The sequence below is a fragment of the Phalacrocorax aristotelis genome, chromosome 2 (genome assembly GCF_949628215.1).
Source record: "Phalacrocorax aristotelis chromosome 2, bGulAri2.1, whole genome shotgun sequence".
Taxonomy (NCBI): domain Eukaryota; kingdom Metazoa; phylum Chordata; class Aves; order Suliformes; family Phalacrocoracidae; genus Phalacrocorax; species Phalacrocorax aristotelis.
Window position 1 is genome coordinate 43909306 of NC_134277.1, and position 144179 is coordinate 44053484.

At 39.0% G+C, this 144179-nt stretch overlaps 1 protein-coding gene across 4 annotated transcripts; it reads right to left on the minus strand.

The window, feature by feature from the left end:
* Nucleotides 1-243: 243 nt before the first annotated feature.
* Nucleotides 244-93282, minus strand: SLC4A7 (solute carrier family 4 member 7). 4 transcript variants are annotated; one of them, XM_075083274.1, is made up of 26 exons: nucleotides 93043-93282; nucleotides 56452-56533; nucleotides 42381-42524; nucleotides 40515-40650; nucleotides 39305-39465; nucleotides 36950-37138; nucleotides 33760-34128; nucleotides 28437-28552; nucleotides 26840-26997; nucleotides 24823-24910; nucleotides 23001-23147; nucleotides 21593-21696; nucleotides 19903-20077; nucleotides 17417-17550; nucleotides 16616-16861; nucleotides 15194-15299; nucleotides 13877-14038; nucleotides 12769-12882; nucleotides 12170-12331; nucleotides 11675-11926; nucleotides 9517-9585; nucleotides 8896-9069; nucleotides 8412-8543; nucleotides 7560-7657; nucleotides 5706-5813; nucleotides 244-2450 (listed from the first exon to the last, which is right to left on the minus strand). In XM_075083274.1, the coding sequence occupies exons 1-26, from the start codon at nucleotides 93088-93090 to the stop codon at nucleotides 2369-2371; spliced, it is 3756 nt and encodes a 1251-aa protein (XP_074939375.1). In that variant the 5' UTR covers nucleotides 93091-93282; the 3' UTR covers nucleotides 244-2368. The 4 variants fall into 4 exon arrangements, with proteins under 4 accessions (XP_074939375.1, XP_074939376.1, XP_074939377.1 ...); XM_075083275.1 differs by lacking the exon at nucleotides 33760-34128; XM_075083276.1 differs by lacking the exons at nucleotides 33760-34128; nucleotides 93043-93282 and adding an exon at nucleotides 66070-66224.
* Between the last annotated feature and the right edge of the window lie 50897 nt (nucleotides 93283-144179).

Consider the following 144179-nt stretch of genomic DNA (forward strand, 5'->3'; position numbering starts at 1 on the left):
TGTGCAGCACCAGGAAACCCTGATTTCTGGCCTGAAGGAACAACAACAACAACAACAATCTACGAGATTTAAAATAATTCTTTGGGTCTTTGGAAATTGTTGTAGGACTGTGAACATGAAGTGTAAAATACTACTGGGAGGACTGGTTTGCGGATAACGCTATGTAAAACTGCCCAAAATATCTTCCCTCTTTGATTTAACAAGAGCTACTTAGTAGTCAACAGCTGACATGCAGATGTATGCTTCTTTTTTTTTTGTTAAATAATGCAGAAAGTTTCAGGAAACCATCTGCTATAGTTTCAGCCTATCTCAGTTTGACTAGAGGGAAAACAGGCCTTTTCAGAAAGAGCACATACTCAAGCTAAGACACAAGCTACACCATTATCTAAGAATAAAAGAACATGTATACAGGACATTACACAGCACTAGTCAAATTGGTAATGCAGACCTCACTTGCTCTGCCACTGACCTGAGCCTTTGTTACCACAGTTTGGATAGCGTTATTCATATTGCTGTACACTATGATTTACTTTCTTTAAACCGTCTTCTTGGAATTCAGGCAAATGAAGAAAGAAAAGAAAAAAAAAGAAAAACATTATTTGATTACATTACACTTACAGGGAACTGTAACAGTCCATGTAACTTAAACGCTATTTTGAAATGTTTCTATTTATTCCCACTGATTGCTTTATTTTCGTAATATACAATGTTCTTCTCTCCAAGTGACACTTGGCTGAAGAGCACCAGAATTTCACCTCAAGTGGTATTTTCAGATGAACTCTGCTCTCCACCAGAATCAGCTCCTTTTGCAGTTGTTGAGAATTTTACCATGTGGTCCATGGTAAAACTCCCAACTTTGGCAAAAGCAGAATTAAGCAAAAGCATCTTCTAATTTTAAATGAACACAGATTCTAATTAAAGCCAAGAAATGGCTGGTGGCAATTCAGAATGTAAAAAGATCCTTTCAGAAATTAAAGCCAAAAAAACTAAGGGGGGGGGGGGGAATTAAAAAATAAAAAAAAAAATAAAAAAAAAGAAAAGAAACTGCACAGGTAAGTGATCAAGATTTTCATTTATACATAAAATTCTCATTATTTCAAATATTATAATGCTAAATACTAAAACTTGAAAATGTAAGTACAATAAATGCACTGACTGCATCTTTATCAGTGAGCCCCCAAAAATCCCATTTACTTTAATAAATGTATATTTACCTTTTTAATTCATCTTACATGATAAAATTTTATACTAATTAAAATAAATAAAATGTTTAAAAATAAGTTGGTGTGCTATCATATATGCCCTTTACAATGGAGAGGATCAGAACTGTACACACAAATACCACAAGCAATTTGTAATCCATAAAATAATACTGATCATAAACCTATTACAGAATTAAACTACAGCTAATTTAATCAAATACACAGAAAATTTAAAAATTAATTAAGCAAGAAATATATTTGATGAGGACATGAAATACTCTAACATTATTTTACGTCTTAGAGCTGAGTAAATTGGACTCTGAAAGTCAATGGAAAAATAGAAGTAAAAACAGGTACAAAAGAATTCAAAGGTACTAGTGTGGTAAGGATATATAACTTCCTATAGACCAAATTTCTGTCTGTAAATCCAATTTATATTGTGTAAACATGGAGTATCCAGAATGGCAAATACTGACTTGGGACCATAGCTACAATCACCGCACACATACTCAACAATAATGAAAATTCAAGAGTTAGTTAAAAAAACAAGCAGCAGAACAGCGTATTTTAAGGATTAACTAACCACCTGACTTAGGGCTCTAGGCCACTTCTGTAACATAGGAGAGACAGAATCCAGAAAACATTAGCATGTAGTGGAGACATAAAGCACAGTAGTTCTTGTCAACAGCACATTAGTATTTGTTCTATGAAATCACAAAAAGTATACCCTGCAAAAACAAGCAGTAATTGCTTGCATGGAAAACAAACTTCTGTAGCGCTCATTATAAACAGAGGTATTGCAAATTTTTAAGCAATGTGGACCAGTAATTGTCAGCAAAAGCTGATTTAACTTTTATGCACATATTAATTATTGAAAATAATAAGCATTCATTACAATCTTCCTATTTAAAAAATGAAAATAAAATTTCCAATAAAATAAATAGCTGAAGTGTGATTACCACTCATCTTATTTGTAGGAAAATCTTCTTGTTACGCAAGCATATCTACAGTGACCTAAACAATGCCAGAAATAGATACATGTTGCTCCTTAAATTGGAAATCACACTTCAATAGTATAATATCCTGCAGTGATACACACACACACACACACACACACACACACACACACACACTCACAAATAAACACAATTGCCCTTGGTTCAGTTCTACAAAGATGTTTCAGCATCCACGTATTTCACAACAGATGAATCTTCCACATTTATTTTCACACTTTCTGGTTTTTCAGGGCTGTTGGAAAGCAGAGTGAAATGCAAGGTTTGGGTCACTTCAGTAAAATTTAACTCTCAAACATTTTATACTTAACAATGAACACTAAGTTTTTATGTAACAATATGTTTACGACGATGCATTTCTATTACATTCTAGTACTTGTTAAATACTAGTCACAGGAACAGTACTTATTTAGAGAAATCACCATGATCTCATTATAATTAACATTTCCAGTCCCACTGCTTTTATTTAGTCTATTTATTTGAAATTGTTTTGCCAAACATTGTTTGGAGAAAAGAAAAAAAAAAAACACAAAACAACAACAAACCCCAAAAACAACAACAAAAGACCCACCCCAAAACCAAAAACCAAACCCCACAAAGCTGTCTAGCTAAAAACACTCAAAAATACATAACAAGTAATATTGTTAATACTACTTAATTATTGGGCAGGGAAATAATTCTGTTCACAATAAAGACTTGGAGAACATATCAGTCTTTTCAAAATGGGGAGCCACACTTGTAACAACATTAGAGGACAGTTAGAAATCTGCATAAGCCTCTATTCAAGTGAAAGACCCTAAAGACATCAGGCTGGCTGGCACCTGAACAACCGACACTCTTAGGGACACAGCCACTGAACAGTGGCTTATCCGAGGACAGAAAGGAACATCCAGAGGTAGTTACAGGACAGTAAAAGAAAAACTGAAGAAACTTAAGAGGGAGGATTCTCTAGGCATGAATTAAGAAAATGTGACGCATCTATGGAGTTGCTCTTTAAGGAAAAAAGTATTAGAAAACCACGGAAAGAGAAACATTCTGGGATTCCTTAGAAAACTTAAGTGTGCCTGGACTCCGGCAGAGACTATAAGATATGAGAGATGGTGCAGGTGGAAAGAAAAAGCAATCTGGACCAGTTTGGGAATGTCAAATCTACTAAAAACATTTTTTAAATTGTATGATTTTTAAGAAGGAAGGCCAACCCACACAACATGTCATCTGGAATTCCAGAAGACAAGGGGTGCAGTTTGAAGCAAGCAATTTGAAACCTATAAATCTGAAAATAGCAGCGCCTACAGAACAATTTTTACCACACCACTAAACATCTGTCCCTATTATCAGATGAAGACTGTTACACAGAAGAGCCTTAATTGAATTGAGATGAAATTTACTGCGAAATACTTTTGACTGAGCAGTGGTGACATCTCTAAATCTCCCCTGCACCCACTATACAAAAAAGGGTAGGCAGTACCTTAAAACAACCACCAATTAATTGAGTTAAGGCTGAAAAGTCCTGCTTTCTAACATTTTCCAGATTCACGGAGTATCACATTGCCTATTAAAAGAGCTTTGTTCCAGCACCAGTGTTTTTTATTTTCAGTTTGTACTTTTAGCAAGTTCCTTGCAAGATGCAATCTTTATCATACTAACCTCAAGCAGGGAATGTTATGGAATCAAAGGGAAATGCCTTATTGGAAAATACATTAAAAAAAAAAAAAAAAAGATGGAACACGGAATGTGACCCAAGCAGATAAAAAAAACCATTGCAAGCTGGTGAAAAGCCTAATTCACTAGGTGCTGCATGCAATTCCATACTAACTTAACCTACTCAGTAAACAGGAAAGCTTAAGATAGAGTTGTACTGACTTCTAACTGCCTGAAAACCAAACCTAGAAATTTTAGTTCTGTATTTCTCTTTCCAGAAGGTCTGTATCTCTTGAAGCCTTACACACCCAATGACTATCAGATAACACACCACAAGCATCCACAAATTCTGTAACAGGTTTCTCAGAACTTAGCATGAAAGAAAATAATTAAGATATGAGGGTATACCAACACACATACTCTGTTACCTATGTAATGCCTCTGTTCTCTACCTTCCTGACAGTCTAGCTTGTGTGGTACTCAAGTTTTTAAAGTGTTTAAAGCATTTATTTAAACATTTTAAAATGTTTAAACAGTACAGGCTGAAGATTCACTCCAAATGGTGCCTGCCCTAATGAGTCTCTTCAGCTCTTCCTCTTACAATACCTCTGAGTTTTCTCCTTGCCTCCTTCACCCTAGGCTGACCTACTGTCTGGGCAAAACAAAAGTGCATTTCCATGCCTAGTTTGGAACAATGCATATGTTGAATAAGTAGACAGTATACAAGTGCTAAGTGGCCAGTCACTGCTATTATTCCCATGATGCAAGCTAAGCAGTATCCGGTAGCTTGGAGGATTACGTATAAATACTCCTTCACCACCAACTCTTCCACCAAGATGTCATTTTCCCCAAAACCTGACAATTTCATGTCTCTGAAACCTGTCTTCCTTTGACAGATTTGGCTGAAAGGGAACAACCAAAAGAAGAGGCATGTAAAGACAGCAGGATTGCATAAGCTTAGTTTTCCAAGCCAACCAGGCCAATCCTCCCCTCTTTCCTACATAAAAACTACTAAGCAATAGTTGCACTGTGATGGAACAGTCCACAGGTACCAGTCCCTATAAATTACAAGCCTTTCAGGAAGTTTGTTATTTTCTGTATGAATATTCAGGATTTGGTTTGTTCCCCTTGATAGATTCAGCCAGACAGCAAGAAAATATGATGGAATAGCAGAATGATTCACTGCATGCAGACGTTCTTGTTTGATGGGGAGCTCACAGAGGAAGAGGCTCCTGGCCATCACAGAAGATGCATGCCAGCTTAACGGAAATGTTCATAGCACTGAGGACTCCTAATCTGTCCAGGACTTCATTCAAGTATGTTTCATATCCAGTGAAGATAATATTTAAGTCAGGTTTAATTTTTTGAGATTAAAATGAGCTGGGGAAAAAAATAAAGAAACCAACCAACCCACTCACAAAAACAGGGGGCAGGCCCTAGGGCAGCCGAAAGCAACAATGAAAATGCTGGACTCACCTTTTATTCCCACTGGCATTTGTAACATTCAGGATCAAAAAATTCCCATGCTCATATACACTCTAGGACACTTTTAGAAACCCTAAGCCCATCAGAGTAGCATACAATTGTATTAAGCAAATGAAGAGTAACTGTAAAACTGCAATAATACATTTAATAAAATAATTGGAATTCCTTAAAGAAATTGTTTAACTTCAGAATAAAGAGCAAAAATGAAGTTCAAATTCAAGTTCCTCAAAAGTAAAAACTCAATGCAGATTTACAAACCATGTATGCTCTTTTTGTTTAAGGTTCTTTTCAATAAGTACAAGTACAGCTATCAGCTGCTAAACACAAGACCATAGTTAGAAAATGTGTGAGTAATTATAGCTACCTCAGGTTAGCTCTGGTTACTTTGGCATTCTCAGTACTCATGGCAAGAGCCTTCCACTGTGCAGTTTTGGCCATTTCGTCTGATATGTTTACAATTGAGGGATCAACACTGAAGAACAAACATACTTTCTGGTTAGTATTCAATACCTTGCAACAGCATTATACTTTTCATCACTCATTATTTACATCAGTTGTGCCTTCTTCCAATATTTACGCAGCCACAAGTTCAATTAATCTCTTACAAATGTATTTCAACAAAAATTTTAAAATTTAACTCTCTAGGGCTGCCTGAATCACATAGCATCTTAAAGCAGGTTTTCACATAAACACCACCAAGACATTGAGAATATTTGAGAGGTATCTTGTTTCTAAATTAAATGTAGCTTCAGAAAATTATTTTGCGTGCTCAGAAATAATGAAATTGATCACACTGTTCTGCTAAGACTTTCATAAATCAGAATTATTTTGTTTCCAGGAAATAATCAAGGGCAAAAGAGCATATGTTTGTAAAATTTCAGAACTGGTAACTCAGCTGAGATTTAAAACTAGTAAAAGTATAAAAGTCCCAATTATCTAGACAGATTTCCAGTTAATTTTTTTCCTGCAGAGCCTTACTAGACATTTTCCAAGGTTTTTCTGTCACCATCCCCCCCAAGTCCTGCAGAAGATAAGTTCACCCTCACAGATGGTAAGCTTTCAAAACCTATATGTATATTTACATATGCAGCAGACTTAGGTGTAGTCTGTAGATATGTTTTCTGTTCTGTTCCATACTTAAGCTTCAGAATCTACCCTAGGCTATCTGTAAGAGTTCTTCAAATTGCACAAAGCCGTTTTTCCTCAGAAATCCCCACAAGATTCAAGACAGTGAAATGCACAGTAAACACACATGTACACAGCTGATGAAATCATAGTTCCACTGCGAGAGCAATTACCAACTCAAATGTTTAGCATTAGCATTTAGCATTTTCCTTTAAGTTGCTAAAGTCTGATAAAGCCTGCTCTTAGCAGAGACAACAGCACTCAGCAGGAATATCTGTCTAATCCAAAAATCTGCCTGTTCCTGACTCAGATTAGGGTAGACCTGACACTACTCCAGATCCACAGGAAAGCCAATTTTTAACCTAGGAAACCTTAGGACTACGGAGGCAAAAAAAGCTGGCAAGGTATTTATCTGTCACATCATCTGGGTGTGTTGAACAGTTGTAGAATATCGGACAACTAAGCTGAATCCATCCCCAGTAAGGGAGATACGTACTGAGACACCTTCCAGTGCTAGAGGAACTTTCTATCACTTTCCAGCACTTCCTTTTCTGGAAGAGGACTGGTAACCCTGTCCTCACATTTACCTTCAGAAAATGACCTTTTAAAGTAAAAGATGGGTGCCTATAAAAAGGTTTTTTGTATCACAAAAATTACAGAGTTTAGACCTCACTTAAATAAGCCATCAAAAAACTGCACACTTTGACTTTTTCTGAACACTCCAAGTGGCTGGTAAACACACGGCTCAACTGATGCTATTAGTTGCTTAATACTCAGTACTTCATGCACAGTAACACACAAGTATTCCATTAAAACTGACCAAGGAAGCTTCTTCACTTTGAGTACAGCTGGTCGAAATTGAGTCATCTGATCTGTTCAAGATGGTCATGTAAATTTACAATTAAGATGCAGTTTTAAAGAACAAAACAACATAAAATGTTACTAAAGCACCATGAGATATACCTTCATACTTCCTAATCATGGCTCAGTTACAAGCTTGGGAAAAAATTAAACTCATACACCACCAACTTAATATAATGCAAATTACAGCATGTGATACAAAAACTCTTAAAAGACCAACATTTTATTATACCTGTATTTTAGGGTTTTTACAGGAAAATCCAAATTGGCTTCTCCATATGCAAGGTGTACACTTCCGTTGTCCCCTGTCTGAAGCATTCTCTCTGCTTCCTGTAAATTCCAAGTAAAAAGTTTGTAAAATTACTCATGCAACAGAAATCAAAGAAATATCTCATGCTGGCAGTTAATTTTCATAGGGGTAAGGGGCATTTCCCTGTAGCTACTGGAGTTGAAAGCAGGAGATATAATTTAAGAACTTTTTTCTTGTAAGTGTTTTATCCACTATAGAAAATCCCACTAATAGGGTGGATGGGGGAGTGGGGAAGGAGGGTGTTAAGTTTTGTAAGGAATGCAGCTAGCTGGCATACAGTTAGGTAAGACTTTTATGGAGAAGTTATACAGACTACACTTCTATATTATTGGTAACTAGCAGTTGGTTTTAACTACAGCTCGACAAACATACACAAACAAAACGTCCCTAATATGATGCACAGTTTTGTGATTAATTTAAGCAGGGTAAAGACCCCTACTCCACTGCTATTTTCTCCTATCCACATTCACCTTCTAAACTGATGAAAGACAAAGAAAACATTTTGTTCCAAGAACTGCTTCTTTCCATTTTGCTTGCTAATTTTAATCACAAATAAGAGTCATAGTTCATAACAGCATCATTGAAACAGTGACTTTTCCTTAACTTAATTGCCAGTAATAGTTCCTCTAGCATTAAAACTCACTAGTACAGAATTTCAAAATGTAGATTTGATATATCAAGTCATATGCTCAGGCTGCTTAAAATTTTTTTAAGTCTTACTGAATATTTTCTAGTAATTTACAACATGCTCAGTTTGATTGTTTTCACACTTACTGCTTTCTCTTTTTTCTTTTTGTCATCTTCTTTCTTCTTTTTACTTTCTGGCATAAGATCATCAAGCCAGCTAAGCTCTCTTTTGGTGAAACATAAATCCATGAGCTTGCGAATGAACACTAACGCCAGAACCTATGGGGAACCAGAAGTGGAATAATTGATATTAAACTATTTAAATGAACAAAAATGCTCATGGACTTTCAGTACATTCAGAACCTTTAACTGAAGCCCTTTTTTGTAGCACTAGCTTTATCTTACCACAAAGTTAAATAATTTCCACTTTCAACAGCTATGCACAACTGAATTGTTTATTTTCAGGAAATGAAGTAAGACCTCGTGTTTCAAAAGTAAACAACTTGTACTACGGGTTCTTTTGTTTCTTTCCCACTCCCTTCTTTCTTAAGGCAGCAAATACATTCTGAAGGGATCCTGGATGATGCACGTACTCTTTGAAAATTATTAACTTGTAAAACAGCTAACTTACCATCATAGGGAAAACAACAGCAGCTGCAGATGCTTTAATCACCCACAACAGAACTAGACAAGTGAGCTGAACAACTGTGAAGATATGGACCTTCCAGAGTGGCACGTAACGTAGATAAATCAGGTCTGGCTGATGTTTGGCAGGCATTCCAAACAGTTTTATGCGGTCAAAAAACTGCATTGAAAAAGAAAACCTTCCTTCAGTTAATTATTTTCTTCCCCTCCAGAAGGAAATAAACACTTCTAGGGGACTCCAGAAGCCTAAATTAATCCCAAATAAAATACTAATGAAGGGCACTGAACATTCAAGGGGGCGGGGCTGGGGGCTCTTTTGTTTTGTTGGGCTTTTTCCAGTCTCTCCTTACTAGTACAAAATTTCAGAATATTTCAGAAAATTTGTTGCTCAGCTACACTACTGGAAGAATAAATGCAAAAGAACTGAGAAGTGAAGGCACAACATGGTAAGAACAAGTATCTGAACATGACACTTGGGAAATTATCCTACATACTATACAGAAAATATGGGCTAACTTTATTGTTTTTCACATGAAGTAATATGTTACAGTTTCCTTTTCATTTAGTGTTCAACAAAAACAAATTGCTCATTAAAATTAGACTTTACCTGAATGCCTTTTAATGAAGATACTCCCATGTAAAGAAAGACACCATACAAAACTGGCATTGGAATAAACTGAGGAGGAAAAAAAAAACACCCACAGAGTTACTTGTGGAACCAATATGGCATAACATAGCAAACCATACACAGACAAAGTTATTTTTCACCTCATATTTTACTTATTTTACTTCACCTTATGTTTTACTTAAGCGAAATCTGTGAAAGCTGAGGCGATCTGTTTATGGAGAAAGATACGTATGACTGAGCAGCAAAAAAAAAAAACAAACCCTAGAGCTAAAAAGGCTATCACCAGGATGAAAAAAGTAGTTCGGTCTTGACTGCCCATTCACTGAAATTTCTAGGTTGCAATCAAGATTTCAATTAATGCTAAGCGTGATGCTTTATGTTGCTGTCTGATAGGAGTTGTATTAAGTCTATTCATGAAATTGCCATATGAAGTTTTACTTTTGATCACTAATCTTGCATTTCTGGAGCAGATGAACAAAAACCCCACCATACCTAATGAGCTATGAATGCCTGCTAATTATTCAGGGCTAAATTTTGCTCCAATAAGAACATCAATTTAAAGCTTACTGAGATAATGAAGTCATCCACCAATTTCAGCAACACTTGCATCAAACCTCTGCAGATTACACAAAGCAAGCAAAGCTTTCTTTGCTCCTGAATTCATTAAACAGCCAAGATACAGTTCAAAATCTGAATAAAAACTGCTGCTATCAAGCCTGAACAAAATCCTTAACTGCAACTTAAATAGTGTGGAATAAAACTATGCCTTATGGATTCATTACTGCATATGTGTGTGCTTGAGTGTATACATATATATACAGTATATATATATATTAGTGTCTTCACTATAAGCTCTAATCTGACATGCTAGTGCTTCATTTATGTTAACTTCTGCATTAAATCAGTATAAATCCATATATGGAACAAAAGCACAGCAGCCTACAGATGCAAGGCTTTGTCCTCCTTACTTCTTTTGAACAATAACAGTCATTCATATCGAAAAAGAAAAACATTTCATAAAGAGCAAATAGTAGGAATTGAACTATTATTGCCCTTAAATCTATGTTAAATCTCTTTCAATATTTCTGATTCTGGTTATTTGCATTATACAGCTGAGGTCTTAGCTTTTCAACCAGAGATTGTCAAATCTGAATACTCATTTTCAATAACTGCTACTGCCTTGTTGCTTTCACACCTTTACATTCTTTAACACATACAAATGGTCAACTATCAAGAATTTATAATATGTAGCTCTAATTACTAAACTACAGCTGTTGTGTTCATAGATTTATTACTTCCCATTATATAAACTTAAACAGCCTTTGAAAGCTACCTTTTTGTGAAATAATGCATGATTTCTCTTTAAATACACTTTTACCAAGTTCTTTAAAGGTATTAGCAATTATTCATTTTATGCCATATCTGCTATTTGGCTACAAAAAGAGTGGGGTTTTTTTCATTTCTCCTTTTAACTTCTGGATTTGAAATAACAAAATGGAAGTTGAACAGATTTTACTCAGGTCTGAGCAAAAAGCCAACTGAACTGATTGGTTTTCTTCCCCAATAAAGTCTTCCGAATATAAACTGAGGCCACAATACAACCTACAAAGTCTCTATTACACTGTGATGATGTGTAAAATAACCTTGACACTTTAAACATCAAAGGAAGTTCAATAAGCTGAAGATAAGAATGAGAAGTGAACAATGTCACTTCTGATGATCACTTTTTAAACCAGTTGTTTCTGTTTGTTTTGCTATATTATTTCTGCCCAAGTAACTTTACATCTTTATCACACTCATTTTCTCCATTTACACACTCACATAAAAACTACAGAAGAACTATTTTAGGTAATGTGGACTTGAGGAACTAGAAGATAGCTGGCAAGATAATCAGGTAACATGGACAAAGGTTGTTTTCTTCACTACTCACTACATTTCTAGCTTGCTCAGATTTCATTTTCTTACATCTCCCCCATCATTTTATTCAACTAACACCTGTTGTTAAAAAGGCAATTTGAGAATGAGCCCAGGCATATTTCACTTAATATAATAAAACTTCTTAACTTTACGAAATGCTAAATCACAATATCAAAAGCACAAAGAAAAAGCAAATATTTTGGAAAAAACTGTCTTTTACCTTTAACACAGACGTCATGAACACTGACAGCCCCATGAGGACAAAAATCATCAATCCTGTCACTCGCTGCTCCCGGATTCCCAAAAACTTTGGTTGCTCTCCTGGTGCTGAGCATTCAGATTCGACTTTCAGGCTATTAACATGACTTATAGACAGGACAGTTGCAGCAACAAACCACGGCAAGCCCATGATAGAACATATCCCCAACATAACACCAACCATGAGCAGATCAAGATGATAACCACAGCCTTTCTGTAAAATTAAGCAAACAAAGCATTTGATAAACTTTCTGTTTAGATTATACCATATTTATAACTTAGCTGATAAATAAGAGATAACTTCAAAAGTTAGATACTTTGACAGTGTCCACAAAATTATATTTGTTCTTTATTAGTCAATATGCTATTAGTAATATTTCACAGATCTGCAGTATTAACCTGATTTAAAATACACTTGACTTATACAATGTTAGAGTTTTGTGAAAACAACTTTTACCTTCAGTTTATGCTCTTTCCTATTTATAATAACAGCTGTTATTTGTTGATCCATGAAAATGAGAATGGTACAGAGTAAAGCAGGAACAGCAGCTATCAAGAGTGTCCACCAAGGATTGCTTCCAAGAGGATCTATGAACCATCCTCGGTCATTTCGGGTGGGCTGAAAAAACCCCAAACATCAAGAATTAAGTGACTATGATAAAATGTAGATCATATTGCTACAAACAACTGCAATAAACAGATCAACAGTTTCTTAAATATGTGTTTATATTTTTTTTCTAATGGCTTTGACCAAGAGACTGATTTATCTGTTACATGTGAATGTGGGATTTATATGGAAAAAATACAACAAATCCATTCCATTCCTTCATTTATGCACATTTGCACAAAAGAATGCTTCCTTTTCAGTGACATTATAATATGAAGCGTAGTCTCGTCTGTCAGATGAGACGTATATCCAAGACAGGAAAAGGTGATTACTTCATCAACTATAATGTATGTAGTAAAAAAAAAGTTTCTGTTCCTATATAATTCCATTGTTCTACTGTCTATGAAACTAAACATTTTAAAAGTATTTTAAAAGGCTCTATTCCTTACCTCAAATTTCTCTGGAACATGAAGCTTAGGAGAAGGTACTCCTACAAGATAGTCAATCAAAACCATGATAACTATGGTCAGAAATACTGCGAAGTCACTGATGGTGGAACGAACCTATAAAGAAAAGACTTGTGTTAACTCTTGCTCTTTCATCATTATGATTTGCATGTACAGAAAGACAATTTTCTCCCCTATGAATAGTGAAATCTATTTATATCTTACTTTACCACTGAACATTATATATATTTTTCTCTTTTTATTTTAAAATTTAAGCTACCTGCCAGCATAGCATGAAGTTACAGAGGTAAGTATTCTTTAGATGTTCATCCGATTATCCCACTTAAAATTATCTACTCCAAGCAGCGAATTACTTAAAATAGCTCTTTCCTCATTTTCCTGTCCTCTCAACCCTACTGGGAGGCTTGGCCATCACAGCTAGTCTCTTGCAGCTTAATTCAATAACATCACTGAATTGTTCTGAAATCAATATTCAAACATTTGATGTTTTATTATATAGGAGGGGGATAATTTGCAACAGATTCAGGTTATCAAAGGTGACTTTATTAAACATTAGGAACATATTGTAGGGATGAGCTGAGGTTTAGAGAAGATCTAACCACTTTATTTTGGCTAGCAGAAGTTAGACTGTGTAAATCAGTCCAAGGGTAATAATCATTTTATTAGCTTCTATTAGAAATAGTAATTCCCTGAGGAACCGCTCAGAACTTTTGATATGTCAGCAGTCTGGGGAAAGCAATCAACTGTTTTGTACAGCTAGGTGGGGAAAACAGCAGCCCTATTTTCCCTTCAGCTGATACCTGGCAATACCCATCAGTATGGGGAGCCAGACTGCTTAGGTCTTCTAATGTTTAGAACATCTTGTTGTAACTATAGGAAAGCAGAGAGTAAGCACGGAATTTTCAGCAGCCAATTTATTTACTCTAATGTCTTCATTGTCAGAATTATAAGCTAACTTTCTGGCTTTAATTTCTTTTTCCTGTCTTAAATCTCTCAATAAAAAGTTCTGAAGCCAGATAAAAAATTCAACTCCATTAAGTTATAGTAATGTATTTATCACAAGATAACAATAGTCTCTAATCAGAATTACCTTAGTTGGGAAATAGCGTTTGGTCTTGAATTGCTTAAGGAAAGAGGAGAGGAAAAATGTTGTAAAGAATAGTATGACAGACCAGAAGAGAACGTCTGGAATATATGGTCCGTGATGGCCACAAGCTGATCCATGAAACACACCACGAAATCTTACACATTCCTGCAAAGAGAAAAACTCCTTGAATTTCTAGGTTTGATTCATTCAGTACTTTCACCCTAACTTGTAGCTTTTTGATATAAAACACAGCTGAGAACTTTCACAATCCCAAAAATGGGGTTCCTTCTTTCATTGCTACCTCATCCTGAAATTCCAAAAAGGTGTGCTGTCTGTTCCAGAGGAGCTACAGTATCCATCACTGCTCATTTCAGGATGCCAAAATGCTGGGAGATGCCCAATAAGAAACAACTTCTTTACATTCGCCTCATTCCTATTCTGTTTCTCAAAGTATCACAAGATTGAATGCAGAGACTGAGGACTAAGCACAGGAAAAGCAGACTGTCTAACATCAACTTTCAAATTGAACAAAAAACAAGAAACCAACCAACCAAACACACGCACCCCAAAAGAGGTCTCCTCAGTTTCTCCCACCTCTTTGTTCTTGACTTTGTTTTGTCCTGACACAGTTAAGGAAAAAACACTCCTAGAATTTTTTTTTTCCTTATAGCTGGGTTAATCTCATTTTCTAATAAGGTCGAAAAGCATCCTAAATAATGGATTTCAATAAAAAAGAAAACCAGATCAATTTTCCAAATAATTATTTTCTTCTAATCGATATTTAGGTAGTTTCTTTGATTCTGTTGTAGTTTTATACCGATGTCTAACAAATGAGATGTGTTTGCTACCACATTTTAACTGCAGATTCCATCTTCACATCTTCTTAAAAATATTTGTTCATCCTTTCCAGGAAATTGAAGAGAACAATCTTCTGTTTATTCACCTTGCCATATTCATCTGCACTTCAGAAAAACAACTGTTCTGCATAGCAAGATTAAAGTGGCTACCTCAAGCAGACTCTTACTGCCATGGACTCGCTCATCCAAACCACTACAATGACTGTTTAAAGCACTATGGGAGGAATAAAAGTGTTCAAAAATACATTTTAAAAAGAAAACAAACAAAAACAAAACAAAACTGAAAAAAACCGAAACACACAAAAGAAGCCACCAAAACCAAAACAAACCACAGTCCAAGTTCAAATCAAGAAAGAAACCAGATGAAAAATATTAATCAAGACTAGTACTGTGTGGGTATTTACTTTTTGTACAAACACCCCACCCCTCACCCGATATTTAGACATAGCTTTTAGATACTCACAGAAACAGTAAGATTACTCCATGCTATGTTTTCCACAGACTTATTCATATTCCTCCACACCTGCAAAGTTTCATTGCTGGGGTTCTCAGGCTCAGAACACACACATCTGAAGTGAAGAAAAAAAAAATAATTTATGTGCTTTTAAGCCATATGTGCCAAAATGCAGCGATTTTCAGTAATTTCAAAAATCCTGAAGAATTTAAACCAGAGTTTAGCCAACCTTTTATGAAAGAGGCAGAGCACAAGACTCCTCCTTACATGACATGAACTAGGATTATTGGGGGTGGGTGTGGAGGGGGAATGAAGAATCAAAGAAGCAACTGCTCAGAAGGTTTAGAAGATGGGACAAAAAAAAAAAGAATGTATTTCAGAATGAGAAGCAGGCAAAACGTTGACTTAACTATATGATTGATCTGCCAGTTTTTAAATAGAATAGAATGACACCTGAAAAATAAAATGAAAGAAATAATATGCAGAATTCTAAATATCATTAATAAAAAGATAAAAATCCAAATGACACCACCTCCCAACAACCCTATACTAACATATATTGTGTTATTTCTAAAGATTTCTTCATAATTGGATTAACTTGGTGCAAATAGTTTTCTATAACTGTGTACAAATTAAGGTTTAGATTTCTATACAGCATTACATTCCACAATGGTTCAAACTCAATTAGTCCCACTGTACACCAACGTAAGAGAAAACAGAAATTGAAATAATTTCATTTTAAAAATTGGTGTAGATGACAGTTTCAGCAACTCCTTTTCAAACCAGACATGTCATTAGCCTGCAGACATTTCATAGTCTCTTCTAAAATTATGGTAGAGTTCGCCATTTATCTTGCATTTGGCATGCCTTCTGATCTACACATGACCAAAACCCATCACCCTGAATTAAGACAGCATTTTTGAGTATGCAGTAGGCCAAGCTAAAGATATAAATGCATAAACTGCATTTTTAAAGGTGAAGTATTCCCAATAATTACAGCAGAAAGAAATGCTGTTTAAAGATGTTAATTCCCCTTCATAACATGTGAAAGTTGCAGAAGCATTTCATGCCTCAGCTATATGGAAATAATCCTCACCCAGGTGGGGTAAACTATCATGACATCCAGAAGTGGTAAGGCAGAACTCCCCTTCTGACCTTTAATCTGCAGGCTGACCTTCAAAAAAGCTGCACTTAAAGCAAGCATTGTCACAGCCCCTCATCCCTTCCAATCACCCATAGCTAACACAGGAAATTCAATTCCACAGCATCCTGAATAGAATTTTTCTGAGGTTTCTCATGCCCATACCACCCCCAGCATTCCTCCCACCCTGCCATGGAGAGGCACACATTGCAGTTTAGTAAACAGTATGTCTCTATACTATAAATATTTTCCCTATGTGTTTTCCTAATAGATAGAAATTGGATACTTACGAATATAAAGTCAGTTTATCCAAATCATTGTGCATATTGAAGGCATACACTTCTCCCAAATGAAAAAGCTTCTCCAATGCTTCATAGATAAATATGATGCATATAAGTGCTGCAAAAGCTTCCTCAGTAAATCGAGTGATGTAACACACGAGACTGCTGGCATCTGTGGCTACAAGCACTATGCATAAAAACGCAGTCCACAGACCAATGCTAGTTCGCAGGGAGAGGTAGGAAAGACCATAATCCCTGTGTGAAGACAGAAATGAAAGTATTAACTGAGCCAAAAGTCACCTATACTATATTCTATTGGAAAACAGATACTGAGGCCAAGCTCTATAGATATTCACCACTTCTCTCGTCCCTGATGTTAGATCTGAAGGAAGCAGAAACTTTTCTGTTTCATCTTCCAAAGCAAAGCAACACTGCAAGGTGTTTCTAGGATTGAGGATACAACTAGCTAGCTTGGAAAGCATCTTGGGGTTCATCTTTCCAGAACTACCTCGATGCTTTCTCCTAGAGGGCAGATCAATCTCTGTTTACCCTTGCAGAATCAAAGTCAACATCTCCACACAGTCAGAACATAACTTTTATTTAAGTCCTAACCACTTCTTTTCACTGATTTTCTCCTCAAGGCTCACCAGTGCCTCACAGCTTTGCCAAACCACATCCATCTTTCAGTCTCTTGCTGCTACATTCACATCTTTGTGGACATCTACTTTTAACACGCACCTGCTTTCAATTACAGCTGTTGTAACAGGCTAGGAAGTTGAAGTGCATCAAGCTAATACAAACATCACTTACCTGCAAAATTTAAATAATATTTTTTCAAACACTAGAACTGGTCCGGTGCTCCCCAAAATAGTAAGAGGTTGCCCAGCAAAGAGAGAATAGGCAATCCCAGTTAATGAGGCTCCAAAGAGAGACTCTATTGCACTCTGTTTGGGGGAAAAGAAACTGCTGTAACTATGCTGCATTTCAGGTTAGCATTTAGCATCACATCTGCATAAATACAGTTTTAAGATGCATTAACTTAGAAACAAGACAAGATGTAACAGCATTGCAATTAATATTGATGTTTGAGACAAGAATAACTTAACACAGTTTGGCAGTAACAATACCATGGGCAAAAGATTTTGAAAACTTCACGCATAACATAAAGCCATCCAAAACCATGAGAACAAGTTATTAGTCCTGCTAGCTATGGAGGAAAAACATACCAATAATTACTACAAATTTAAAAGGAAAAAAAACTTACTCAACATGTAATTTACAGAAAGAATTATCTGTCTCTGTAAAGAAAGTAGATATCCATATATGTACTGCAACATACCTGTACCAAAACATGATACAGTGTGCCGTATCAAACCAGCATCAGTCAACCAATCATTACAAAAGAAAAAACTGACAGGTGGAGGTACACGGGAAATTACTGAACAATATTGGTTTATGTATACATGACACCAAAAATAGATGAGCAGTAAACCAATGTCCCACCTGGTAATGCATTTCTTTTCATTCAAGTAAGATATCTACACTTCAGTTCTTGAATTAAATGTTTTACTACAACGTTTTCTGGTTAAAAAAAAAAAAGTTACAGTGCACCTCAAAAGAGATGGGCAGGACTTTTTAGATCCTAAAATGATATTAAAGTCACTTGAAAATAGTTAACTTCACCATTTACAACTATGAGAAGTCATGGGCTACAGATTAAAGGTTCTGGGTAGAATTTTAAATGTTTACTATTTTGCAATTATGCAAGCCTAAGAAAACAATATTTATGCAAATTTAAGCTCCAATTCAGGAAAGCATCTAAAATTAGGTAAAATGGTTTGCTGAACTGGGGTTATTAAAAATGAAAACATGAGTTCTTTGTTCATTACATTAGAAAAATATATATAATCCCAGTCTCTTGTTCTATTACCTTTGAATTAGTGCTTTTGGTTAGTCAATGCATTAACCTTGGGGCGCTCAATCAGGGTGGCAGGGACAGGAATACTGTGGAGGTGATGACCTCTGGGAATGTGAGGGAAGGTTTCAAACACAAACTGTGTACCTTACAACATCAGCTACTGTGCTTGAACATGTGTGTGCAGTAACTAAATTTTATATTCAATGATGCACACCAAGTATCTGAAGGCAGGAACAAACCCGCAAACAATTCCAGATAGCTAAAAGAAAGAAGGTGTTTAAGAATCACGCTTTAAAAGGAGCATATTTTCATGATTATACATGACGTACAGTCAAAAATTACATCGACATTTTGATAACCACTCCTACATTTAGAGTGGCAAAACCAGTATTTGCTATCAGCTTGAAGTGCTACATCAATAAACAAAAATCTGAGTCAACAGCATTACTTGAAAGACATATAATAGTAAACTCAATTTTAATATAGTACAAGCTTAAAAACTTGATCTAAGTATCAAGAAGAATTTTATAGCATCATAAACTGTACCAGAATCTTAAAATTTGTAAAGGGCATGTCTAAATACATCCTCCCCTCCCCCAAAAGGACAGAGCCTTTTTTCTTTTTGATATATTTAAAAACAGAAAATACTCTTCAAACCAGTTTACTCACAAACCAATTGACACAAACACCAAGTCATTAACATTGCTGATGTTAAGTATTCTTTCCCTGCTCCAAAAACCAAAGAGCAATGACATTTTGGTTCAAAGGTGCTGGTGTTAACTACAGCCCAGCACAATTTTGTACATGTATGGTTTATACTCAAGTCATTTACAATGAAGAGCATTTTCTGCTCATAAACCTCAGCCACTTTCTTTTATTGTTAACAACATACCATTAGTGAAAGCATATACATATACTGTCCATTTTTTAAACACACTGTTGACTGCTACCCATACACTGCAGGCGTTATCATCCTCATAGGCCTACTAGTCAAGGCCAGTACATGTTCTTGGCTATCCACCTTGAGCCTCTGACTTCGCCTAAAGTAGGCCTAGTGGGATGGTGCACCTTTACTGCTACTCATTATTTTTAAGTAGCTAAAAAGAAGGCAATGCAATCCCTTTCTCAACTCATGAAGCCATTCATCCAATAAGGCAGGATAAACATTTTTTACCTCCACTGTGCATCTTCTCCTGTTCACATGGATTCCCCACATTTTCCACAGCAATTACCTTTTGGGGAAGATCTGCTTTGGGCAGGCTAATCAAGTGCTGTGGGTAAATTCTTCAAATACAAGTATAAATAAATGAGACAAATGCACACAGTGACTTGCCTCTGAAGGTCTAAAAGCCTGGCCACTACCATTCTTTGTACTCACTATTCTGCCTTGTGTAGCTTCTCCCAGGAGCCCTCCAAAAGTGATTACAGGAGACATACAGGCACAGTATAGGAAAAGAATCGAGGCCAGGCACTGCAGGCTTAATGCATCCTTGAAGTCACTCAAGAAAAAAGGTGCTTTCCTTTGGATGTCAAGTATCAAACCACCAAAAAGCCTAAATAGGTGAGATGAAACTCGTCAAACTGTACACTAAAGGATTCTAGCTAGTTCAAAACTATGGGCTACACATGACTGCCAGTGCCTACTGCCAGCACAAATTAGCTATTTCATAATCCTGATTAAAGCATAACAGTTTAAAATGTATTCAGTAATATTCCAAATATCATCAAGCAGGTTATCCACATTTTTAGTAGCTGGCTAGATATTTTTGTATATGGGCTAGATACTGAAAAAATACCTTTGCAAACAATTTACTTAAATAGTGTTTTCGTCAAATCTGTCTTATAATATTCAAAACAAGGAACAGAAGAAATATGCTAAACCTCAGCCAAGACCACTGCACTGATACGTTTCAATATTACTACTGCAATAAGTAGCTGTAGTTTTTTTGATTTGCATTCTCTACATACACATGGTTAGGTTCACAAATAAATTTAGGTCTATCATTTCTAACAGTGTTTTCATCTGCAGTATAGAGGTACCCTACAAATGGAAAGACAAAACCAAATATATATATAAGTCAGTTCAACTGGGTAAGTTATTAGCAAAAAATTAATAAGCTTTTGGCAGTTTCCAAGAAAATTTCAAGACTTCAAAATACCAGGTATAGTTTGCACACCAAAAAACCTGGTTTTGTTTTGAATTATTAAAAAAAAAAATCCATTCCTAAGAAAAACTACAGTCTCATCTAGAGATAATTCTGAGGGCAGAAATGAACTTCTCAGCTCTACATACTGTCTGCAAAAAGGCAAAAAATTTGTATAACAAAGCCAAAATGGTAAAAATCAACACAAATGTTGTAAAGTCCTTCTTGCAAAGGTATGAGAAAGATGGGTTTCACTTGGAAGTTTATAATTTTAGGGATAAAAGCATTGTATCTTTTCCAGAATTTCTCAGTGGATTTGATCTCTACTCTCTCATACGAGATATTAAGATTTAATCTTAAGCAGATATTTCCAATGTTGGGGACTTCTTTGGGCAGTATTTAAGAAATAACAGAGAACAATGCAACTCAACTGAAAGAAATTCTTTCAATCTTATTTTAGAACTAAAAGAAACCTGACCACAACCTAACCAATACCAAAGTATTTTTTTGCCATTTTGTATTCCTTTTTGCTCCATTTCATATACGTTTAATAAAACAGATTTGTATTAATGGAAATTTTTAGTACCTAGCCCAATACTGAAAAACTGCATATTCCTGCTATAATTATAATTGCATGCTCTTCACAATTAAAAATTAAAACCTAACACTTAAAAGTCAGTTAGTTAAGTTAGGCAGCATCTTATAGGAAATCCTTCATAAACGTGTTGAGAAACATTGCCACAGGCTTGAAAATGCTTTAAGCAGACTGGCATTTTTAGGCAAGAATCCAACACTTGAAAAGGAAAAGCGATGCACTCTGACACTTATACCATGATATCTTATGTTCAAATGTCATCATTAAAAACTGAAGATTTATCACTTTTATTTCTTCATGGCAGCTAGTATTTAGGGAAGTAAACACACCTTCCAGTTCTCTCAAGTTCGGGTCCAGCATGATGGCCTTCTTCTTTGAGAGTCTCCCCTGTAGGAGCAGATCCATTTGGAAATTTAGGTACCTTCCTTTTCTCCTACAGAAAAAAATAAAAATAAATTAAAAAAAAAACACCACCATGTTTTGAGACTGCCTTTACACTAAAAAGTATATTTAAAGACAGTGTGCAGAGACTCTAATGCCTTCCAAACCTTTTTCATATTCCCAGCTTATCACCAGTCCTCCATTTGCCAAATTCATCTTTTGTCGAGTAGAGACAACTAGAACTGTACAACAATCCCAAAAAGATCTTATTAGTACCTTACACAACAGTATTAATCTTCCCTCTCTCTACAAGAAACATGTCCCTGAGACATGACGAAACAAAGCCTACCTTTTCAAGACACAGTAGAGGCTCAACCATGAGGCCTAGAAATCTTTGGATTTTTTTTTCCCCCCTCAATCATTTCCAGAGGAGCCGCCTCCAGCTTCTAACACAAACTGACCTCACTTTATCACACACACAGTATTTAGTTGAAGTATAAAGGAGAAGTCATTCCACTATAAAGGAGAAGTCATTCCCCCATTAAGCAAGCTGCTCACCAGCTCCTCAGAAATTTCTCACCCAAGCTTGCCTCCCAAACCCCCCACAAGCCCTTCTTATTTTGCAAATTAGTTAAGTGGTAGCCTCAGGCTATTCATGAATAAACTGCACTGCTGTCACCCCTTCTGTTGTACCCACTCCCCCAAAACCACCATGGGATTGACAGCACTGTCAACCTTCTGACTCAAGAGCACTGGTCTTTCCCCCCCACTTTCGATCCTGGTGGCAGGAATTCCCCTCAGTTGTGAAGAGGGAGAAAGAGAAGAAAGGGAAGAAATCAGTCCCTCTAATGTCCAGCTTCCCCCTGGCTCTCATTTTAAGCTTTTATCACAACTGTTCAATGATCCATTTTTATTTCATAAACATCCTGTGAACATTATATGCTAGCCAATATGCATTAAAACATTTCAATCAATGTGGTATACAAAAAAGTTTTTACAGGACTTACAATATTCTTGCTGATCATTGTTAGATTAACAGCAAAATTTATAATATGAACTCAGGTACAGTTTCAGATCAATTCTCCTAGCTCTCATATGAACTCATTTCAGTATTACCAAATAAAATATAATATAATGTACTTAAAAGCATAGCAGGAAACTGATACAACACTCTTTATTTCAAAAAAAACCCCAAACTTAAATGGACAATCCACTACTTCTTCCAAATGGATGTGGGGGCTTTTCTGATGCTTTACTAAAGTTTATGCTCAGTACCCAATTTGGAAATGGCATTTTCAAAGTTAAAATCATGGTAGCTCTCTACTGGACCTTCCCCTCTCCCCCCCACTCTTTTACCTGGGAAGGAACACTTTTTGGTGGCTCAATTCGTATAGATGGATCCCATTCTCCTGGAGGCAGGACTGTCACTTGGTCTAAAAATTCATCAATTCCTGACAACAAATCATTTCGGTCTTTTGCTTTATAAGCAACATCATGGAAAACCTACAAGAAGAAAGTACCCAACATTGTTTTTTGAAACAGGAACTGATTACAAGGAACACTCCATTATTTTTAAAAAAGGTATGGGAAATTTTTTAAAGGTCCTCAAAACTTAGGCTTTTACTTTACTTGCATACGTTTGCATTAAGAACTACTTGTATGTACGCCTCTATGGAACATAGAGGACATCATTATCTCCAAACTCAAAAGGAATAATGAGCTCTTTTTTTAAGTTAATTAAAAAGTTAATCTTCAATATTCAGTAAATCAAATTCACATATTGTTGCCTGAAAAATTCTGCCCTACAGCCACTGTGCCATTATGCTGTGCTAAATCATGACAAAAATACTTTAAATAACCCTCAAACCAAACCAGAAGTTTTTATTAAGAATAAGAACTTCCTTTGTATACCTCTAGCTTAATTAAAAAAAACACAACTCTTAAAAAGCATATGAAAACAATCCTCCTCCTCCTCCTAAAGAAAAAAAAAACCACACCCAAAAAAACAAACAAGAAAAAAAGCAACACAAAAAACCGAAACCCACCCCTCCATGCTGTTTTGCAGATCCCTACAACACAAACTCTGAATTGACTAACGGGTAGCATTTAAGCAAAAGAATCACTGAATCCCAAGTTGTATTTTATACAGAGAAAATGCTAGTTTTGCTACACAAAACTGTTTGCACAAGATGATCCTAAATTGCTTCTGTACATTTGAACCCTGAACTGTTTGTCTCCAAAGGACCTGACCATTAAGTCTTTTAATTTCAACTTGAATTTTTCTATTTCAATGATCTACAGTATTCCTAAAAATCAGCCTATCTAAAAAATTGAAAGCTGCAACTGAAGCTTTTAATATTCAGTTCTCACACTGAACAAATACTGTATTCCCAGGCTAGTTGCCCAATTGTAAAATTATCAATTTCTGGTTTACATTTCCAAGCTTGATATTGTTCTACAGCAAAGAAGTATTAGTATTCTTGCTAGACAACCATAATAATTACCAGGAATTCAGTAGGTGGCGCTCAGTGTGAAGTCAGAATTAAAACATCCTGATTTTGCTCAGTGAGATGACAAAGTCTTACAAGTTCAGATTCCCCTGTGCTCTTTAAAACCGTCCACTAGGGCTCTAAGCATACAACTTCAAATGCCTACTAAAATTCTAATTTTAATTATTTGACCTCGCTTTGATTTAAAAAAAAACAAAACAAACGAGCAAAGAAAAAAAAAGAAAAAATCCACCACAAACAAAAAACCAACCACAAAACACAAACAAAAACCTACCTGTGATGACTTAATTGCACACATTCTTAAACACTGTCCTGAACGCTACCAGTTTGCTGTGTTCTTTTCAACATACAGTGACTCGTATCAGACACTGCTCTATTTAACAGTTCTATTTCCTAATTTAATACAAAAATGAAATCTATACACCAAAGCTAAAATATTTTTTTCCAAAATACATTTAGGATTTCTCCAAGAAAGACAAGGGGGAAAGTTAATTTACCACTATCTAGTTAACTAACAGAGGAAATAAATAAGTTTACAGTTCTTCATTTAACCAGTTTGGGTTTTTTTTCCTTTAAGCTGTCACTCCAGAATACATTTATAGAGAACAGTGAGTAAATATATTATTCTAGACTTCTTTAACTACAAGTGTTTAAAATACATCACTCACATCATCTGTCATAAGTGTTGCTATTGATCTTCCAATTTCATGGTACTGTGGAGCTTTTCCTGCTGGTCCCAGCAACAAAAACAAAAACCTATCGAGAAAGCAGTTGAGATTAATATGGCTGACTCATTTGAATATACTCAGAGGGTTCTTTCAAACTAATATTTAAAGAAAATTTAGTGGTGAAGTAAAAATATCTTCTTCACCATTTCAGATCTCAAATATTGCTGCCAAGACTAAGAAAAGACTTGCCTCAAAGTCATTACTGGAAGGAACTCAAATCCTGAACCAAAATTACTCTGAAATCTTCTTAATTAAGTGTAATTTTTCAACTTCTGATAATACCATAAATATAGTATAAATCCACAGGCTAGAGCTCAATGAATGTTTCCTCTGGCTTATAAGCCTTTCAGACATTCCCACTGGCAAAAGGCCCCTTAGTGAAGGCCTAGGAGCTTTATGGCCTGTTCTAGTCTCCTTGATAATGACCTCTTCATAGGAGTTAAGCCCCTCTCACTTGTAATGACTGGGTGCTTCACACAGTGGGTGCACAGATATACTTCAAGCAACACACTGGACATACTCATATAACCATATGTTCATCCTGTGTCAGTCGAAAGGAAGGGAACCTGCATTTTGAACACCTAAGAAGGTAAAAGTGACATTTTGGCATGGGAATCCAATCTTGGGGTGGGGGTGACAGCACATGTTAACAGTTGGTCTCCAGTTCCAATCACAATAATACTTATCACACTTTTTTTCAGAACTTGAAAAAGACTAGTATCTTATAAATTCAAAAGACTATAAACCAAAAAGCGAACCTCAGTAATTCTTTTCACGACCTTCTTCCTATACTCCACAAAAATGAAGTTCCTAAGCACAACACATTTGAAAAAAGTAGTGCCTTCTTTCACCTCACAGTACAAAAAACCCAATGTTCTTTTTCCTTTGCAAGTTGACTACTCTAACTGAAACTGAGATCTTCAGAATCAAGTAAGCTATTCCAAATCTGCAAGTCTACACCATTCTGAAAAAATTAGGACAGGATAATTTTAGCTACATTACTACGATAATCTGTATGCAGAAATCTTGGAATTTCCCTAGAAACATTATGAGCATTACATCAGCTACCCTTTGAAAATTCTCACATCTATTTATGAGAACACTGCCAAGATTAGTTTTGCCTTTCACTGGAGTATATAAACTGAAAATTACAAAGATAAACAGGCACTTTGATCACTTTTAAAACATTAAAAAAACCACACCAAAAAACAAATGTACAAATTTACACGAAACACCACAAAACACTCCAATATACCAATGTGCACGGAAAATGAAGTGTCCTCCATTATGACTGATGAAATGACCTGCTATCTGCGCCATAGGACCTGCATTTTGATATTTTGATCATCTGTGGTACATACACCCACAGTACACTGGCAAGACCCATGATTTGGCAGGGGGTGGTGCACCAGGCTGGATAGCATATTGAAAATTGAAAACTCATTCAATGTATTACCTGCAGATTGGTTACCCCGGTGTCAATCATGTAGATTTGGGCATATAATAAAAAAAGTTAAGTTTTTCTACCACCTAGGTTATTCATACACAGAGTATTTGTAGGCAAAAAGCAGAGCTTTGAATGAGACAGTCTTAGTAAATTCTTCCCCACTGTCGTGCTGTGTCGCGCTGAAGGGAACTGTAACAGCCTTCATGCCCATCTTTAAAACTGCAACACAAGCTTGGAAGACTCATTGCTTCTACTCCAGGTCAGCTGTCAGTTTCAACTTCTGCACTTACTTAAGACAGCATCATTATGTAAATATTTAAAGCATTCTGAGAATTTTATGGTGGATCTTATTCCTGCAAATTCTGCAGCAAACGACTGGCATCATGTTAAACAAAAGTCTACATTTCTTGAGCTTAACAGAATATGTATAAAAGTTTACAACTATTTGAGATCTTAAATCTTATTATATTATTGCAAAAGTAAAGGGAGACTTTCCAGGGATTTATTTACCTTGTAGGAACCGGAACTTCTGTGAGACCTGAGAGAAGCACAGCAGGAGAGAGCCTCACAAAAGCAATAATAGGTCTTTCTAAAAAATCCACTTCTCCCACTAACACATTTGATGCTTCTGCTCCTGAAGGAATTTTCCTCATGAAGTTCATATCAACCTATTCATACAAAGATGAAACAAGTGTTTATTCCCTTATATTTGTTAGCAGAAATTCTATAACATAAGTTTATCAGTATTCAGTAGACATTTATGCTACAAAGAAATATAAAAAAGACATTAAATATCCCACAGTAAAGACAATCATATGTAGAAAATGTCAGCCAGCCAGCCATTAATAAACTATTTTCTAAAAGTTAGAATTACTACCACCTACTATATTCTAGAAGACTCCAAACTGCATAACCACCTTTCTAGTATTACTTATCATGACAAACATTCCATGATAGGACATAACAAAATCTATGCACATTTAACTAAGGAGAGTTCATGTAATTACACATGGTTTCTAGAATGCAGCTAGTTATTTCACAGCTGCATATTGCAAATAAGTCACAATTTTGAAAAATAATTTGCATGTTTATGTTTTCATCCATAAAGAATATGATGGCTGAAAATCTTAACTGTCATTTCTGAATATAATTACAGGAGCGTATTGACAAAGGTACAGCACATGAACTCTGCGTTCACATACATACACACACACAAGCACCAGTTACGTTGCCATCTAGAGAACTTACAGGTGGCCTCTTGAGTCCCACACCAAGTGTGCCACAACTACAGTGCCAGAAGGCTGACTCCTGCCCAACAGGAGACAAGGCAGGTGTACAGAAGGACAGGCCAAGCAAAAACATAAAAACTGTGACAGAGAGGCAGGAATAAATGGCACCTGCCACAATTAGACGAGGGCTACAGTGTAAGTTAGCACTTTCCTTAAACGTCATTATTTAACTTGGCAAACCTATTTTCTCACAGTGTTTGACAGTACAGATGACGCTACAGACTGAGATTTATAGTAAAAGCCATAATGGAACTTGCCCATCAAATTTAAATTATTAAAGAAATACAAAGGAGTTATCGTTTTACACAAGATTTCCTTCAGAAAGTGATATTGTACATTTTAATCGTTAAGAGTATATAATAACTTTTGTACAGCAAACTCATAAAACATATAAAGCAAATCTCCTTTAAAAGCCCTCTTTGGGAAACAAAAGAAAACAAAAAACCCACCCCAAAAAGTCCTAGAAAAAAAAAGTACTACACCATCTACAAAATTGTTTTCGTCTTTTTAGCATATCTGAAAACACCTCCCTCTACGTGACAAAGCACAGTGGCTGCACTCTTAAAGTTACCAAAATACTGAAAAGATCAAATGAAACAAAAAGTTCAGTCCCACTGGGAAGAGTTTCGAAACTCTTGACACATTTAGCCTAGCCTGACACTTGTACATACAAGTTATGTCTTAGTACATGTCTTGTGTACACTCATACACACGTATACACGCATGTGTCTTAGTTGCACCTAAGAGGACAGTTACAACCATGTTTTTTATTACATAGTTATTTTGTGCTAAACATTATGGTACTTAATGTTATTTACCTTACTAAAATCAACCGTGCTGTTTTCTCTGCTTCCTCCTGTCCCAGTACCTTTAACGTCTCCACTTTTCCCAGTGTCTAAATTTCCAGGTGCTGACTGTGGAGATGCTAATAGCCCTAAATTAGAACAAAGGAGGTAAGTTCAAAATGGTCTATGACATGAACTGAGTATGTGACACTACCAAAATTCAGTGTGGCAGCTTGCTTAAAGCAAATGTGCAAGTTATTCAGTAAGAGTGCCCTACATTAGTATCATAAACGCAACATTAACAGGTCACTGTGTCATCAAAATTATGACATAATTTTAAAAATTAAATTAAATATTGCCCAAATGATGGCCATTTGCAGAACAGTCACCAGAAAAGAAAGCAAGAGCTACTTTAATTGTAGAAAATACAAGTGTTGATATTTTAATTATTACCACTCTAGTAGTTGGTAGAGAGCATCTTCACTCTATTTAGAAGTCCTCAGACACCAAAAGGAAATGCCTCCTCTATCTAGTCTGCTGTGTAGCAGTTATTTCAATTGTAAACAGCCTCAGAAAACCTCAGGCTACGATGACTACAAGGAACAATACCCTAGTAGCTAACTAAACTTGTACAAGCAAATAGTGTACCACCTGAAGGATAGACAGCTTGCAAACCACGATTTTGATCAACAGGCCAAAGCTCCAGCTATTGATCTTTTTATGTAGCTTGCTATGCTATTAGCCGCACTGAATTGCAGCTTCAGTGAAGAGTGCAAAAGTCAAGTAACCCAGGTGTTCATACACATTGAATTCCATGTTGCACCATGGTTACCTCTACCCAGCTATCATTTAAAAGCTGGTCTAGGCATGCATAACCAAGCCCAAATCCCATCTTTTGGATGACAGAGCTTTTACTTGTTCAGTTTAACATGCACTAGAAGTGCATTTGGCCTTGCTTGCCTACACTAGACCTTTTAGATGTGGTGATAAACATGCTTTAACATGCTTTCAAAACCACATCCAGACAAAGATTAAACATTGTATTATATGCAGAAAGTTTGTATTTAGGTCAAGCATCACTCTAGTTCAGATAAAACTGAAGTCCTCACTAGCTACCTTTTGGCTATTGTTCTGTCATAACTACTGCTGCGTAACTGCTTACATCCCTCCATGCTTATAATTTAGCAATTTGACAGTTTTTAGCATTTCAAATGACAACTGAATTCACTTTAATGATCCCCAAATTTATTTCCAAAAACTCTTTCGAAGAGCCATCATATCAATGGAAAACATGCAGGTTCAAGCCTTTACCATTAATTTTCATTCTTACAGTTCATAGGGATATAAGTGGTATGGATAGTTTTTCCTGAAGCAAAAACCAAATAAAGGTAATAACCTGCAATTTCCTTTGTGAATCCTAACATGCACAAGTAATTAGCTAACACTATAAATACTACATTCAGTTAGATAGGGAAAAAAAAAAAAGAAATCACATTCTACCCTTCTGCTCCAAGATGCATACATTATTCACAGGAATAATAGCAATCAACCACCTGTGAAATCAGCTATTTAAAGTATTTAACTGCATAAGAGTTGATGTTAAGATGTGTTTGTAGGACTAGAAAAGAACAGAAATATTGAACAGTTGTTGCAGAAGATAAGCATAATATAAAAGTTTATACATACAAAAATTTTGCTTCCCCCATCCACGTAACAATAAAGGTACCTAAAGATGTGTATGACTGATGAAAGATGAGAATAATGCAACATTTTGCACTTTTTGCCATGTGAACAAGAGCAAGCAGAGACTAGAACAAAAAGTGGAGATGCAGTCAAGGAGGATAGAGAATAAGGATTCTACATATCAGCATAAACTGATTTATTATATCAGTACTGAAGTGATACTGACTTATCTGAAAGGCTTGCCTTCAAAATTTCTCCAACCAGTCATAGTTAAGGTCCACAAGTTTTGGCACTGATACAAGAACATTTGGCTAATCCTAAATCATGTGTAAATATTTTCCTTTCTGTTGGTCTTGCAGTTGGACAGACTGCTGAACTCACATGAGAATACTGCTTACAGGTATTCAGACCTGAGCAAGCACTTCCATACGATACTGCATTTCATTATGCACATCAATCCATCTGGTATTTGCAGGGAAACTCAGAATAAAATAATTGTCATCTCTAATAGAAGAACACTTTTACTCAAATCTCACACTAATAAAAACTTATTTCCTTCTCTTCTCCAGTTCAATAAATAAAAACTCAGAGGCTACTCCTGAAAGGAAGACTACCTAGTTTTTCCAGATTGTGAGACAGAGAAATTCATGTGGTCTTACCAAGCTACCGAGGGGATCATTAAAAATACACAGTACTCTTCTTGATGTTGTATTGCAGATGCACCATCTGCCTACTTCAAAATACAACAGTGGATTAAGTCTTGAGTAAGTTTGGATTAAACCTCCTAAGATCACTCAAATTAAAGTACTTCTAACTACACCTTCACTAAAGATCACATGCATTTTCTAGCCAACTACACTTAGTTTAATACTGTGGTCACAAAAATCTAATTGACATTATCTACTAGAAAAAGAATCCAAGAAGCGTACAGACATTTGCCTCACATCTCCAGTTCAGTTTAAAAAAAAAAAAAAGAGCTGGGTAAAATAAGATGAGTTCAACACCTAAGCATGACTTTTCCAATATAATTATGCTTATAAAAGCAAAAACTTTGGAATACAAAACTTCTAAATATAAAGTCACACCATATTTGTGTTTGAAGAAATAAAAATATTTTTTTACATTAAGGCTACATTTTAATTTGTTTTTAAAAAATCAATTAGAAGGCAAACATGTAAACCTTTCTGAATTATCTTCAGTAATTACTGTAAAAGCAAAGCTATTCTAAAATATTATTTTACTGAGTTTTAAAGTACATTTATCAGTGAACTAAAAGACCCCTTAAAACAGACTACTTTGCTGTTTTTCACAGACTTGAACAAAGCCTAATGATGCTTGTGAACTAATGGTGTTCATCTTTAGCTCTGACACAACTCTCTTGCTAGCTCTACCTATCAAATCCATTATTCAGCAGTTTCAAAGATGGGAAAATAAATGACGACAAAAGTAAAGAAAAAAACCAAACCTGTTCAAGAGAACCCTCTGCCTGGCTGACTTGAACTAATGACTGGCTGACAAAAATCAAGTGGTAAGCTGAAAGTGTGCCCCTCTTCCCTCCTTGTACAGTAATTCACATTAAGTTCAGTAACATTCCAGCTTATAAAGACTAAAAAAATAAAACTTGAATACCAGAAGGCCAAGGATAGATGAATGCTACACAGAAGAAAGCCATCTATTAGAAAATTAAAACAGTTCTAGTTCTCACAGGAGGCAAACTCAATCATACAGGCATGGAAACAATATTCAGGCTGCAATATTCTCAGCTACTGGAGAGATAATACACACCACACTCTACAGTGGAATGGACCACAGTTTGTTTGGTTTTTTTTTTTAAACTAATACAAGGATTCCCTTCTGAGTCTGTCTCCCAAGACGGAGATTAGTCCAGTTGCAGCCCTGAAGTCATAGTCTGAGAATGTCTTCAAAGGCATCTCTAAGGGAAACGTGTCTTTCTGTGGTCAGATAATTTATTGAATTAAAAAAGGGGGGGAAACCCAGAAAACAAATATGTCTTCCAACATTACCGGTGTTCATCTTTCTCTGGAACAACTTTTATTTATGGATTAACTGGATTTTCCCTTTATGAGAAACATGCCCTTGTAGCACAAAACCAATCTGAACATGACTTGGAGACTCTAGAGGAAAGCTTTCTTAGTGATAATAATAGCATCAAGTACTTGATCTTCACTTGTTTGGCCCCTCTTGGGTCCCGAAGACCTGGCATGCTGTCATTCCTCTCAGATGAGTAGAAAAATGAGGACTGGAAAACCAATTACAGCTGTTATTTTACTTCTGGTTTTTAATTACCTTTGAAATATCACCCATAAGAGAGAATGATCTCCACGTGAGTTCTCTTAGCTTCCCATAAGGGAGTCAGAGAAAGAGTTTTTTCTTTGCTCTTCTGAATTTAAGTAAGGATGGGGGCCCCTATTCCAACTCAAGATAACAGCCTACAACGTAGTGTGCTCTTTCCTTTTCAATGACTTGGCTGCAAAATGTGAGAAGGCAGATAACCACAGCCTTTTCTCTGTCAGCACATTTTCACTGCTACATGTAACACTGTGCTTTTACTTACTAAACAAGTGAGGAAAGAAACCAAGAAAAGACTCCCTGATGAAAGAATGGAGTGAAATCAGCTTCCCCCTTCCCAATACACATGGGCATAAAGCAGACAAACCTACAAGTTGGGGGGGAAGGGGGGACCTGAAGGCTAAAAGGAAAGGTGATCTCCTTAAAAACATGATGAATCCTAGAAGAATCCTAAAGTCTCTAAATAGGTGATAATTTTGAAGAAGTAAAGCAACTATAACAGTGTGTATGCAGAAAGCATGAGTTATGAAACTTTAGTAAAAACAATTAAAGAAATTGCCAGGCCTTTCCACCCTTTCTTTCAACTTCTCTATACATCTACATACCTTTTTAGATGTAAAGAACAACAGCTTTAAAAGACAGCAAATTAATAAATTCCTGAGCACTGACCTACAATTACAAACTCTTAACTACTCTATCCTATTTTGCATATCAAACACAACAAAGCAGTAATCAAGCATCTAAGGCTGAAGCAGTGCACTAATGGATAGCTATCTGGAAACAGCTGTAGGTGAACTGAACCTGCCAGTTCCATCATAAACTACTAGTGGGTTTTATAGCCCTGGTTTTTAAAAGCACAAAAGCAAAACACGAAACTGTTTAAAGACTTCATGACACAGCTAAACTACAAACACCAGTAATTATCACATCATTCCTAATTCTTTTCATACTCATCTCTAATACTTCAGCTGTAGCTATCTCAGGATATCAAACACAGGTTTAAAATATTACTTCAATCACTGAAAAACAACAAAGCAAAACCTGACATGGACTGCAGGTGAGTGAAAGGAAAAGGCCACCATTTTTGACATTTTGCTTATATATTATATTTTAGAACGATATTCTGTTTTAATTACACAAATGAAGGTTAATTTAAGAATTTTTTGCTGGCTTTAGTTAAAAGCTAAAAAGTTTAAAATGCTGAACAAGAAAACAGTCACAACTGAGAAGAAATAAAACATGCAGGCAGAGGTAACAGTTATCATATTCCTTTGTGCCCAAGTTATGTGCCAAAAACATCGCAATGCAAGTGATCCAGATGCAGAGAGCATCACACAGGGACAGCTTAAATTTTGATAGTTGCCTGGTGTTATGTCAATATTTTCCTCTGTCTTCTTTTCCTGGCTTTCCTGCACTTCTAAGTCCTCCTCAGGTGGGTGGATTATTACTGAAGGAATATCATCACTGGCAGGTGAAACCAGCAATTCCTTGCCCTGAAGTGAACTTGGCTGGGCACTTGTGGTTGGCGAGTGGCTGCAGGTGGGACTGGAGGGTGGTGTGTTTTGAGGGGTAGTTACAGGGGTTGTACACCTTGAGGTTGCCGGGGTTCCAGCTCTTGAAGAAGGAAGAAGGTAATTGAGAAGAACTGACAAACGGTTTTCTCCTCTCAGGGAAATATGTGAGGCAGAGAGACCTGTTCGCAAAGAGTGGCGGGAGGCTGAAAGGCCTTCCCCTGAGATAAAACAAATGAAACACCATGAGGCTTACAACAGGGATATACCAAAAAACCCACCACAGACACAAATATGCATTAACAATTTACATAGTAAATTGCAAGCTTTAAGGGCCAAAAGTGTCATACTCATGCAAGTAAGATAAGAGCAAATCTGATTTCAGACATTAGAAAAGTCAGAAATTACTGATGAGTACTGATTAGAACGCCAAAGTTATGTGGGAGAGATTATCTTAAAGTCAGTAAGATTTGTTAATATAACCAAAGAAAATTGTATCTCTTCAAACTGACTCTTAAATTTTCCTAGAATTTCTTATTCCAAATTGCACAGCAGTTACCTTTAATGCCATCCAAAAAATATATTTAAAAAATCATTAGCAGCCATAACATTAAGACTTCAGTTAACTGATTCCATTATATACAAATTGTTAATAATTAAAATATTTCAAAATGAACATGATCAAACATATCTAATGATGTTAAATGCAACTGTCAATAAAAGTCTTGTTTTAATAAGAAGTCTCCTAGCCAGTTGTAGTCTCAATATATAGTTTTGAAGAAGGCACGAGGACGAGATACATAGTCCCTTCTCCATTTCTTCTTGCTGTGACTTACAAATATCCTCATTTGTCTAAACCAAACATGTTTCTCCATAATCTATTGTTACTTTTCTTGCCCTGTTCAGTTTCAATGTCCCAGTAATTTCCTATAAAGAGAACATAGTCTTGTCATGGTGCCCTCAGATTTAAGTTTGTAATGGATTTCAGTTCTTCCTTAAGCAGGAAGAGAGACTGTCTACCCTCATAACAGTACTTGCATTAGAAGGTTTAGCAATACATTCCTCCCATTTACCACAAACACTTTTCCTGAGATGACAGTCTCCTTAAGAATAGCACTGCTTACTTCTCCTACAATCCCTGAAAGCAAAACCATGTTGTTTTCGTGTACCATGCCATCAACCAAGGAAACAGCAAACTGGACACATTTTGTCTCACATTTATACTAGGCACTACAGAACCCAGTATGTTGAACACCCCTAGAATAATTTACAAGAAGGAGGCGCAGAAAGGTAAAGGTCACATACTTCCCCACCACCACCCTTCTAACAATGAAAGAGTGGATCCTACAGATAGAAACTTGATTTAAATTAAGAACAAAAGCCTTAAAGATCAACTATTCAAACTGCAGTGCGGTAAAGACAAGAGAACCAATAAAGCAAACTGGTTTATTTTGTCTATATTAATTACTACAGTAATAACCAGACTTCTGTCAGTGTAACTGTGATGAATCACGAGCAGGAAATGTCCTAACACACAGAGTGTAAAAAGGAGCCTAAAATGTATTATGCACATATTCTTGCTTGGTTTACCAGCTTATTGGAGGGTAACCATGAGATTGTAAAGAAAAAGTAAATCAGTATTCGCTGGCAAAGAGTTCATCATGTTATACTGGTTTCTTATTTCAGCATATCTCCCGTATTCTGTTGTAGGAATAGTATTAAGAATAAAATGCACTGGAAAGTAGAAGTGATATGTGAAAAGTAACTGACAAGCAAGAGACTTTGAATACAAAATTCTCAGAATTACAACTGGGGAGACAGGCACTTAAGGATGAGCAAAACCAAGTTTATAGGTGAAATTTTCATGTTTGGTAAACAAAACAGGAAGATTAGAAGTTACAGAAGAAATTATGCTCTTATATAAATTATTTGTATTTTCATTCTAGAAAAAATAATTCTGAAGCTATTGGGAAATACTTAAGCATGAATCATGTATTCACTAGCTAACAAAAAGTATCAGCAAGCTTTAACATTTGCTGGAGCATACTCCAAGTATGTATCAAACTGAGAGCTCCCAGCAAGCACTTAACTAAGTGAAACACATTCTAAGCAATGAGGCATCTTTCAAAGACAGGAAAGGAACTTCACTTCAAGGAGTGATTCATGAAATGAGTACTAAGTTTTCACTAACCTAAAAAATTTCAGATGAAATCATGTATGTCTTAGTCAATGCAAGGCAAAAGAAAATGAAGAACAGACTGAAACAGAGACCATAACAAACACAGGAATAAAAATATGCTGCTCTGCAGTATATACTGCTATTTGGACTTTGGAACTGAATGTCTAGGGTAAATGTATTGATATTCCAGAGTATTTTCAGGAATTGGTTCAATAGAAGATGTAGTACAGCCTATAAAAATATTGCAAATACCCTTCTTGGGTTGGATTTTTTTCCCGTTAGAACCCTCTCTATACAACAAGGTAAAAATAAACTGTCCTACCCAAAAGTAATTTCTTCACCATTAGCATAATGAATTTTTTCTGGTCATATTAACATAACACTGGATTAAAACATGGCAATTGTCAGCATCACTGAACTCATGACACGATCACAAAGTAAATCTCTAGTATAAAGACTGAATAAGCAAGTAGGATCCATTTGTCAAACATATAAAGCTATGCCACGATGCTGAAATTCCTCAAACATTACGCATTTTATTCAAGCATATCGTAAAAAAAAAAAAAAAAAAAAAAAACACACCAAAAAAACCCCTCAAAACATTAGGACCAATGTAGGTCTATTTCTGTGCTTCAAAACAATAATGCATGCTACATATGCAGGCAGGAGTAGAATGTTTGAGTAAATTCAAAAATATACAGAAACATCATACACAGCTGCACAAAGCACACACTGTTATCATTAGTTCTTTGCTTATCAAGATGGAAACACTTATCTGCTATCATCACCTGAATTTTCCTTCATCTCCCAGTGAGAACATTATTTAAAGGTTAGAACAAACTGGATGCTACAACTTATCTCACCATTTCGTTCAAGCAAGTGAGGGTCAGAATGTTTCTTGCCTATATCTGCAAAAGACCGAACCAGGGGAATCCGATTGCTGAATTTTTTCTCATTCTGATGATGGTGCCTTTTTAGAAGAGCCTCTCTCACATTCTCTCTTATGGATTCATCAAGCTGTCCAGAAGCAATCATGTTGTCCAAAACCATATCTACATAACAACAAAAACAAAGAAAAGTATATATATAGCTATCAAAACTCCCCTTCACCACATTCTGACACTGAAGTTGTACCAAATAATAAGAAAAAAAATTTGAAATTTAAAAATAAGTCTTTTCTTGAGCAAAATCATCTTCAAGAATCCACAAGAAATTTTCAAAGATGCCACTAAACAAGCAAGCGTGAGAATAAGGTATGCACAACATGCAGATCCAAAAGAATTTATTAGTAGCATAATTTTAAGTAATAAGTTACTTAGTATTTTATAATCGATTGTCATTCACTTCAACTTTCAACAGCTACTCTCTTTAAAAAAAAAAAAAAAGGCATCTATGCATTCAACAACCCTCCACTAGAATTGAATGCACAAAGACAGAAATACCATGGAGAACAGACTTCTTGAGACGATTTTAACCTGGCGTTCCTTATTTTGAAAGAATACAACTATGCAGAAGTGCAAGTTACTACAGAATGAGATGAATTCCCTAACTCCTCTGTCACCTTCAGATGCCATAAGTTCCTCAGGCTCTCTACCAACTTCATGCAATTCACATGCTTTAAGAGAGGGTAAAACAAAAGCTAGTTATATCACTTCAAACTAACTAATCAGCTACCAAACAACATACAAGTTTTGAAATCGGTATGCTCACACCAGGGAAAAAAAGCCTGCACAGCTGGGAAAATATCTGCTGCAATTTCTTAGCTGCCTTTTTTTTTAATTAATGAAAATACATTTTAAAAAAACCAAACCAACCAATCAAACAAACCACCCCAAACCCTGCACAAATCAAAATGAACCTATGCAACAACTTTCAAAATATATTTTGCCAGTCTTAACTGATGTATTGAGAACCTAGCTGTGTTGGTAAACTGCAGTTACATAGAACTTTTCACAGTGCAAAAGGCATTTTAGGGAATACTTTACAAACAAAATTACATGCAGCAAAGTCTCTGTCAGTACAGTGAGCTTCCTTCTGGGATTACCAGCAACACAAAACTTTACTGTAGCTTCTCAAAAGGAAACCAGCCACCCTCTCCCTCCTGTTCTGAGTGAGAACCAAGAATAACTACTAGGTATTGCTGGCTCGGAAACAAGACAATATATTTGTATGCCAAGGACTATCATCCTACATGCTTCATAATGGCACCTAGAACTAACCTGAAACAAATTCAATCTCTTAAGACACCCTAGTTCCAGCTAAAATGCCTGGTATTACAAGAGTTTACACAGAACTAAGCAATAACTATTTTTCTTATCTACTAAAATTATTGCTAAATTATTAAAAATAAACTAACCCCAAAACATTACTTTTTCAAAACATGTATTGAACACTCTTAGTCAGTAAATCAGGAAAATAGGAAGGGAATACCAATTTTCAGAGTGAATTCTGAAGGTTTCAAAACACAACAAGATAATGTTTCAAGCACTGCCAAAGTTTTTGTGCCAAAACACCTTGTCCATCACATACATGTTGGTCAGCCCTAAGCCTAGCATCATTCCTGAGAAGGCATTCCACTGTGTGGTACCTGTAGCAAGAGATACCAGGAAAATTATGTAAAACTAGCTGAAAGGCATTCAGGCTGAGCAGGTGTGTATATATACATATATGAAAAAGTCTCCAAAGCTGTTTTATTGTATCCAAAATGACCATGTGATTAGTGAGGACACTCAACATAGCAGGTGAAACAACATGTACAAAATTTATTTCTGCTCACCTCTTATAAAGGTGAAAAAAATACCAGATGTGCAACAATCAACTGCACTAATGGCATCAAGTTAACATCAGCCAAGTTATGATTAATAATTATGGTACTAAAGTGCACAAATAAGTCCTAAAATGTTCTGCCAGATATTTACATTTCATCTGTAGAAACAAAGACAAAGAACACATTCAGGGATTAGAACATAAAGGCAAATTCTGCGCCTCATCCTACAACATGTAATAATGGAGGTCCTACTCATCCTGTGTAGCTCTTTGTAAGTGAAGTGTGTAGGATCAGCTCTTTACAGCCAGATGAAGGAAACTGCAGTAAGCATGCACATACCTATTTCTTCAATATAGTATTTTCAAGAACATAGAAAGACACCATCAAAAACATCTCAAGTTATAGATTAAAGTTTAGGAATAAAATATTTTTTAAAAAGTTTTGCTGCAACCTGCTATCTCATCTAGTGTGTTTGCTCTCATGTCCAACATGACCGTCCCATTAAGAATACAGCTTCGCAGTTCAAAGAGACTGTGCAGAGACAGAGTTGCTACATAAGGCTTGCTCCATCGATCACCACCATCTTCAACATCCTCTTCAAATTTTAGCCACCTGAAATGCATACACGTATTTATATCTCTCCTGGAAGACAGACATTTTGGCAAGCAATCCCATTCCTTCTTGTGGCTGCTGTATGACACGGGACAGGAAATCTCATCAGCTCGTACCAGCTTTCATTTCCTCAGACAATCCAACAGATTGACAGTCACAAATTTTTATCAGGCTTTTTAACCACACTCAACTGTTTTAGTTTTTGCCCATTTTTTTTCCTTTTGGTTCGAGTAATACCTGCCTATTTACAAGTTCTTGTGTACAGTGTGAGACTGTGCCTTGTTACTTGATTGGCATATCTCAGTTTCATTGGTATTTTAGGATTAGAAAGCTGTCTGAAACACACCATATATGATGTTCAAGTCTCCTAGGGTACTAAGTCAGACATTTAAGAGCTAGGTAATCCTATGTGTGACTACAAATTGATCTTGATTCTGACTCACAGGCAATATCTAAATTGAACTTCTGCAAAAGCTAGCATGCAATAAGGTAAGAAGTAGTACTGAATGCAGAAAAATTTATTACAACGCATATGTATAAGGAAGCAACTAAACCAATATGGGCCGAAAATAATCGTGGCATCCTGTAATTCTCAAGCATGCAATCTGCAAAACATTAATCAAATACTACTTGAGGGACATATGTAAATACCAAGTCTTCTTTATGGGGGGGGGGGGGGGGGGGAAGGACACTAATGTATCAATAATAATAGAGCAAAGATATTTCGGAGATTGTAAATACCATGCTCCATGGCTAAGCGCCTGCATTTGTGACTAAATGCAGCTGTACCTTTCACAATGCGTGCCATGATCAGTTTTAGGAAAGTCAACACAGCACCAGCAAGACAGATGGTCTCCTGAGAAACCATATTGATTCCTTCAGAGTTGGACAAAAATAACAAAAATTTTATTTTGCTGTGCATGAATCGAGTGAACAACTCCTACAGTTCATGAAAATTCTGATCTAGACCTGGTTTGCAGTTCTTCGAAATAAAATCACTAGAAGACAAACCTCGAAACAATCTACTTTTACTACAGTCTTTGGCATACCTAGCCGTTTCTTTCCATTCATATTCTTCTCCATCCCTGAAGCAAAGTTCATCCATTTCAGTGAAGAGATCATGGGGAATGTGCTCATCATCATCTTCAGTACCCAAGATAAATTGCACTCGTTGGGATGGCGTGTCTTGGAGTGAAGGAGAAACCGAATAATTAAAAGAATTCATACTTCTATTGTGCAAGAAACACCATGTAACAGTTAAATCTCCTGCTCTAAGAAATATGCAGCACAATATCCTCTCCAAGAGGGAAGATTAATAAAAGAAACATGGACATTTCTTTAAAAGGAGGCTGTTTTCAAATTTTTCATTGTTTCTGAAAACAAAATATTTGGGAATTTATGTTTATGTAACCCAATTTGGTATATTTAGCTCTTCCATAGATTAACAATATGAAAATAAGCCTCACCAGCAAAACCATTAAGAAAGTAAAAATTGATATACCAAGGGGCTGGAAACCTTGTTTTCACTTTGATAACAAAATAGATGATACCATCATGACACAAACACGGGGCACAGAGGAAATGGGACAGGACAGATGGGGACAAAGACAAAACCAAAAAAAAAAACAGTCCAGGTTAAGCAAAAACACATATCTTGGTTTATGGGTACCCAAGTATTCATATGGTTAGAGTCACAGATTTTTCAATGGCCTATTGCTACTTACATAGGATGGAAAAAATTATTACCTTTCTTATTACATGGCTAGAGCATCATACATAAATTAGCACAGGAAAGTAGAAACTACACAGCTAAGATGTTGAGAAAATATTTTAACCTCTCATAGTATAATACCTAGTGGAACAGGCTCAGTAACAACTCTTAACGAAATTTAACTATCTTTATTGATTAAATAAGTGCTATGAGCAAAACTTTAAAAAAAATTATGAACACATGGGTTTAGCAATATTTTTAATACCTATACACAGATCTTGTTTCAACTCAAGGGTAAGCTTTCAAGTTACAAGGATTCAATAATGTAGTAAACACAGTGTTATCTCAAGGAAATTCAGAGATAGAAAATGCAGGTAAATCTAAATTTTAGGAATTTTACTTATTTCCCTGAAACGTCACTCTTGCAGCTGCTAGATCTGAACATACAACTGTATGCTTCCACTGCAGAAGGACGATCACCTTTTAGATTCAGGCATAAGGTTTAAATTACTAATAAACTTCATTCAGAATTGAATTTTGCTTTTGCATTGTTGTTCTGGCACACATCATCATCCAATAACATAATGCTGAAATGAGTTCTTGAATACAAACAACATTCTTTATCAATGAAGACCTGCACCAGATTGTTTCTGTCCCAAAACCATTATAACCCAAGAATCCTGCCATATCCCATGTATCCAGGATAGAGAAATGACTAGAGAAGTGAGTTTCTATCTATTTAATATTACTTGCTGCTTCAGAACCTGTACAACAGCAAGACTCACAAACATAAGATCAAAGAATAATAATTTGTATTTGGGAGGAGAAGCTTTGGAGATGGATGAAACTAAGGAGTGTAGGAAAATGGTAGAAGTGGACTTCCTGATGCATGCCCATTTGAAAACTCCTTTGTTTCAGGGTACTGGCTCCATGTAGAACATGGTTCTAGCCACAGAAACATGATAGTGAACAGTGTGTTGTCCACACTTGAAGTGGAACATTATACCATAACTTTCCCATTCATTACAGTCTAGTAATAAAAGCAGGTTTGAGGTCCTGAAGAAAAACTGCTACAAGTACTGCTAAATTGTTTCATTTCAGAGAATGATATGACAAAGTCTTCATCTCTGGAGGACAAGCACAGGGTAACTACTGTAAGTTTATTTTCAAGAGACACAAAGAACTCGCACAATGTATTTCTTACCATATGATGGAGACTCTCGGCCATCTTCTTTGTCAGTCTCTTTTTCTTTTTTTCTTCTGTGATGCCTGTGGCCACGATGCCTATGCCGTCGACGGCCTTGCTTTCCAAATGGGACATGAACTCCAATATACACAGCTCTGTGGCCTTTTCAAGGAAGTTTAAAAGAAAACATTTAAACAAAAAATTAACTCCTGCCCAAATTTAGTGTCTTAGTCAAAAAGACAAGGAGTTTGGTAAAAGAAACCCAAAAGCACTTGGCAAAACTACCTTTAGTGAAATATTACCATTTCCTTTCTGTCCTTCCCTGGTGTGTCAAGGAACTACTGCTATACTCATTTGCCTGGTAAACTGAATAAGAATACGGCCCAATTTAAGAACTCAGTTGTGAAAGAAGTAATACAGAAACACCAGTTTGACCTGTAACACTGAAAGAAGCTACCTGATAGACACCAGGCAAAGAAATTACATGACACTCCTCGTTTGCAGGGATTCATATCAGGATAGTCTTTACACTGGCAAGATGTAATCGCCTAGTTCAGCTTATAAACTTAAGAAATTACCCATCATTTAAAGCCTGCAAGGAGGTTTCTCTGCTTGAATGAACTCCCAATATTTCTTGAAGTAGTATATGACACATCTAGGTGAACCTGATGTTCAACTATACCATTAATTTAGTATCAGTTTAGGCGGATAAAAGGAACTTATATGTAGAAATGTACACCAAAACATCAAATAATTTTTTTTTATAAGTTGGGGTTTTTTTTTTCCCTATTCTAGAATTCTAAAATAAATTTAGGTGGTAGTGCATCCTCAAATTAGCATATAACTGCTCTTTAAAATGTGTGCTTTCAACACCTTGTTTTTCCCTTGACCTTTCACATTAAGGCAATACTAGCATCACCAACTTGGCAAAAGAAATCAATCAAACTGTTACAAACAAATTACTACCATGTCTCCTGGAATAGAGTTAGCATATACAATAACCTTTTCAATTCTTTTTAAAACAAACAATCTCAGGAAGAGACACATTAACTATAAGCCTGGAGGTTAGCACTAAATACTTTGTTTCATACTGTAGAAGAGTTACTACAGAAGACTGACATTAGCAAGAGGAAAAGGAAGTGGTTTTCCATCTTTTAGAGAGCTGCAAATTTCTAGAAGATAAGCAAGCGCTAGGAGTTGTGACTATACACATACATGCACGTATATATGTGTGTATAGTGCACAAATACTAGATTAAGGGTATTGAAGAGTTCTGGCAATTAAAGAGCTTTAAAGAAATAAAAAATTGTAGTATGTCAAACTGGTTTCCCAAGAAAAGCATCTCTAAGCCCAAAAATGTACACAAAACTTTCATAAAGCAGTATTTTTACAGCGCTACATGAGTAAAAAGACTAAGCAAAAATCAGCAACGATGCATGATTAAGTTCAACATGTAATTAATTTGGTTGAGATGCCTCTTCAAATTACAAGACCTGATTCTTGACAGACTTCCAACACCAGTTTTATTTAGAGTTGACTGATTGGCACTATGACTGAATCTGAAATTAAGCATATTAAAAGCTCTTTTTTTCCATGTAAGAGTGGAAAATAGATTAATTTGTTGAAGCATTCATCAGTCCTATTGATAGAGAGATACTTTTCTTCTGTGAGCCTCTTCCAACAAGAACACTCAGCCCCTGACAGTCAGCCTGACCTCCACCCTACACAGCTACTATGCACAATGCAGCTCCCAAAGAAATTAATGCACGTGTGACACGTGAACATATATCAATGCATTTGATGTATAACATCACTAGGTGGCACTATTAACAATGGTCACGTTATTGATACCATCGACATGTACAAGATGTAATCTTATGTATAGGGAAAGCAAAAGTACTAGGTTCAAAAATAGCTTCCTTACCCACCACACCCCACTCAAACCTGCCTGGTGCAACCAAGTGAACCACATTTGCAGCGAGTGGTAGGTATCATCCCTGTTAGGATTTTTGTTTTACTTTATGTATTCAATTAGCAAGTATTAAACTACAGTCATAAATATAGTTAAACAATTTTATTTGTTGTCAAAGTGTTTGCTTTTTTGCAGGAATTATGCTTTTACTAGAAATATGTTTTATTTTCTCTTAGGATAGAGCATTTTATATTATCAGCTTGTTTTAATATTCTTATTAAGACTGTTTTAAGCATGTGTTTTGGTCATTGCACAAAAAACTTGCAGGTGTTTACTTTCTAGAAAGTTTCAGGAATCTGAAATTGTTCAAGATTTTACCTCCTGAGAAATTAGGAGGACTTCCATATTTTGGTCTGTTTCCATAAATTAAAACAAAACCCCATATTGGTTTCTAAAGAACAAAAAAAAATCTACATTTTTTTTTCCAAGATCCTCCATCTTAAACAATTCACCTGCTATTGCAAATCTAGCATTTGTAATAGTATGATCATTTCCATAGTCAAAGACCATGTTGCTGCATGGAGGAGAGGTGGAACAAAGAAATGAGAAGTTGATCCTCTACTACAAAACTGGAGACTGACATTTTTTTCAATAGGAAAGTTTGGAGTAGAGCAGATACATTGCAAAGGGACAGGTAAAATCTAGGGGGAAACGAGCTGAAATAAGCAACAAATCAGGTTTTTAAACAACCTGCGACCATAGCAAATTGCTTTCCTACCCAAAGCACACTGATCTCTCAGCTATCACTACATCCAGGTGACTCATAGCTGCTTCAAGGCACACCGAGTAGGCACTGCCAACTTAGTCCTCAACCTGGGCAGCCAGCCCACAACCTACAATGCTCAGTATTACTTTCTACTCCAGAAGGAAACGTTAAAGATAGTGCCTTCTCACTACTTCAACAGGTTAGGGTATCACAAAGACAGGGGAATATGCTAGCAACGGGTTATCCTACCCTTCGGCCCACGCTGCCCAGAAGCAACTATTGTGTGAACGGCTATTTCCCTCACGTAGACACTGTCTCACAGGCAAATGTAAAACAAGAATAACTTCCTCAAATCACTTCTGTATATGCAAAGTGATCAGACTGCTACACCTGCAACTTTATTTTGGGACTAACGTGAAATGCTGACGAGCAAGATGATTTTCAGTGATTATTAAGTAAAATGCATAACAATGCAATGTGATTCTATCAGACTAACTTAAAGAAAAAACTTAATGTTGAAAGACAGCCTCTGAATTTTTTCATTTGTTTTTTGGAGTAAGCATGGAGGGTGGCAATACAATAAATTAACCAAGGAAAGTCTGGCTATTGTGAACGGCAGCTTATGAATGCACCAGTCTGTTCCTTTTTAGTATCACAGACATTCATAAACAAAGACATGTCCACTACTACTTAGGAAATCCAAAACTACTCCTGTTGAGTCTACTACCACAATTACCCAAAACCACAATGCAGGTATATTCAACTCCAAAAGGCAGGGCAAAACTGCATGATAAAAATTGGACAAACTTAACCTTAATTCTACCTCCATAAAGCAAAGCACTGAAGAGCCCTCTAAAAATAAGACAGCTGTATGGAGTAGGTCTGTGTTCCCTTAAGTTTCATTATTCAGATAAGAGTAATTAATGTTTACAGATGGAGAGATTGATTTACTTACAAACACATTTTACAAGGAAAAACAGAAAAAGAACAAAAACACAGGGATTTTTTTTTCCCTTCGTTCCCAATGAACTGGGCAAAACAACTTACAGTTCCCCCTTCACCCTGGTCAAAAAATAAAGCCAGAAAGGCAGGTAATACCTTTTTCGCTGTTGCTATTGTAACTCTAAAGATTGGAATTCCTATTACTAGCATCAGTATTATTTCTAAAAGGAACACAACCTATTACTTGAATACTGTTTTTAGAAGCTTGAAAGGTACAATTATGTGACCTTCAAAAATTTATTCACACGAACATCTGTACCGCAGCACCACTCTCAAGCAAAGCTTGTTCTAGAATTAAACTAATAACCAATAAAATTCGTAGACTGCCCAATACTACATTTAGTAATACAAAGCTCAAGAGATAATAGTTTATTTTAATCTAATGTGACTTTATCCAAGCTTAGCTGTTCAAATCCACAAAGAGTATTTACTACTTAAGGTCCTTATCAATATGAAATCTACATATTAGGAGCTTGCTACATGCCTCCACCACATGGTTGGTCTTACTCCAAAAGTCATTTTATACCGAAGTCCTATAGAATAGAAATAGAATATATAATATATATATTCCTATATAGTCCTATATATTCCTATATATTCCTATATAGAATATATAGTCCTATAGAATAGAAATGCAGAATAGAACATGCTCTAAGTAAGTTCCCTGATTTCTCCCCAAAGCCCTAAGAAAATGGTAATAGAAGACTTCTGAAGTCCAAAAGAGATCAAAAACATGTATCCAAAAATGCTCTGATGTGACAACCCTGTCAGTACAACTCCACACAGAACTTTCATTTTTCTAACCATTATTTTGTCAGCTGAATGCCTTTTAAGCTTCATATAAAGAAGGGTATTCTTCCCCATGTTCACAAGGGAAAACAAAGAAAATCAAGTTAATATCTTTGTGAATTCTCAAATCCCATTACTTAGAAATTTGAACTGCAGAGATCATACTTAATTACAGTTTTAAGAGACATTTGGAGGTGGGCTATCTGGTCTAATCTTGTTCAAAGTTTAGCCAACTTCAAAGCTGAAGCCATCTTTTTGACCAGGTTGGTCAAGAGGACAACAAGCAAAGCTGAGAGTATCCGTAAGAATAGATATCCTACAGCCACTCCAGACAACCCATTCCAACATATAACATACTGTGTAAAAAAAAATTCCTAATATCCAGTCAGCACTTCCAGTACTGCATCTTGTGCATGCTCCCCCTCACCCTTTCACTATGCACCTCCAACACGAGTCTGACTCCATCTTCTCCATAGGCTCCCAACAGTCTGCTGAAAACAAAAACTTTGTGACAAGAATTACTATTTTTCCCAAAATCTTCAGATAATAATCTGAAGATAATATCTGAAGATAGATAATTTATTATACATGGAAGCCTTTATTTAATCAAATAATGCCATAGTCTATCTTGCCTTAGCATGGAGCTTCCCAGTACGGAAAAACCAGAGGATCTGCAGGAGATATTCTACTATGTTTCTTAACACTGTGAAACAAGAAAAATGATGCAGCTGTAGAAGGGTTTTTTTTTTTTTTAAAAAAAGCAGCTATGTGCTGCTTAGTGTCTTCTAACTCACATCCTCAAACACATTACCCTAGTAAGAAGCATTTGAAATCTATCATCTTCTCACACCTTGACATCAATTCGCCGACATCACAGAAAGTACTTGTACGCACAAAGATAAGCTCAAAGCAATTTATTAGCACAACTTCTACCTTGCCACAGGTCTGCTCTGATGGCAGAAGCACACAAATGGGAAAAACAATCTCAGGAGGATGGAAGTAGTCAAGAATGCGAAGAAAGTATTTTCGTTGCCCAAAAAAACCTCACAGCCTTCAAGGTCTTCTCCAAATATTCTCTGCTCTAGAGAAACTTAACAAGTAGAATTCCTTGGTTACACCACCCCCTTTTTGTTTAAAAGTTAAATTATTTCTAATTAAAATTCTGAAAATTCACTCAAATACTGCTACTATGCTAATTCTCTAATTTTCTACTTAAAAGTAATGCTACATTTATTAAGTATACAACTAAATATATAATTTAATATTGATAATGAAATTCTTAGTGTGAGACAAACTATTTCAAAATAAACAGCAGTATATTACCTTATTTTACTAATGTCTTTAACACAAAACATTCCCAAGAAACAGGTGAATTATTTTTTTAAGGAATTAATGTATTAAAAGTTAATTAGTATTTTTATAAAATATTTTAATGTAATCTTGGTCTGCCATGCATGAATTGACTACAAAAAAAACCTATTATTAACAAGGATTCTTTTCCTGTGAATTGTTGTTAAAATAATTATTTGACAAAAATTGTCATCCCTTGCTTTCAGAATAAAACATTTGAAATAGAATTTTCTAACCAAATCTGTATAAGGGAGTAAAGGAAATTCCTTCACGGGACAGTTACATGCCATAGCTGGAACCCAAAGGTTCTCCACAGTGCAGCATGTTTTAGAATCCATTAAACCTCCTGGGCTCTGTTCTCTTAAAATCTCCTGTTGCCCCTAGTAATTAAGTATATCTGCGAATACACCCTTTATACTAAAATACTTGGATAGCTAAAATTGAGAAGCGTCATCCAAAAATCTCGTATGCATAGCATATGGTAAGGCAGCCCAGTAAGGGTTTTCTCACTACACCATGAAAGACAGCATCATATTATGCTGACTGGCAAAAGCAGTAAACGCCAGATTTCTCATTACACACAGAAGTGATTTTTTGCTGACTTAAAACCAAATATGAGTTGGTAATGGCAGTCATAAGAGAAAAATGCACTGAATATTTCTACTTGACACAATCAACACTATTCAAGGCATTATCGGAAATTCCATTAGACAGGCAGGTAGTTAACAGTAATATGAAAAAGCTTAGTGCCAGCTGACAGAACTACACAGGGATTCTGGCTCAAGGTCTTTGCAGCCCATTGCTGGCGCCAATCTCCCTTGCCTGGGAAAGGAGGAAGCACTTGGTACCTGTGGGAGGGGGAACTAGCTGCCCTTGCACCGTACATCTAAGTCAGACCATAGCTGGGCCCCACATTTTATCTGAGCCAGAGGTTCTTGGTCCAGCCTGTCTATGCAGCAGAGCTCGGGAAAGAGGATACGTACCCAAGATAATTTATTAGAGTTGTTTCTGTTGGAGAGGAAAAAACCTAGAAACATGCAATTCAAGTAGAAGTCCCATTAAGATCTAAGATTGGCCCTTGATCCACTAATAGGGAAACAAACATTCTCAGCCTTTCACAGACGTCGTACCCTGTAAGGACACAAGGCTTCCACTTCCATTGGCACTGTGCTTGAAAAGCATCTCAAAAGAAACATTTGCAAAGAAGATTTTCCCACTTCATCAACGGGTCACTAATACATTCTCATTACAAATTTGATCACACGCCTCTTTTACAACTGCTGCACACATCTTGCCCCCAAATACGTTTCCTGACATTTTAAGATTTGGAAACTATTACAGAGATAACCTTGCCTCGTGTAAGGTTTACCCTTTCCTAGAAAAACCCAAACTTTCACACTTTCTTCACAAAATAAGAAGTGTTCAGAAATTTAAAAACAAAAAATTAAATTTAAAAACCCACCAAAAACAAAACCTCACACTTTAAAAACTGTAAATGCTGTGAAACATCAGCTTTCAGTGAATTGCGAATAGAGAAACAATCCAGAAAGATCTGACACCCATCAAGTCACAGGTTTAGCCAATTTTGGGAACAACTGATTTTAAAGGGGCTAAAAATAGTAAGATGAATGTTATGAAAAGCCATCAAGAAACAACAGACTGCAGAATCAAGTACAGCCTCCTATTGCTTCGCCTCATCTCAAAAATTTTAAATTTGAGCAATCTGGGGCAATCCAGTTCACCGAAAGTTCTATGTTTCAATTGGTACTGTTTGGTAAAACTTCACTTTTATGGCCCTACTACTTGAATAACAATTTTTTCCTATGTTTTACATTATAAAACTGCAGTTAGTTACCTTTTTACAAAATTTCTGACACGGTCAGAACAGAAACATTACATAATGTTATCTCAGATCAAAGAATTTTTAAAACTAAAAAAAATGTTAGGACACAGTTTGTCATGAACTTTTAAAAAGCACTGCTTCCATCTTAGTCTATTTTATATTAAATATTTATTTTACATCTTTATGTAAAAGGCATTTGTTTTGAATGACGTCCATTTTTAAAACAACTCTCTTTTTAAAAGAAATGCTAAAATTAGCATGGACATTTCCCAAAACGGATTTTAAAGATTTAAGTATAACTGAAGTTATTGTCTGCTGCTGTTTTCTCATGAACTCCTTCAAGTTTAAATGCTGTTTCACTTTGAAAAATCATTACTAGAGGATAGACAATGTGATTGAACAGTTTTGTCTGTTTTAGAGGGTGAATATTGGATAATCTAGCCTTACTTGTTAGAAATTGTAACAATTCAAGGGTATACAAATTCAGTACTGCCTTCTACCTCTACAGAAAAAGTAGCTGCATACTGAAAAACTTATAGTTTGCTGGATCACCTCCTTCAAAGATTATTTTCACTTAAGGTTCAGTATTTTATAAAGATCTTCTACTTTAAATTGGCTATGTAAGAAGAGAAGCATAGCTAAAAAGAATTTTGATTCCCTACACATGCATTCTAGTTCCCATGCAGAAGTCACTGGAATTACTGAAGTCTACACTGCCCATAAAGCAACACCTAGATCACAATATTAAATAGATCTAAGTAATTACAAATGCTGTCTTCTCTGAGAATATTTTCCTTAAAGCAGAATAGAATACCATATACCTGATTTATATATCATGCAGACACTATACAATGTATTTTAAACAAAAATAAAATCAGAATATTAATACTAGTGTTATTCTAATGAATGACTTGCAAAGTATGCAAAATGTTGACTTAGTTTCAGTATGAATACTACTACTCAGTCCCAACTCAGTCAGAAAGACTGTGAAGTTGGATAACGTCTTCCTTAGGAAGATAAAACATCCTGTCAGCAGCCATTCATCAACTGGGGTATGCAGAAGGGTTCCTTAGCTGTTGAGATCATTCCACAAATAAGAAATTAACAAGTGTCTCAAGGACACTTGTTAAGAAGATCTGTTTGTAGAATAATGAGTAATTTCACTTGCCAGGAGCTTACAGTATGTCTTTCCAGTAATTTGCAAGTAGCTTAACACGCAAGTAAAAATTTCAGAATCTACAGTAATTCGTAAACACTCTGTTTGGCAGAATCAGAAGCAACTTCCAAAAAGATTGTTCTAGAAATTAGAATAACTCTCTGCCTCCAAAACCAGCAACAGATCAACACTGAAAACTGTGCCTAGTCACTTTGGGTACCCTATTGAGTTTTATGTCTACACAAGCAGGTTGCCAACTTTCCCTCTCAAAAGGCAGTGTGAAAACAGTTTTGATACCATTTGTTAAGGTTTGTGATGAACACCACAAGTAAGAAAAAAAAATAAGTGGAGGACAATTATTCTCTCTACACTGAGGTCTGATTACTGCATAAATGAACGGGACAAGAAGTCCTGAGGAACTTGCCTATGGACTGTATAACACAGGATTCCCATAGCAAAAGATATAAGTAAATTTTCAATGCAAATGTGACAAAGGTATAGCAATGCAGCCTAATACCAAAATTCACTTAATCACAATTGCATTTAAAATCATATTAGGAAAACATCCTCAGTTTTTATAACTTACAGAGAACCACTGAGCACAACTAACATTTATTTCTGAACGACAGGGCCAAAAGAATTTATTCTGCACCAGCTACTAGCACAACTGGTGCAAGTGAATGTTTTGTTGATGTTGCATATGACTCAGAGCATGTCTCACACCTGACTAGCTGTACTGTATCTGAATAGACATGTTTTTGCTTGCTCTCAGTTCAACCCAAACTAAGGAGCTGGCAATATCTTTCCATTACAGGGATATCACTAGAGAGGATGAAAGGCAGTCTGCAAGAATCATTAATGACCATCCTAAATTATTTTTGTTTTCAGAAAGAGTTACACATTTTCCTATTTTTGACCACCTAAAAAGATACAACTCCATGAGAAACACATTTCAAAATTTTTTTTTCTGTTAAACACAGTTGTTCTTTAGACCATTTAGGAGTCTTTTAAAGGTTCAAGCACTCATTCTATAGTTTGAGAGCCGTAAGAAACCTGTTCGTACTGCCTAAGTTAATACAGCCTATGACAGAACATAAAAATGTAAATACTGAGCACAATCTTAAAGCACCAGTAGCTACAAAGTCCTGTTGTATTACTTATGTTCACCTGCTCCTGTACAACTTGTTTTCTTGAAATATTTTACAGGAACTATTCATGGGTTTTCGAACAGTTGCAATTTAGATGCATCTGAAAAGGTAGAATAAAAGTAAACCTGCCACCTAAGAAGAAAAAAAAAAATCTCAGCAGTACATTTTACTACAAGTTGCCGGGTAAGTTCTTAGTTCCCCAAAGCCCTCTCAAAATACTGAAACAATTTCTAACTACTCATAACACGTTAAACTGCAAAACATATGTAGAGCAACTTTTCCACTTAGATATGTAATATTCACTTCTACATGGGAAAAAAATGCAGTGTTAATTATCTGTCCTTATCAACTAAGATTAACTTAAAAGCACAGCTGTTTTCTTAAAGGAAAAATAAGGCTCTAAACCATCACAGCATCACAGATAATAGGGTCACTTGAAATGTAAACACTACTTACACCTACCACAGGATAGTGTGAGAGTAGAGTAACTGTCAAATCACCTTAACTCTTGAAAGCAGTTTCTTGGATTTATGCCACAGAAAACTAGTCCACTGAGACACACACTCTTGACCTCAGACTGTTTCTGGAACAAGACATCTGCTATGTGTAAACTCCTTATCTTTGCTATGCCTATAACTGGTATGCTAAGAGTAGCAGAACATATCCCTTTTCCCTTAAACTGTATCTAGTAAATGTATTCTCAAATCAAGGTGGAAAACTAGCTACACATTTAAAGAGACAGGTCCTGGCAATATCAAGCCAAACATATTAACTCAAGTTTAAGAAAGCTTTCCTCGAACATGGTGCTTAACAGAAAATGCCTTTTACAAGATGGCATGAAATACCTCTGCCATTACTATTCTTGCCTTACTTCGTTATTACTCTCATTCATTGCAGCTTGAAGAGTCTGGCATCAAGTTAAGAACATTAGGTGCTCTTAAAAATGTTGTTTTTAGGATGTTATTCCCCCTTCTAGCTCTTCTGTAAACTGACATTTGTTATTTCAAAGTAAGGCCTTACAGCTTCAGTAAAGAGCAGTACCTTTATTTAGTACACACACAGTCTGCCCACCATTGCATTTGACCATCTCTACCCATTTCTCTTTTACAGGAAGACAGTTACAGAACAAGCAGCCTGTGCCTAGCCTTTCTAACCTAAACACTGTCACTCTGGATGTGTACCACACTTTCCCAGCTACCATAAATAGAATGCAGAGCTTGAGAAGACCTACCTCCAAGATCTATTTTCCCCTTTAGCATCTGGCCCTCTTCCCATTAACATTTCATCACAAAATTTCCAGAAAATAGAAGTAGCCAATACTGACAACACCAAGAAACCTTTGCTTTAGCATTAGTAGTAAAATTATGCCTTCTACATCATCAAACCAATCAGCATTAGTTTGTACAGGCTTTAAAGCACTTAAATATCACCTGTCCATGCTGGCTCTTAAAGTTTTGGTGCTCTACATCATAGCTGAACTGGATTAACTGCTTCCTGCCTCCCCTTAAAAATGAATCAATACACACTTCTGGAAAAGTTCCAGATTCTTAGAACTCCTTTTCAAGTCACCAGCAAAACAAGTTGGAAGACTGGACCAAAACAGTTTCAGGTCTTACAATGCTTACCATAACTAATGCTTGACTACAGCTCTTCCTAAGCCTACCAGAAAACATTCACAAGTCAGTAATGAAAAATAATGCTATCTGGAGGATTTTTACTGCTTGCAGCCAACAATCCCATTTCTCCCCTTGTAGGATTCTAATACCAGAATTAAAGCAAAACCCAAAAATCCCACAAGCCTACTTTAATCATAATAGCTTATAAATAATCATCTCATAAATAGAGCTGTAAGTTCACATAAATTTATCCTCTAAAGCACACTGAATATAAAGAATCTCTTTCGGTGAATCTCTTCCAGTGAATCTCAAATATAACTATATGAGTCATAAATAACTGTACTTACATATCTTTCTCTTTTGTATGGGAAAGAAAAAAAAAAACTTCTGTTCATACTTTGGAACAGTTTCCACTGAAAAACATCAAAATACATGCTGTCCCTCCCTTTCACCATTCTATCATCATTTTTAAAAACGACCAATTTTCTTACAAATATATAAGATATGTACAAAGTATATGTAATCACCAAAAATAATTCCTACTTATGTAGGAAAATGTGTGCCTACATTAAGCTTCAGATATGTGATAATCCTACTAGAAAATATTTTTCTTGTCAGATACTTCTTATTAGGTATTTGTTTAACCTCTGTATAGCCAGCCCTCTCTCATGTTGAAACACTTACGCCAGGTCACTGCAAAGACTGAGAGGTAGCCAAAGGAAAGATACGGCTGCACAGCTAAGAGCAAGGCGAGGACAGCAAGATCTCATCTCCTCCTTTCAACAGCTGTTATGTTGACTCAATTGCTCATGAAACAGAAGCCTTGGTTTCACCTTAATTTATTCTTTGGCCATCGGTAAGAGGGGTATTTTCCAGAGTCAGCAATACAGGTGCTTAAATTGCCTCAAGCAGCCTGAACCCCCTGCCTTCCCACCCAGTATCTTGTATAACTACAGTGCTGACCTAGCTGAAGCACTTCTGCAAATGTGCTACAAAAGAGACTGGGGAAGTGATCTGGCTGCATGTTCCCATGGTTGAGGCTTTACAGCTGTTCACGCAAACTGCTCCAGCTGAATGCCTGCTTCCCCTTAACCCCTGACTCCCTGCAAAACACACACATGCTTTTTCTGGGTCATCTCCCAAGAAGAGCAAGAGAAAAGTGAAGGAGGAGACAGCTTAAGTTTGCACTGAAGATTTAACTGCAGAAACAGACATGGCAGGGGTTTCACCGCAGCTTAACCCTATCTAAATTGGCATTGTTGCAGCCTCCACCACTGCACCTCTCAGCCTAATATTCACACTTCCTTCCTCTCCTCAGCACTAGCGCACATCCATTTGTGTGGCAAATTGGTTTGGGGTGCTCAACTGCTGAGATCTTTCTTATTATCTTCCTTTGTCAGGACTGCTATGTTTTTTGCTGGCTTAGTGTACTTAAGCAGGCTTACGGTACAGTCAGACAAGTGTCAGTGCAAGATGGAAAGCAGTAACAGACAGAGGGAGCAGAGCAAGAGTGTGACTGCAACAGCAAAAAGCAACCATAGTCACTTTGAACTGTCTCGAGTTAGACCACAGTATAAGAAAACATGACAGCAGCCTAAATCAAGTTTTCTCAGCTAGAAACGGCTGCTATAATGGCTCTCTGGTGTTCTGAAGCAGTAAGAGTCAGTACTGTCAGGAAATACTACTTAGTGAAACTACTGCTAGTCTTCTAGCATTTTGCAAATGTTAATTAAGCTTCAGAGCATTCTATGTGAAAAGTGAATAAATAAGGTTTTAACACTGGATCTCCCTAGCTTTTTCCTCTGGCTTCACGAAATAGCATCCATGAATCTTCATCCCAAACTACTTCCTTTTCAAGTCAGTGAGAAATTTTAACTTAGATGAAGTATCTAATTTTGCATTTTGCTATATGAAACTAACTCAATGCCATTTTTGTTGCCAAACACAGGATCTTGAGTCAAATAATGAAGACTCACAGGATTCCATAATGCTTCAAACTGGCAGCAGATTGCAGAATGTACTGCTTGCCATGGAACTAGAAGCATTGTTATCTGTTCAGACTCAGTATTTCAAGTGCATGACCCCACTCGCAAGGACACTTAACTTCCAGAAAACAAAACAAACATCTCCCTCATGGCCCCTGTTCCCCGAGTCTTGATTCTACAGAACTTCACATCATTCATGCTGGGAAATTACTTACCGACAGCCGTCATTTTTTTCAAACCTACAATCTCAGAAGCAAGCTTTCCTTGGAAAGCTTCATAGTATTTTTTTTTAAATATATATTTTTCTGTGACAGATTCAAATAACAGTGCATACTCATTAGCATGCACGGAGACAACAGTGCAGGTCATCTGCCATCCACTGGGTTTATTCCTAGAATTTCATGATGGCCATAAAATTCTGATTCCTTTAAGTAATACTGGTTGCACTTGAAGGAAAATAGATGTTTTATCCCGAGACAAAAAAATACATGTTAAGCAAACAGAAAATCACCACAAACTTACTCTCTAGCTCTTCTTTCTCAAAGTTTGTATTGATAGTAGAGCTGATTTTGCCCATATCCACAACGGCTTCTTCATCATGACCCTGAAGAAACAAGACATAAGTTTAACTTAAAAATACACAGAACTACTTTTTTCTAAATTCCTACGTATATTTTGCAGTTCTGAAGCTGTTTGTCAAAGTTTTCTAAAACAACACTTTCACCTCTGCAAAACTGAGAAAGAAAGTGGCATTGAAAATCTACCCACCCAATTCTTCCAGAAAACATTACCCTGTACTGAAGGAAAAAGAGTAAATCAGCAGATATGCTAAATACCATGCAATTTCCTTTTGCACCACTCTTGATTTCATCGTATCAAGGATCAGGACATACGTTTCAGGAGTGTGATGTTCTTTTAGTTTTACATTCAACAGCAATGAAACTACTTCAATAAAATAACTGGAAAATTTATAAAAAGTGACATAAAGTTAACAGAGTTCTTGAACCCATTTGGTTAGGGGACAATTCCTGTGTGAGATTTTCCAGCACAAATAAGCAGCTTTTGCGAACCAAAGGTTATGTAAAGGGGTGGCAACAGAGTTAAGTTATACAACTTGGGGATCTCTCCTACAGCAACAGTTTTTGAAAGATTAAAATAACTGTTTCACTCAGGTTTCAACAGACAGCTTGTTAACCACACTCCTATCTAATTCAAATTTTTTATGCACAAAGTTAGAAAACAGCAGTTGTGAGACAATCTTCTCAGATTCCATTACTACCAAAACCAAACCACTCATAACGCAAAAGCACAGTATTTGAAATAGATATGTTCACGAATGAGTCTTATCTGTGAACATGTCCTCTAATCACATTTAGCACATCACTAAAGCAGACCTTTAAGCACTGCCTTTTGCTCAGTCTTGAAAATCTCATAATCTCATACTTGACATCAAAACAACATTAAAGTTGCCTTTTGCATTCCTTAGAATACAGTCCACTTTTAACAGCTCACAGTTACAGCCTCCTGGCAGAACTGGTTCTCTAAATTAACTGCTCCCTACCCTAAGGATAATGCTTTACTTTAGCAGTTAGCCTGCCACTACACATAGCTAGAAATACATAGTTAAATGTAAAGAATACTGTCCCTGCTCTTTCTGCTCCCTTGGGCACACGCTTTTTTCCTTAAGACAGATCTATCAATCATGAAGTCAGATACAAAGAGCTGAAGCAATGGATTTTTTTTTTTTTTTTAAAAAAAAAACAACTTAGTTTTCCATTGGATCAGTCCACCAAACTGACTTTTCTTGTGGCCATATGACATGACCACTACATCCACCACAAACAGATATTTGATCACTGCTTCTGGCAGCAGCCCACTGGTGCATTTACATCAATCAGCATGGGATCTGGGATAATGGTTTCATGAGGGAAAAAAATGGAAGCCTAAATCAGGAGTCTTATAGGGATGGGAAACCCACCCTAACAGTGTTGATATTCACCTAAACATTGATCTTAGAATTACTCCACAGTGCAATGCTTTAAATACTGAACAGGTTTTTCATCTCACAGGGAAGCAACAAGGATGAAAACATACCTGTGTAACAGCTCTAGGTTAAAACAACCAACAAACCTCCACCAAAAACATATTTTGAACACACAACTCCTTAGTCCTTCCAAAATAGGTCTCTATAATAGTGTATTGTGCACATGCACACACAAAAAAAAAAATCCAAATCATACAGGGGAAAAAATTTTCAGGTGACCAAAAAAAAAAAGAAGATATGTCAAAAGCAGGTAGACCCCATAAAAAATAAAAGCAGCTGGCACCATGTAAATAAGCAAGGTACAAGAAAATAGGGACACATGGCAGAATAAACCTCTGAAAACTAAAGGCCAATTCTGAGCTGTGTCCCTAAGAGTGGGGTTTTCAAGAAAGGCCCAGTAACATAACTTTGTCACTACTGCTACATTGCAGATGTAGCATTTTGTACGCATGTTAGAAAAATCAGAACTCCTGCACACTCCAGACAGCTACAATTAAAAAATTCAGGTGATTAAACCAAAGTTGTGTCTGATGGGCAAATCTATGAAAATGTTACAAGGCCATATTAATGCAGAAGTGGCAGAAATTTAGAAAGTGTCATGGTAATAAATGGGGGGAAAGGGAGACAGTGGGTACAGGGGAAGTACATTCCTGTCTCCTACTCTCCAAACCAAAATTGAAAAGCCCTCTAGAACATGCCTTCATGATGGCCTCTCAACTCTTTGATAACCATTCCAGAGGTAGGGGGGGAAAAAAAACCAAACAAACCATGGTTGCAAAGTGAGTGCTGGCTCTTATCTTTAGTAAAGATGTATTTTCCAACACAGCTTGGGAAAAAAAATTTGTAACATGCATATAAACCCAACAGCAAAAAGAGGTCTCTAAGAAGCAACATCAAAAAGCTTAAGTTACCAATATTCTGAGGCACCAAATAAGTACATCAAAACATTTAACTGCATTGGTAAGGTCATAACACTACCTAGGAGGAGTCAAGCACACCTACTTTCCCCTTTATCTCAGTGACACAGAAATAGAAAATTATAGGACTGTAGTACACTCCAGTTCACAGAAACAGATATACACATAAATCCTGCACGTTCCCAGAAAACTCAAAATAGAGACGGAAATAGATGAAGTATTACATATCCTCTAAATTATCTGAAGTGTCCTGTATTTTAAGACAGAGAGAGGAAAAGCCCTAGTGTTAGGAAAACTGCATTCAAAACCTCTTCCGCAATTAGCCTCATGTTTACAGCCATAGCCTGCTGAAATATCCTGAACCTAACTTCCCCCCCCTGCCCCCAACAGTCCTTTTAGGACACTTGGAAGCTTGCCCAACATAGGTTTTGAGCAATAAAGAAAGATAAAAGCTTTTCTACAGATTACACAGACTGCTGCATACTGGTAGAAAATTATACACACACTGTGGAGAAGAAAAAAAAACCAAACACATGCAAGAAAATATTTTGTATCCCAATAATATTTTGAACCTGTATTTGCTGTATGCCTTATATCATATTAATATTTATCACCATTTGCTTTAGTAACAGAGGTACTTTGCCAACCTTATACATACAGAAGCACCCTTCAAAACCACATCATGTGAAAGTAACGTCTTTTGAGATTAGATTACAGAAAGGCATGCATGCCCTTGTAAACCATTCTATCCCTATCTTAAAGTACTCAACATATGCAGAGACTCTTCCAAGAATAAACCATTAGCAACCACAAATATCATACATGAAGAAAGCCTATCATTTACAGCCTTTGTTTAGAAAAACACAATGCATCATTTTAACATAACCATTTGTGATGCCAATAGCAAATCCCACCATAAGATACTTTTGCCTTCGGTCAGGTAGAAAACCCAAAATATTCAAATACACAATAAAATTAATTCCAAGCTACCACCTTTTCCTTGCTAAAAATAAAGTCTGTAGGGCATAGGTTTCCAGTAATTATTTCTACCATGTCAGTTTAAGGCACAAAAGTGAGAGAAAACTGTTTCAGTTGCTCAAAACATGTTCCCGCTCTAGTTCTCTCTTGCTTTCTGAACTTTTTACACACATAGAGAGGTGGGATTGTTTAAAACTCACCCACTTCCCTTTCTGAGGCACAGAGAGTGACTTCATCTTACAGCAAGCACTCCTCTGTAGTTTGCTACCCATTTCACGTGAAACTTGACTTACGCTAATCCCACAGATGCCCAAAAAAGAGCTGATGAAGACAAGCCAAAGTAAAATTTAAGACTAACTTGGAATGTATGCAACTTCTCTTTTCAGTCGAGAGACAGAACAATTAAGAAGGGGAAAAACCAACACAAGCAGCAACCAAGGTGCCTCAGGGAGAGATTAAGCCTTCCCCTTTGGTTTGCTCTTTTGCAATGAGAGGGTCAGTTTTAAAACCAGACAAATCCAGAGTACTTCAAGGGGAAATAAAAATCCTAGTCCATTAAGATACACTGACTAGATACTTCTTCCTAACACCAAATTTGTGGATACTCACAAACGTACTGTAGAAACAGCCTTCCAGTGAAAATTTCGTATTCAACAGAGGTGCCTACTACATACATTACAAGTCTTCTCAGCCTTCCAGCTTTGCCCAGCATGAAAATGAAACCCCTTTTCAACTGTTGGCAACCAGACCAGACTTTCAAATACTCTTTGCTCTAGCAGAATCCCAGTACGATTCCTCTTGCCACCTCTGGTTTTCAAATGTCTTCTCATTCCAGGAGAAAAAGAGTAATTCCCCTTTCATTACAAACAAGCAAGCATCCAGAAATTGTTTACACTTTACTTTTTTACCTTCTCAAACATATGCCTTCATTTAGGACAGTAGTTTTCAGGTCTAAAACACGAACACTACGTGTTTTTTAAAAGGTAGTATTTTTTAAAAGTCAATCCTAAATTGCATGAATCATTACAGGATGGCACTCAAGTTTACAAGAATTAAGTTGTCCATCTCCAGCAGCATGTGTTAGTTACTGTCCAGTGGACTGGCAGAAATATGACACACGCAATATTAAATCTAAAGGAGATTTTCCACTGTCATCTGTACAAGCTCTTCTCACCACGCAACTCGTCTAACCTTATGCAGTCACATACACATGACAGACTTCAGATGGGCACACTGCCAAAGTGCATTACTGAATAACCACTTCCAAGAGATACAGCTTGCTACTAACACATTTTCAAGGTACTTGAAATGTAGTTCAATCAATTCATTCTGGTGATAGACAACGGTCATACAAATGGCTCATACAGTTAACAGTAAACCTTTGAAATGTAATAATAGTACAGTAATTGTTTTGAGAATAATTTGAGCTCGACATTTAAAACCATTACTTAGCTAAGCCAATGTTCATATGCTCCACTGACATCCCCTCAGCCCAAAGCTCTTCACCAGAGTTGGGGCACTACTTGCAGCACCAGAAGAGATAGGACTAGTGTTCATGTGAATATGTAGGGATCAGGAGAGGACACAACCAAAAAACCTCACCACCACCTCCCACCCCTACCCCCCAAAAAAAAGTTACATTACCACTTTCATGCTACAAAGAACTTTCACTGCAGCATTTATTCATGGAGATGCAGGCGCTTACAAAAAAAACCACCACACAAAAAACCCACACCAAACAACAAGAACAAAAAATACCGAGGGGGGGCGACACAGGACGACAGGGACAAAGTGTGTTCGTATCTAGTTTTTTCCCTTATACATCTGTCCCTGGCCAAGAGTTTAAAACTTCTGATTTTGATAATAGTCTACTGCAACTGCCTGCACCATCACAGTGAACATAAATATTGCTCTATGACTGTAATTATATCCGATCCTCTCTAGCTTGAACAGAAGGCAGTTAACTTAGCCCCTCCTTCCCACAAGAACCCATGGATGATACATCTCTGCTTTGTAGAGACGCCAGATCTGGCAGACGGGATTTAGCTCTTAGGCTGGAATGGGGCACCAACAAACCGTTCCTCTCAAAACACGAGCACACACTGCTTACAGATCCAACTGGTAAACCTATACAGCATGCTACTGTAGATATATATACTAAGATCAAATGACAATTTTCAGAGTGCATTTTGCTCTTTGTATTTCGCTCTTCATTCTTTCAGCATCAGTATACAGGAGCAGTTAAGCTTGATCAAACCGTCCATCCAACCCAACATGCTGCCTCCAAGGGGATACAACAGTAGAGGCCTACAGCAACTTCCCAATGAACTTACAAATCAGTGCAAACAGAATTCAAAATGGTGGCTTGACCTAGACCCAGGAAGCAACTGTCAAAGTATTTTTGTTGTATCGTCAGCCCTCACACTGTCAGATCCGGATATCTGTCAGAAGACAGATATGATAGCCACCAAGGCTTCAGTAACAAAAAAGTAAAATTAAATAAAGAAAAATTACCAATATTGCTCTGCTTGAAAAATAAAAGTTTAGCTGGAGAAAAATTAAAACCTTCATTTTGACCACACATCTCAAGGATAACTAAAGAGGAACTACAAAACCTGACTTTGCCATTGTTTTCCAGATATGTGTATGTACATACATAAAGTATTTTAAAACTGACCTTTTGTCACAAAGCTACTGAAATACGTTGTTCAGAGTAATTAAGAACCAGTAGGATAACCCATGATTCATTTCTACAGCAGCATTTCCTAAGTGGTTTGTTTCAGAAGCCAGCATTTCTATTCTAAACACACATAACAGTCCACATAGTCAGGAAATAAAATACATCTGATTTACAAAAGGCACATACACAGCCTCTTCTCATCTATCCAGTCTGCCAGAACTGCAGGCTAATAAGCAGTAATACTTCAGGGGAGAGTGGGGGAGGAATCAGACAAGACCAGTGTTATCTCCTAATTTTGTAGGACTGTAATTCTACCCATAACAGCAAACGTGGAAATGATAAGAAAAGAAACCAGGAAATTAGTATATTTTTTAATGCCATCTGTGACTACTGTATGCAGAGTTCAATGACAATCATTCTACCTCTAGCCATCATCAGCACCAGGTCTACACCATAGCTGTCCCACTGCAACCGATACAGAGCATTGAGTAGCCCTAGTTGAAACTGAGTAAATTAGGAAGGGCTTTTTGACATGGTTCACCTGCAGGAGCGACTAACAGCAGCACTTGGTAAGTTCTAAATATATTGTTTTACTTCTCTGTCAGATTGATCCTGCATTTAAACCAGAGGTAAGATGAGCCTATGGTGCGCAGGAGGGCAGGCATCTCCAGTTGCTGCCTCCTTGAAGGACAGCCAGCATATGAAAAAATCAAAGCTCTTTCCAAATAGTGGTAAGTAAAGGTATTATTCAGCCTAATAAACAGTCTTTAGCTGAATTGCACAAGTGGCCCTATAAAAACATTTGAAGTAAGTTCTTTGGGCACAATATCGGTCTACACAACAATACCGTATCTTCAGAAGTTGCCACAGTGATGAAACACTACCAGTTCTAAATCAAGCACATAAACCAAGGGAAAATGCCCCAAATATAAATGGACCCTGTCTGACCCCTCTAAATATATACGGATGAGAGTAAAATTAATAATAATTCACAAACAGAACACTTGTCAGTTTTAAAATAGGAACCATACCACATTGACGGGTACCCCCTTAGTCATATTTGCTATGGTCTCATTTGCACAGGAACAGCTGTTTTCCCAAGTTGCTGTTTGTTTTTTTTTTTTCTTTCTACTATCATAGCAGTAGGTATTCCTCAAGCACCACACAAAAGACTTCCACTACAGCTCAAGGGTTTTGGTGTCACCCCTCCCTCCTTGCCTTTTTTTGTGAATTTTATCTGTGGTTATACAATTACTACTTTACACAACTCATACGTAAATGAAGATCCCTCCTAATCAAAGCAATAATCAGAGCCCCACAGGAAGGTTTGACTTTCAGATTTCAGTAAGGCCACAGCTATAATGAAAGAGGTTAGGAATACTTAAAGAAGTTTTTCTAGCCTACTAATCCTCTAATTAACTGCTCAGCTTACCCTACTAAATACATCTGACCAATCTGCTTCTAGAAGACTTACAAAAAACAGGAGTAATACAAGCCCTTGGTTTGGACAAGTATGTCCAACAGACATTAGACTTCAATAAGGCTCTCCAGAGGTTGCATTTTACTTTTACTTTTCCAAAACTGTACGTGGAGGACAGTCAAGAAAGAAATGTATGTGTGCTAATGTTTAAAAAAAAAAAAAAAAAAGGGGGGGGGGAATAATCCTAAAATCCACCCACACACCAACAAAAAGACCCACACCACACTTTGGGGAAAAAAGCAGTTCTGAACATGTTAATGTTTTGCTTCCTGCACAGTTGAACATTCAATGTTTACAAATAATTTCATTTCAGTGGTTCTATAGCAGGCATTACTCTCCCCACTGGCATACTGAGCACCACAACCTGCAAGACAAGCCACGTCCCAGACAACTCAGACAGTAGTCACTGGGCAGTAAACACAGTGTTTGTGTTAATCAGAACACAAAATTAAATTCAGAGGGAAAGTCAGAAAGGAAAAAGAAGCATAAACACTGACAAGAGCCCAGTCACAGCAGTGACTGGCCATAACCTATAGCACACTGCAGCAATTTGTAAAATAAATAAATAAATGGGTTAGAATGAACACATGGGATGTCTTGATTAATATTAAGGAATTACTAAAATGCAAGAGAATATTCAGTTAAAATCAGAAGCCCTTATGAATTCAACCCAAGTGTTCTGCAAGCCAGAAAATTTACCACCAGTGAAGTTAGCAAATAATGTCACCAATCCAACACAAGATATCAAGTTGCATATCTAACATTATAGTAGTTGTTTTACGAAGTTGCATTTTATCACTGCCTCACAGCACTAAGTTTCATTCAAAAAATCATAGCTCCATTCAATTTCTAAAATTACAGTTAAAGAAAAAAAAGTTTCCCAATAGCCAAAATGAAGTTTCTCTAAATTATAAGGCATAACACTGTAATGAAGTATAGTTTATACATTGCACTGCTTCGTTCAAAATTGAACAGTTCTGTGACTATAGTACGCAAAGTAGAAGAACCTTTGTAATTGGCCATCTCAGATCTTTGCCTAGACTTCTAGGCATATGCATGTCCAGTAGAGTTCTGTGTCCAGAGCTGAAGGCAGCACCACAATATAAAAAAATCAGAGATCAGTCACTGTAGTACAGAGACCCTACCAAACAAGACCACTGCAATCCAATACATTTTAACATATCTAAATGAAACCCTTACTTCTTATGCTCACAAAAGGAAACAGAAAATTTAGTGGTCATCTTAAAAAATTTATAAAACACAATTCAGGGGTCTTCAAAGCTTTACAGCCTAGGAAAATTTCATCCGATAGATTTTAGTTTCCAAGGAACTCTAAAGTAGTAATCCCTATTACACACTGCACTGCAGTTAAATGGCAGTGACAAAGACTACCCGTACAAGAACTAAGCAATAGCTTGTAATACTAATATTAGAGTTCACCGCTTCATTGTAGAAATCCCCACAAACAGAGTTTTGTGGCTATGCCACTTAAGTCTGAAAAAAAAACCACTACCTCCATGAACATTTTACTTCAGTTACAGAGGTCATTAAGTTCACTCTTTTTTTCGGGGGGGGGGGGGGGGGGGGGGGGGGGGGGGGTAAAAGGAACAATCAATAGGCTATTTCAAGATTCTTTACCAGAAACTTCCCTGCTATACTCGCACAGACTTACTCAAAGCGACAGCTGATAACCTTCAAATTAAAAAACGCTGATTCAAAATAATGCAAAATTAAAAAAAAAAAAACCACAACACTCAACCACTCTCAAAATCTGGTAGTATACTCTCATGTATTTAACAGCATATTTTATTTCTGGATTAAGCTAGTTACTATGTTTAAACAATTCTAGCTACACAAAAAAATATCTTCCCTAACACAGAAATCTCTACTTCAAGTATTATTTCTACAACTAGAGCTTTCAAAAATTTCCACAGCTACTGAGCCTAAGGTAGCACACCATTCTGAGACACAGTTGCTAAATATCACTTGCATCAAAGCACATTCAAACCGTTATCAAGTTATACAGCAGCTATTTACATACAGGTTGCATTTGCTTCCCTGGATGAGCTTCTTCCATGCCGATGTGCAGAAATGGAGAATGCCCTTGTACGAGACCCTGTAACAAACCTCCCAAGAGATCAGAGACTGCGCGTACATGACTGCTTTAGCTCACTCTGCTTGACACAGATGTACTCCGGGAAATTGCTCCCCAGCCCCACAGCCAATCACTACCTCGCCAGTCTCTCATCTCCCAGGCCACCGATTACAGCTACCACAGGGTCGCACAAGAGCAGAATGGGTGAGACGGCATGCCTTCAATTCCAGCTCACAGAATACCAAAAAAGGAACTGAATCAGAGTTCAAGACTTAATATTTTCTGCATCAACAGCAGCTAAGAAGAGCTCCAAGGTTATATTTTTGCTCTGATGCAAGACTTTATTAGCACTACAAAATGAAAGCACATCTGAACCTCAGGTCCCAGAACAGAACAGTCCAGAAGTCAAACATCTGCTAAGTGTGTTTATAGCTGTATTATTGACTTTTCACTGAATACTCACTCCAAGGCAGGGGTTTCTTTGACATAAGCAATCATAAGCAATATATTCTTGTTCAGCAATCAGGGCTTACTAAAAGTCCTCAGGTTAGTTTTTTTTTCCCTGTTGAAGAGGTAAAACAGCCATCCTGTTAGCTGCAATTAATTTCATGTGTCCTTCCAGAGGACGGCTCTCTCTTTCAGGTATGAGTAGCTACACTTTTTCCTTGCTTAAGACAACTTTAGAAAAAATGCAACCTCCACTCTAGCTGATCAAACTCAGAGCTTCATTTCACTCTTCCCCTCTTCATCACTAACATACCTTAATCTCCTTATCCCATCATGTAATGCATAGAAAAACTGGCTCTTTAAGGCATTATCCATAATTTAACCTTCATGACATGACACTGCCTTCGTTGTTCTTTTTTCTTCTTTCATTCCTACTTCTTGGATGACAAGAACTCTAGTAATGAAGCTGGACTGGTGCCACCCCAACCAACAACTTAGACAAAACAAATAACATACTGTTCACAAACGTGGGGCAAATATCACCAGCCAAAGAAACATACTGTGCAACTGTGAAGATGGCATTTATCACCTAGTAGTTGAGAAATCAGAAGACCACATTCAGTTCCCCTCACTGCCTTTCTCAGTCCAGAAAATTCTCTAACCATAGACTAATAAAAGTATTCTCAGATAGTGCTGACAAGAGAGTTTAAAAGTAGTTTGTTTCCACTCTGTAAATAGATGTCCACTCTAACATGTGTGTGAATCTTTCTGCTTCCAAGCTACTGAAGGCCTCTCTGGTGCTATATGTAAATGACCGTAAACTAAATCATTCATATAGCAAGAACAAAAATGTTGAACAAAAATATCACATACCCTAACTCTTAGTGACCTCTTCTCAACTGAGCATCCTAAAGGAAACCTATTCTTTACCCAATGCAGAGCACATATAGGTTCATACAGTTCTTCAGCTACTCAGATGAATACTGAAATACCTATCCTGAATTGTGTCCTGGTGGCTCTCCCACACTTTAATGCAGTTGTCTTTAGCATAAATCCGTACTGGAAGAACTTCCATTTCTAAAAGTACAGAAGTTGGTTTGTGTTTAGGTTGGAGGGTGGGGCAGGTGGGAAGAGGCTGTCTACTCCTTTGGGGAAGAATGGGAGGGGGAGGGGGCATCTGAGAATCTCGCCTTTGATTTTTTTTTTTTTTTAATATAAGTTTTGGAAAGAATACTTTCTTTGTTTGGAACTTAAAAAAAAAACCTCCCTGAAGCACTTTATTGAAGTCTTTTTCTGGTCTGTAGTCAACCAATTTCTAATTAATACTCAGTCTTGGAACACAAGAAAAAAATAAAAACCACACAAAAGCTTTATTAATTTTTAAAAAAAAAGCCAAGAACATGTACATGCAGAGCCAAGCTGAAAAATCCAACATTCTAATATATAAGCAAGGTTTTTTTCTAACATATGGAAGTTTTTGTCTTTTAAGTCCCATACCAAAATACCTTGTAGATAAACGCCTGTTCTTAGCTAAGAATAAACACCAGGGGAAAGCTTCTCATTAGATGGAAGAACAACACAGCAACTTCAAACTGCAACTGTCTCAACATGCTGAACTACAGAAGTATTCTAAAATAAACTGTAGGCAAATACATTCAAAATTATCAGATCCTTGAACATGTTCAGTGACAACACTGAGAACTCAGAGCAAAACTATTTGTGCTGCAGCAATATTTCAACCATATGCTTGATGCTGCAAAAGAATCTTTATGAAGTGCATGAGGGCTTGTGTTGTTTGGTTTTTTTTGTTTGTTTTAAGAAAAGAAACATAGGTAGCTACCATGAAACATATGTTTTTGTCCATCAATCTTTCCTCCTTAATTTTCACTTCTATACCCCTTCAAGTTCCACTTATTTGAGCTTATCTCCGGCTACAAAGGCTTTTTTTTTTTTTTTTTTTGAAAGACAGGTCCAAAAAAATATGTATCTATTCTCCAGACAGAAAACAAAGATTTCATCTGCGCTCTTAGCAAAACTTTTCATAAGCAACATATAGTCCATGATTTCCTTGTAAGCAGTCCCTCAAAAGGTACTAAACTGAACTAATTCCAAAACCTCCGTTAACCATGGGGTGGAATGCAGAAACGTTTACAATGGATTAGAAGCATAATTTTCCTGTCACTTGTTATGACTAGTTTCTGGATCAATCTGTATAAATATTCCCATCACACCTTAGAGCAACACTAGCATTAACACATCAGCAAGCCACATGTATTACTACAGCCATAACCTCTTATTTCCTATCCTCTAAATCTTGCTCTTAAAATGAGAGCGCAATTATGATTCCAGTCTATCATGAAGTGGCAGTAAACTGCCTTATTGCTGGGTCTGCAGAGTCTCTAGCAGGCAGAGTTGTGCTTAATCTGCCATTCTGAGATGGCAGGACACAAAAGCATGGTTTTATTTAAAGTAACTGTGGTGGACAGGACTGTGCTCTCAGCAGGATTTACCACGAGCTATCAGACCCAGCCAGGTAGGAACACAAGGAAACTGAGTGCTCATTTGCTTGCGAAGAGGCCATACTGACACACTGACACACCTGTAAATTGGTAGATCTGTTATGAGGTTTCTATTGACACTTTAAAGCCCTGTTTTGAAGAGTTCCATCCATAATCCAAACTCAACCCCTCCTTATATGAACAAATATACAAAACGAACACAACAATATTTTCTAACATTGCAGGCCAAAAAAACCAACCCAGTTCACTGCCACATTTCTTCATCTATCTGAAAGGATACCATCTACAAAACTCGAAAGTACCTCTCTTTAGAAAAGAATATAAAAAACAAGAAATACCTACCCATGAGACAGTAAGACAGTACTTCTAAATGAGACTTTATTTTGGATTGCAGGGGCAGGTCACAGGGGAGTCAGGAGAGGTAAGGTGATAGGGAAATAAGATGATGCAGGAGCAAGTTGTATGACACAAACTGTCTAAAGTTAGTATGTCAAAAACCACTACAGATAGTAAGAAGCTGAACAAAACTAAATGGGAATCTACTAACTCATATTAAGAACAACAGCTTCCTATGAGTATTCTATTACTCATAAATTAAATATAAGCTGTTCCTCTAAGGAGATGTTATTCCCTCAAGCAAGGGAAACACGGAAACCTTCATAGGCAGTGGCTCAGCACTTAATGAAATAAAACTATCCATAAGAACTGAGAGTTTGACTGCCTGCATTTCAGAATACGATTTCCATGTAACGGCTAGTTCCCAAGAGGTACATCTCCATAGCATGCTTCAGCTTGCTTCAGTTAGTTTGTATCGGCACGTACACATCGAACTGAGTGTTTCCAAAAAAAGAAAAGAAAAAAAAAAAAACCACGGGGCAGGGAGGAGGAAGAGATGTATTCTGTGCAGATATTCTCTGGTGTGTCACCCCAGTACTGGACTCGGGTTTCTCAGCACATTGCAGCTCATCTGCCACAAGCCACAGGGATGCTGAGAGCAAGCATGGGGCAGATCGCTCGTTCGAGCCCTCCTGACATTACACAATTACACATCATTCTGAGAGCTGCATACTTATGCTCTAGAGAGGATACCAGTGAAATTTGTCATCTGAACCATCACCAACAGCGAGATTACTATGTACTCTACTGTATAAACTACTTAATTAATCACCCTGCAGTCCTGAGTTGGATACATTGATGAAGCAGAAAAACAAAAAAGATGTATGTGGTACTTTAATTATTTCTGGACTCAAAAATATCCCTCAGTAGAGACAGATGGAAAGAATTTGCCATGTTCTAACAGAGAACTACCAAGAATTTAACTTCAACATGTATGGGCATGTGGTCACCATGCAAATGGCACTGAGCTAGGCTGGGGGAGGGGGGTTGGTTGATTTGATTTTGGGGGGGTTTTGGGGGTGGGTTGTTTGGGTGGGTATTTTTTTGAGTGGGGGCTCCTGCACAGAAAAATGAGAATGCTTTCTAAATTCAAAGCTGCTCACTTTACAACTACAACAGATCTCTCATCGCTTGCTTTTACCTAAATTCACCTCCAGGCTTTTTGGCAGCATTTTTGAGAGATATTCTGATTTTTTCTTTATCCTAAAGAAGCCTTAGATCACTGTGCAAGTTCACCAAAACTATAAACCAGGCTATTTCAACGCTACTAAGGCCACGTAGCCAAGGCTATATGTTTAAATGCTCTACAATCTCTTGTACAAATATTAAATATTCATCTCCTAGAAAAATAGATGGCACAGAAGTAAACAGCTGATGAGTCCAGATATGAAGCAGCATAATATGGGGCAGATAATTTTACCTAGTTTGTACTGACATTATTTGAAGTACAGGCACACAAAAGCCTTTCCCTGACAGCTGATCCTCAGGAGGAAAAAAAGGAGAGGGAAGGGGAGAAGAGTCAAATAATCCAATTATACAGTTAGGACAGACTCTCCAAATACAACCAAACCAAGCTTACATCCACACAGAACAGTTCCTTGACAAGAACACCAAAGATCAGCAGTTAATAAATTAAAAATTTATTCTTTCAATGAGTGCTGTAATTTTTGAATCATTATTCACCCATGTTTTTCTCTTCATAGAAAGGCGAGAGATCATGAATCTCACCAACTCACATGAACTCAAGGCTCAACTCTTCACCTTCAGCTTTTCCTGTCTCTCAAATTCTCCTTTATTCATATAATTGCACCTCAGTCAAATCAAGTATCTGTGTAATAATTTACTGACAACCTGTTTACTCTTACAGTGAACAAAAATTACTACCTACAAAATCAAAGCTCAGCAAACAGTGCTGAGTTTTCGTGGTACCCAACGACAGGACAAGGGGCAACGGGCACAAGTTGGAACACAGGCAGTTCCACCTAAACATGAGGAAAAACTTCTTTCCTGTGAGGGTGACAGAGCAGTGGAACAGGCTGCCCAGGGAGGTTGTGGAGTCTCCTTCCCTGGAGACATTCAAAACCCACCTGGATGCGTTCCTGTGCCCCCTGCTCTAGGTGTGCCTGCTCAAGCAGGGGGGTTGGACAAGATGATCTCCGGAGGCCCCTTCCAACCCCTACCATTCTTCAATTCTATGTAAACTGTAACGCAAAGGTAACAACCTTTCCAACATCAGGAGCACGAATGATACAGCAGGAGGTATCACCACCCTGCTGGCCCACAACATTTCTTCTTAAAAAAACTCCAGGCCTGTTCAGGACCACTGCAATTTGAACAAGGGCAGAATTTCATCATACATTTTTAACTTTCCAAGTGGTGTAACATACAGGATTCAGGTGGTGTTTTCTGCAGATTATTTTAAGACAAAATACATTCCACAAATCACATCTCCCCAAGTTAATGCTGAATAACTTCAGGACATCTGAAATCTACATTTGTCATGAATACCAGTCAGACTGTTACCACTGTTACATGCTGAATATCAACTAGTTACCAGTGTATTAGCAAGGCTCTACCATGGTAAATTCACAGCTACCAAAAAAAATAAGTTCTAGCAATCCACATGTATTTTATTAATAAGGCAGACAGTAAAAGAAAGCCGCAGTTCCTGTTTTTGTGCTTGTGCTGGCAATCATCTGAACCAACAACATGACAGATCAGGGAAACGATCCGGCAATAAAATTACGCTGGCAATATTTTGCCACTTCAGCTCTGATGCCACTCACTGCTGGTGAGGCGCAGGTGGTGCATAGACTGCTGAGCCCAGAAGAGGAAGGGCAGGACCATGGGGCAACTCTAGCAGAGACTGAATTGAACTGTACTGGAGCCACACATCAATGTCGTAGCTACACATCTCAGCTTGGGTAAAATTAACAGCTTAGAGAAATGGAGAGATACCACTCATGCCACTTTCCCTTCTTCTCACAATATTTTGACTAGACATTATAATATCTTTGCCTTACATTAGATCTGATGCTTTCCTGATCACAGAGTAAACATAAAACTCAGTTAACATTCATTTCAGAAGACTAACGCTGACAGGTTTTGTTTTGGTTCACTGGGTGTTTGTTTTTTTTTTTTAAAAGTCTTTGTTTGGTTTTTGCCAGCTTCACAAGTTGAATCAGCTTACGGGAAAGGAGACAGGACAAAGGGGGAATGATAGCTCCCCTTCAGAGACCAGGAACTAATTAGTCCAGCTCAGCTTCAGCATGAAGCCATATCTTAAGACATGTACTTTCTTGCTGAAATTGCTTCCATTTTTCTCCTGCAATTCTAGAGCACAACAGAGTATCTTAGAAGTCTGAAATAACCTGTATAAGGGAAGATGTTGCTAGACAAAAAAACTGTCAGAAATTTAAACTTCTAGGGGCCAGCCTAAGATCCTTTGGAAGAATCACTGAAGGGACATTTAAAGAGCGAACCACTTCTGTTTCGTATTTGCCTTGTCTAGTATCATTTAAAGCTATGCAGTTGAGCTCCTTCTGTTTCTGTTTGAAGAGAAAAGGCAGCTGATTTTGTGATGTACTATGAAATGTAATGTTTTTGCTGTGTCTGATCAGGAGATTCTGGGAGATGTCAGTTTCAAAGTAAGGTGCTGATTCTGATGCAACAGATTCATACGTGCCATCATATTTTACAGGAAAGTTCAATTGACAAAATGCAAGGGGAGAAATCTGACAGATATCTAAAAAACAGCCACAAAGAAAGCCTTCCTCTTTTGTAGCTACTGCATCCTTTGTCTCAGGAACAACTACTGAAAGGGGGGCGCTTTTTAGGACTTTTATTACAATTTTTCCTTTTGTGAATAACCACACAACACTTCTAAGAAAGATGCATGCATTTCTCTTTCAAAGAGAAAAAACTACTGTTGTAGGACTCTTACCATAGAAACTTACGACTTGAGGGGCTATTTAGTAAAAAAAGTTGAAGGCATCCAACACAGGCATGCAAATTAAGATACTCTTGATTTGTTTAACAAACACTTAGAATTCTCTGCTTCAGAGAGCATTAACATATGAGTTTGCATGGGACTTCTAACCAGCCAACAACTACTAAAAAGGGTGCTCTCGGAAAAGGTTACCCAAACAATACAGAGGGATTTGTAATTATTTTGGAATGAGCAACAGAAGTTACCTGTCTTCCTAATATAACCACAGTTAGGCCACAGTATCACAGAATTTAATCTGTACACTGTCATCCAGCATCACAAGCTCAAGGAAGACTGAATTTAAGTGGAATTAGAGCACACACAAGGAATTTAGACAGGCTTTTGGCTTTCACATTGACTTCTGGAAGGCAGACAAACATCTACCCTTGCATAAAGTCTACCAATAAAATTCTACTGCCATCATTTTCTCTTCTAAGGCAAATTTGAACTTGTAGAGTAAGCTTACGCCAGACCCATGCTCCCTGAGATGCAACCACGGCAACTGTGACCAGCCCTAGGAACTCTAAAGCTGGCTTCAGTATATCACATCAAGCCCCAAGATACAAATTCAATAGCTTTAAAGACGCCCTTACAAACATAATTGATCCCATTAAAAGACAGAAAACTAAAATACTAAGTCAAACACAGAGTAAACCAAACATTAATACATAAAATGTATCATCCAGACTGGAGGCCTAAGCAAAAGACCTTCCAGCAATGTGAATCAAATATGCTATACCAGATGGCTGTAAGAACTTTATCTTAACATTTGTAATTTGGGATTTCACAGCTAGGAGGGCATTTTTAAATGCTGAAAAAAATGCAAGAGTTGATCTAGACAGTGGCAACTGTATCTGGCAGCCAAATCAATTTCCTACAAACATCAGATAAGGGAGAACAAAGAAAGCAAAAAAAGAAAACAATTGCATTATGTTTCTATAAATTAAATTATAATTTAGAAACCAAGTCTCCAGAATAAATGTATCTTTCTGATGCTATCACATCTGTAGAGAAGCCATCTACACATAATCCAACACTTGCTTTTACCGTGACATATAAAATAGGAACAACTACAGCTTACAGCCCTGGGGATGTGTTACTATATCAAACAAATCTCTGCAATCAGGTATCTAATCATATACACATTAATATAACTTTAAATGTTTAACTGGGTTTTTCTGGGGGGAACATCATCTTCACTAGAAGGCTTTTAGCTACCAAACCAAGCTTTCACTATTCCATGATTCCAAAAGACTGTTTTCCTCCTCAAACTGATACAGGAGAGAATTTGAAAAATGGAATATAAAATACATGAGTATGAGAAGCAGCAGTTAAAAGCGGTAATATTGCAACTTTCCCACCTACAGCCAAAAGCAACCTGTAAAGAAATATTTAAATAAGAAGAATTTGAATATACTTGTCCCCTAGGTAACTCGCCATGTTTCTAATGATAAAGTTTTTATTTGACCAGATCATACACCTTATAAGCACATCCACCCCTTTTTTTTCCACTGTTACTTAAGTCAGGGCACACGCAAAAAAGTTAACCTAGCCACCAAATTATTTGCTGTTATTCTCATATTTCTTCACAGAACTAACTCTACAGAAAAAAAATCAACTGCTGATAAACCAGTCTGGAAAAGTGTCACGGAACAGCATGCTGTAAAAATCTCCTATGTACAGAACAAACAGAATCAAACTGGCTTGTAGTGTATGCTAACCTTAATCAAATGAGATCATATCTGAATGATGGTAAAGCACTCAACTTTGGTAGACAATGGTACTTTTTATTGAAATTTGAATACAATTTTGTATTTGGGGCAGTATGACATATAGCTTTTGGTGATCCTAAAAATCAATTTCAGAGCTTTTGACTGAGATGTAATTAATTTTTTAAAAAGCCATAATTTCATATCTGATTTTAGCAACCTCTTACAGACTTCCTCAAAAACTGTGATTTCAAAAAACTCTGTCCGTAAAATTTTAATCAGTTTTCATTTTTTATTATCAAAATCAACACTAGCAGAAGCATTACTTAAAAAAAATATATATATAAAGCAAAATCATTCAAGCATAATGAGACAAATTGATATTTTAAAATATTTATAACTAGGTCAGCTGTCTACTAAAAGCTACTTATGTTGTCCGAGTTCTGTGTTCATTGACAGGGGCTCAAAGAAAGGGCAAGGCACCCTTTTCTAACTAGGACAGAACAACCGTGCCAAAAGGAAGCTCTCCCACGAAAGGAAGACTGAACTGTAGTTCAATTTAGAATTACAACATTCGTATCAGGACACTAGGGGGAACCTAGTCTACTTGAAAAATCATTTGTATATGCTGATACTGCTATTAACACCAAGTTTTCACTCATGGACAAGTTATTTGGATATATAAGTGAAGATAACATTTTTTTCAGACCACTGAGGTTGTAATGCTTAAACACTTGAAATTTAGTCATACAGACTATGTAATTGAGAAAACCATGGAATTCCGAGAACCTCAGAAAGGAAGCTGTTGTACAATAGTACAGAGTGCAACCATTGCTCTCTGTTCTTATGGTTCTTCCAACCTTTTCTGTGGAAGAAAATTATCAAGCTGCATACTCAAATACCAGTCTGTTAAAGTATGTTAAACAGAAAGCAACTGAAAAGACTGCAATGCATATTTACACTTACTGATAACTAAATGAAACAATAAAGACAGCCTAAAGAAAACTATGTATTTGAAGATTGTTTCCACTTCTGACTAATTCCATAACGTAACTGGATTTTTGGTAACATGTAATGTTATCAGCAACTCATACACATCCATATACACAAGTGCTCTCCTAAACAGTACCATCATGAACTCATTCCACAATGGAGGAACTGTACCACAATACCAGATTTTTGAGACCACTGTGTCAGCAGGCTTCACTTCTACTCTGGGTCTTAATTTGAACTTACAAGAACACCCTCTGCTTAAGTTACTTTTACTGGAAATTTATGAAACTACAAAGGAAAATTCTACCTATTTTAAATTAGGAAGCCACTGAAGGAGCTACCATTCGTAACAGGGTAATACTAACACATGATCTAAGCAGCCATGAACATAACCCTCCCGTGCTGTACTGTCTTGGCAGTGAGAGACCACTTCTTCACAAACACATCATGAGCAGGCCTTGAATTACAGGCTCTCTCTAATACAGTGACAAACAGGGACTTACTAAATAAAAAAAAAGTCACCAATAAGTATTTAGAACCAGATACCTCACTAAGCTCTCAGCTGCAAGGGAAGACAAATTGCCCTGTGCTCAATCCTAAACTTCTCTGTTGTGCTGTAGCTGTATGCCAGGTGGCACTTTCTGTGATGAAAAGACGACTGACTTGTTGCTCAAGTGGGGTCTTACAATACTGTGACAGGACCACATCCAATTATTCAGTTTAAAGCAAGTAATTCTGGATCTGTTTCATTACATCTAGTCTCTGAACAAGTTTGACATAAACCATTATTCCCATTAATAAGACTGTCAAACTACTTGCTACAAGTAAGTTTAACACATTAACTTACATAATCAGCAGAGGACACTTAACAAAGACCAGTTTTCTCATTTGCAAAGAGTTCCACAATCAACTACACCAAAAGCTTTGTTCCTTTAACACTACATGAGCTCAGCTAGACTTTTTTGTTTCACTTCCAACAAAGAGTTAGTTTATGGGTTTGGATTTTCTATGACTTGGATTGACATAGGATTATTCACCTATCAGATAGAACATAAAGCGTAGAACCTGTTTTGAAACTTTTGCCCACACTGGTGATGCAAAGTCAGGCCATCACTGCTGATGACTGTCTCAAAGCATGATCACTATGTATATCGACAGGAAAATGGATTTATTTTCAGTAGTTCTTCAATTTCTGGTACTTCTAACAAAACTGCTTTCTCGGGACCTAGGGGGTTTAAGCAGCACTTTCTTCGGTAATACAAATAGCACAAGGCAGGGAGAATCGAACTTTAAAAAAATACAGTCACATCCAGGACATAGTTTACAGTTCAGTTTTCATTACCATCTGCCGAGAATTAATACACTGGAAAAGCTGCTGTGGGTCTCATGTCTAGTCATTAGAGAGAAGCCATGCTTTCGAATTACATTCATCAAAAGAACAAAGAATGCATTTCATTTAGAGCTTAGCAATTCTTGCCAAAGTTGAGATATACTAGCACAGTAACATAAGGAAAGGTGACATTATACTACTACGAAGGAACTCAGTGTTCCGTTATATATACGGAGCAGTAGAAGAAACACTGGAAGTACCGTAGAGTTGCAAATACTCTTTCTCACTTTAATAGAGGGGCACTTGTCTACAGTCACCAAGAGAAACTTCTCTCCAATGCTTTGCAGGTATGTGGAGAAAGCACGCCAATTTTTTAAGAGTTGCAAAACGCATTTTTTGTAGGAGACATCCCATGGGAATCCTTCCACATCACAGGAATATAGACTTACTGCTCTGTCGTGGTTTAGCGGCAGCTCAGCCCCACACAGCCGCTCGCTCACTCCCCACCGGTAGATGGGGGAGAGAATCAGAAGGGTAACGCTCGTGGGTTGGGATAAGAACAGTTTAATAATTAAAATTAAAAGAAACAACAGTAGAAATGCAATGTAAAGGAGAACAACGAGAGGCGCAAAGCCCCGGGGGAGGGGGGAAGGGAGGGCAGAGGGGGAACGAACTGCCGAAACAAACCGCACGCGCCGCAGCCGCTCGCCGCCCGCCGACCTGACGCCTCCGCGCTGCCACTGCCCCCCCTCAATATATTGGTCATGGTGTCACATGGTATGGAATGAACCTGCCATTGGCCAGTCGGGGTCAGCCGCCCCCACCATGGCCCTGCCCCTCCCAGCCCCCCCCCCCCCCCCCCCCCCCCGACACGCGGCAGAGCGCGGGAAGCTGGAAAGGTAGCCGACCCCCACAGTGAGGAGAATTAACCCCTTCTCAGCCAAAACCAGCACATGCTCACACAGAACAGGGCACTCTGACAATCCAATTCCTTTGAGGCCATCTGTCAACAGACGAGGTTAAGAAAAAAAGTCAGGCAAAGCTCCTTCTAACAAGGACAAGCATTGGACAGTTTACAACAAAGTTGGAAAGCAAAATAAGAAGGGAAAAGGAAGAACAGTAGCCTTGTCAAGGCATACCTAAAACTCACCTCTACACTGCTACACACGAATTTCCCATAGAATTCTTGAGAATTACCTTGGTCACAGAGCGTAGAGAAGGACACCACCAAGCTCCCCTTCACCCCGTATCACTCCTCACAACAAGTCACTTCTGTGATCATCATCTTATTGTAATGATTCCTATATAAGCAAGCAGAGGTTCAAAACAGTTCCCAGATTATTCTGCTCTTTTCCGGCCTATACTTCACTTCAGAAATACTAGTGGACTTAAAATATGTTTATGAATGATCTGTTAGTGAAATACTAGACTCGCACAACACAAAATTATTTTGATATACAGCTCTACAGGAGGCCAGTTCTTAAAATTGTGTCCATTCTTTACTTTTCTGTAACAATACATACCTTCTTCCATTCAAATTTAGTAAATCTTAAATACACACAAACAATCCATTCACCAATAAAGAGCCATTGTTCAGATCTCACTAAATTGTACAGCTTATTGTAGCCATTCACGGCATTTGGAATTTTTTTAGTAACCCTCAAGACAAGAAAGGAAATTTTCTTCTGTCTTTGCCCCAAGAGCCTGTTTTATACTGTGAGACAATTGAAGCAATCAAGAGGTTCTCCGTATCATAATGCGGCCATAATACCTTAAACTACTTACAGTCTCATGATATATCACCACAAACATACAATTGATCATTTGAGCTTGACAAGAAATAGCAGTAATGCAAGTCACAACATAGAAGCCAATATACCATCTTGGAGATATGTATTCTTTACTCTCAAGTAGAAACTCATGCATCTAGTACACTTACATTACATCTCCAGCAGCAGGCACACATACAAACATAGATACCATTTCTGTCACTTCCACAAGTACTCAGCTCCATTGCCTTCCCCAGCTGCTGTTCCCTTGGGCTTTTAAGACCTTCCACTGCACCATTCCGAGCCCTGACACCCATACAGCTGTTGTCCAGGTCTCTCCCCGGCTCTCACCATTTCTGCAGCCTCTAAAACAAACTTTAACCTCTGTTGGAAGATACTGCCACCATTCTCTAGAAGCTATTTCTGAAAACAGATACAGGTTTTCCTGGTTCCCTGGTGCCTTCACTGCCACCCAGTTCATCTTTTGGCTACGACCTCCCCCAGTACCTGGAAGTGGAGACTTTACTCAAAATATGCACCAGTGGTAATTTCAACCCAAAGAATTCTGCAGCAACCCCTTAGGGCAACAGGCAAGACTACAGCCTTCTATGTTTGAAACTTCGTTATCTAACCGTCGTCAAGCCCTACAGACTTCTTCAAAGGGTAGCCCAGAAAATAAGCCATTTGCCAAGAAGCTGAAGTTAATTATTTGTGAATGCAATTAACCCACAACAGTTTTTAAAATGTAGACCTACTCCCCTGCCCCTTCCACAAAGAAGCACGGCTATAGAGTTGCTACATGTGCACTAGTAGGTAAGCGCACACCCCTTGTACACACTGAAGCATATGCAGCATCATCTGGAAAAGTACACCTGGATTTGAGAACAACTGTTTTAACATGCAAATTATCACCTTTACATTGCCTCCAGGATCCGGAAGTTTATAATCACCAGACACCCAGGCTGGGCTACCGTAAGTGCAAACACAATAAATATCCAGTCACACAGCAAACCACTGAATGTGACAGAGAGAAATTAGTCACCTTATTTAACAAAGCAGCATATTCCAAGTTACTTACTAGATTAGAATTAGCTAAAATCCAATATACCAAATGCGCTGCAGTCAGTTGGCCCCATCACCAATGAGAAAAGCACATGGAATTCCTTGTTTCCCTGTGTTTTCAAAAGGTTTTGTCCATGCAAAGCCCAGAATACAAGTAGCAGGTATATTCTTTGGCCTTGAGCATATCACATTTCTTCAGTTCCCTGTTTATATTTTGCCCTTCATTTGTTTGTTCTTCATTGCAAAGGCAACTTACTCATGCTTAAGGATTAAAAGCCTCAGACTAACACTTATTCGTCTTCGCTCAGTAGAATATGCCACCTTCTTCCTTAACTATAAGCCAACATGATGCCTACCAAGCACATTCGTACTATACAAAAGGTATAAACAACTGGAACATATTTGTGTCTATAAATGGACCGTAATTTAAGTACATTTGTCAAACAAATGATTTTGTTTGACAAACAGACTTTTAATCATGTCAAACAAAATCATTTGGTGAACAGCTGTTCCCTTAAAAAAAAATTAATCTACCATCCTACCCCTATTTAATTTGTTCTCTTTCTGGGGGAAGATATATTTAATCTTTTTGGGTCCCCCGTTCCAAAGGCTTGAATCTATAATTTTACTTAGTTTAAAAATAAATTTTCATTCTGTTGACTTTAAGTTAACATACTCTGAACTTCTCAATAAATTGATCTTCCTTAGAGGAAGCTCTACCTAGAGCATCTGGGTTTAAAACGAGACCAAAGAATATTTATCTTTACTATACACACAATCATATACAGTTACATGTTTCAGTAAAAGCAAGCAAAGTCAATCTAGCAAAATACAGTTCAAACTATGCTGAAAATAAACTCTGGTTACATTTCTAAAAAACATAAAGTAATTGCAAGCATTTTATAGAACAATAGAATAGAATAACAGATATAGCATCAGCAGTTAAGGCAGGTAATGGATGGCAACACTGATGCCAACACCACCACCAAAACAAACAACTGGTTGATGTCCTTCCTTTTTTGACTGACATACATCAGCAGTTTTCAAAATTCAAGAATTCCCACAAAAATCAGTTAGAAAAGCTTTAATAAATTTTCCTGTATTTACAACCCAAATTAAAATTGTCCAATAATTGGTTTTGTACACTGAATTTATAAGATGAAAAATGCCTCCCCATCCTATCATTATCTATCTACAATTCAACCAAATATTAATTACAAGAGTATCTGCCTCCTTAATTTCCTTTTTGATATCTCTCAATGGCAGGCAAACACAGCAATGTTAATAAGTTGAAAAAGGAAAGGAACCCTGCTACTTTTGGGTTTTATCACTTCCTTAAATGAGTCATAATAACTATTAGATGCTATCTGTTTGTTTTTATACAAACAGTTTTAAAATGCGTGGCTGGTAGGGTGTAGTCATTTGACAAACAAAATGAAGAATTTACCACCAACCGTAACACCAACTGTAGCTATTCACAAAGAAGTTTCTCATTTCCTTTTTCGTACACAAAGTCTGTCTGGAAATGTTTGACATGTTAAAGAAATGCATGCACTTACATAATAGTATATCCTCACAATAGTGCTATACAAGCCAAAAAAAAAAATATGCAAGAAAATCACTAGCCTACAAAAAGCAGTAGGTTTAATAAAATCTTTCCAATACCTTTTTTTTTTTTAATAGAAACAAAGACGCAATAAACCTAGCAGTAGTCTAATCCTTCCTTATTATTTAGAACACTAATTAAAGAGCTTATAATCAGTTCTTTGACTTCAGAAGTTAGAGATCGCACAGAAGGATTCCTTCTTTTAAGCTGTCTTTCTGGGGAGCAACTAGAAAAGACGACACTCTAGTTTTACCTAGCTCTAATAAGCACCAGTAGCATTATTCAGGTTAAAACCCCCTCTATAAAACAGGGGTGAAGAATGTAATTCCTAGAACATAGACCGAAGCTGCAATGTTTCCACCTGCAACAAAATATGTTTACAGATATCACAGAGGAAAAGAGAAGAAAATTTATGCCTTTCAACTGAAGCATTTCCAATATGACAGAATTGTCTCCCCTCTACATAACAGCATTTAATAAATACCTCATTAAGTATTTCATGGTAAGGGAAAGAGATGTATCTTATCACAGGCATATGACCTGGCAAAACGTAAACATGAAAATCTGTTTTGTTTGGTCCCTCTAAGCTGAGAGGCCAAGAAGTTATGCAACACCATCAGCCAACACAACAGCACCAGCCAACTAAAAACATTAATGATTATTATTAATGAATAGCTGCCTTACAGAAATAGCAGTCATTACAAGTTTACAACACTGGAGTTGTTAAAATAGCATTGACATGATGTGTCTATCAGAAACCAATTGCAAGTAGAACAAATCATTCACATAAACATGTGTGCTTTAAATCTGTATTATGAATAGAACTAGATGGTAAAGCTTAATAGTTTAACAACAAATATGGACACAGCACATCTCCAGGGCTCAGCCAACAGAGGCAGCTAGCAGATGTCGGTAACAGATGTCACAGCAGTTCACACGACAAAGCTAAAGGGCCCTGAAACACGGTTCGAGATTGTGCAACATGTTAAAGGGTGAAGTCTCCAACACCAGCCAAAGCAACCATCCCTTACACATCAGAGATCCCAGCTCCAAGAACTGCACAATGAGGATGTCACCACACAGGTGTTGGGCTGCAGAGAGATCCTGCTGATCCTCCCTGGTGCAGTGATTGTACTGGCCTCCTCTGAGGGTCATGCGCTATCTTCAAGGGACCGAGTGGCCAGGTGAGAGAGCTGCAGGAGGGGATGAACACACTGCACAACAGTGCCGGTCCTGGGAGGTCTTCTGCTTGCTCAGAAAGACTGAGGTTCATACAACCCTCAAACTATTGCACTTTCCTGCTTATCCATATGGACACCAGTGACACTTCCAAAAAGCAATTACTGAGCGAATCAAGAGTGACTACTCAGCACTGTGGGGAAGGGTGAGGCAGTCCAGGGGGTGTTTCTTAGTCTCTCCAGTGAGAAGCAAAAGGCTCAGGGCAGAGTAGATGCATCCAGAGGGTCAATACGTGGTTATTAGAAAACCTTTTACTGCTATGACCACAGGAACAATGATCCATCTGACAAAGTGCAGCAAGAGTATCTTTGCCATGAAGCGCGTGAAGCTTGTGAATAAGACTTTAAACTAGGCATGGTAGAGAAAGGTTGAGACACTTAAGAGAAGGGAAGACATAGGGAACACATGACAAGGCTCTCGCACTTCTGTGAAAGAGGCACGCCTGGGGGCCCATCTCAAGTGCTTCCACACAAGTGCACCCAGCACAGGAAGTAACAGGAGGACTTAGTCCTTGCAGAGCTATAACCTCACAGGAATTACAGATTGAGAGCAAGACAGCTCGCATGGCTGGAATGCTGCATTGGACAGATACAAGCTCCTGAGAAAAGCCAGGCTAGAAAGTTAAGGAACACTGGTTTCAATCTATGTAAAGGGCTGGTTTCGACACACACTGCTTTGCTTGGAATGAGTGACAAGACAGTTAAGACCTTAAGGGTAAAGATCAGAGAACAGTTCAACATGGGTGATATTGTTCTAGGTGCCTGCTACAGATGTCCTTATCAAGAAGTAGAAGCAGCCTTCATTCAAAAGCTGGAGGAATCTTCATGATTCTAGGCTCTGATAACACACTAGGGCCTAAAACCACTGGTATCTGCCAGGTGCGGCCAAGCACAAGCACTCCAGGAGATTTCTTGAGTGTGTTGAAAATTATTTCTTGGTGCAAGTCATCAATGAGCCAACTAGTGAAACGGCTCTGCTGGACCTGTTGCTCACAAAAAAGGAAGAACCAGAGAGAGATGTGGAGAGCAGTCTGGGCCACAGCAACCATGAAATTTTGGAGCTTGAAGTCCTGAGAGAAGTGAGAAAGACAAATAGTTCCATGTACAGTGCAAGACCCAGTACATAGAGTTAGAGCATAACACTTAAGAAGAGCAGATTTCAACTTGTTCCAGGATCTTCTTGGTAGAATCTCATGGAAGACCACCACGGAGGGTGAACGGAAAGCCTATGAGAGCTGACCGACCTTCAAGAACAGCCTCCTCAAAGCACAAGAGGGACCATTCCTGCACACAGGAATTCAAGCAGCTCGGACAATGGACCAGCGTGAAAGAAAGTGGAACTTGTGACTGAGCTCAAATGCAAAACAGAGTACATGGAGGGTGGAAGCAAGGCTAAGAAGAATATACAGACACTATCTAATCATGCAGGGGTGGAGTTGGATAAGCCAAAGCTATAATGGAGTTGAAACTAACAATGGATGTGGAAGACAGTATGAAGAGGAGGACACACATTTTAACTTTTTTTGTCCAAAACTGAAGTTATACAACAGAAACAGAAAATGGATCTTTGTACAACATGGTGTTATACACATTAGTATCTGCTATATATCCTCTTCTTACAAAGTAAGAGAAACTCTGAACAATCAGGGCTTCTAAATGTGAACTTGAAGTCTGATCAGTTAGCAATAAACTATTTACTAGCTGTACTAGCTTACTCATAACCCTGTCTAAAAGAAAGAAATCACACATGCTTCCACTTAGCTTGACTTTTGAGATCCAAAACACAACAGCCTGAATCTCTTAACATGGGAACAGTGTTTTTTGCACCAAGAAACAGTCATGTTCCAGAAACGGGCACCAAAGAAGATTTTATTACAACACCTCTGTGAACACAGGTTTGCTTTAACCTCTTTCTGTTATTTGGTAACAAAGATATACATCAAGACAGTCTGATTAGAGATGGTCTGGTCTTCTAATTATACTCTGTTAGTGAAACAGTCATGGTGTTCAAAGGTGGCACTTTTCGTTGAAGCAAAATCTTAGCTTTTTCTAGCAAGGAATGATACCAATTATTACCCTTGCTGTAACCTAAGTATTTACAATCACTTAGCTATCTTTTTCTTCATCCCAAAATAGATCCCAGTCAAGACACAGCCAGCATATATTTAGTAGACATTAGTCATGGAAACTGCAGTGGATTTAGCCTAGTGCAACAATGGGCAGGGGGGAATTAAAATCTTCACACTGTTAGGGAGGCATAGTTTTTCAAGATATGAAAAACTTAATAGACACATGACCCCACAGTGAAAAGATAACAACAGTCAGGGTTTCATGTGAGCCCTCAGTTCTCCACACCTAAAAGCAGACCTCAGCTAACAGACCCTCAGCAGTGTATCTGTACTGTAGAAGGAGCAGTAGCAGAGGGCAGAGTAAGGGGGTCAAACAGCAGGATACCAGTATTCATCAGATGGTGGGGGGATGGGGATGCTGCTTTGTAAGTAATTCCCCCTCCCTCTCTGCAGCCTCTGCCCACACGCCTCATTCACAGCAAGCTCCAGTTTGTTTGGAGGCAGACTCCAGAAATTCTGTTAAACTGGGGCAACACTTTGACAACAGGTGCCCAATCTGGAAACTTCTACTGAAGGCTCTCTTTTGGTTAAAAAAAAAAAAAAACAACCTTGAAATTTGGTTATAAGTTTAAAAATATTTTGGTATTTCAGGATACTGTCTTAGCCATACTGCCTACAGGACAAGTCTAAATGCCTTCCAGCATGACTACATGTTTTGAAAAATATCAGTATTCATTCTGTATCATTTGCAGAAATTTAAACTTCCGATATAGTTGAATAAGTAGACACACACAAAAAAAAAAAGCTCAGCAAAAACTGAGTCACAAGAAATCTCAAATTCTCTCACAGCGGGAATCTGGGGAAGACAACGACACACCTATACCTCACAAAATACCATATATTGAAAGAGCTCAAGATGAAGATTTGAATAATGTCCTACTCTTCAAGTTGACACTGTGTTCACCAAAAATAATCTTTAGTGCCGAAGACTTGAAAGAGTGGCTGAAAGGGAAGTTCTATCAGGTACATTACTAAGTATAAATGCAGGGGCAAAGAGTCAAGCGCTAAGAAAAACATAAATGTAACTTTTAGAAAAGTGGATGCTGAAGGAGGATACAAGATCATACAACAAGTACAGCATTGCAAATACTTCTGCTAAAATGGGACTTGCTAGAATTAATAAGCCAGGGGTGTTTCAAGGTTATGAAGCACTCCAGCATTGCTGGAATAAGACAACTTGTGCCAGTATGCCCAAATAGGACAACCATTCCATTACATAGCTTTGAGTCAACTTAGTTTAAGGCACTGGAGTAGAAAAAAAACAAAATCTCAGTTCAGGCTAACAGCCTTTCCTGGGCAGAAGTCACAAGAGCACCCTGACTGTCAGATACAACACTACAGATCAATATTCCAAAATGTTACTTCAGGCAACACAAGGTGTACAAAGGCTATAGAGCACTAAATTGTTCAGTCCCACGTGAGTAGAGATAACTGTAATTCCCGTAAAGCACAAGCATTCACTCTTTTTTGCACATTTATGAAAATGGAATAGCCTTGCTGCTATACAATCCTGGCTCTGTAATTGGAAGAATAAAACAGTCCTCTCTGTAGGTAAAGAAATGATAAAATAACTATGAGCCATACTCTGAGGACAAAATGACTGAAGAGACTTTAAGAAACAAAGTTTTCAAGAACTTACATAAATAGGCATGCTGATATGTAACCAAAGGAGCTCCATCTACTGGTTAAAATACACGCTTCCTTTGTCATAACATCCTCTCTACTACAGCAAATTTAACTCCCTGGGAAATAAGTAACACTAAGGGTGCCAAGCACAAATTAACACAGACTCTTACACAGATAATCCCTTCTAATAACCATTGAAATATGCTGACACAGTAGATTTGGGATGCTTACATAATTGATGTTTAGTCTCAGTAACAGAAAAAGGAGCTTCTAAGATGTCAGGACCAACTTTCTAAATGCAGATGTTGCACTTTTTTAAAAATAATATTGTAACATTTTCACCTACTGCTAATTGTGCAGATGTAAATTTAGAAATACATAATTAAGAACATTAAGATCATATGTAGAAAAACCAAAATGCATTCAGACATTCACTGATCTACAGGGTTCAGTAGTTTGTGGTGCTTTTCTCCATGTGCTTAGGTACAAAAACCTCATTTGAATCTCACTATTCATATCACTATTTCAAAACATTAGCTAGACAGCTATCTTAACTTTCAGCAAAAAATTTGAAATGTCCCTAAACTTCATTCCAGAATATGCTATACCAAAAGCGTGACAGCTCTTTGGAGCCCTTCTCTAGCAGAGTTTAAGCATATTCAAGTTATACTCTGTATCTTATCAATCACTAGTTATAGAGCAGTTCTATTTGCTTAGTACTACTTCAGGGTCACTAAAGATCTTGTTTATGAGAGACCCTTGTGTAAAGGATATCAATATTCAAAAGCCAACAACAATCATGGTGACATGTCAAAAGTGACCTACTGAAGCAGATCAATCACATGGATATAAAGCAACAACTAGTCAACTTAGTACACCCTACAGCTTATTTTGAACAGCAAATAAAACTACCGCAGTGAAGCCTAATGAAAGTTCTCAAGTAACACATCAAGTTTTTGACAGCCATGGTAACTTTTTCAGAACTCAAGGTGACTGCCAGCACATACACTTAATAGCAGCTTACAGTACTTCAACCCAGAGGTGATCAGAGACATTGCTCATAGCCCACTGCATGGTGCAAGTTGTACGAGGTATGCACCCTACCCAAACAGCACAACACAGAAAAGCAGCTTCTCTCTCAGAAGTCATAGATTCAAGTCTGCACGGTTGTCAAGCTAGCAAAATTCTCTCTCATCAGGGCTATTTAGCTAGGGCCCTGCCACACCAGTATAACTGTATCGCTTTAACTTGTGGAGAGCATGTGTTCAGCCAGATGCCATGAACGTGTGGGGGAGGAAGGTTTCCTGCACAGTCCTCAATTATGTAGTACAAACATACCCTCAGTTACCCTTGTCCAGCCATAAAGGGAAAACACCAGTTTGAGCCTACCATGTTAATAAAAAAAAAAAAAAAATGTATATGTACCAGCACAATATGCTTCAGAGACCTGTCATTGGACTTACCATCACAAAAGCCACACATCAAATAAGAAGGCCAAGAATCACACACACAAAAAAACACTTTCCACTATGTAATTTCTAAAACAGTGAGTCACCCAAGATTATGTGGAAAGATATGAAGTAGTCAGTTCTGCAAAACTTTGTTTTACTGTACTGATGCTACTTACATTCTTACATATGGAGTACCACCAAGGTAAATCAAGACTTACAACATATTTTGAAAGGAATTGTTTCAATAACCACCTAAGAGAAGTACTACATAGCTAGACAAAGTTACCAAGCTATATGAGATGCAATAACCAGACCAACGCTTAGTCTGGAAACCATGTATTCTGGTCTAGCTATCACCAAATACCTGGTTCTCCCTTGAAATCCATTCATGAAAATTAAGTTATATTTAAGATTTTACTTGGAAAGAGAAAACATGTTACATTTTGTATTTATGATTATTAAACTGTTGAAGTTGTAACTACTAGCAGATTCTGATAGGATACTTCTAGTTTTGTTATTTTTTTTAATTTCAGGTGGCTCTGACATCTGTCACCCTACAAGCCTTCATGGGTTTTGTTATGGATTTGAGAAGTTGGGAGTACCACACTCTACCCTGTTGCACTAAAAAGATGCACCAGTATAAAAGAATAGACAGACAATGTTGAGGCAATGGTATATGTTGGTGAAATGGGCTGTACCTGAAAGAGTCTTCAAAGGAAACCTGAAGTGAGAGCCCTGAGCTGTCACTGAAACACAACCACTGTTGAAGAGTTAAGTCTAAAGCCTACCTGATAATGTGCATACACAGCTGTTAAAAAATAAAAGCGTAGCCAACCACATAGCCACTTCAGAAAAAGCACAGGGACACTAATGCCCTCTTCAGTGAGATAGAGCAGACCACATTTCTTTAACGCTTTGATTCGGAAAGCCAGAAGCAGCCTGGAAACATGCCCTTCTCCACCAAGAGCTACTTTCAGTTCTATCATCATCTATAGTAGAACAGTGATAGAAACAGATTTGTTTCATGGGAAGAAAAGGAAGACACAAAGGAATATAAACCCATTACTTAGCCATACTGCACAGTCTATGACCTTGTGAACATTTTATGATATACGTGAAGTAGTACCAAATACTACAGGAAAAAAGTTTCCATCTACTTTTTACTTTTTTTTAAGCTAACATATTTTGAAAATATTACCTGCAAAATAGCTATAGAGACAGAACTGCAGTATACATTCCTTTAAATGCTACTTACAGCTGTCACAAAGAAACCCACCAAACTACCCTGTAACAAAGACCATCAGGGCAAAAACTGGAAGCTAGAACCAAGATCACTGGTACGCAGTATCAAGCATTTTAATACCATCACTGTAACTGTCGAACTCACCGCTGTATAGAAAGCAACATACTAACACGCTCCACTCCTATTTAAACAAACCAAAAAAGAACGACCGTAGGTAGCTGCTGAGGGAAGAGGAAAAACAAGACAAGCATACAACTCCTCCTCCTTACACTCTCACAACCTCCAGCTATTTCCAACTCAGACTTCCTGAGGCTGTTGCTCATCCATTTACCAACCTCAACATATCTGCCTTCCAACGCTTGTCCAACCTCCCCTCAAGTCCACAAAAAATTCTTGTGTGTACTTCGTACAGCAAGTATATCTGGAAGTTCCCTACACTGAGTGAGGAACCATCGCCTTTTGTTCTGAACCTAGAGTCTAACACTCATTTAATTGTGTGCCTCCTCTTCCATCTTCACCTGCTCTCTCCACAGGAGTTTTATAGAGTCTTACCATGTCAGTGTCCCATCATCTCTACTAGGATGACAAGTCCTAGCCTGCTCAATCATTTCTCATCTAGGGACTAATTCGTATCATGCTGCCCTTCACTGAACCTCTTCCAATAATAATGCATTTGCGTTGCTTTTCTCAGATGAGGGGCAGAACAGCTTACAGTATGTAATGTATGAAAGAACCATGGATTTATGCAGTTACATATCATTTTCCTATTGTATTCCCTACTTGTCCCAGGTGCTCTGATTATCGGTTGCTCTCTGGTTGTATTAACTATATCAGGCATTTGTTCCACCTCCCCCTTCTGACTTTCATGTACACGTTGCCACCAAGCAGTCTCCTCAAAATACCAATATCCTAAATGCTTGATGATTCTCTTCTTTAAGACTGAACCTAAAATACAAAACAAGCAAGGTTAAAGGGTATTTTATACTCTTCATTAAATAAATCCGGGGGGGGGGGGGGGGGGGTGTTGACTGACAGAGGTGCTCCTCCATACAAGAGGCACCAGATATTACTTATTACATATTTAACACTACATAAACACAGAACCACCTGATTTACCAGCACTGAAGTAGCTCTTTCTTTGATCATGCTTCTGTATTTTTAAGCTGCAGCACTTAAGTTCCCAGATTTGTTTCACACTTTCTACAAAGTCCTTTCATCTTACCAAGACTTTTTTGTCTGAAAAAGCTATGCACATGTAAGCAGTTTCAGCAAGCTCTGCTAGCAGGAAGGTACCCTGTATGACAAGAAGCACAGGATTAGAAAAATTAAGTCAAGCTGTGTTGTCAAAAGCACATATATTTTGTATTAAGTAGCTTTCGTGTATACAAAATAATACCTCTTGCATACAAAAACCACAGCAAATCCCAGACTGCTATACTATAAAATTGCCCAAAGATCAGCATGTCCTGTCTTTTCTTTCAGCCATTTACCTCATGTGTTTTCCCTAGAAATTCCTTTTCTCTAGTTCCTACCAATCCTCCTGCTCTCTCACTTTTCTAACCATTTCAGTTTTGTCTCAGCACCAAGGTCAGGCTCCTGACCAGGCGCTGCTGTTGCGAGGAAACCAACCTGGACCGCTCCACCGAGCGCCTCTGTTCAAAGCACCTACACCAAAAATGGCCATGCAGTAAGTAGTACAGCACCTTATGTGTCTGTCCCAAAAGCCCCTAGTTATTTTCTGTCACAAGAGAACCTAAATGACTCCTGCCAGGCCTGACAAAGTTGTGCTCAGGGCACACTGACTTTCCTGAAATCTGTAATCCTCTTTTCATTCAGATTCACCTGAGGGTAGCATTAGCATCTTCCACTTTATCCACATACACTTGAAGCCCAAAGCTTTTCCAAATTGCTCCATACAGCCTAACATCTCTACTAGATGGGAGTATTCTCCTGCCAGCTAAGAAGAGAGACCTCCTACAGAGAGGGAAGGCGGTTTTAACACTAATTAAACTTATCAAGCAGTCTGCTCTTACCAGGAATTTACCTTGAACAAGCTAACACAGATTAGGAATATGCCTTTTTGGGGCAGGGACAAGAAGGTGGAGAAGCAGTCCAGAATAGATCTACAAAACCTTGAGGGGTGAGCACATATGTTAATTTCCAAAGCCAACATACAAGGATTATAATAATCCAAGGAATTTGCAAAATTAATGGACCTTTGAACCACTAAGTTATCAAGACTCTTGTCATAACAAAGGAAAGGCACACTAAACACACTGATGTCACAGGAAGCTAGCACTTCATTAGATTGCCAATTCTATCAAATGCGACTCATGTCTCGCCTTGGAAAGTAGCGGAAAGATGATGAAAACTCACATGTTTTCAGTATTATTTCTCTGTCCTTCACAGCTTTCTTTGTGCCACAAACTACACATCCCTCCTCTTCAGGCACTGAAAACGAGTTGCTGTGCGACACCTTTTTGGAAAAGGCCTCGAAGGAGAATATCAGAGTAAGGGCTCAGAGGCTCATTAACAAAATCCAGACTTTGAGTCATCTGAAGGGAGGGGAAATTACAACTGTGGAACCACATGTATTTTTCAGTAGCACAGGAAGTCAGGCAACACATGTCTGCTTTACTTCGCCACCGGCCCGGGAAGGAAACGAACCCGAGCTCCGTAGTTTTATCTATCTCCCCCCACCAACGTTCCCGCCCCCCGAACCCCCACCCCAAAGCCCAGAAACCCGCGGGGGAGCCGTACCCGCCGCCCGACCGGACCGCGCGACGGGAGGACGGGGGTTGCTCAGCGCTTGCCATGTGAGCGCACTTCTCCCTCGCCCAGGAACTCGTCAGCGACCGGGGCCGGGGGCCGCCACGGGGGGGGGGGGGGGGGGGGGGAGGAGGAGACGCACCGCCCACCGCCGGCACGAGCCCCGCGGGGATCTCACAAAGGAAGGCGGGGGACAGACACACACAGGCACACGGCGACGGGGCACGGGCAGAGCCAAGCCCACGCCGCGGCGGCGCCCGGAGCCGGCGGCGGAACAAAGGCTCCACCGGCCACGCTGCCCCCCGCCCGCCGCGGCGTGGGGGGTGGGGGGGGGAGGCGGTGGTGCGCACGAGGCCGGCATGCGGGCACACCTGCGCCCAACCGGCCACTCCTTCACCCCGCGAGCGGGGCCGGGGAGCCCCGGGCGCTTGGAGACCCGCCGCGCCGCTGCCGCCTCCCGCCGAAGGATGGGGAACCAGAAGAGGGTCTCCCTGCCGCACCCGGCCCGCGTCCCCGACAAAGGGGGTGCGGGTCACCCCGGCAAATCGACGCGGGAGGCGCTGCCCCGTGGCGGCCCTTTGTGCGGCCCCCCCCGCCTGCCTCCCTCCCTCCCTCCCTCCCCACCGCAGCCACCCCCGCGTTACCGTGGTGAGCAACGGTCTCATCTGCTCGCCCGCCCGCTCCTCTTCCATCGTGGCCCCGCCGAGGTCGCTCGCGAGAGGGCAGCGGAACGGGAGGCGGGCAGCGAACCGTGCCTGGCCGGCTGGGTGCTTGCGGGAGGCGGGCAGCACTGGTGCCCTCAGGACGGGGCGGCCGCGACTGCTTCACCGCGCCGGGGGCCGAGCCCAGACCGACTCGGCGCGCCCGCTCCCCCCGCCCCGCGCGTGACCGGCAGCGCTGTTAGCCAATGGGCGGGAGCGCAAGCGCCTGGCGCGGCGCGGCGGGGCGGGGCCGGGCTCGGGAGGGGGTTGCGGAGCCGGCGGTCCCACGCGGGGCCGCGTGGCGGGCTGCACCCGCCCCGCCCCGCCTCTCCTACCCTCAACTGCCGCTGAGGCCGCCTTCCCGGCGGAGGCTGCCTGGGGCCGGGGCGGGGGCAGCGGGCTCCGCCGGACGGAAAAGCTCCAGCCCCAGCTCGGCGGGCGCGGGGGGAGCCGCGAGCCGCCGGAGGCAGAGCTGTAGCCGGTGACGGCGGCCGTTTGACGCCTGCCTCGCGCGGCACCCCTTCCCGCCCGCTGGTAACTCCTGCCAAGCGTTAACCACCACGCACGCTGAAATTTTCCATGCCAGGTGCCTGCCTCGGGCTGATCTTTTTTGTAAAAAAGCAACCAAAATAAGTCAGTCATTTCCAAAAATAATATTATTTGCCCTTGTATAAATATTCCAACAATCCTTTACTCAAAAGGCTGGGGGTGGGGGGAAGCGTCAAGGTTGTGCTTTTGGCTGCCTCTGTAAAGCTTTGCTCCCAGTAAAAGTTTTTAGAACGAAACAGCTGTTTACACTTGTCTGGTAGAGATAACTTTCGCCTTGTCTGCTTCTGCGAAGACTGCACCCTCCTTGGATGCACTTGATTCTAAAACACCTTGTTCTAATAGGACTGAACGTGCACAAACACAGCACATGAACCATCCCTACACACTTCCTATGCTTGTTGACATCCTTACATCATCCTGGGGCTTCTCCCTCTTAACTACGCCCACTACAGCTTGGGTGAGTTGTGTGCTGTGCCCCTTTTTCCACCCTGAAACCCTGCCTGGCCTGACCAGAAGGCAGCGTTTACTTGCCCAGGACATCTGGGCTGAGCTGTCTATGAAGCTCTAACACCGTAAATGCAACGCGCTGGTGTGCCCCAGTGGGGCAGAGATGCCACGCAACTCCACAACATGTGCAGTACAGCCGATAGCCCAGCCCACTTTCGGGATGCTTTGGACTTAGTGCTTATTTGTTACCTACAGCACATGAACTCTGAATGGCTTGGAAGTGTCAGGAAGAAAATACCTGTGACTTCACTGCAGGCCCAGTCCCAGCTTGTCTTCCAAGAGTGACAAAGTCTGGGTGGGTCGCTTGAAGAGAGGCACAGATATTTCAGGGTCAGGCTGGGATTGCAGGAGATGCAGTGTGAAAGAGAAAGCTTGCTGACTGACACAGATATAACACAGTCAAGACAGATCAAGGCAAGGGGATCAGAATTAGACTGGGTCCCAAAAAAGCCCTCTCAGATGGAGATAAGAGAGCTGCTGGTCTTATCAGTAGCTTTAGAAGCAGCAAATGAAAGGAATGTGTGCATCAGCAAACACTGTGCTGGACTAAGAACACTATAAAAGGAGGCTCTGCAGAGCCCACAGACAAAAATGTAAAGCTGGCCGTAGAGGCAAAGCAGGCCTCTCCTACTGCCTACCAGCAGGAGGCTTAGCACAGCTTTAGAGACCCGCTTGCTTTGGAGGCTGGCCACAGGCTAGCAAAAGGCTGGGAACCTCTGCCTGAGTGTGGGCAAGAAGAGCCGGTTGGTGACCAGTAGTCCTCTCTGTGCTTGTCAACAAAGGCACTGGCAGAGACAGGTCAGTCTGCAGATGAAAACAGCTCACTGTTTCTCTGAACAGAAGCAGATGTCCTGGAAGGAAGAGCAGGTGCACACTGTTGGGTGGCACCGAGCACAGACGCAATCCTGGCCATAGGTCCAGAGCTCCTGACCCATACAGCTTGGGGGAAGCTTTCAAGTGAATGACTTGGCATGGATCTACACCAGGTCACTATAACCTGTACTTTGAGGAACGTATCATTAATGTAAGCTACACCTGCCAAGTTGTACTGAGGAGACGAAGGCAAGCTGTGCGGAACCGATTGAACAGGGAGCAATCACAGCACACTCTTCAATCAAAGATTATGACCTGGGTCAGGTCTCAGCTGAGTTTGAACAGACAACAGACAGAAATAAAGCACTGTGCACAACCACCACAAAAATAATAACCTTGGTATCAAGTGCCTCGATACACCTGCAGTGTAACTGTGACCTATTCTGTCCTCTCCTCTTCCAGGAACAGTACTGGCAGAGTTTTAACTCAGAGAAACCATTGAAAATTATCTTGTCTTGCACTAGACAGCATGAGTATAATGGGGACGAATTGTAACTTCAGGTCCCACATAATTAGTGCTAAATAGGTGTCTTGGGTGGCAGATCAGAGGCCCTCCTTTGATATTGGGATGAACACAGCCCATCTTCACGAGCACAGAACTTCTCCATTCCTGAGGACTCAGCCCAGAGAACAGTAATATCTAAAGTACGGACTTCCTGAAGTGTGCAGTAAGTGCAGTAAACTGCAGTATTTGCTGAGTTTCCTCAGGGGACAGCTGACAGTGTTTCTAAAAACTCAGGCAGAGTGAGAAGAATGTTTAGTCCATCAGAAAGGAGCCTACTGACATGAATGTCCATTAGTTTTTGGCATTAAAAGATGTTCCTTTTCCATTTTCCTCTTGGTTTCTGAAGAGGGATCTCTGATGAGATGCTCTAGCACTCTCTTCCCTGGCATCAGAGAATGCCCAATAGACAAATCAAGGTGCAGTAGGGCAGTAGGGCCCAGCATTCATTCATCATACTCCTTCTGGCACATTATACCGTGAACAGTACCTCCAGGTCAACACCCAGTCATTTGCTGAGCTGAAAAACTTGTTTGCTCGCTGCATTCCATCTGGTCACCCTATGTATAACTATAGCAGAAAAGGCCAACCTCGCTTCTCCATACCATGCTGCCTGAGTGAAAAGAAAGTGATGCTTCTGTTCCCATCAAGTTGACCAGAACTTCATAATGTTCTCAATTTACCTTTTCCAAAAGCCATTATGGAAATAGAAACAGGCCAGCTATGTACATATGAGCATAAGTGCAACTGTCACTGACACACCAGGTGACATGAAAGGAGATGGATAGGGCTTGTGTGGCAGTGAAGAAGTGGAGCATCAGTATTTTTGATAAGAAAACATACCTGGTCCACCAAGAGTGGCCTGATAGTGCTTTTCCTCCACTCCCTTCCTTTTCTACCCCCAGTCCACCCCCACATTCTTGGACATGGATGGAAGAGGCAGAAATTGTTGGATAAGCCAGATCTCTGGTTAGGAAATTGCCTGTCTCCTTAAGGCGGAGCCATAAGTGTCAGTTTTACACTTTACTCTCCAGCCTTTTAATTTCTTGCCAACTATTAGGCACTTACAAGGCTCAAAGGAAGGAAGTTAGGGACTGATAAAAGCACCTTCCACCCAGCCGGACACCAGCATCTGCTCCACTACAGTCGTCAGCTGCTCTGCCAAATATGACCTCTGGCAGGAAGTTACCACAGACCTCATGAACCGGATGAAAAGACGGTGTTTGACATGATAACTGCAACAGCCATTACCTCCACCGAAGCAGACTCTTTCTCAAGGTTTTTGTCTGTTAATACTGGCTGTTCTTACAGGCTGACACAATATCAATAATGCAAACGTTGGCAGCTTTAGTAGTGGGGAGTACCTGGTGCACAAGAGGAGATTATTTTGGCAGCAGTAGTGCCTCTGAGAAGAACCCTAAGAATGGTGAAGGATGAAAATGTTAGGAGTCAGTATTCCATAGTCCTTGTTACCTTTTTCCCTCAGAGAAAGCAGAAATCATTTCTACAGCTAGGACAGAGTCTCAGGCTGAGAAGCCACCAATGGAAAGGGAAAAGGAGAGAGGAGCTGAGGAGGAAAGAATATAAGGGGACTGGCCCTTCTTTTGCATTAGAGCATCTGACGCTGGCAGAAACAGAAATTCAAGAAATGAAATCACTGTGTGAGGAGGAGAGGGATGCAATATGCAAACAACCAGTTCTAGGACAAAGAACATTTAAATTGGAGCAACAGAAGTCAAACAAAAGGGATAAAGGCAAAGAGACACAAATACTAGTGCAAACAATCAAAAGTACAGAAGGAAACAGGCAAGAGAAACACCTGGGTAGGCTCCAAGCAAAGAAGTGGAGTAAGTCTGGGGAGGAAGATGCTGATCTCTTGGGGATCAGAAAGGTAAGTATCAGATGTTAAAAGGGGGATGGGGGAAAGAAGGGGTGAGGAAAGAAACACATAAACTAGAGCTGCAAAAGGAGAAGGAGGCATTCTGGCCTAATGCTCTTAATGACAAAGAAAAGCACCTAGGCAGAGTATAGCATAAAAACTGAAGAGTCTTAGGACCCCCACCAATGTACTTTCTACATCGCAATTTAAAAAGTGATCTTTTCTCCAACATTTCAGCTAAACTCTGCACTCTTCACATTCTAGGTACCTGTGTGCCAGGTTCAGACTGCAAAAAAAGGCAAAGACGTTTGCAAATAAAGCCAGAAGATGTTGCATTTTGAAGATGAGTGTCATACAATACTTCACCCTTTAAAAAAATTACCAGTTGCAGGTATCCAAAATCAGATACTGAAGATTAGTTGAAGCTCTTGACATTTGCTAACCATCTGCAAAAGGATAACTACCCCTCCCCCTACTTGTGAAAGCTGTCATGAAAGTCAGTGCTAATAAAACAACCAGATATATAAAGCTGAATACTAGTCAAAAGTACAAAAGAAAAATAATTGCACCCCCAGAGCAGTAAATAAAGTAATAAATACATCCTAAGTCTGCACAACTAAGATAAACCACTGAGTTGTTCATTAAGTAAATGCTGTCATATTTGGTGTGCTGAGTGCCCTAAAAATGGTCTTATAAAAACCACAAACTGAAGCAACTGTGTAAATGAAGACCATCTCATAAGGCGCATGAACAACAGGGTCAAATCAACACTAATAGCAACCTGCATTCTGGCAGATCCTAAACTAAGATTTACAAGTGTTGAGTGCTTGTCTCCACGCAGTTTGTGGGTGTAATATTAAAAGCAAAATTGTGACTAAATATTTATTGTCTATTAATATGGTCAAGGATCAAAGTTATTCTTGTTTCTTTCCAGAAGATTTATTGTTCTATGTGGTCTTTAAATGCTTATGAAAAAATAATCACAGGCCTGAGGAGTTCATAATCTAAAGCTAAGAAAAAAAGCAGACTAGAGGACAAGTGCAGCATGTTTGAGGTATACCAAAATTGCCAAATTCCAAAGTTGAGGCGTAATCAATACCTCTCCTAAAACCAACTCTGTTATGATTGCCCTCAAAAGACATTTCAGTGTAAACAAAACAGTGATGTCACTGTCATTACAGTCACTAGCTTGAATGAGTACAAGTTCACGTGAGCAAAGTAGATTTGAAAGGTATATAGCAAGTCAAGACAGGTTACTTAGGAAATGAAAGTACTTCCACTTCATTTTCTTTCCTCAATTCTCCTGTCTTTTAGAGGATCAATTGTCTTTATGTTTCTTTTTTCTTCCACATAGAAAAATGTATATTTTAAAACAGATAGGTGTTTGAGCTGTCACATAGTTCAAAAACAGCTTTTAGTCTAGGGAAATTTGTTTCAGTTTGTCCTTAAAAAAAGAAAAGAAAAATCTATTGCTTAATCATTTTCTGGTATGTCACAGTACTGAAATCGGTACAGGCCTCTGACAGAAGAAAAAGATTTACTAGCTTCAATGTATAGAACCTGGCCATTTTAGAAGGCATGGTCAGATAATATGAAAGGTCTCTAACAACCTACCAAACGTCTTGATTGTGTGTCCATCTACTGCTATTTATCCCTCTTTAGTACCAGCTTTACTTGTACACAGTACCTACCTTGTCAGAGTACAGTAACACAAACAAGGAATTTGGCAATCAAGAGTAGCAGCAGCAGATTTCAAAGAAAATTTTCAGTTAAATTTCTATACACAAGAAACTACATGCAGCTGATTTTTAACACAAATTTGTATTTATTCTCCCATCCAGCTTGTGTGCAATATCTAAAATACAAGAAATTTCAGCCCCCAATGTAGAAAAGCAACGAAATCCATCATCAGACTTAATCATATGTTTAATGCTCACTGGATCAGGGCGCCAACTCAGCATCACTATGGGTGGCTTACTACAAGAAGAGGCCTTCCTGACATTCCACATTCAAACTTATTAGCTCTATGGTAGCCATGTTTACTTTTTCCCTAGGACAAAGAAAGGAACAGTTGTTAACTTAAAAAACAACATTGGTACAATTTAGGCTGGCAAAAGTTTCTAGATTCCAGAAGAACAAAGGTCTAGGGAACCCTTTTAGGACAGGTCTAGGGCAACCTTGAGAAAGCAAGAAACTACTTAGTTTAAGATAGACCTCAAAGTAGACATTAAGGATTTTAGCATGTAATGCCTGCAGTGGGAGAGGACTCTTCCAAGAAAAGCTTCCAAGAACTTCTTTCCAGTCCTGTCGTCTCACACATTTCACAGCTGCATTTGTTCCTTGTTACCTATATAGTCTCTCAGTGTAATATTTTAACCTCACCCATGCAGGCCTTCACAGCGTCAAAACAATCAGCGCATTTTATTATAACACTACTTAGCCTGAAGTCCTGAGTTTAACCCTTAACCCATTCCTCAACCAAGAAAGAATATTAAAGGTTAGTCAACTTCTGTAAAAGTTTTTCACATGCACAGAAGGAAGACAGCAAATAAACACCAAAGATATTCATATATCCTGGTCCCAGGTAGCTGAGGTAAATTGTGCAATATGGGACACCAAATCTCTTTTCCCATAAGGCTCTTTAGATGATCATATTCTTCCCACACATTTTCTCTTCCATCACCCCAGGGAGTTTAATCATACCTGTTGTGATGAAAAGCCAGCTTCTAAATGAGTTTGGACACCCTCTGGACTCAGTTCCAAAACGCCCAATTAACTACATGCCAATTATCTACACACAAAATGCCTTCAGAGTTGGCATTTCTATTTCACAATGTTGTACCACAAGGTCTTCACCCAGGATCTGGTGACTCTACCTTTAAAAACAGTTGTAACATCATCTGCATTAACATCATTTTCCTTTCTTTCAATAATCAGTTTAAATATAAAAGGGGGGGGTTTAACTTTTTGTGAGTAGAGCCATTCTTTACTCAGTATCAGCAGCTTAATTTTTGTTTATGAAACTATATAACTGGGCTAAAAAAAATAATAAAAATAGACACTATACTTATGGAATTGCTACCTTTCCAAATGAAGTATCTTTACTACATACTAAGTTTTCAATATGATGTTGTGGTCTCTGCTTTCTGAGCAACAACAAAGCCAAAAAATATGTCTAACTTCAGATACTTTTCTTCTATATTTGTGAAGTTTCAGCTCTTGAGAAGTAAAGAACTTAGGGACAGAAAACAGCAACATTACAAAGTCACAGCCCTTTAATATTTAAATAAATCATTATGATAAATCAAATTATAATAAAATATTATCTAATTACAGATTGCAACTTAAGTGTTTTACTGAATATTATAAAATTTATTAAACTTTGCCTTTTCCAACTCTCATGTTCAAGCATAACCCTATATATTTCTGTTTTCTCCACAAGAGTTAGGAAACCTTTGCTTTAAAAGCGAATTAAGCAAGAAGGCTGGAGTTGGCAAGAATATACCAATAAGACAGGGAGGCAACTCTTTCACTCCTGGCCTCCTGAGAGAGAACAGATTTGAATGTTGTTTCTAACAGAGCATGGAAAAGATAGTGAAAAATGTGTTTGTTGATGAAGGACGTGACTGATGCAAATGAGGTTACACGTCCCACTAGGCACAGCTTTGTGATATTTTGGGGGAGGAAGTGGGTGGCCTACTTTGCTTCCTCCCTCACTTAAAGAGAAATACTTACTGCATAGATCATCATCCCACTATCTCTGGTTTTCTGGCACTGATAGAGGAGCACGGATAAAAGGCACATTTATTTACAAGTCAAATTCATGTCCCACATTTTGTTATGTTGTAATTAACTTTAAGACAACAGTGCTGCTAATGAGCTGTATGTATTCCCTAATGCAAATCAGATTAGGAATTACTGATGTTATAACCTCCTCATGAGGGGACTGTGGTCGAAGTCCCTTGTGTAAATGCAACTTCTAGAAAGTTCAAGTCTCCTATCTGAGACTTCTAAAGAATAGAGTAAATACCATAACAATGTACTACATTAAGGTTCTCAACTGAAAGGAAAAAGAATCAATGGCAAATTTAGCTGCCATCAGGAGATAAAGCAATTATAGCACAAATCCAGAGATTACTGTCCCTCTGAATATTTTTCTTAGCAAAGACAGCTCCTTGCAAATCACTAACAGATAACACAAAGCAAAGCAATACTTTCCAGGTCCTTGTCATCTGATCTTTTCTTCTATCTTTCTGTTAATGAAGAAGCATTCGTCAGACTGTTATAAGAGGTGGGATGTCCGCAAAGCAGGCTAGAAAAATCAGATCACAGTTGAATATGTTCCTGAGCCACTGTCAAAGTGCACTCTTGTTCTTGTTGCTCAGGGCTCTTCCACGCATGTGCTTTCTATTCTCATGAGTTACTCTACTTCCAGTCTGGAAATGGACATGGCAGAAATCCCACCCATTAGGCAATTCTGGACAGAGAACCTGTGACGGTTAGAGCAAGAAGAAAGCAGCCAGAACTGAGAACGGCCAGCTAAGGAAAGCAAGGTACAGCATGATCTGTCTCAAATCCTAAATTGCCTGTACTCCAGTCTCAAGGATTAACTGAGTGAGCTCTCCGCATGCTTAGAAGTGATGGCCCCAGGCCATCACCATGAAAATGGAAACTGCTACCTGCACTTTCTGTGCTGTATGACTTAAGTTCTTAATATTTATGAAAGTACCGAATTGTAAGTAAATGCTATCCAGGACAATTGTTCTGTCAACAAATGGAACACATGTTTCTGCAGCACTCTGGTAACTGAGTAGGAGTCAGATTACATCCCATCAGCCAGCTGGGAAGCTAAGTTTTCCCTTGCGATTGTGAACACCAAGTTGTTTTTGGCAAGATACAAATAGCTGTGTCCCTGACAGACTTTTAGGCACTGAATTTCCAATTATGGAGAAGCTGCATTTAAGAGTTTCAGATCTGAATTATGGACTTCACCTTAATTCAGCAGCTGAGGCAAAACTATTTGCCTGTCAAGTTACATGCCAATCTGGGAAAAAAAAAATTATGCTAGTTCAACAACAGTTTGCTAATGTAATTGCATTTGTCTAGCAAAGGATTAAAATGCCTATAGCCAGACCACATGGATTTTCAGTTTTACTAAAATGTAATCATTTAATCTCAAAAGTGTCTGTCTCTTTTTTGATTGACTGATATTACTGGGGGAAGAGGTGAGAAGGCAAGTTAGAGTCTATCCATATCAAAATTTAGACATAAAAGGTAAAGAGCTTCTTGGATTTGTCTTCTTCTGAACTTGCAAAATTAAAATTTTATCCTGTCTCCCCATCTTCAGAAATCATCTGGTTGTACCAACACATTCGGCTTCCACGCAGGTGCCTTCAAAATTCCCTTGTACTATGAGTTGCATTTCTTATTTCTTATGGCAAACAGTTGTTCTGCACAGATTTACAAGTACCTGGGATAGACCATACTATCTTTGTGCTGCTAAAATGCTCTTCATACACTTCATTATATTTTAAAGATGCACCATAGTTGGATAGTGTCAAATTTCTGTTGGGTAATAGAAAAGTCAGATTCCTTGAAAGGCAAAACTTTTCTCTTTGTGATCATGCAACTTACCTACTACAGCAGAAAGTTTGCTCAGGAATTAATCCAAAAATTACTTTAGTAAAATCAGGTATTACAGCATTTATGAAATATACTGGAATTGCTATTTATTGAATACTATTTACTGACTATTTTTCTGGCAACATTCTATCTGCAAATGTCCTTCAGTACCTTAGATTTCCTCTTTTAAAGACTTAAAGTAGAATCAATAGCTAGAGAAATTACATTTAAATAAATAATAAGGAAAGAGAAAATACAGGGAAACAGAATATGAAGTAGCTTATTTGGGAAAGAGATTTACAAGACACAAAAAATTACTTACATGTTTTGAACCAGGCTACCTAACCTGAAATGCTTTACGTCCGTAAACAGATGTCTCTATTAGTGACTAGACTGCCACATGTGCCAAATGGGTTACAGCAGTTAATCTAAAATTTAGGAAAATGTAGGTTCTTTATTTAGTGCACATGTAACAATTTAAACTACAAATGGTCAAACCTGGAATAACGTTACAAAAATAGGCATAAATCTTGAACCTAACTCATGACTCTCATTTTAAGTCAGGTACCAGTTACAAAACTCTTGCTTACTTTGGTGACTGTTGCGTCTGCTGAAGTATTCCCAGTCTAAAGTACAAAAAAAGCAAGCATCCCTGTGTTACTCCCTCAAGCATGGTAACATGTAGGACACACACCTCATTTGGGCTTATTGTTCAGGGTACCTGCAAGAAGAAATGTAAAATAGTAAAAACTGCTTTACTGGATCAAATCACATAGCACTTTATGTTCCATATTCTGCTTCTGACGCGGGCCTGCAGCAGAGGCTTAGCAAATGAAGAAAAAGTAGTAGAATAATTTTAGTAGGATCTTTCCCCTGGTACCTCCTCACAGTTCTCAGCAACCAGCATAGGTATCTTTTAACCCAAAGGCTGTCTCCAGACTACCGTGCTCAAGAGCTGCCAATAGACAAATCTTCCATTACTTTCTCCAACATATATTTGAATGAATTTATACTTTTGCTGATTAAACAATTGCCTTTTCTGCCTAAACTGCTTTGTAACTGAAGAAGTTAGAGTTCCCAGTTAAGTTTCAAGAAATAGCCAATACCTATTTCTTGCTAATTTTTGCCGTATCACATGATTTTGTAAAGCTCTGTCACTGTATGTCTCTGAGAAAGGGGCTATCTTTTCCTGAGGACAGGGGTGACCCATGAGACCAGGTCACTATGGTCCCTCCTTTGCATAGAAGTCAGTTTGTACCACTGAACCCCTGTCATCATCTCCAGCTCTGCTGTACTCTGAGGCATAGCTGCATCCAGTATTGAAACTGCAGGTTTCTAATACTAACATAACAGTATCTTCTTTTTATTTGCTATTCCTTTCCTCATAATTTCTAACATTCTCCTGGTTAGTTTGCCCACCACTGAATACTGAGCTCACTTTCTCACAGTGGCATGAGTGTTATTTCTCCAGTAGTAATATTAACTAAAAGCAGTAGCTCTGGGACACATCAGCAGACTCACTAGCACTTTGTGAAGAGCTGCACAGATTTTCCATTCACCTCTACTTTTGATACAAATTTTCAGATTCTTTTTTCTTTAAAAAAAAAAAATGTTCACTTGCCTGGTTTAAGCATTTTATCAATGGATATAAGAGCATTTTTGAAACAAATGTTATCACCATCTCTAGGACAATGGAAGTTCCTATGGCACCAGAGGACGAATGTTGCCACAAGTACAAAATAGCATAGGAAAACAGCAGTATTACCTAAAACATTCTAGGCTAAACTGATTTTTAGGGTGTTGACTTTGATGATTTCTACCAGTGATCTGAATGCAGGTTTGCACTTTTAATTAACATATACCCAGTTTAAATATTCCATTTACAGCACCTAACTCTCCTGCAGCCTGCTTATCTGTTTTATTTGAGCTCAGAAAGTATTTTCTTCCCCCCCACCCCATTATTTATAGTTCTAATACTTCAACGCTATTTGAAAGTAAAGAACCATTCTACATATGTCTAACAGAAGAACATCTTGGCCTGGATGTAGAAAAATACAGATAGAAAAAGCCAAATACAGCCTCTGCTGTTTCAATCTTCCCTGGGCAAGATATACTCTGAGCAAAAGTCTCCCTTACTGAAGATTTGCAGCTTGTGTAAATCATTTTGGCTACCCTGGCTTGACTGCATCTGTGTCAAGCAGTCCATGTGCAGCCTAAGCAACAGCAGTATATCATCTCAAAAGTGTGCAGGGAGAGACGGGGGAAAAAAGCTGACCAGACATGAGGCCATTCTGAACTGAGAACCAAGCTGGCACATTAGCATGGCACTCTGCTGGGGCTATTTACCCTGGTGAGAAATAGTCCATATCGATATACCCTCAGACAGTTGCTGACGTGTTATGACTCTCCTTTGCCTTTTATGAGAGTTGGCATTTATAGTCAAGAAATTGTTCTTATCTTATTCCTCCCAATTTCTGAATATAAACCAGTACTAGAAGGCTGTTTAACAAACCCATATGAGACTTCCCAGTTGAAAACTGCCACCACCTTGCTGAACTTGAAGGAGACAGGCACTGTCAATGGTTTGGCATTCCCCCCTATCTCCCCGTCACCATTTGTCTTAAGCTTTTATTTATATTGCTCTGTCAAAGTAAAAACATACAGTGACAACTCTTTTTATCTTCAGCTGTTTGGTGTGGTTTGGAACGCTTTTGGCAATTTCATTTATAATAAGTCCTGCTTAAGTTATGAGTAAAACATCCATTTACACCAGCCGATACAGAAATCGGGTTTACACATTCAGTTCTGACATAGTACAACCAGTGGTTGTAACATACTTTTCAATCCCTAATTGCAAGATACAATAAGAACATAGAGTCTTGCAGTCATTATACACACTTACTTTTTTGCTCTGTACCATATAAAGTTACTATGATAGCTGCAGAAAAACACATTCCAGAAATCTAGCATACCAAAATTGCCTGTAAAAACAAAGTTTCTAGGATTTGATTTCTCAAAGAAAATATACATAATAATGACAATGTTAGGGCCCCTAGTTTGGCCTTTAGTCTCAGATATTTAAGCGTTATGGTTGTATTGCATTTCAGTAAGAAATTTGCTCTCCACCTTCTTCTCCATTACAGTTTCATTTGAAAGAAAAACAAAACACTACTGAAAAGAGTTCCTCATTCAACACTAACATCAGTTCAGCAAAGTTCTGCACAGATCTTCCAATACATGAGATGGCTTGCTTTGTTTAAACTTCTAAATTAGGTTATAAAGAAACTTATTAGAATTTATGTCACCCACCCAAAACCTTGTATAAATCTAAGCTCTGCAAAGCGTAATACAAACCAAAGATAGAAGATTGTAGAGGGAAATAAAATGCCAAACATAAGCTTCATAATTTGCCAAGAAAACTGTAGATAAAAATAAAGCTTGGAAGTTAACTCTAATACTTGGCTGCAGGAAAGCTTACTTTGCTGAGGACTAGAGTTTAGAATAACTCCCCGAAGAACTCCGGCACTAGTAGGAACAGACTGCAAGGACTTATGTTATTTAGAAAACAATTCCTTCTAGAGCCAGAATGATTAGCTTTCAAGAGCACATCTGGCTTTTCCTCTTCTCAGTTTTTAGTTAAAATAATTTTATTTTGCCAATAGGATTTTTGGAGAAGACACAGAGTGGATAAAAATTAGTACATCAAAAGAGGACAACTTTGCGACAGAGATGATAAATTTTGTTACATCTCAGAGCAGAAGCAACAGTAATCAGACATTTCTGGCTACTATAAATTCCTTCTGTCTACAGAGGGAAAGGATTTTCCCCTGTGAGAAGCTACACTCAAAATACCTCAAGTGTTTTATTATATCACTGCCCTCTCAAGATGTCTAGGCCAGACACAAGTTACAATCCTAGTGCCACTACCAAGTTTCGAGTTTTGCACATTGTTCTGTACAAGGTAATATGTCCCACAATTTATTTCTACCACTGAAATGCTCTGTTCAAACCTAGTCCCTGAGAGCGCGATTCTATTAGATGTTTGCAAAGCTCATGGCAGTAAGGAAAGATCAACTCAAAACTAGGGAGATTCCTTCCCTTGCACCTCCTATTTCTCACACAGGGTCTGAAGGCTGGCATGTGGTCCCATAGCCGTGTAATTTAGTCTGAATCTGGGCTGCTGCAGTCCTGCTGTCCTCTGCACACTACCATTTATTTCTCGTGTGCTGGCTCTGCTGCTTCTGCAATTGTTCAGGGAGGTGAGCCAGCTGAAAACCAATCCTAAAAAAAGGGATTAATTTTTGGCTGGCTCAGCCCTTGAAGGAGAGAGGACCATGGCAGCCCCCAGTAGTTCAGCTACAGTTGCTGCAATACTGCACCTTTACTCTCATCTCCAGTTTGCCCTTCACATCAGACTCTTCTGTCCCTTCCATTAGATTTTCAAACCAGAGCCTTGTGCTTTCCTCTTGCAACTTCTCACAGTTAGCTGAAGCTCTCCACAAGCATTCCCCTGAGCTATCTTATTCTTCCCCTTCCAATCTCCCTGCAATTAACATGGGTGAAATTGCCGACCTGCAGTGACAACTTCCTATAGACATATATCAAAAATATCCCTCTTGTTTACTTACCCTGCCCATTTGAAAGACTTGTTTATGTGACTGTATTCTTTGAGGTACTGGCTATGTCTGTGCTACATACTGTACAAATACAGAACAAAAATTTCAGCCAGAGACACAAGGCAATAAAAATTACATATCCTAGACCCAAAAAAGGAGTCATTCCCAGAGTATGTGATATATCGGTAGTAACACTTCCAGTGGTGGTACCTGTTGCTATTGCCATTACTATGACTAATACATTGCAAAAAAAAGAGAGTTGTGAGGTAAGGAGCATTTGTGTTACTGCTGAGCTGGACACTACTAATAAACTAGCCATTATGCATGCTCAGCGTGCCTCCACTTCCATAGTCTAGCCTGAAGGGGGGAACACTTACGGGTTATTGTGAGGCTCAGCAGAGAGAAAATAATACTTCTGTGATGAAAAGGCACTACAGCCACTACAGCTGCAGGTGTGTCTTCAGGAGCAGCACAGTGACCCAAGCCAGCAGGTCTTACTATAAAAGAGAGGAGGGATTGCACTTTTGCTATCATACTGTCTAAACACCTCAGACATAAGCTCTTCCACTCTGTCTTCAGACACATGTTCTAACGTTGATCCCACTTTCAGCCTGGTTCTAGCAAAGTACGTCCATGCTTTCTGGCTTTTGTGAAAGAGCCCTGCATGTTGCTTGCATGCTGCTGACCCAAGGTGGCCTCCCATAGTATTTGAAATGTAAAAATTCCTCAAGAACACCAAGCTTACAAGATGAAAAGGAAGCAACTCAGCACTACCTGCATGTTTTTTTCAGGCAATGAGGTAGGCACAAATCAAAGGCCATTCCTTCTTACCTTCCTACAGTCCTCAAGCAAGATGCATACTATAAATCTTCGGCAGCCCAAATTACCTTTGTTAACAGGCCCAAACATGATTCCTGGTAACAAAGTCTAGACTATGTTACTAAAATAAGACAGCAGAAGCTACTCTTTGGACACACTTTGACAGTAGATTGCCAGAACCAGTGTTACATGACTGGTCCTGGTAAGAACAATCCTCCAGCAACTATCTCACAGTGTCTTTGTTCTTGAGGTAGTGTCTACTTCAGTCGCTTACTAGAACTCCACCACCCAGGAACCCAGACACCAGAGCCACCACTCCTTTCTGCAAAGTCCATTTACTAGCTCGCCTTGCTGTGCAAAATCTCCAGCTCAAAATTGTATTGCTGCCTGGGAAAGGATTCTTGAATCCCTTAGGCCTATGGGCTTGTATTGCCTCTTAGATCCCACTACAGGACACATTTACATGACTGCTGCAGCATGGAAAGCAAAAGTGGGCTCTGCTGAGAAACACACTAGGCAAAAGCACAGCAAGAGCCTGACTAAGAACTGAGGAAAACGCACAATCCAGGCTGCTCTCCTCCAGAATGGAAAGGTCCTTGATGAACTTAGCAATGATGCCACTCCAGTGTTGTCACTCGTGCTTCATAAGACACAGGAGGAGAACTGTTGGCAGCACCCACCAAGAATGAATTTGAGGGATTGTCCCTGATGGCAAATAAACATTGAGGAGGGGATCCATGTACTTCATGTACAACAGGAATAACTCTGTCCTCAGTCAGGTTAAACCTGGACTTTGAAAGAGACACAGTAAGAGCAGGGAAGACAGTTCAAGTGACCCTGTGGCACACACTTTTCTCACTCAGGAAGTCTGCAGTCTACATTCCCCCTCCTTTTCAAGGTATGAGATATTACAGGTAGATAGAGAAAAAATAATTCGACTTTTTAAGACCAACTTCTTCCAGAGGCATATCCCAAAGAAGCAGACTGAAGGGAAAGACCAAGAGTTGCACTGAGAAGCGCACCAGGAGGCTAGCAGAGCACTGAAAGTGACCCGGACACTGGGAAGTAGCATGTGACAGCCCATTGGCCCATGTGCAATATGCAGCTAAAGGCATCCCCGCTGCACCCGAGTAAGCAATTTAACACCTTTCACCTCACAACTGTGGCAAGCAGAGACCACACATGTGACTAGTTCCCACAGTGCAGCTGGCAGGCACTGGCTAACACAGCTTTGCAAGTGCCCACACCCAAATATGTTTCTCAGTCAATGAAATTTGACAAGGTACTCACTGGACGGTAGTCACACATCTTGCAGAATGCAAGATGAAATTTTCCAGACACTTGCAAAACCAATGACTACGCAGTCCATGGGTAACTTGGTGCTCATGGGAGCACATAGCTTGCCTCCTTATCTCTCTGTGTTGTACCTAAAGCAAACTGACTGATAGGAAATCAATATCTGGAAAGTTTCCACTGTTTGGTTTTTTTTTTTTTTTAATCTGTCTTTTGAGACAAAGGAATATATAAGAATTGATAGGTTTTGAAATTTATTATTAATAATGAAACCTCTTCTGATTTGTTACTGCTAAAGTTTTTTTTCTTTTTAAATCAAGATATGATCAAATACAGCAAAATGTCACAGGTCAGAAGTTAGCATCTTGCCACCATATTATATAGACAAATATTTGAGCTAGTGCACAAACACCTGCGTATTACAATCTTATTCAACATAGCTTAAGTTATCTTTTCAAGCCTCACCCAGTTTTACAGTACTGAATGTGTTCTTGCAGCTATGAAGGCTGTTTAAGTATTACCAATAAATATCCTGACATTCTGACCCTTCCACCCCTTGCTACATTTCCCCACATATGTGCAAAATACAGTAAGATAATGCACAATGGGAATATAAAATCTAGGCCTATTGGAGGCCTGTCAAGCCACCAAAGTCAACATCCTGTGCCTGTTCAGGTAGAAATTAAAACCATCCTTGCTCCTATCCAATGCATGGGTTTATGAGCCAAGGCAGGTTGTGAGACAAAAGCCTTTGCAGTTGTTACTCACACAGTAATGGTATCAATTTAAGCATATCGGTCTGAGGAAGAGGTCCCTGCTTGCAGCTTTTTTTAAAGATCTTCACTGCTAAAGATGTGCTTCAGTGCTCAGAAAAAAAGTCCCCAGAAAGCCATCCCGCATCAGTGAAGTGCTCCCTCTTCATTGTGCTCTGAGGCGAGGTCACATGCAGCCAAGGAAGGCAGGACTGAGTTCTGCTGACCCATCAGAAAAACCACTCTCTCAGAAACCCCTCTTTTTGCACAAAATCTAGAATTGCCACCTTCAACTGAAGGGCATACTTCCCGTCTGGGCAATGTCCCCTCTCCCTTAAATATTCATAGGAAAAAAAATGACTCAGTAATCAAGAGCTTTCCAGGATTTCAGACTTCTGGAGTATGATTACGAATGGATTTTTCTTGCATCAGAGAACCATCTCTTCCCAGCCTTAAGTTATGCTGCTACTCCTGATGATTCCTGATGGGCACCTGGACTACTTGCCAGCAGCACGTAGGCATTTCACACGCAGTCCCAAAAGCACTAGTCCATCTGATAAAGGCAGTCCCGAAAGAGACATAGAACTGCACCCGTTTCCATTTTAATGGAAAGGTGGCAAGGTGACAAAGTTGAGAAGCAATGACAGATCATTTTTAAATCCTAATAAATTTATGGAATAGAAAATTATTATTGCAGTGAAAAACTTGGAAACTTGACCTTGAGTACAGCATCTGTAGGACATGGAACACAGTTAAAGGGTCCTACAGAACAGTGCTTTGGATGCAGGTAGGATGCTCTTCACAGTGCTGTGTGTATTTTATGTTTGTAGTCTCTCATAATAATGACATATCACAAAGACCCCCAGCAAAAAAGTACAGCCAAGCAGGCAAAGGCCATTAACTGCTCTAGCTTTTAGTGTCAGACCTGGCTTTAGTCACGTTGGCCAAGACTGGTGACAGGCATAAAGAAATCGAACAGTTGGCTGGAGTTTGTCTATTTGGAATTAGCATAAGCACTACAGCCTCTCTCTTTGCTTCTGCTAGCAGAGATTGATTTGCATTCACTGTTCTGTGTTGTAGCAAAGTACATGGCTTCACACTGGCAGCCCGAGCCTGTGTCACCCAAACTACTGCTGCTAGGTTGAAACCAAGTTTCTGTGTATTGACTACTGTGCGTATAGTTTTTGCTTCTTATGTTATCTTACTGGAACAGCTTTGTAGAAACAGAAGTCATTTAATAACTCCTTATCAAAACTTCAAGCCAGGTTTTAATCTTTCTGCTGTTCTTGCGAAGGATATGATTTGTGAAAAATTAATCTGACCAACCATGGACTTTTTTTTTTGTTTATTACTACACCCACGAAAGCATTTACACTGAATTTCTTTTCCTGTAAGTAGTCGGTCAACTATTTAGTTGGTTAACTATTTTCCAACTTAGCCAGTAGATATGTTTGTACCTGGAAAAATACATCTCCTCCTATCTCATGGCTAAATGTCAGTATCATTGTTTTTAATACAATGTATGATTTATATGGCATCTTCACACACTAAGTGCTATACATGTTGCATATGCTAAGTATACGTTTTGGATCTCATAAGTGCAAGCAACTACAACACTTTTTATGATCTTAACACTCCTGAAGAACCAGTATTGGATGAACATTATGGTATTTTAATGAGGGAGAAAGAAAAATGAATAGCAGGCATGGACTTACAGCAATAGCTTTTTTCTAGAAATGCATATTTGGCAATGTGGTGGTGCTGTTTTCAGCTGAAGGATAGGTGACTGAAGAGTCACTACAATAATAAATGAATAAAATATATTAATCAGAGAAAGGGTGGAGGATGCAAGGGACAAAAGAGACTGATGGCTTTCCACACAATGTTTCGATTCTTGCTTTGATTTTAGCTCTGTGGTTAGCTGTTGCCTAAGGAAAACTCTCTGATCAAACACATCGCATCTAATATTAGAAACAGTAAATCTAATGCTTTGTGTGGAACACTGTTAGTTTACAAAAAAGTTGCATCAAATCCCTAACTAGTTCAAAGGGTGTATGTGCAAGTTGTTATCTCCCTAGAGATAGGGCAATCCAAATGAAAAATTGTTTCTGCTTCTTGGACCAGAACAAGAAAAGGCTAGTTTTGCAGTAACAGGGCCTCTTAATATCAGGCCTTTTTTAGCTGACAGAAATGACTTGAAAGATTGTCAGCTTTATGCTTTAATTGAGGACTGTAAAAAAATCACAGGTATCACCCAGATACCAATGAAGGAAAATTTCTTTTAGCCAAAAGTGAATTTCCTATATCTCTAAGTTTCCTAAGTCCCACTAAGAGGAAATGAGGGTTTTTTCGGTGTTGCTGTAGAAAACCCCATTCATGAGAATTACATTGACAGTCTCTGTATCTCACATTATCCACAATGAATGGCCCATACACATATTAGCTCATTTACTATTGCAAATCGTAACTGCTTACAGCAGCACAAACAGCTCTGGGGACCATTTCATGTAAATTCTGCAATTGCTTAATGCAGTACAGCTCCAATGACTTCAGTGCAGATATTTCAGATTTATATAAGCACAAATAAGCAAAATCAGAACTGGGAACCACGGTCAGCAAAGTTTTCTCACAGTTAGTCCCACTTGCAGAAAGAATTATTTGGCCTTTCCCTTTAAACATACTTGATAAGTCTTAAAAGAACCCTTCCTCCCTCCAACACACACACAGGTACTGCCGCAATGTTTTCACATCCCACTTAACGTGCCTTCTTGCCTTTAAGAAAGAAAGAAGATGTAATTCTGTATTAAAATCCTGGTACAGAGTGTCATTGTTGGCATAAACCAAGCTGCCTCAGGTTGGCATAATTTAAGCAGAATCCCTCTGAAGCCAGCTACATTTAGAGCATATGCTGCAGAGTTATCATGCTTTCACCATGTCATGTATTTATGATCCCACAGAAAAAAAAAAGAGCTGAGTCCAGCAATACTTTTAAAATAAGTGAGAGCAGGTAAAAACATGCTCCACTTAGAGCAGCGCCAAGAACAGCTCTTTCAAATACATGCAGTGAAAGCATTCACTCATATTCCAACCTCCCAGTGAACTTTCACCCGCATGCCTATCAGCAACACAGAGCTGCTCAGAAAATTACTTACCAGTATTTGTCAGTAGTATTTTACCCCTGTATCTTTTAAGATGTCTAATTCCTAATCTGAGGAATGTGGGCAGCTATGTGTCTTTGAAGACCCAAACCTAAGCTTCACTAAATATCGAGTGATTCAACCTGAGTCATTAAACACACATTTGAAAAATATACCCTGCCAGAAACACATCCTTACCAGGCCCCAATACCAGATGTGGATTATTCACTCTGCCCTCTGCAACCCGCATCCTAAAACTTCCTGTAGCAGATAACTAGATTACTTACAATTCCAAAAAGCTGGCATCTCTGAACAGCTTGCAGGTGGTAATTCATAACACAAGTGGCTCCTTACTGGGTAGCAGGTGAGCTGGTGGAAAATGTGTGGGGCTTCACTAAGTGAATGCAACTTGCTGCATGTGGAGCTGAGGCATTGGCAGCACTTCCCCTCTACCTGTTAGAGCATATAGCAGGAAGGCACAGTTACTCAGTCTGAAAGTGCCACTGCCAATTCCCAGGTACATTTCTCTTGAGGTGCCCCAGGAGACAATGCTACACAGAAGGGCCAGAAAATGGCCTCCTTGCACTGTGCCACTGTTCATACAGACATCTATGAATTCTGAGGAGGAAATATTTTGACCATTATGATATTTCATCTCTGAAAGGGCTATCAAGCACTGGAACAGGCTGCCCAGGGAGGCGGTTGAGTCACCATTCCTGGAGGTATTTAGAGGAGATGTAGACGTGGCACTTCGAGACATGGTTTAGTCATGGAGTTGGCAGTGTTAGGTTTATGGTTGGACTCGATGACCTTAAGGGTCTTTTCCAACCTAAATGATTCTATGATTCTGTCTCGTGTCTGCTTCTAATGAACTTACAAAGTAAGAGAGGTGAGAAGAATTATTAGACTTCTCATTACAGCTGATCAAGGCAGCACCTTGCATACTGAGCACCGTGTATCAGCTGCTAATCATTTAATTTTAACCCTTACTCCTTTTAGGGGAATTAAAATCAATTTGAAAGCTTCATGGATTAGTCTAACATACAAGATATACCACAGGGAGAAGACAGAGGATCTTTCTCTACAAAGTCACAAACACTGATTTCAGAAAATACTCTAAATCAAGCAGATCATCACTGGTGACAAAAATGTCCTTATCAGTTTTAGGGTGTAAATGTCAGTGTTCTTCATAACGTTTGGATCTAAAATTTTAAAAAGTACGAAACCTACCACACAAGGGTTACATATTTTGCATTTGTCCATGATCTACAGTGATCAGCATGTATTTTTCTTTTTCTGTGGTTGTCTTCATGTTCCATACCTCTGGCTGCCAGAGACAAACACAGAGAGAGGGAATACAATATTGTCTTATGGATTTCACAAACAAAAGCACTCAAGTTGTGAGCTCAGGCCTCAGAGAACAAGTTCAGACATCAGGCAGCTCAACTGGCAGTTTTCCGGCCTGAAGGAGACTCGTTAGTGAAGGAGGAAGTTAGTGGATATTCATTAGTGGAGGAAGACTCTATGTGAGCAGAACCCAGGTACCAAAAAAGTTAGTGCTGAAGAATACGGGCAGCACCTTTCTAGCACTCTTGCATGTATAAGGTTAGCTGACTCCAGCTCATCCTATTAGTTCCTTCCTTAAAGGAGCTTCAAAGTTCCCCAACAAATTTCAACAGGAGTCCTAAAAATATACTGATCTGGGAAATGGCAATTAAGATTTTTTGTTTATTTGTTTGGATTTTTTCCCCCCACAAGTTTCAAGGAGATTCTCATAGGATGCCTACTTCCTCATTCACAAAGACATGATCCTGGCTAGGGATGTGTATTCCTGAGACTCAAGACAATCAGACAAGGCTTAACCACCTGACTGGAGATTCCCTAGACATATAGGCCTTGCTCAGACATACAGTGTGCTGCTGCATTTCAGCAAGCCCTTGCCATTTTAATTGCCTGAAGGGGCTCTGATTTGTCAGGCCCCATTTAGAGGAAATCATAGAATACCGGTCAAGAAGGAACCTCATCTAGAAGTCCCTCTCTCCTGCCCCAAGACAGGATCAGCAGTACCTATATGATTCTTGACATAGTGATTGGACTTTTTTTTTTTCCCTTGTCACCTGAAGGTTGCAGAATCACTCTGTGAGTGCTAACTACCTCAGCTATTAAATGAAGCCTTGGTAGCATCCAGTCTAAACATCACTTGCTGCAACTTAAGTGCTATGCACAGATAACATACAGAACCATTCATTCCTTTCCATTCTGCAGCTATCTTGTCTGTATTTGATGACTTTTTTCATCTTTCTTCTGATTTCTCTTTCCTAAATTAAAGATTGACATCTTTTCAGTCTTGTAGACTTTAACTGTTACCTCCAGTAACCAGCAGGAGGATGGCACAGCATTTGATTGATTGCCATATTTACAACTTTATTTTGTGCCTGAAGAACTCTATCTTTTGAAAATTTATTTAATTGTCATGGATTTCAAAATTCATTACAAATACACCATATATAAACAGGCATTTTGTCTCTTCACTGGTAAATATAGTAATTTCATTTACCACTGAAATGTATTATTTCACTTTGCTATGAAAATAAATAATTTTTAAATGCACAGAACTTTTATTAAACTCAGATTCTGCAGCTCATCTGACTACAGCAACCACCTATGTACTGTAAGTTTTTCCTATAATAGATGAGAAGAATACACCATTCCTCTAATCAATTGCCCTTTCACCTGCTGACGATGGCCATAGTCAAGGTAGTTTGACTAGTAGCATAATTAAGAAATAGAAAATCATGTCACCTCCCTTTTCACAAACACATTCTTCAACTTTTCCAGTATCTGGTGTTTATCTACCTTTTTTTAGACAGTTCACCCATACACTCTCTCCATACCAACAACTGATAAACCACCACAGTTAGAATGGAAAACTTCATCTGTTCAGAAAGTGTGCACAGACAAAAAAATTACTCCAGTCATTAATTAACTTGTGACTCCAATCAAAAAGTAATTGCTGACCTTGCAATAGTAAAAATGAAGGTGTGTCTGCTTTGCAAATTCTGTAGTATCTGTGATGCTTAGACTTCGGTATCCTTTGGTAAAAGGTGCAGTGTGGAATACTTCAGATGCCCATGGTTAAAAATGACCACTACAATGCAGCCTGCATAGGTAATTAGTGATGGAACAAATCAAAACAAATTACACATTGACAGCATAAAGCAATACTGGAACAAAGCAAGTGAAAAAACAAACAAACCACAAAGCTCTTTGATTAGCAGACAGAGGAATCAGTTTCATCAACCTTGGCAACAACATCGTGCACTGTAATTAACCGTTAGAAAGCTAGTACTGTAAATAATCCAAGTTAGCTGAAACCAGGGTGTGATGTTTGAGTATGTTTTTCCTAAAGGGTGTCAGCTTTCCGAGCCCTCTTCACAAGAACTGACCACAGAAAACAGGCTAAATATTCTTGTTAGTGGATTAGATAAGGACTGTAATTAATAAATTAATTAAGCTGTAACTAAACCTCTTTAGAAAGACAAAGAGCAAAGGGAAGAGAAAGACATTGCTTTTTGTACTCCATCTTGACAAAGAGGAAAAAATAAATAAATAAGGCTTCATATAATTAAGGAGATTCTGAAACTAAGCAAAATGTTCAAAAATAAGTGGTCTTGAGTTGAAGACCTGATCCTTCAAAACCTTGTCTCTCAATGGTTCCCACTCAGGTAAGACTATTCATAGAGAAGAGCTATAGCACTGAGCTCTATGCTTCCCTCCATGGAAAGCAGGGGATAGAGGATGGAGCAAGAACAATTCCATAGTAATTGTATACGCTGTCATGTATCATTCCCTTTTATATTTGTCTCTTCCTATTTCCACTCAGACTGAGTGACAGCCAGTACATTTCAGCAAAAATACATTAAAATGTCACCATAGCCAGAGCTTTAACTGCTTTCAAAATACCTGAGCTGGTCAGAGCTAACCCTTACATCATATGAAGCACAGGTGGAAGACAATCTGTTACTCATGAACTGGCCCCGGCATCTCAAGCCCATAACAGGCATTAGTGACACAGCCTTCTCTACGGATCCTCACACCCTGGCTACACTGAAGTCTCTACCTTTTTTCCAAAGCAAATAAACTGTCTAAGACACCATTGCATTCAGAGTCATCAATGTTTAACTATGCACTACTACAGACACTGTAATCTTTCATTCTGTGGCTTTGGGGACTGTAGATTTGCTCTACTGTCAGAATAACCTTGGCAAAACACCTCCTTCATGTCATCCCCCACCTTTGAACACTTCCACTATCACTTCTTTTCTACTCCGTACTCTCTGCTTGTTCTGGCTTCTAAGATCTCCCACAGTTTCCTGGCCTTTCTATTAGTTCAGCATATTATTCATTTACTACCAACGTAAGCCCTTTACAGTGACCCTATAGGCCACTACTCTGTTTAGCAGACACTTTTAATCACTTGGGGTTAGATGGAATATAACCAACAAAGCAGACATAATTCGAGCAAGGGAAGAAATAGAACAGACTAGGGGTTTGACCTGAGCCTGGTGAAGCTTGCCCCAGAATATTTTCAGGAACTGCCCAAAGCTATTTCAGAGCCATTAGCTCTGTCTGTCATTGAGAACTTGTGGAGGAAGGATGAGGCTTTTGATAAACAGCAAAGGGTGAATACAGTGCTTATCTGTAAAAATAGAGGGAAAGGAAGATCCTAGAAATGACAGAGCACTTAGCCTAACACTTCAGTTCTTGGAAAGACACCAGAACATATCAGTCAACTCTTATGTAAGCACCTCAAAGATAAGGACACATCAGCAGGGATCTGGCAGTAACAAGTCACTTAAGTCCAAGTTAATTTACTTTAAGGCAAGCAGCAAGCCTAAAATCCAGCAGAGATATGAGAGATCGTTGCTTTGTTAAGACTTTGACACTGTATCACATAACAGTCTCACAGGCAAGCCATGAGAACATTGTAAGACAGATGCAAAACAGCACGGAAAAAATATATATATGATGAGTTACCAATGAGAAACTGTTCAGCTGGAAAGTATATCAACCTGTGTTATGCAGAACACTGCTCTAGGGCCCCAGCTAGTCAATATATGCATTTGCGATTTGGAAGCTGGTAGAGGCTTACTACATCTCCATACAATGTCAAACTGGAGGGAGCTGTGAGCACTCCGGAAGATTAAAACTGAAAGCAATTGGGACAGCAATTAGTAACTGCTCTGGGTCCCTTCCAGCCCTGCTGTCTATGACAGTATTTTTCTTCATATGTAACCCTTATGCAAAGCACAAGCTTTAATCCCCTAATTTGACACTTCCTAAAGCTTCCCCCCATCCATGTTGTACTTTCATTCAATTCCTTTTGGCCAATTCCAGACAATCGTGTGCCTCCTCTCAGGCTGTCACAACTTGCTGCTTGACTGCAAGTTCCTTGGGAGGGGGGCTGCTTTTCGCTGTATGTGCACATCCCAAACCTTTGCTGTGGTTTCTAGCAGTTCACACGTTACAAATCAGTTAAAGGAAAAGAAGAAAATCCAACATAAAACAGGCAGACCTCTTTGTCAAAAGGGATGACTGTTGTTTTCGGCATTAAAGTATTCTGAATGTTTAGAACAGGACAGCATACTGGACAGGAATTGAATTTAAATTTGCATTCACTTTTCTGTTTTCTTTTCATGCAATACCTGGGGCAAGAGTATTCAACACTGGTATGTACTAATAGCACACGTACTGAGGGCTGACACATGGAAAATGAAGCAAAGTCTGTATAAAATGAGGTCGTTCCATACAAGGACACCAGGGCCTAGGGGATGGAATTACCAGCCCTAAATGGCACAGCAGCCAGCTTCTGCAGTGTCTGATCCTGCAAACATTGAACACACATGCTCAGCTTGACTATGAATAACCCTATTGAGTTGAATGGAATTATTTACACTAGTAAAGTTAAGTACATGCATAAGCACTCGCAGATTTGGATTTAGCACAGGGCATAAGAAAAGAGGATGAAACCAGACATTTCCTGTGCTACGGAGAAGTTTCAGTCCAGCAGACCTGCTCAGACCCATTTGCCCATGCCTGGAACTTTCCTTTCTGTAGACACCCACTGTCAAGTCTTCCTGGCAAGCATATGGGGTGGAGCTCCCCTGTGTCAGAGGCACCGCTGCTCCTACCCTAGCACCTATACAACCTCCATAGTGCTTCTGGATCTAAGGTGACAAAAAGCACCCTCAAATTTGGTACCTGTGGCCTTTTCACTCAGTTCAGAGAAACTGAATCCCATTCTGTATTTTCATTGACAGTGAAAACATACAAGCCAAGAAAAAAATCACACAGGCTTTTTCAGACTGTCCTCACCCTCACCACGCTGGTATTTTCCAAACTCCCAGCCAAATAAATACATACGTCCAAGAGTCTTCGAAGGGCCAGCCCCCATACTGCAATGCCTCTCGTCTTCACTGTCTCTGTTAAAAGTCATTCAGATCTGATTTTGTTTTGCTTAATGGTTTTAAATGCTTTTTTAGGGAATAAAGCAATTCACCAGATCCTAAAAAGTACCTAAGCCACACCACAAAAAAAGGAATTATGCATGGAGAATATAAAATAAGTCTGGATTCTATATGCTGTAATGTTTTATAATTTAATCACTGGAATGGAGAAGGGATGATGCCATGGTCAAAGCATAGGACTGACACTTAAGAGACATGGCCTTTATTACTGACCATTACAAATACACTCAGTGATTCTGAACACATTATTCAACTTCTTTGGCTGAATTTCTATCAGTAACTGACAGTATCAACATCCAAACAGAGGCTTCAAGCCTGATACTTAGAGACCTTACACTCTGCATTCTGGAAACCTAGCAGATTTCCTTTTAAACACCTCATGCGCTGCCTACCCCATAACTGACATTTTCAAAAGGGAGTGGGGGACAATGAAAGTTCAGTTCAGCAATCATAAGGTTCAAGTTGTAAATTGGGGTTGAAATTCAAAGCCTAAGACTTAATTCATTAATGAAAACATCTAACAGGAAAGTGTTCTGGACACCATGTGTTATTTCTTACATTTGCCTCTCTGGAGGTTGCTTGCTTCAAAAACCGTGTTCACATACCAGCCTGCAGGGTCAACCTAAAGGTTTTGTAGTTATGGAACAACTGGAACTGAAATAGCCCCACCAGGAAAGTGCTTTGCAGCAGAATACCTTTGACTTTGGCATGGGAAAAAAATACCAACAACCACTTTTAGGCTAACACTTCTGCATTGTATAACAGCTATCACAGTACTCATCTACCACACCAGATCCTCTAAAGGGGAGGTACAGAAGAGCATGAAGCATGGGCCAGAAAGCTCTTATTGAGGTTCATTATCCACCCTGCATAGTAAGGCAGCAGGACACAACAGGCAGGGCTGAGATGACGGCAGCAGCGTTTCAGGTACACCACCACTGCCGCCATCATCTTCTTTGAAAGTAGCAGGGCACCGATGCAGAACTGACTGCAAGGCAGTGGCACAACAGAAGAGGAATGATCTAAGATGACGTATGGTGTAATTACAATTAACCCCTCCTGGCGTAGCCATACTCTGTTCAGACATCAGTGGCAGAAGTTGTTTTGTATCTAGAGATTGTTTTGCTGAGGTGGGCTAGAATAAGCTGTACAAGCTGAAGCATAGCTTTGCTGTCATGAACTGTGGCCACAATGGACAGCTGTTCTGATAAACTGGGTAGCGCCTCCCCCAGAGAGACAGAACCTATGCACAGACAAGCTGTTATTAGGCTGCTTCTCATTTCCTTCTGCTTTTTCCACCTAAGGAAATTCAGAGGTGTTAGTCATCATAGACTGGTGAATTATTTTCACCAATGATTTTGCCAGTAGTAAATCCTGATCCCTTCAAAATGTTTTTTGATTTTTACTCTGATGAGAAGAATGCCAGAAAGTCCTAATTGTTTGTGTTTTATTTCAAAGTTGTCTGAAAAAGAAAAATATTTTTTCAGAATGGGTGATCAGTAAATACTTATTCACCAGGACTATTCTGAACTAAAAAGTGGACTTAATTTTGATCACCCTTCTTCCTTAATAAAAAAAGGTAATAAAAAGAGTCCTTATGTGAACAGACATGTACACATCCTTATTATATTCTGTCAGTACACTGTCTGGTAAGATTATACTGTCATATGACAACAGACGTATTTGTATCACAGGCTTCTTTTGAACAGAGAACATGTTTCAGCAATTCTATTTCATGGGTGGGAGCTTTTCAGAGAGAAGATACTGATGGGCCTGTTTAAGCAAGGGGACAGACAGAAAGCCATGGAATACTGAGGCGCATAGCTAGCAGAAGTTGGTCTTTTCATAAGACTAGAGATAAGATATAAAAGCAGTTCCTTTGTTTTCACTCCACAGATTACTCCAGTTGGCCTCAGGCAAGTGGAAGCAGCCACATCCACGCCCTATCCAACAGCAGGGAAGTGGGTTACATCCTGCGATTCTTGATACAGCTGCACTGAGCTGAATTTATCTGAAAACTATTGTTGGAGAACTGGCCTGAACTTTCTGGGCACAAGCAGAGGTGGTCGTAGACCACAGATTCACTGAAATGAACTACTTCCAGCATAGCACTTAATTGATTTCTAGCTGTGGACTTAATTTCAGGCAATGTCAAGGCATGTGTCCAACTCAGAAAGGGGACTTGTTTCAGCTGCTGAGATCAGTACAACCCTCAGTACAGGAAGGAGGAGGAGGTAGAGGCTACTCAGCGCAGCAGAGGTTATAAACGAAGTGGCTTGTTACACTGGGAATTAGACTGGGTGCTTTGCTGAGCAGAGGCAGCTCCAGGGCTTTGATAGGTGTGACACACCCTTGAGCTAACAACTTTGAATAGGACTCCAAGTACAGAACAGCAGGGGCTGTATGGGGCTGTATTGCCAAGAGAGCTTAGAGTAACACACAGGAGCCCCAGAACCACCGAGCAAGGCAGTCTGAAGTCCTGGAGCTGTTGAAAAGTCTCTCTAGCCCACCAGTGTGGAGGAGAGGTGCCACATAAGCAGGAATCTGAGTTAACCTTGCAATAAAGATAACTCGTTTACATTTCCTGGTATGTCATATTTGTGTAGAATATCCATGTGGTTTCTTCACTGCAGTATCACCTGCTAGTTTTATGATTTCAGCCACAGTAGTTTTGTACAGTTGAAATGTTTATCCTGGCCACAAAAGGTTTGCCTTGCTCAGATAGGAATCCTCTCAAATGTTTATCTTGAGCAATTAAAGTGTCTGGCCCAAGGAAACAGAAATAAAAGGGGCAAAGAATGAGAAAAACAAGCAGAGAGGACTGAAAAAGGAAACTGGACAACAAAGATCTAAAGAATAGAAAAGTGAGCTAACATCAAAGATATCAGAAGAATAGCTCCAGCTGCAAGAATAGGAAGATGCGGTGTGTAATTCTGGTTTACTTTTGTATACAATAATAGAGGGGAACCAGAGCAATTCAGTGGAAGGCATTATTATTGCTTGTGTGTAACAGCACACCTGAAACTACTAGTGAGAGGTTTTAACTTTACCCGGCCCAGCTCTTCCCTGAAGAACCATCTTCTTCCATCCACTCAAGCTCCCTTTGCTAGCACCCAGTAGGCTGGCATTTTGGCATCTCCCACATCCTTTGACAGCATGTTCATGACTCCACAATGTGCATGGAAAGAAAAGTCAAGCTTACTGTTTTTATATGCACTAAATCAAAATGCCAGGAAATGTTAACCCTAGGCCATTTACACGCTTATTTAAGAAAGCAAGGACTGGGCATTACAGTACTAAAATCTGTTTGTCATTGGTCTAAGCCAACACGATTTCTTTGAAATTTGGACAGAAGCATGACACAGTCAGTTATTGCAGCTCAGCAAACAGCTGGCAACTAGTTAAACTGCAGCCACTCTGTACAAGAGGTCCCAGGTGACAGTACAACCCAGACTGATGGAGCCCACAGGCTTCCAGCTGCCGCACAGGATCAGGAGCACTGAGTATTATGCCTTATTTTAAGAGCTAAAGACATTTAAAGGGCTTGCTCAACACCAGGCTTCATATGAGATACTTCAGCATCTAATTCCACTGCCACAGAGGAACTAGGCACCTACCTTGCTACATGTAGGCCTTCACATCTTAACTGCCTAGTTTCCCAGATCTTAATTTGGACAGGATCTTGGCTCCCTTGTTAGAGTTGATTTTAGAGAACAGATGAATGGGGCAAGGTGACACAAGTACATGAAATGTTGGTTGGTTTAAAAAAAAAAAGTAGGTAAAGTGGAAAATTCCATTACCTCATAACTAAAGAACAAGAAAATGTTCAAGCAAACTGCAAGATGATAAATTCAGAGCTGATAAGAATGTTGTTACATAGAATGTAATAATTTCAGCCAAACCCAACAGTCAGTGTCACTGAAGCTACAAATTAGGCAGGACTCTAACTAAGGTTTACGTGTTTCTGAAGTAGAGTTACAGTAACCATTTTTCCAAAGGGGAAAGACAACTGAATACATGCTTCCAGGCTTAGTATTTAGAGATTGCATTGCAACGAGGGGGAGGCTCGTTTGAGAAACAGATTATCTCACACATACTAATTAAAGGCATGCTGTGCCTTCCCCTACAGCATCCCATACTGACCACTGTCAAAGAGGAATTGTCATGCTGAAGCAGACCTGAAAACACATCAACTCCTGTGACTTGTGTCAAGGTGCTGCAAGGTGAGCTGGAGACTAGCTCTGCTGCAGTGTCACTTGGGCAGGGACCGACAGCCCCTGGCTGGGCTGAAGTGGAGTCCTGGTCCATGGGCAGGGTAGGGGGAGCCCCTTGGGGAGACTGGGCACAGCCATTAGTGCCCTCAAAACCCTGACAACTTATGAAAATAATAAAAAAAAAAGAATGTGATTCCCAGTTGCTAAATAGTTCCTCTATGACCAACTCAAATGCAGTCTCCCAAATTACTCTCAAAAATAACAATTCAGCAATTTTTATGAATAATATCTGCATCTGATTTTAAGGGATGGAAGCATCAGAGTGGGAAAAGCAGACAGACCCAAATTCTGCTCCTGATCCTGCTAATAACCTGCAGAGGGTGGGTCACTTGCCCCCAATTTTACCATCTTAAAATGGGTGACAATGAAAGAGTCCACAACTGTAAGAAAAAGCCATTACACATGGCCAGAGGAAATGGGATAATTTTGCATCAGGGTTTTTTAGAAACATTAAGAATTGAGGTTAAGAGGGTTGGTTTTTTTGCTAATATATGCTATCTACAGGGGCTATTTTCTAGCTAATTCATATCCAGGCTCCATCAGTTGCCAAAAGCCCAAACTATACAATTCTGGGAAAGAGAGGAGTACTCCTCAATGCATTTATAATCTTCTAAGATTATGTAGAATAGTTTATTTGTATTTAGATGCCATTGTTAAGGCCAATATGAAATGTGTATCTAAAACTGGATCTGTGCAAGCAGTACTCCTAACAAAGAAAGATTAAAGACAAAAATCCAAGCAAGGTGGTCAAAGTACATGATAGATTGCTTTGTTTTGTTTTAAATCAGGTAACTCCGCAATTTAGCACAATAATGTCCTTCCACATACTGAGTGCTGTTATCTCAGGACTTAAGCAGTAAATGAAGAAAATCTCTGCTCTGCTGATTTCAGAGTTATTTTTTCAGATATGTTATTTATAGATTATCATAAGTTTTACACAGGTCATAAGAACAGATGTGGTCACTGTTCCAAGAATCTAATAAACAAACACACCTAACCATCAAACACAATAAAAGCAGAAAAAAATTTCTTGAAGCACTGATAGCATCTCTAGCTGATGAGATAAGTAAAGGCAGTTTTTTCTGAATAAAAACCTAGAAACTTTGAAATATTTTCAAGTGAAATCTGAAAAAGAGACAGAAGTGCCCCTTGGGCATGAGAATTAGCAATGTTCCTCACAGACATATGGCATGAGGAAAAAAAATTAAATATGAGAAGAAAAATTGAGAGTCTGGTCCAGTTTCCCTGATGTTAGTAAGAGTCTTTCCATTGAATCCACAGGGCAAATAAGACCAAAGACAGCAGTCAGCAAAAGGGCCTGCAAAGAGTAAGCAGGGGATGAACGATATAAAGAATGAGGGTAGGTTGGGCCAGAAATATAACAATGTCAGTATAAGCTTAAAACTTCACAAATAAAGTAGTGAACTGATTGCAGGGAGGGTCTAATATGTTACAGCCAAAAAGATGACCATTCACTTAACTTTATAGCTTTCCTTTAAATCAAATAATGGGTGATGTGAGACAGTGTTGACTGTTACCCTCTTGGAAAGGCCTAAACTCCAGTTGTCTCAAGTACCTTCTTCTCTATTGACCTGGAATTTTATAATAAATACTGGAAGCAATAATCCCTATTAGAATTGTGCTGTTATTATATTAAGAGGTTGGCTTGCATGTATATTTGGTCATTGTCTGCCAGGGAAGCAGGGAGATAGTCAGAAAGTGATTAACCCTGTCTGGCTGTACTGACATTTTACTCGGTGTTCACCGAGTCCTTTTATTTCTGTAAGTGTACATTAGAGTTTGAGCTGCTGAGGGGGAAGGGAAGGGGAAAACATCAGGCCCTGGAGCCTCTTTTGCATCAGGTTGGAATTTTGGTTTAAAATCAAGCTTGATTAGTTCCCTAACATGGGTAAAAGTCCTGTGTAAGAGGCCATGTCACTCTCCGCTCAAATGGCCAGAAGCCATCATTTCCAGAAGAAACAAAAGCAACCAAAAGCTTTAAATCCTATCCCATTGTAGGAACACAATTGAATTCTCTTGCCAACATGAGGGCAGAGTATACATAGTCACTGCATAGGACTGACAGTCTGTGTGGGAATTACTGAAGTCTAGCTGCAAGATTTCCATATACAGACATTTCCTGCCACAAGAACGTTACAGTACTAAGTCAGCATCCAAAGTAATCCAAAGAACAAAAGCAAAGCCTCTAAAATAGCAAGGAGAAAAAAATTATACACAAAGAACACTTCATACATTCAATACAGACATTTAAAGTAGAAGATATCGAGGTCATATCCTGCAGCCTTTATTCAGGCACATCAATAGGAGGGGGTTGTTAAAGTAAAGCCTGAGGCAGTATCTGACCTTTTTCAATTTTTTTTTTCCTTTGGATAAGATGGTTATGAGATCACAGAATCACAGAATCATCACAGAATTGTGGGGGTTGGAAGGGACCTCTGGAGACCATCTCATCCAAGCCCCCTGCTTGAGAAGGCACCCCTAGAGCAGGGGGCACAGGGACGCGTCCAGGCAGGTTTTGAATGTCTCCAGGGAAGGAGACTACACAACCTCCCTGGGCAGCCTGTGCCACTGCCCTGGCACCCTCACAGGAAAGAAGTTTTTCCTCATATTCAGGTGGAACTTCCTGTGTTCCAACTTGTGCCCATTGCCGCTTGTCCTATCGTTGGGCACTACTAAAAAGAGTCCGGCCCCAGCCTCTTGGCACCTGCCCTTCAGATATTTATAAGCACTGACAAGATCCCCTCTCAGCCTTCTCTCCTCCAGGCTAAACAAACCCAGGTCTCTCCCTCTTTCCTCATACAAGAGATGCTCCAGTCCCCTGATCATCTTGGTAGCTCTCTGCTGGACTCTCTCCGGTAGTTCCCTGTCTTTCTTGAACTGGGGAGCCCAGAACTGGATGCAGTACTCCAGATGTGGTCTCACCAGGGTGGAGTAGGTGGGGAGCATAACCTCCCTTGACCTGCTGGCCACAGTCCTTTTAATGCAGCCCAGGACAGCGTAGGCCTTCTTGGCCACAAGGGCACATTGCTGCCTCATGGTCAGCTTGCTGTCCACCAGCACTCCCAGGTCCTTCTCAGCAGAACTGCTTTCTAGTAATTCATCCTCCAACCTGTAGTGGTGCACGGGGTTGTTCCTCCCCAGGTGCAGGACCTTACACTTGCTTTTGTTGGATTTCACTAGGTTCCCCTTGGCCCAGCTCTCCAGCCTGTCCATGTCTCACCGGATGGCAGCACAGCCTTCTGGTGTATCAGCCACTCCTCACAGTTTTGTATCATCAGCAAATGTGCTGCAGGTAGACTCTATACTGATGCTGCCCAAGAATGGAACTATAGGACATACCAAACTCAAAAACACATTTGGAACTGAATAATATCTTATGTTTCAAAGTATGGTCCCAAAGAAATTCTATAAGTAGCAGTAAAGAGACAAAAGATACTTGGGTCTACAGTCTGTTAATATAAAAATAATCTAATCTTATTATAAACAAAGCAAAGGGAATTTAATTAATCAGCCATTACGTGAGCCATGTTTGAAATGAACACAGCAGTTCCCATGGAGGTTTGATGGCCTCCCAAGCTGTCAAATTAATTTTGTGGTGAAAAGTGAACTAACACAAGTAACATGCACTGAAGCAACCCTGCCCACCCACCTCCCAGGAAATCTTGTTTAGCATAAAGAGAGGAGAGAGGTGTAGTCTGTGACTGTATCAGCTCAAATACCAAACTCATCCCTCTGACCTGGAATCCTGTTGCTCAACACAAGAAGAAATATGAGAAGATTTCCCAAGAAGTGTCATGATGGAGAGCAGGTCCTACTTCCACAAACAGTGTGTGTTAAATAACACACTTGTGTCCCCATATACACAGCCATCTGAGAGGAAAGCAGCCGGCCTCTGTGTCAACTCCCCTTCCATGTCGCCTCAGCTCGATCCCACTATAAAGAAAGACAAGATCTATTAGGTCTGCAGTATTTTTTCACTGTTTTCTCACTTCCCTGTTCCTTTTTGCAATGGCTAACGGCATTTACCTACAGTAAAAAACATAATAAACTATAATAAAGCCTTTGCTTTTCTATGTGCCCAGGTGGTACACCTGCGCAGGGAAGCAGACTGCTAGAGTGTCACAAACCTACCTCTGACATTATTATACGCACTAATATTACAACACTTAGTAGCTGTTCCATATACTCCCTGCAGCTCAGTGATACCATTATTGAACATTATTTCATAATATTAATTCCAGTGTTATCAGAACAGCTCTTAAAAGTCATATAACAGGCAGCTGAAAACATTCATGTGCCATCATAAATGGTATACACTGAGACCTATTTTGCCTGAGGACTTACTTGCTTGGATAAATATTTGCTTATTTGCTTGATTCTTTCAGTGTGCGCTTAGAACAACTTAAATTTGACAGAATTTTCCATACCAAGTTTTCAGGTCCTTCTAGAAGAAAGCAGCTTTGGAAAACATACTAAAACAGCCATGGCACATAGGAGGGAAATGGGAACCCCTCCATTTATGTGCGCTGGGCTGGGCTTGATGCCCCCCTTTAAGAAGGGCACAGCTAACTCATGCAGAGTATGTGATTTACGCACGTATAACATCTCCCTCTACAGGCTAAAACCGTGGGAATACTTTAATCCCCAAACAGGAAGGTTTTCTCTGGACTGAGAATCCCGAGATCAGGTCACCTCCCATCCTCTTGTTCTTATACACATTTGTAATCTGTCTCTGTAACCCTAAAGCAGACAAGGTTTGTGTGATGGTGCAGGTGGTGATGAAATGGGCACAATTCACCTGAAACTATTCCTCGATGCTAAAGTCCTCCAGGAAATGCTTTGAAAATGAGGTGACATTGAGCAAGTACAGTGGGGTCGTTCTTGGGATTAAAGGGGACAGTGGCTTTGCAGAAACTTTTGTCTTGGACTCCAGAGCAACATCTGATTTAGCAATACTGCTTATTAAGCAATTCTGAAAACTAAGATCCTAATGGTGAACTTGAAGTCTCTTCAGTAAAACTGGAGCCCAGTGGTTAGATATGGAGGTTTTACCAAGTCTTAGTTCTTTACTCTTTGAAGACCACTAAAGACATAACTCAGTGTCATCGTGTACCCTGCACTAGCAGCACTTTTGTATCTGAATCTATCTATAATCTTTTTAAATGCTCAACAGCTGACAGAATTGATGAAAAATTATCTTGATATGTTTTGAGAATGAGAAACACTAGCCTACAAATACACTCCAGGTGGCAAGGCAAATCTGGGATGCTCTGTCAGGACAATTTCACAACACATAGCACCTACATGCATCTTCGGTTTCCAGCGCTGCATAACAGGCTTTCTCACACCCTGGAGAACTAATGGTCCTTATAGAGCCTTTAGGCCAAAACTGGGAGGGTACAATTCCCATATACCCCAACACTAAATGCCATTAAGCTTTTGTAAGCTGCTATCAGAGTTGGCCATAAGGATCAGAAAAGATGATCCATTCCATTAAAAGTGGAAAATCCACTTCATACCAACCCTTCTGAAATGCAGCCTACACCATAGATTCAAAGGTTCTTGAACTATAGGCTGCAGACACTAATATTTTTCCTGCTACAAGATTGTCACGTTCAGCCAATAATTTCAAATACTGTTTTCTATCAAAATTCATATAATTGTAAATTAAGTAAATAATTGAAAAATTTAAGTTATGCATAGCAAGATAATTACATCCTTTTCATTGTTCTCCATCTTTTAAAAGCCTTTTTAATTCACCATTCCTTCCCTTTTAATTCCCTTCTTCCTTTGTTTGATAAGCTTTTTCCAAATTTCCCTTCCCTGCATCCTGCATGCAGGGCCAAACCATTCAAGCAGAATTCATCACAGGAAAACAAACATAATATCTCACTCCCATATTCCCAGGAGGGAATTAACTGAAATTACCAGTTCTTGGGAAGTTGACATAGAAAAAAAAGCAGGAAAAATTACTATAGCCAAGTTGTCAGGGAAACTCTTAGCACTCTGGTAGCTCAGGAAAATGGGCTATTTGAAACACTTTCTTCTAAGTACCCAAGCAAACTATAGGGTCGTTTATGGGGACAGGAGGTGCACAAAGCCTGAAAGCATTATTGCCTTTGAAAGGCTTAGTAGCTCCTGGCTGCTGTGGGAGAGCTCACTGCAGAATGGACTCTTGCTACCTTTTCAGCACAGACATACGGTTCTATGAATAGGACTTGGCTAATTCCCCCTTTGTGGAAGTCTTTAGGAAGCTTTTAATTGTATAGCCCATTCTATAGAACTCCTAAAGCCAAAAGATAAGAGTGACATTTTCTAATGAAATTATCTAATTCTATAGTGAGCTTTTTTAAAATTATTTGTGCCCAACCCTGTTACACTTCCTTTGCTACTCAAGGGACAGCAATTATCACAGCCAGCGCTAGACAGATTTCTGCAGCAGAACTTCATTACTTTTAGTCCTGCATGAGTACATGGAAGAAAAGCACTTTGCCAGCTCCAAACACCCAGGCAGCTTCTGTAAGCTACAGGCGTCTTAAGTAACAGAGCTAACACTTAGCACAAAGCTATGATTATCAGTGCAATACTCCTCTCCTCTGCTCTGTGCTGCAAACCCTTCTGACTTGCCTTCTAGCTAGGGAAGACTTCAGACTGCAAAATGACCTGAACTTAGGGCACACTGCAAACATGCTGCTGGGATATAAGCATTGCTTCCACAGCCCTCCCTACACAGATGCACACATACCCAGATGATGTCTTGTTTTGCTCTGCTACTTGCCACAAACACTTACAAGGTATGGCTGGGAGAGCAAAAAATGACAGCTAGATTGTGTTTCTGTGGTATAACTGCACCTGCAGTAGTATTTCTGTGAGCAGAGTAATGCAGATAAAAAAAGAAAAAGCAACAAGCCTATGCCAGCCGATCTTTTGAGTGTTGACCTTGCTGTGAATAGCTGACTAGTGACAGCAAGTACCTGAACTGTGGGCCAGGGTAGGCTGTGGGAAGAGGAACAAGAAATCCTAGGCCTTAGCCTCAACCCAGACTGCAGTGAATATTTAACAAATAAATAAATAAATAAATAAATCTGTCTTCATGTAATAGATGAGGAGATGCCTCAGTCACCTGGTGGTTAAAGGTGTGGAGCTCGCACAAAACATGCCTAACCTCATGTCCCACAGGCTCAAACAGCCAGTAGCAGATTTCACATTATTTTTGCATCCACATGAATCAGACTCTCAAGAAGAGATCCCTGGTCAACAATACAACAATACATGAGGCAGTATGGGTTTATTCTAACTGCAGTCCTTGCAAGAGGCCTGGGCAAGGCTTGAGTTTTCAATGGGAGAAACAGCAGAGTAAAGAGGGGTAGGAGAAAAAGAAGAGGGGGGACAACACTCCAGAGAGCTCAAAACTTGGTGACAACAATAGAAGTCAGAGTCAAAATTAAGATTTTTGGGGCTATCCCAAGTTTTTTCTTCCCATTCCCCCTCTCTCAGAAATAAGGCCAGGGCATATAAATACAGTTATTTGGTTACAGACTTGGAAATCTACTAAAGACAAAGTTTTACCTTCTATTCTGCCTGTTATAGGAAGCTTCCTTACACGTGCATAGCTCACTCAGAGTATTAAAGTATTCCTTCTTCTTCAGTTACTCAGTTTGCCTGCTTGAACTACAGACCTACCAGCTCTGGAGATTAATCCAACTTGTACCTACTTATCCTTTTTGAAAGTACTTGCCATCCCTGGCTCCTTTTCACCTTAGAGCGTGAGGATGTGCACGCACATATACAAGGTGTGTTAACAGGTTAAAGGGTGAATTTGTGCTGGGAGCATCATGTAGATGATTGGAGTCTCAGCTTGGCACAAGAAGAAAGGCCAAGACATGCCAGAATTTGCAGAGACATATTCCGCAAGTTACTTGAACTGTATTTGGCTCTCAGACTCCTAGCAAAGACCACAGGACTCAAGGTCACCACGTTCATACAGTTGTTAAGCACCTGAGCACACACACAGCTGATTCAGTCCACATCTGAGGCCCTGCCATCAAGGGCACTTTGCCACATGCTTTCCTCCCTATGCAGGGCTTTTCCCTCACTCTTCCGACAAGAAGCAGCCATTACATTCAGATCTTTCATTTCACTCGCTATAAACCTCCAGAGCAGGGCAGCCAAGTCTACAGTTTTGCCTTCCTCTGCTGTGACGAAAGAAGCTCATTGTAGTTCTCCAGGTTAACAAGCACATATTGGAAATCTACTGGGGCTAAAGAGGCATGGAAAAAAGAATTAAACCCTACCTTGTAGCCCCAAGGGCAAGAAGAGATTGCATAGCACTGTCTGTATAGCCTGCCTGCAACACCTGACTTTTCCCAGCACTGCCTACACTGACTTAAGTCACCCATGCCAAGTCTTGAAAGAAGAGCCTGGCAGATACCTGCAGTGAAGTCCCTATTGCTTCTGTGAAGATTGCCCTGTTGCAGACAACAATCAGGAAGGATACTCTTGCAGAGACTGGGGCTCAGATTCAGTTCAGTTCACAGCTCAGCAATTGATTTCCCTAGTGAGACAGAATAAGGCACTTTCTGTGCCTCAACAACCAATGCATAGCAGGGAAACACTAGCCTTTCTCCCAAAAGCACCTTTTACCAGTCTGCAGAGCTAGGCTCTAAAGTTACAGATACATAGCATAATTTAGAAGGACTCTGAAATATCTGAGCTCTCTCTGAAGTTAACTTAGTGGAAAATAGTCACATTAACAGAACTTGGGTCAACTAGACCTGATGAGAAGCAGGATCTGTCCTGTAGGATACCAGCTGGGGATCTCTCTCTTTCTACCACTAACCTCAAGACCCTTGAGAGAAGAAGCTGGAAAATGTCCCAGCACAGGGTCACAAGGCAAAGATAATGCTGATGCACCTCAAACCTCTTGAGGAATGATCCCTCTGGCAAAACATAACTCCCTTTGTCTCACCGGGAACACAGCAACTCTGTTCTGGGACTTCCTTAGAGAAAGAGGAAAATGCTGCCACATGGAGTTGAGGAGAAGGTGAGTAAGAGGAGGAACATGGCCTCCCTGGAGAACAGAGGCTGTGCAAGTAACACAGGTCACAGTTGAGAAGAGAAACATGGCAGGTGGGACAGGGAAAGGAGGAGTACAGTATTACAGAAGGATCATAAAACAACAGCCAAATATGTTAATATTGGCATATAACAACCTTTACTGTAACACGTATATGGAATTGCAAAATGCCTACAGCGTCGCAAATCTTGACGCAGGATAGCATCAGGCCATGTACACACACTAACGGCCAATACATTTAGGCATGTCATTCCCATTAGCTTTAATAGGAGTTATGCATCTAACTAGCATTTGGTAACTTTCTACCTCCATGCACATCCCTTAAGCCTGTACTGAAGTACAGGTAAGGCCACTGATTGGGAGAGGGTTTCTGTCCAACAGAGGATGCAAGGTATAGGGAAAAAAAACACAGCATCACTCTGTGAGCTGTTAGCTCCAAAATCATACTATGCCTTAAATGTACAATAGCTTTCAAAGTTGGTTTTGTTTTCTCTGCAGGCCCATTCCCTAATGCTATCACTTACTGCATGTTCCAGCCTGCATTAAACACTATCCTGTTCACGAGAAGCAATTTTGCAAGAAATTGTGGTGATTTCAGCGTATTTCAAGGTATTAAAATCAGTTTAGTAAGTATCAAACTCTGAAGTAAAGTAGATAATAGGCATTAATCACCCAGGTAAATCCATTAGTCAGTTGCAGTGTTCATGGTTGCTCCTGTACCTACAACATCAATGAAGTCAGAATGAAACATCAGCCGCCTTCGACTTGCTATAGCAAATCCAGCTGTTAATTTAATGGAGTAAAAAATTTCACCCCCTGTGATCTCCTCCTTTATTTTTGCTAATTACTTTGGTACTGAGATTTCAAAAACATTTTAATGCCACAATAAAAAGGTAATGGCTCATCTGGCCTGCAGAGGCATAATTACTACACATATATTTGTAATGCAGATAATGATTCTGGACAGCATGTTTCCACGAGCAAAAGCCAAAACAAGCAAGCAGCCTGAAGACTGTCACCTGAATGCCAGTCTTCTAAAACAGTGATGCCTCTAGGAAGATCAACACCACTGCCTAAAAGCATTAGGTATGTGTCTCAGGCATCACCTAACATTTTGTCTTTCCTCATATTATCAGCTAAAGTTCTATATTTTCAGAGGGGATTTTTTTTTCATATTTTGTCAACTTGACAGTAAGCAAAGAGCATTATATAAAGGATCACTAAATAAGCATTGTCTTTCACTCTGGAAAGTCAAATTCCAGTCAATTGTTCACCACTATGGAAATAGTTGTTCAATATTTATATATATATAATGCATAGGATAGCTAAATTGATAAAAAAGCTACATAAAATCAGATGTGGATATATATGTTTGTAATTAACTGACAAATACCATTGGATTTATCAATCCAGTTCCATGCTATTGCAGGCAATCTCTCTAGATAGTTTCCTAACATCACAAAATAAATCCAGGTTCTTAAAATTCCCCATTCACAATATCCCCATTCTTGAAACGCAAGAGGGGGAAGAGGAAAAGCTGGGGAAGAAGGGAAAGCCAAAGAAAAACAACAAAAAAAAACCCTGTTTTTCCTTTTTGGAGTTATGGGAGGGAAAAAAAAAACCCAAAATATAGAAAATAGTCTAATCTTAGTGAAGAATGTATTCTGGAAGTTTCAAGTTCTACTTAAAAGCAAAATGTAAAGGATGGAGGCATTCTGAAAAGTCCAGACAGGTATTTCTCTCAAGCCATAGTTAATGATTGCTTGCATTTCTTAGTCACAATGTCCAGAAAGATTTTACCTTATGGAGACCACAGCAACCACCTTACGAACAGACTGTCTCTACTACAGAGATCTGCTGCTCAGCTACCACCAGTATTGCATTTATTTACCTCAGCGCATGCCCATTCAGAAGTCAAATGTAGTCATTCCTGCTCCAAATGGTCAAAGATAAGAACAGCACAAAAGCAAACTCTCATGTAATACCTTTGCCCTTGCCAAGTGGCTGCAAGTTTGAGGCGCTTCCAGACCTCCCTCCTCCTGTGAAGTGAAATCAGAGCTGAGGAGACAAGATACCCATCATGTAGGTAGCTGTCTAGCAAACACACGCAAGCCTATTTCTTCACAGTGCTCCCATACCGCACACAGGCAACCCGCTGCAAAGCTCCCAAGCAATACACTTCTGCCCACTCACCTACCTTGGGGCCATGTCCTTTAGGGCATTAACACAGAAATTTGGTAGCAACAGTTTACATTACTTCCACAAGGCCCTTGTCTGCTCATACCTGATCCTACACTGCTCCTTAAAAATGCTAGGACAATTGCACCAGGGCCACACAAATGAACCGTGCTGGGACCTGACCCAAGTTACACGTAACTATTTTCAGACAGGTTATTTTTCAGGCAGATCAGTATTCTGATCCTACCCACAACTCCGCCCAACATGTAGCTGTAGCAGCACAACTTGTAGGGGCACATGGGGAGGGTGGAAAAAGGGACCAACACAGGAAGAGAGACTGAAAACAGACCATTGCCAAACTAACTTGGTAAGTAAATTGTTTAAAAACCATTCTCAAACAAAAATTTAACACATCTGACTTCCTGAACTCTGAGCCTTACTCCCTCTCCTCCATCAATCCCTGCTTCCAAGAAATCTATAAACCTAAGCTTATTAAGCCATATTTTGAAGACTTTTCTCCCATTTGCTGTGATGGTTAAGTAACCACCCTCACATCGTCCCTCCCAAGCACACAGAGCCATCACAGTATAACCATGCCAAGCGGGGGCGAATACTGTTAACTGGTTGGAGTGAACAATTCATGTTTGAAATACAACACCTTGCCAGATTTTTTTAGTACTTCCACTTCTGTCTCAAGCAAGAACTCAGAAACTGATGGGAACACACTGAGAAATGGACAGCAAAAAAAAAGTGGACAAAAAATGAAAAAGAAAATGGACAAACAATAAACATGTTTGAGCTTCAAATTAAAATGGGTTCGTTTCCAGGTCTTGTCTAGCCTTAATCCCGGAAGATGTGTTTGCCTGAACCAATCCGCCCATTGTTAGCAAACAACTGGCAGTAAGCAAACACTTCAATAGTCTTCTCTTGAGTTATTTTGTACATTCCAGCTTCTTCACTGCCAACCTTTCAAACCTATTTGCAATTATTTGTTTTTCTTTCTAGTTTGAAGAATGTGATGACAGTCAGTGCAAAAGAGCTGTATAATCGTTAATGTTGTGCAAGCACTGGAATGACGAGAAAACCATTCTGAGTAAACACGGTCATTTCTCCAAAACGTATTTGTCCAGCTGTTAGACTCTACACGCTTGTGTGGGCTCCTGGTATTACAGAATACTAAATCTGCAAAACGCCCATATAACTCTATTGACAAAATAAAAAATGAAGCTGAATACCTCAGGATCAGATGGGTAGTCTTTTATGAAGGGCACATTCCCTAGAGAGCAACTGGAAGATCTTAGCTATCACATGCAGCTTTGTAAACCATTAAGGAGACAGAACACTGCCTGTTCACAATTAAGTCCACAGCAAAACTTCACTGGCATAAGAATCAGGACCAATATAAAATGAGAGCAGATCTGAAACACATGTCCAGGCCCTAACAAGATAACTTCACAGAACAGTTCATCCATAACTGCTTCACTAGCAGTTTTTCCCTCCTGAAAAACAAAGCCAATTTTTTTTAATAATGTACCTGCAAAAAGGAAAACAAGAAATTCTACCTCCTAAAAGCTCTCTTTTCTTCCCACCCACTTTGAGTGGGTTTTTTTCCTCTTCTTGTCTCCCTCATTTCTAAGTAAAACTCCTAGCAACTGCTTATTGAAGACTTCAGTGGTGATTCTGGCTGGCTAATGGCAGCTTATTTCTTCCAAAATAATAGATGAAGAAGGATACACAATAAGAAAGATTTCTTCACAGTTTCCAACACAGTGGATGAGTAATTCCAAAGGTATCGAGAATCTCTTCTGTTTGCAGTATTGCTCTCTTCTGCTTTATTTAGAGGATACAACAAAGAGCTAACTTAGGAGATATCAACAAAGCTCTACCACACAGAAGGATCTCCTTTGCAAGGGGAAAGGATGCAGTTAACAGCTGTCACATATAAAAGTTAATTGAACGTTATTCTTTTACAATGGAGATTCCTGAATCCATTTCAATAGTTCATCAAGATAAAACAAGGTAAGCAAAACAAGATAAAAACAAGCAACTCCCCCCATAATTTATTCAAATGTTTAAACATTCTTTAGAAGATAACTTAGTCTGCTGCTGACTGACATGCAAATGGTATAAAAATAACCACACACAGAGGCTTTGCTCACTTTAAGGCTTTGATTTAAAACTCAGAGAATATTCAAGAAGAACACCAAACTGCAACATGCCACTAGTAAAGTACAGCCTTCTTGAAAGTCACAGAGCACTTAGTATTCATTCACCATACTAATGGTAAGATCAGAGTGTGCTCATAGTGAATCTCTGGGATACATGAAAATGCACAGCCTATACAAAGTTTATATTCCAGAGATCTGGATTTTGTTTTGATGCATTGTTGAAAGCTGTCAATCTTGCTCACATTTGCAAACACTTGATAGAACTAATGGCTTTATGAGAAGTTACTTATTTATATAACACACAACCAATGCCAAAGACCCAATACCACTTGCAGATAAATCAACAAGAACATTCTTGTTATTCTGGCATGCCTGCTCTTAGAAAAGGTTTCCATTCTTCAACGCTTAGGAATAAAAGTTCCACCAATCAAAATCATTCATCAGTTTTGTAATGCCCCTCGACCTGGCCTTCACTGCCTCACATAACAAGCAACCTGCTGAGTCTTCTTCTGTAAGGAATACATCTTGGTAGACTATTTATCTAATCCATCAAACAGAACATGAGTAGTTGCATTGGTCAAATTAATGCAGAAGGCATGCTGTGGTAACTAACTAAACCCCAGGATCCACATCACCTTAAAACTCTTACCCTCTAGCACACAACAGGCAATACTGCAGTCACCAGACGAGCAGGCAGCTGACAACTGCATTTAAATAGACTGGGCCTGATTGTCTTTAGGTCCATGTTGTATTGAGAAGAGTACAAGCAAGAATTATTTTAAAAATACATTCCTTACATGCTGCTTATGATCCGGCTTCTCAAGAACATTTACAGTAATATTATCCTTTAGGATAGGCAGTATAGGGATTATTTTACACTAGCCTACAGCATCTGAAAACCTGGAGGCAGGTAAGATATAGAAATAGAAATAAAATGGACTGAGTAACTTCAAGTAAGTCTCTGGTGAGCATTTATTCACATTGCAAAACTACTGCTGAGAGAAGGCTGACCCTAGCTTATAATGTGGCCATTATAGAGTGACTACTCTGATCTGAGCTTTAATTGTACATTAATAGCATCTGAAAGAGATTCTCTGATGGAACTAATCTTTTCACACCTTCACCTGTATATTTCTCCTTAACCAACAGGAGACATTTAGTAGATTAGACTACTAAATATTACTCTGGTCCAGACCTGCATCATAAATCCCTGAGACAACATTTTCAAGACAGTCTGAAATGGCCTGGTTTTCAATGCCCATGATCTGATACACCTATTTGGTTTAACCTATTATTCTAGTCATGGAGCTTATTAAAATTAGGTGGCATATCAGAATCTAAATCATACATCAGGACAAACCCTGGAATTATATAGTCTTGCCTCTTTCTCAAACCTCTTGACCTCATTTTCCTAAACCCAGCCTGACCAAGGATCTCTCTAGGTTATTAAATTGTTAACATTTCACAGATTTTTGTATTTGCAGCATGAAACTACTGAAAAATCTGACAGGAGAAAAGTAGAGGCTACCACAGATTGGGAGGTAGTGGCAAGAACTGGAAATAAGAACTGAGTTTTGGGACAGACAGAAAAGATTCACCCTTTCAGTATTAATTCTGAAGGCATTCAGATTGCTTTGTATTTGAGGAGGAATATAAATATCCCCATTCCCCATCCCTACCTAATTTACACTGCAGGTCCTTCCACAAAAACTTGCGATTATAGTAAGGAAGACTAGAACAGCAGCAGATTTTATTTCACTGTATATCACTCTACAGTAATATACATGCACCAGTTTGTTTTAGTGACTTTAAAAATTCAGTAACATCTATGGAGAGCTGGCCATCTAACACCCCATGTCAGGGAAAACAATTTAATGTTTTGTTCCTCTAAAAGCCTTCATTAATGTTTCTTTTCTCTGTTAATCTTACATCCACTTTTCCACTCTTCCAGATCCTTCATACACACCAATATGTAACAATATGGCTTAGCCTCAGATAGACTCCGAGACACTGCTCCAGGAACCGTTAACTGTTTCAAAATATGATCTCATGCTGCTTTTTTCTTTTTGCTTAACCAGTTCCTCATCTCACGCTTGCTCTCCCATGTTACAATAAAAAAAGCCTCTTGTGAGGAGCTTTGTCACACGCTTTTTGAAACATGATCTCTAAATAAAAAGTTGCCGCAAAGATGTAGACTACACTAAAACTAAACAGAAAAGGGATCAGAAGACCAACTGCCTGGACATGACTCATTTTCTGCCACACATGTAAGCTATGCCTTGAGAAAGGCATAAAGACCGAGATCAAGAAGTCTCTGATAAAACAGGGGCTGTAACTTAACAATTGGTAACAAGCGACAAACGGCTTCACCACTCTGAAAAGCAACTGTTCGTGCAAATCAGATGCTGGCTGCCAGCAGACCCTCCTTGTCTAAGTCATTAAGACTCTCCCTCCTACCACTATTAGTCATGCTGAGTATTAATATTATTCATTATTACTCATAGTTTACTGTTTGAATAACCTCATTAATTTCAGTGAGACATTTGCAGTAGGAGGTAGTAGATAATCTATGCATTTATATTTGTATGCATGTCTAATTAAAGGCTATCAAATGAGAAGACTGTGTTTCCCTTGCTGACTAAGCTGATCCTTCAAACTCTGGACCTAGAACTGAAAGTCTTTGTGGCTGCTGCTAAAGACATGCTAAGTCAAGCTTTCAAAAGTACCTGTGGCAGAATCAGTCTTCGCAGCAACTTTCACAAGGACACTGCAAAGTTATACCAGCCTTTCACCTCCAGGCTCTACTGTATAAAAGAAGCTTGGGAAGGGGCAGCTGCCTGTCCCTCAGTATTCCCAAACAGCATGCTAGTAACAAAGTTGGCGAGCAGATTCAGAAGGAAACACACACAGCTTGGTACCTCACAGACCACCCTTCCATTTATTCCTGCTCTTTTGTGAATCCCACTGATGTTCAGAACATTTCTCCTCTGTGGATCTTCCTTCTTCCAAAACTAGGGAGAAGAGCAAGCCAGTTAACCATTCATTATAAGATCAAACTGTACTTCATCTCCCACCCTCTGTAGGTATCCTTTGATCAGATCATCTGGAGGAGAAGGGCAGACTCTTCTCAAGGAAGCCAAGGGCCCATGACAGCACCTCAAATCATCCAGGTGGTAAATAACTTGAGTGTTGTTACTTTTTATCTTTTAAAGAGGAGAGTTAACCTTCTCAGTGATTTCAGTACATTTCAAAACTTCATGTATTAAAACATTAATTTTTTAATTATATTTTTTAAAGAGGAAAATTCTAGTGATAACTTCCTACAGAAATAAATGGGACAGCAGTGCTACAGGCAGCAGGAGACTGGAGGAATATGCTGTCTGAAAACATGACAATGAGTCAGAAAAGCATGACTGACGTCTGCTCCCTGATCATTTCCTTCAAATGTTTAAAGGAATTCCTGCTATGGGTGAGAAACTTTTTACTCTGTCCCCATGTCTTCCCCTCACTCCCCTCCCCCAAGCAAAGGTTACTAGCACAGCTACAAAGTCATTACCCATCCTGTTTTTTCACCACTACCCACCTCATCGCTATGAAAGCCAGCTGGATCAGGCAATGCCTGTGAAGCCAGGCTCCTAATCCCATCAGGGGAGGGTGATGGCAATCTGAAAGAAGCAAGGCGGGACAGCTTCTAAATACTACCACCCACAGGAAAAAATGTACTCAGCTGCTTACAGACTATGCAAGCCTGTCTGCTCTCCTGGACTGGACAAGGTGCAGGAAAACACGCACAGGATCAGACCGTGCTGTTTAGTGGCTAGCCCTTTGAGAAGCAGACCCTGTCTTTCCCCCAGCTCTCCAGAGCACACCTTGAACGTTAGCCCTGTACTATTGAATTTGCTCAGTCTCATGCACTGGACACGTTGGCTCACATGAGTGGTTCCCACTTCACGTTTGTCTGAAGCCAGGATTAAACTTCTTGTTCAAGACAGAGACACAGGCTGGCATGACAGCTGAGGTGAGCTTAGTGGAACACAGTCAAAAGAGGCTATAGCTCTTTTGCCACCAGATCCCACCTACTGAGTTCCCATGATCGAGGAAGTTCCAATACTGGATGCGCCTGATCAACATAGGCCCCTCTTCTACCTGCACAACCCACTGCACCAGAAACCCTCCCCCATCACAAGCCTGGCTGTGGCACGTTTGAGAATAAATCGGGGGGGGCACACTGGATGATACAATGCTGCCTTCTTCCTCAAACTGTAAACACAAACCATCCCCTGCAGCTGGGGACAATTTTACTCACCACAAGCACTTAGGAAATAACAGCCTATGCACTTCCCTCAGAACTGGTGGTGTATTTTGCTCCCATACAGACACATACTGAGGCTGGGGAAGGAAACATTTATCTCCCCCACAGTGGAGCCAGACTAGAGGCAGGCACCATCTTATCCAAAACAATGAATAAAGGGATTCCACCACTGACTGAGCTTTCACATGCTTCCTTTCCTTCACATAGGCTGCTTCTTAACACACAAGGAGGGGTGGAGTTCTTCTCAGACTTGTAAATATTATCAGAGGTGAGTTTTGAGATAGGGGCCAATGCCAACATGGATTACAGTTGCATGCAAATCCTCCACCTCCTCCTTCCAAGAGCTCAGTCATAATCTCACAGAGATTGATCAAGGCTGACATACTTTAGTTTGAAAAAAAAATCTGCTCCAGGGCATTTGCAAATAATTAGCATATGAACCAGAGTCTATCAGACAAGACCAGGAATTTCCCCACCTGAGAAACTCAGGCCTTCATTATTATTATTTATAAGATTTCTGTAGATTCAGTCATACCATTCCAGTCCCAGACCTCTCAGTCAGAAAAGTCTGAATTAACCTATTTCTCTGAGAAACAGAGGGAAAGTTATTTACCTATCACATAAGAATGTAGCAAAGCAATATTAGGTAACATGCATCTCCCAAGTCACTAATCATTGCACAAGTACCAAGGAGTATTAGGATTTACTTTTTTTTTTTCCAAAAAAGGCTCGCCATATAATCTGTTTTCTACAAACACAGTTGCAGAAATTCTAAGAGATATAATAAAATTATCTGTTATAATCTTTTAAGAAACGTATTTTATCACGGGTCCAGTGAACAAGTACTTTTTAATGGGAAAAAAATCCCACCAACTCCAGTTTAAAACTATCTCAATTTTGATCATGAGAAGTGCTGGGTCAGCCTTGTTCCCAGTTACTGGTAAGCAAATGGCAAAGCTTCCATTGACTTCAATGGGAGAACGACAGGACCTTGAGGCAATGTGTTTTAAGTTACTGATATTCACAGGAATTTCCCTGTGAGCACAAATGTCATACAGTAACCACCGGGCAAGAATAAAATGGTGACATTATTACTAGTGCAGAATAATGGCTCATGATCTTTGCACTGTGCCCTATAGTGCAAATGTCACTACATTTATTAAGATATTTCTTTTCCTTTGTGTTTGAGGGTATGGATCACAGCAGGAAATATATTTATTTTTACAGTGACCTTTGCAAAGCTTGCACAGCTAGACTACGTTGTGGTAATGGGACAACCCAAAGGTCATGAAACATTATTCTGCCCTAGTAACTATTAGAAATGTGATGGGAGTTAGGAGAGGTATCTGTCCCCAGGGCTGGTTTTTCTAGTCTTCCACCTTTGGAGACCTGGGTTCAATATTGGCCACGCCAGTTATATGCTGGAGGCTGTTGAGAGTCCTCGTTAACATTTCACCAGTTAACTGAAGGCTATGCTTCCTGACTTGAGAGTTCACTCTCTCTTTAGATACTACTGAATCATCCAGACAGCAAATTTAATAATAATGTTTAGACTGGGGGGAGTGAGAGCTGATTTCCAAATGCAAAGGAAAATGCTGCCATCCCCTTAAGAACAGACAACGTGAAACTACGAAACCAGGTGAGGAAGAGGCACTATCTTGGATAACATTGTCAAATAGAAGCTCCTAACACAGTGGTGCACAGCTTGTTGGCAGTAGGCTATACTTGTGATGTTTCACAAGTCAATCACGAATGTCAAAACGTTAGATTATAACGATGAGTACCATACTATTGTGTTAGTCCATACTTTTCAAAATGACACAAATCTAAAACACAGTGCATGAAAAGCAATGCAGGGTGTTTTAAAGAGCATTAGTGTGCATTTGTATAGCAGATAGTAAAGTGAACGGCCACACTGGCTAATGGGTAAAAATGCCTGCAAAATATCTGTATTTTCATCACAAGGTCATTGGGG

What these genes read in the sequence shown, in the direction of transcription:
- SLC4A7 (XM_075083274.1), bottom strand. Translation starts at nt 93,090, where the DNA reads ATGGAAGAGGAGCGGGCGGGCGAGCAGATGAGACCGTTGCTCACCACG. An exon ending in GAATGGAAAGAAACGGCTAG is followed by an intron (nt 39,466 to 40,514) that starts GTATGCCAAAGA and finishes TATGCATTTCAG; the next exon opens with GTGGCTAAAATTTGAAGAGG. An exon ending in CTTCATTAAAAGGCATTCAG is followed by an intron (nt 9,070 to 9,516) that starts GTAAAGTCTAAT and finishes TTTTCAATGCAG; the next exon opens with TTTTTTGACCGCATAAAACT.